Source organism: Strongylocentrotus purpuratus, unplaced genomic scaffold (assembly GCF_000002235.5).
Source record: "Strongylocentrotus purpuratus isolate Spur 01 unplaced genomic scaffold, Spur_5.0 spur5_scaffold_8, whole genome shotgun sequence".
Lineage (NCBI taxonomy): Eukaryota > Metazoa > Echinodermata > Echinoidea > Camarodonta > Strongylocentrotidae > Strongylocentrotus > Strongylocentrotus purpuratus.
Window position 1 is genome coordinate 4307811 of NW_022145614.1, and position 124542 is coordinate 4432352.

Here is a 124542-nt window from a genome sequence, read left to right on the forward strand (position 1 = left end):
AAAATGATTACAATTTGAATATTTCTGAATGATAGATGTATGAAGTTTAAGACCAGCATGGGGCTTCCCCTGGTATAAAGCTCTCGTGACGTGACCGGCCGCGTGTCCACTATCATAGGGATGGAGTAGAACAAATAAAGGGCTTTGCTGTGGAAAATTACCAGGAAAACAGACCCTGCATGTTTCTCTGATTTCACATTTAGGTACAGTATTTTCAAAGATAAGAATATTTTTTTTTTTGCGAAATACTATAATTTTCACGTGACAGGAATGGGGCTTCTCCACACTGTAAAAAAGAATTTGTTCATTGGTAATTTTTACGTATTTTTTCCATGTAGAATTTACTTGAAAACATTAGTTTTGCCACTTACGCACTAAATTTAAGTCTTGCTAACTCAAACTTTCAATTAAGTAGAACATACGTGGAATATTTAAGTAAAATCAAATACATAAGAACTTTAAGTAATTTCAGCTTGTATTAATTTAGTAATTTTAACTCAAAATCAGAAATTATACGTATTACTCAAACAATTTATGTTGATTATTCTTATCTTTTTAAAGTAAGGACCGATGCAGTGCGTAATAGAAATATTTACATAATTTATGAATATTCATTAAGACCAAATTAAACTCTTTTTAAAATAAAACAATTCTTTTTTGTGGATGAATGAAAATTTAAGGACTTTAAAACATTTACTAAATCATTTAACATGGCTAAGCAAAGACAAGACAATTTTTAATTGTTACCCAGTTCAAAACAAATCAAAACTTGATATTTCAGGAAATTGTCAACCAATTTTCCTTTTAAGATGCTACGATCAAGTATATATAAAATTTGAAGCCTTTCAATATGTGTCGAATTGAAGCGTATGTATTAGTTTGTGATGGTGGTAGATATATATATATATATATATATATATACGGTTAAATCTTATGTAGAAGTAGTGAATGATTAGTGGATGTTACTTGTTAGATTAGATGGGTACCAAATCGTGCAATATGTAATCCTATCATAGCTTTTTTTTAATTATCTAAAATGATTACAATACTTAAATTATTTACGTTAATGTAACTCGATTTAACTGAGTAAAAATTTATTCAGCAAAATAAGTAAATTCTACTTAAGATGCCGTAGGTAATATTTACTTAATAAAAATAAGGCAATTCTTTTCCTCAATTTTATTGAGTTATTTCGACTATTATTTTTTTACAGTGCATGAAGCAATGCTAAGGTAGATTGTAAATTGAATTGAATTGAATTGGATTGGATTATTGACAATAACATGACATGCATGCAGCACAAGGAAGCTTTTGCCTCTTTTACAAAGATGAGATGTTTACATTATAATACAAATATCAAAATATAAAAGCAATATAACAATATTTGCATAGCATTCAGTATTCAAGGATAAATACAATTGAGCGTGTTTAGTATATATTACACTTATTGCACAAAAATATCACTTTGGACAAACAATTTTATGGTTGAGTCAAAGAGGGAATAAATGCACAGATTTAACACATAAATGTGGAGAACCATCTACTATGGGTAATGGAATATCTGAAATCTGATTACGAAAACAACCCAAAGCAGTCCTAAATAGCCCCCCCCCCCCCCCATCAGAAAATACATGCTTATATTTTTATGGTTGCGATATTTTAAAATTCTGTCATAACCGATATATGGGTGAGATAATTATTCCATCATAAAGGCAAGATACACATAATAAACAAATAGTTGGGAAAAAATAGATACTTCATTCTGACATGAAAATAATAATTATTGTAATAATTAAATTGCTGAGTTAGAGAGAAGTATGGAGAAAAAGTATACATAAGAGAAGTTGATGGCAGAATGATAACAATGGAAAAGAGTTTAACAGTCTATAACCTGATATGATATTCAGAAAATAAAAATGTCTCGTGTGCTAAGGTATAAAGTAATTTACTACCCTTTTACATTTCTTGTCAACAAATTATTATGTCATCATGCTTGAATTCGATGTCTGTTGCTCAATACTTCTTTCTCTCTCTCTCTTTCTCATTATCATACTGAATACTTTCTATCCGTATTTCTTTCTCTCTCGACCCCCCAACCCCCTCTCTCTCTCTCTCTCTCTCTCTCTCTCTCTCCTCCCCTCCTCCCCCTCATTGCATCATATTTACATATATATTTTGTAAGCTTGTAACAATCCATTTACCGGTATGTGAAAAAATGGATATAAAAAAAAAATGATATGAAGTTTAATGATTCATGCATGATGATGTCCGTATAAATATAATAAAGAATATAGTAAATTTGAATCACAATAATCACAAATCTGAAACTATCCTGAACATACTTAGTTGTAGTACATTTATTGATATACAAAAATATACACTATGTACTTGCTTTTCGATATGTTTTTTGTCTGGCAAGATTTCATTGGTTTATGAGAAAGCATTCTATTCAATATACCACAACTATTAAGCCTATTGTAAATTGTCATGTTCCACATCATCAAAGTTTTTTCTTTTCTTGTTTCAGTGTACAAAATCGTGAAGAATCTACATAGCAATTTGTCCCGATTTAAGTTTAATTAAATTTATGAAAATTTCCTATTGATGAGGTTCACATGGTATTTTAGACTTTCAATTTTACAGTCCGATGCCTCTACAAAACACTTATCCCAGCCACTTGTGTATTTCTTTATTCAGCATATATATCTTAAATATAATATATGTTTATATATTCAGCAATATTTAGCATGTCTGAACTCAGCATCTATACATATATGTTGACTAGTATGTAGTACACATCAAGAGCATAATACTGTACTTCTTGCAGAAACAATTTCTTAACAGAACACAGAGTTTAAAGATGATGGTCTGTGAACACTTCATTACCTTGACCTAAGGTGAGAAAAAAAAGTTCTTTCCATTTAATGATATTACACACCTGATCAGATCAAATTCTTTTCATATCATTCATATCTTGACATCTTTGCCACAGGCTTTTTTTTTTATCAAGTCCTTAAATTTGAATGACAAAAATACAAAGTAAAAGATTCTGCTCTCGAAAAAAGTATTACAAAAATGCTCTGGGTGACTGTTATTCCATCATCATTTACAATACATGTTAATAGGTCCATTTGGCATTAATTGAGGAGTTTTACATTTGCCTAAAGAGAACTTTGATATTTGATTTACCAATCACTGAACAAATGTTTACAATGGTCTTTAGATACATTTAATCTAAAGAATTATGTGGAAAACGACACCTTTAAGTACTGTGACAACAATCTGATTCTGAATTTCTTCTCATTTTCTTCGTTTTCTAAACAAATACAACAGCAGTGAACATATACAATAACATCATCCTTATGCTAAGCTGCTAACAAAATACAGCACATAAGCTTTATAGTACTTCAGCCTCTATTTTTCATACAACAACAAGATTCTCAGCATGTAAACATGCTTTAGTTACAGAATTGAGAATAAAAAACGAGAGATCTTTCATTAAATTACTTTGGATCAGCTAGATAAAAAATAATATATATTTCATTTATATTCTAATTTACAGCTTGTGAGTACATAACTAAGTACATAGTTGTATATTTAGATTGTTATTCACTGTAAAATATACATATTTATGTACAAATAATTTGTGACAAATATGGAAATTAATTGACATGATTTCTAATTATTTTTCTAGAATGAATGCTTTAATGATTAGATTGAAAATAATGTTGGAGCTACAATGCATTTGATCGCAACCAAAGGCACTCTCAAGACCAATTTCAGCTCATTAGATACGAAATGCAGTAATCAAAGATCTACCAAGCAAGATGATTGTTATTGTTTGTGATGCCTTTGGGCGCCTTTCCTTCCTTAACTAACATAAATTAATCTTATACCCCCCAAACAGGAGCACAACTTGAATGGACCTGCCATCATGATCAGAGGACTAGACAAATTCAATTTTACATCAATGATCAATTTTCTCATTGATAAGCAAAATGAAATATAATATTTTTCAAGTTTTGAGGTGGCAGTATACTTAAATGTGCTCACACACTTAGAACTTTGTTAATGTTGGTCGAACACAAAGGTGTCAAAATATACATGTAGACCAAACCCTCGTATTACCATATAGGTACTAAACATACTTAACAATCTGAAGGTGTTGTCGTGTTGTTGAATTGTGCATGAGACTACTTTAAAATGTTTGGAAAAATGTAAAGGCAAGTTTCGGACAAAATAAGTATAATATTATGTGTTCAACCCTATCTAATACATCCATTTGGCAGTATAATTATAAAAGACATACCCGGTAATGTGAAATGAGCAATGCCTAATAACAAAGGCTAGTTATGATAGGAAGTGATTTTGTATCATGCCATTTTAAATGCTGAGTTGCAATCAAGAAACATGTCACTAAATGTAATTACAGGGAATATTAACTATGATGATGCTTGACAGAAAACCACAGCTGCCAATAAGAGTTGGGTGGGTCACAACTATGTTTTCTGCAATTATCAACACCACTTTACATCAAGGTGGACTCCCTTTTCAATCTGAATTCTAGACAATACTGATTATCAAAGCTGACAAATTTACATTGATTTGGGCCTGACTTGTCTGATATGATTATCTATCTATGACATGATATGTAAATACATGTTAACAATGTACATGCTCATTAATTTGTACGCAATTCCGATTATCAAAGCTGGCAAATTTACAATGATTTGTCTGATATTATCATGATTACATATCTATGGCATGATATAATGTAAACAATGTACATGCTAATTAACTTGTAGCAATTATTTGCATACTTCACAATAAGGGTTTGTCAGGTTATCAATATGAATGGTATATAACTTTTATTTCTGTAACTGCAAGAAATTTGTTCATCATTGTCACATGTTTTCTGAAAAATGAGCCAACATGATTCATTAACCATAAATTTCACCCCTAAAAGATGCTTGGTCAATCTGTTTAATAATTTTGTTTATATATATAAATATTATACCAGTAACTCAATCTTAGGTGGTATTACTTGCATAATATGAATCTTGATATGTAGTACCGGTATCACTTTAACGCATGCTGTAGCTTTCTTCCTAATTTGCATATCATTACATTATGGGATGGATTCAGTTCAATTCATTGCGAAGTCTATTTATAGGGCCTTTCTGATGCTCAATTAGTTTTAAACTTAACATAAAGCTCAGATAACTCCTTGGCAGTGCCACTAATAACTGTTGCATACAGTATAAACACTACATTTTACAATTTTGATATTTTACACCCCTCACAACTCCCAAAACATAGATACTAGGTTTCATAATGAGAAACATTACTCTCAGACATATGTACATGTAAGTGCACTGCCGCATGATTAATACATTATCATTCAAAAATATAGTGTGATTTACTACAGAGATAACTAGCACAAGCATAACATACATTACGCATGTATATTCTACCCTGCTTCATCTAAATATATGATAAATTTTTATACAAAAATGCATAAATAGTGAATAATTACACAGGTAATATTTTCTCATTCTTCCTATGAGCTGCATGAGTAAAGCTAGTATGTAACTGGGCTGTGACAGCTCACAACTAGTTAGAGACAACAAATCGTCGCGCTCCCAAGGGGTTCCAGGACAGTTTGCGCCTGTCTCATGCCCGGATTGTCACATTTGAATTTTTGTCTCCTATCAGTCACACTTTAGTTTCATGGAAACTAAACTGAGAAACGTTTCAAGATGGGTTCGGGACACCTGCTAAGATTCTGTGACTATTTTGAAAACGTGTTCGAAATTCCAGTGACACAAGAATGAGGCCATGGGAACGTTTCAAGACATTTTGGAAACTCCCTCAACTGTTTGAAATTTGTCGCCAACCCAGCCCAGAAAGAGAATGGGGCTTAAGAGTGATAATCTAATGAAAGCTACTGATATCAGTACTATTAAACTACAAGTCACACACATATACATGCATTATATGAACAGACTCAAAGATGTGAAAATACCAGAAGAAATATATGCTGCACACATTACACAACATATTAAGCACCATAAGTACCCTAAATGATATATAGACACAAAGACGACTCTTGAAGTGCTCCCGAAGAAATTTCAGCTCGAAACAACTACCGGGTATGCACTCAAATAGCATCAATAATAATTCTGCTCCTCTAAAGAAATTTCACCCTTCTCTAGATGTGCCAATAAATTGATTGATCATGATCAAGATTGATTGTAATAATATTTCATTATTCATATTTCTTATATATTTCATTTGTTAGTTTATTCTTTGATCACATAAAACATGATTAATCATCTGCACATGCCAGGCATTAGCCATGGAATCAAATGCAACATATTGCAAGAGTTGATTGTTTTACAAATGCCCTTTAAACACATTTGTTCAAATTGCTTTCCGGCTGATTACTGTAACATTAAAAACTTTGTACCTTGTTACATTTTTGTGTGTTCTTCTCCTCTTCTCTACTGCGGAAACAGTAATCACATGTTTGTCGATTTGGCTCATTGTTATTTCTTTCTTTTATCATATACAAAAATCGATGAATTATTATTTATATTGTCAATGAGTGGGTAAGATCTGAATTATTGAGTGCCAACTGATACAATAGCTTTTCAGTTAAAAAGATGTATTTTTTAACAAATACCTTATTTAATATATAACAATGGAAATCCTTTATCTTGAGTAGAAATTTTTATCAAATGATGATTGAAACACACTGTTATAGGTATGGATTGCACATAATTGGCAGCTTTTAAATTTTATTCACACAGTATGATCTTGGCAACTCGGTTATCTTCGACATATTCCAGCTGACCTCTGAGATATCAATTCTGTCTATATTCTACTCTACTTCTGGTTGTGTAGGTGCGTGTGGGAGGGGTGTATATGTGCGTGGGGGGGGGGGAGGGGTGTACCGTGTATGTATGTGCATGGAGGGGATAGGGGTGAAGTGAGGTGGGTATTTTTAGGATAGTCGTTGTGGTTTTATAATGATGAATAGACAAAGATTCTTTACAGTCGTGGGTCGATCTAGAAAAAAGTTTGAAGACAAGGAAAACTTACATCATCAAGAGTGCCAGTGCTAGTGCTACAACTATATCAAGTGTTCTGTCTCTATAACTTCAGCACACATATTTTAGCACACATAATAGTAATATTAACAATCGCACCATAATGAAGTAGGTGGCAAGGCAGGTTACAAATTTACGTTGAAAAGTGGCACATCTTTTCAGAGTAAAACATTTGCAGTATTTTTGAGGCAGTACAAATGCTATATTTTAAAAAGCCTACTCTAGGTTTCAGATTCTTCCCAAAAGAAACTTTGAGATTAAGTACTATACATGCTGTTTTAAACTGCACTCTTTACAGGAGTAAACATCTCCTCACAAACAAAAGGGCATTAACTCTGTACTATACAATGTCATGCCCTTTTGGTTCCAAACAGACAAAATATAGATTATTTTAGTACGAACTGGCAATCACATTTCTTAAATGGAAAAAATATATATATATATATTTTCAGCATGAGATAACAAGGACATACATGTAAGCACACATTCAGATTAAGTTGTTTCTTTCAAATCCAGTCAGCCTTCTTGACACTTACCTGTAAACACCTACAGGTAGTATGGTAGTGATTCCTGTAACTATGTCACATCATTGCAATAAATATACCCCAATTCAGGCAAGTTCTGTACTTTTATGAAGTCTTTGCTGCAAATAATATTCCTCTGATAATGAATATCAGAATATGATATAATCATGCAAGCTCTAGACTGATACAGTGTCAAATTTGGACATAATATCACCACTGATAGATCTATGTCCAGCACCAATGTTCATCTTGCACATTATCCTGAGATGATTTATATCACTGTTGTATGCTCATCCTCTTCTGGAATCTCTCTGAGAGCGCTTCTCTCATCAGCCTCTGTTGAGACAGTCACAACATCCGGCAGTGCTTGTCCTGATCGGCTATCCCCTGGTGACGGAAACACCGGAGCAGCATCATCGTAAGATGGCGGTGGCGATAAGGGTATCGGGATGGGCTCTCTACGAACTCTTTGCTCGCCTTGTGATGAAGGATCCGAGATGGTAATAACACGCAAGGTGTTATTACCGACTTGGAATGTCCGTGCGTACGATGGAGGTGGGGAGTTAGGAGGAGGTGACTGCGGCGGTAGCGCGGTATCGTCTGCATGGTTCACCTGACTGTATTCATTTGGATGTGTGAGGACATCGGTGTAGGAGGGTGGGACACTGTTGGCTGATGCAGGCGTGTCGCCCCGCTGGGTGACCAGAGAGTAGCTGTTGTTGTCTTGGTTGTTGTTGATGGTCTCTATGTTAGAGTTGACACGGAGGCGTCTCATGATGCAGGCGCAGAACATACAACCCACACACATGACCACCAGGAGGGTGATAAGGATGGTCGCTGATCCAATCCCCAAGTTCAGACCATTTGCAGATAGCCCACCTTGGAGAAAAGAAAACAAAAGAATACATCAGTCAGACTAGAAATTATTTCTACTTTGGGTTTTCACTTGAGCCATACTTTTAATTGAAAAAGAAAGCCAACAAAATTAGGAGTTTGTCTTTGGCCTCTTTGCATTTAGAATAATTTAAAGCCTATTTCAGTAATTCTCCCCTAAAATAGTAAAATTTCCTTGATACAATATGAAAAGTAGAATACAATAAAAAGCTGCTACATTTTTCCCCCTCTCCTTACAACCTAGACATGCCTCGTTTTGTGAAATTATCTACCTTTTACTCTCCATTGTTTTTGTAACTTTTGTAACATTTTTACACAATGGATTCTGAGCACAGGGCTTCATGGAGCACTGTATTCTGTATGTCCAAGTGATAAACATGACTACTATGAATTGCCTCATTATACCTAAAGTAATGAGGACATAATTTTGTGAGAAAATGGCTTATAGCAAAGGAGTTTAGACAAGCAAAATATAAACAAACTAAAAAAAGATTAATACAAAAAATTACATTCAATTGATAAGGACAACTTAAAGTCACACATATGACACCTGCGCATTGTAGATGAGTCAAGGCTACTGGCTAGCTCCACTACCTTCCTTATGCAAATATTATTTGTTATGAACAGGGCTAGTTTTGTTTGGTTCTCTTGAAAAGTTACTTACTGTCATTAACAAAATTCAAGATTAACTCCTGCCATTCCTGTACATGACCTTTAATCAATAAGAATGAATTTCTCATTTTGTGGAAACTCACCACCACCGGTGGGAATAGAGACGAGGGGTGTCTCAGTCCATCTTGCTGGTCCACTATACTCATGATCATATGAACAGGTCACACCAGCGTCTTCATGGTGCATACAATTATGAGTACCCAGAGGAGCGAACCAGCAGTTCTCAAGACTGGACTCTGTCCCTGTACACTGCAGATCGTCCAGAAGAATGTCGCCTTCGCCGATACCAAATTTGGCGCTGACGTGGACCCTGACGACGAACGGAAAGCCCAGCATCTTGCAGATGACCAGTCCATCGCTGAGACCGAAGTGATCGTCACAGATGGTGCCGAGTTGATCGTTGATCTGGAGTTGGACGGTGCCGGAGTAGGGGCCAGGACCACCAACCAGGCTGACCTTCCATTCTGAAAGACATACCAAATCAGTAATGACTATTGATACATCTCTGAATGGCTTTTCACTTGGTGATGATTAATGGACTAGTTTCATCTCTACAAAAGATAAGTTATCTTGACCTTAAGAGTCCCTCCTTCACACATTTTAGCATGTGCTCGTAAGTGCATGTGAGCAACCACTTGACAATCACTTGACCTATGGCTTTATGTCCTATCTGACGGACTTGGAATTCACTTTCAATTCAATTTTATTTATTTCCACAGATTCATAAAAGACAATATAAATTACAATCAAATATAAAAGCATTAAAACAAAAGATGAACCTGCAGAGGGGATGATAAAAAACCACAGAGGTTTATCGGGGATCATTCCCTGCTTAAAATTACAATATCAAATTGAGGAATTGAGGATGAATGCTGTGATCAAGGGCACTGGGACATACAACCTCTGGGTAACAGGTCCACCGCTATACTGCTTTGATTCATTGATAACTATTAACTTGTAACTTTACAAGTTAATTAGCAGGACTGTTTTGCATCTTGTTCCTGTATCTAAAAAAAATGGATACAGTCACTATTGATGCTCAATGATTAAATAGAAGTCGCACTTAAATGCAACTCCAAATATCAAAATTCATCATGAATTTCACTTACTCATACTAAGGACTTGCATTATAATGAATACTTTAAACAAACTTAATCAACACTTTCTAAGCAAGCAAGCAGGCCTTTCCCCCTGGTGTCTTCATACCTTTATTTGGTGCTACTGTGGGCATCTGTTCATAGCACTCCACACCGGCATCCTCACCATGTACGCAGTTATGTTCCCCCAGTGGGGACGAATCACACTGTAGCAGCTTCTCTTCATCTCCACGACACTGCACATCATCTAACAAGATGGGCCCATCCCCACTGCCATAGTATGCATTACCACGGCTGATCCCGACGTTGCCCAACCCCAGCTGTTTGCAGGCCACAGTGGCGGCTTCATCCGTCCAGTAATCATCACAGATAGTCCCCCACCGAGAGTGATTGCCATAGATCTCAATACGTCCTTTGTTTGGAAACTGTTGGTTCGGCACTAAACGTAAAGCACCTGAGAAAAAGAAGTGGACAAACTACAATAAGAATTCTATCCCTATCATATTAGATATAACTTTAATGCAAATTATATTATCCTCATAGCGTCATCAGAAATTTTAATCATTTCCATAAGATTGTAACCATGTACATACCCGAAATCTTGCTTCCCCTCACCTAATATGTTATAAGATGATTTTTCTATATGTTTTTAAAATGTTCTAATGCAGGTAGTATAGTATCAATATAAATAAATATCATTATGAATATACAAGGCAACCAGACTTTAAGCTTATATACATTTAATACATAAAGGGAGTCCAGTTGACTCAGTTACATTATTTAAAGCCTGTCTGTACTAGTTTGGCCAGGAAGGATTAGACCACCCAGCGTGGTCACTGACAGATGGCTATCTCATCAACTCAGCTCTCAAATACAATAAGAAAAAGGGGATCATGGGGAACCAGCAGTACCGATTAGGCATTGTTTGCTATATAGAGGGCGCAAGTAGCTACAAGTAGTGCAGTGGGGCTTTAACGTTAGTGCTGCATCAGACTGCAAACTTACCAAATTCTGGGTCTGTTTTGCCATTACATTGCACATGTAGTATGCTAGAGTGGCTTGAACCTGGCGGTATCTTGACAGGGATGCATTCCATCAGACTAGCCTCGTTGCCACGACTACACAAGAATCTGAAAGGCAGGACGGGGCTCAAATCAGGCTCTTCAGTTGTCAAGGCCTTGGATAGATTGAGACCGCCGTACTGCCGACAGATGGCAACAGCATCCGAGACTACTGGCCCGTCTGAGGTCAAATAGCTCCAGAATCCAAGGTAACGGACTTGGACCCGATTTTCAGGATCAAGTTTCACCTCAGAGCCTATGTGGGAAGGAGGTAAATGGTAAATGGTAAATGGTAAATGGTAAATGGTAAATTGTAAATTGTAAATGGTAAATGGTAAATGGTAAATGGTAAATGGTAAATGGTAAATGGTAAATTGTAAATGGTAAATGGTAAATGGTAAATTGTAAATGGTAAATGGTAAATTGTAAATGGTAAATGGTAAATGGTAAATGGTAAATGGTAAATGGTAAATGGTAAATTGAAAGAGTATTGACATGTACAAAAACTACATGAATCTATAGTGTATATTCCTGTTACAAAAGTTGGAAAATTCTATAACATGAATTATGATATTGAAATAATCAGTTAATTGATAAATACAGTCAAACCTGCTTTAATGACCACCCGTCTACAAAGACCACATTTTGTGTTTCCCTTGAAAACGGAACCTGTACATAAAGACCACCTGCCTATAAAGACCACTTTTCTTGTCTCCCTTGGGTGGTCTTTATAGACAGGTTTCACTGTAACATCCTGATGATGATTTTAATGGTGAACCACTTGTGGATGAATTAATCTCAAACGTAGCAGGGTTTACAAGAACATCTCTCTTAAATGAATAAAGACCTAGGCCAGGGTATTATATCCAATACATTACTGGCCACAGAGAAGATTTTAGTATACCGGATGATTGTATCAGTTCAGATGATTTTATTGATAAGCAAGTAATTTTAGAGATTGGATCAGACCAAATATCAGTTTTTGTTCTTAATACCAAATTACTTTGTTACATGTGAAGACAAAAGGAACAAGTACCTTTGACTTTCCGTATAGATCTGAGACTTCTTCAGATTCTTACTCTCTCATTCTCATCTGTTCAACTATCATGGTTACAAAATAATGGAGGTTGCTTAGAAGTGAGGCTTTTGGTAAAATTCCATTCAACCATTTCAAAACTATCGACTGGATAGACACACGGATGGATGTCAGTTTGGTGTTTTTTCTTTGCTTGTAAACACTCATACATGTAGGTGCCTGTAAATTATTTTTACACTCATTTTGAGAAACCAAGAAACATCTATCACTACATAAATGATAAGCAATTTAATAATTTGATATTACATTGTCCCAAAGTAAAAAGAGAGAATATGCACATGTACCTTTACACTGTATAAAACTCAGCCAGAAGAGATACTTATGAGTTAACAATCGGAGTAGCAACAATCACTATGTAATCACAAATGTTTTAAAGGCCCTCTGTACTAGTGTGGACAGGAGGGATTAGACCACGCAGTGAGGTCACTGACAGGTGGCTATCTCATCAACTCAGCTTTCAATTAAAAGAAAAAGAGGATCATGAGGGACCAACAGGCAATGATTAGGCATTGTTTTCTATATAGATGGAGCAAGTAGCTACAAGTAGTACAGTGGGGCTTTAATTTGTTTATGTTAATAAGGATACCGACTTACCCAATGGAAGGAGGGGTGTATCGCTGCAAGCTACGTTGATATTGACCCTCATTCTTTGGCAGGTAGGAGTCGATACCTGTACCAAGACTGTACATTCTGATAGAGACTTCTCAAAGCCCTGGCAAACTATAAACCTCACCACATGAGATGGCCTACGAGGAGTAATCACCCTGCTTTCAAGGCTGATGGTGAGAGCTTGGGTGTGTCCTAGCTGACGACAGATCACATGAGCTGCTATAAGGTCTATATTAGTCCCACAGAAAGGCAGCCATCCTTCATAAGGAAACTTCTTTATCTGCAGAAGGCCAGAGCTGGACGTCCCGTTCAACCATACTGCATTAAAAAGAAAAAATTTAAAACAAATACTTGTTAAAAAGGCATCGTTTAACAATGCTAAATCTGAGATGCATGGCCCTACATGTACGTGTTATCAGTGTCTGTGATATGGTGTAATATTGAAGCCCTAAAAAAATTGAGCTTCAAAATGATCAAGAATTGCCTCAAAAAAGTAAAACTCTTTGAGTGACCGGTTTTACCATACTCGTTTTCCCCAATAGACTGTAGTGTTATGAAAAACATTAGGAAAACGCAAAATTTGGTTTTGATTTCCAATCATAAATATCTTGATAATCAGACAGGCGATTGGCTTGTAAAAGTCATGGGGTTCCTGGCTGACCTAAAGGTTAATAATTATCATTGCAGCGTGAGCTAAATCCATGATTTTGTTTCAGAATCTGAGACAAAGTTACCGGGTCCCTTTAAAAGAAACAATTATAGATATTTGATTTGAAACTACATCTGCTGGTCTGCTCTAAGAATTCTGCCATAAAATCATATTTTTTAGACAAGTGTCATAACAATTACCCGCCCCCCCCCCCATAAAAAAGAAAGAGTCATTTTTTATTCTTAACTGTATGCAGAGTACTTCTGTCCCCCCCCCCTTATTTTCCATGCTTGGTTGATAAGTAAATGAGCCCGACTTGCATCTTATAAATTCTTTACTGAAACAAAATTCAAAGCATGTATGCAACTTTGATGTCAGCACTCGTTAAAATTTATCTGTAAACAGGAGATCATAAATTGATGCTTTTTTATGAAGAGCTAGTGAAACAAAAGGAAAATATAACATTGTGTGTCACTGCTCTAGTAGACAAATCGATAGTTTGTGTGAAACATAGTTCTCACATAATGCTGTTTCATCTCAAAGACTGATTTCTACAAAATATCTGTGTATACCTTGCACAGAATCATTGCCTGAAACAGCCACGCCCACACATTTCAGTCCTACAGGTAGTTTCTGCACTCCTGATGGAAGCGTGCTAGTATAGTTGATATGTCCGCAGTCTACCAGTCTAGATTCATATCCTGAACATTTCACTCTCGCCATCAACCATGGGATGGGCTGCAGCTCCACTCCTATGTCTGTTGAAATCCTGTAGAGATATAGAAACAGGAAAGTCATAAGTGCGTTTATTTCAATTTCTAAATTTTAATTTCTGAAGTAAAATTAGACTGAAATCGTGCAGGGATATGGAAACAGGAAAGTGATAAATCCATGGGTTTGTTTCAATTTCTACAGAAAAATTAGATTGAATTAAGAAAAAAAAAAGAAGGGTTGCATAATCAATGGCTTCTTAGTTCCCCAACTTGGAGGAAGATAAATTAACTTCAAGCAAAGCACATTGTTTTTATGCTTGAAATTAGGTCATCATGTAACCCTCTTTATAAACCAATAGTGATGTTATGCACTGTATCTCTGCCTCTTCTTGTAGGAATATATTTTCTGTCAAGCAGTTTACCAAATCGTGTCCTAACAGGCCATTTTATTGTCTTACATGATCCTGTTCAACGAACAAAAGCTGAAAATTTTAAATAAACTTGACAAATTAAGCAAAGTACACCTGTAAACCAATGAATTAAACACAACAGTCATCACTACTACCTACACGTACAATGTAGCCAGCCAAATATGCAGTATTAAGAGCGAGGTATTTCATTTTGCCCATTTTCAAAATGTTTCGTAACTTGAACTGCCCTTACAATCTGATACTCGTTTCCACCTTGAATTAACAAATATACACACAGTAACACTTTTAACACTTTTAACACACGGCTTACACCCTATACATCAAAGTTGACATGAAGTGCTTACACTGTAGAACTGTATTCCAGGTATCCCATTTGTTGGCACGCCACCTTCGCCACCATACTCTTCGAGGCATCTGGGTACACCCAGCCCCATTGGTTGTCCATGAATACTTGGAGGAGGCCCTCATGGGTGACATTGCTTCCAATGAGCCGCAAATCATACTGCCTTCCTCCTGTAGTTACAATAGAAATAAGCACACTTGTAACTACTAGGCATATCATTTGTTGTAATTAACACTGCTCTATGTATGTTACCTTAACGGAAAAACTTTCACAATTTGTCATAATGGATTTGACTGCAGTTATCATGTATGTACATGTATGTGCAGTAAAATACAAGTACCGGTATTACATTATATATCATCTATTGTATCTTTTCTGTATGTTTCATGTTTATATGTTGCACCCTGTTTTTTGGCAAATCTATTGTCCTGAGCCATTGAATGCTATATCAATATTGTGATATAATTTTGTTTGTATATGATCTACATGTACTTGTACCAATATCTATTTTATCATGAAATAAATACTTTATATTAAATAATGAAAACATTGATTACATGAATTGTATCATTATTATAATCATGCAACTGAGAGAAAGACATGTACATGTATACCAGATAAAAAGAATTATCAATGTTTTATCATAACTTAATCACAATTATAATTGATAAATGACACATATTTGGAGAATGGAGATCCTCCTCTTTCATTTGATGCAACTCATAATAATGCATTTCTAGAAAATTGAGTTTCCGCCCTTTCATATGACACCTCATTCAGGAAAAATGAGCTAGGAATAACAAAGTTCTGTTTGTTTAAAGTAGTGCTTGCATTTCCATAATTTGATTAAACGAATTTGTTTTCACTGGCTGCTGCCGTATCAACAAACGAAATTAAAAAAAGACTAACTCCGTTTCGTTGACAATCAAACGTAGACGAAACACTTCATGCATGGCTGATTGTCAACGAAACGGAGTTAAGTCTTTTGTCAATTCTGCTTTTTGCTACGGCAGGCAGCCAGTGAAAACGAATTTGTTTGCTAAGAGTATGAAAATGTAAAGGCTACTTTAAACAAACAGAACTTTGTTATTCCTCGCTCATTTTTCCTGATTGAGGTGTCATATGAAAGGGCAGAAACTAAACTTTCTAGAAATGTGATTTTCTCTTTGAAATTCAGATACCGCCCGCCAAATGACTTTTCGGTTTCCTCTCTTCAAATTGATTTGAATCACTCATGCGTGAAATATGCACCATAATGAGTTGCATCAAATGAAAGAGGAGGATCTAAGCTTTCCAAATATGTGTCATTTATTAATTATAAATGTGATTAAGTTATGATAAAACATCGATATTTCTCGGTTTCATTTTTTCTGGGACGCACTGTATATTTATATGAAGCATTGCTTTATTGTACGTGCATGAACATTAGTGATTAATAAACCAAACATAAGATATAGAGAATAAGTAAAATTAACATATTATATATCAGATTACATGGAGAAAAAAAATCAACACAACAGTACTGATTTCAGAAAGTGGACTTTAACAATTCAATTTAAAAGAGAAAGTGAAAGTGCTTGTAAGTTTTTAAACTGCTTTCAATTCTCGCTACCCCAAATAGCGATTCTGCCGAGATCCGGGGAAAATCCTGAAAACGCGCATTGCATTATGGGATAGCTTTTCGACATTACAGCTTCCTGTGCAGGCGCTATATTACTAGGCGCGATAGCGCAAACGTAAAATGCCATCGCCACACAACGTGTATGCACCGAATATGTCGTCTGCTCGGTCTTGTTTTTTTTTCGCAAATATTTCAACGTTTATTTGAACATTTCATTCGTTGTTTTTTGCGTCTTTTGACATCAGTGACGATGGTTTTCTTTTGTGAGGCTGCACAGTGCTGGGCTCATGATTCCAAGCGTAAGAACCCTGAAAAATGGGGGTGGATGAAGGCCGTGACTTGGGTGAAATTTCCCACCGAAGCTGGAACACGAGCGACATGGCTGCGCTTGATTCGCCGCAAGGACAAAGTGAATTTGACCAAAAAATTGCGGCTTTGTTTGAGACATTTCGATAAGGAGCAGATTGATCCAGATGGTTATGCCAAAGGCTATCCCAAATACTTTTTCTGGAATAATTTTGGTCTCTGCACAGCGAACACAGGCGCTAGCGCCAGCGGGATGGGACTCTATACCGGAAGTTGTAGTGACGACCCGAGAGAGTGAAAATTACCTCGTCTCGCGAATTTCGAGATTTTCGTACCTATTTAGGGTAGCGAGAATTAGACAAAATAAAATGGATCACAAAATTACAATTACACATTTCAAAGCCCATATATGTAATTAACGCTGTAGCATCCATTATTTCCCGGCTATTACCATTAGTTAGGGGTTTTACAGAAATGAAATTCCATTCTGTATTTGTATGTTTTAATTGTTTTTATGAAGAGTGTTGAATAAACTTTGAATTTGAGCCGTATACATATTTGTGCATGTGCAATATGTACATATGTCAGTAAGACTGCTTCATACTGCACATGTATGTGCTTTATATGGGTTTGTTGCTGAATATTACAATGCTATTTGAGTTCTACACTGTATTCAAATATTTCTTATCTTTAAATCTGTTTCTGCATACAGATAAATGCTTTAATTGATTCTAATTACATTATCTAAATCAATGTTATGTTACTTCTGTTAAACATGAGCATGAAATGAGATGTTCAATAGTAAGGATGTGATATTTGAATTTCCAAGTTGGAATTGCATTTGAGTATACTAGTACAGTGTACATATACATTCTTAGATTAAATGTACATGTAATTGTACCATATTGAAACCTTGCTATTATTCATGAGCTTACCTTCTACACTGGCTACTGTTGAACGTTGCAAGTCACCTACAGAGGTTGCGTAAGCTGCCTCTAGAGCCAACGTGAATGCAGTGACCGTCGTTGTTGATATATGAGCCATTGAGGAGCGTGGTATTCCATTCTTCAAAGGTGAAAAGCTCATCAACACAAGCAAGCATGCAAGCATAAGATGATGGAATAATTTGATTGATGGCCAGATAGCAGTGGTACTAGCAAACATGATGGGGGATGCAGAGCTGCTTCTGGTAGATCTACTTCTGTTTGATTTGCAGCAATACTCAGGGCACAGATTTGAGGGCGAGAAACTCCTTCCATTCGATTTAAACAGTTATCCCTGCCATCTTGTTGCGGTTGATGATGATGTATCACAGGACTGTGAAAAATGATAAGAAAAAAATGCAAATAACAATTGTGTATTTGCATAATGAATACAAATAATCAGGTGCATGTAAATCATGAGTTAAAATGCTACATTTAAAGTAAAGAAAGAAAGGTGACTATAGAGTTAAACAGACTTGATAAATAAAATGTTGCCCTCGAACAAACTGCAGGACATAAGCAAATAGCCAGCTTATTTCTCTGAAACTGAATCCATTCAAGAGAGCATCCTGCATACATGATGAACATAAAATGTTGATATCATAATTTTAGTTCAACAAAATTACAGTGTTAACAGGAAATGCAGAAATTCACCTCAACCTCAAAAATACTTTGGATCTCTTTGATTTAACTGTCCAAGATTCACTTGCAAAACAAAGGTCTGAAGAGTGTACAGAAGGTCAATATCATATATATGGCATCAAAGAGCTACTCTTAGACTCATTAGCCTAGTTATTTACATGTAGCACTGAGCGTACGATGCAGAGAAATACCTCTGCATTACTGGATTTTCAAGATTTTATCTAACACTCCTTTTTTTTCTCTATTTACAGAACAACTTGACAGCCAACCTTGAGATATTTTTAATGATATACTGATACTAAAAATGGAAATTGACTATAGATCTACGTACAAATAATTAATAGATTTCATGCGTGCAAAGTCATGGTCATTAATTCTCACAATGGCCACTCGATAAATTCTCAGAATATCAACTAAACAAAATCATATTCTGGTTTCTAGAGGCAATCGAAAGAAGGTGAGCAGTTTACACAATTGACAGTTAAGTATTTTTCATTTTCTGTTTGAAGTGTTATTATTAAAAGGTTGTGTGATGATTTACTACATAAGCACTGTTGGAAAGTACAACCAGGGTACTATACGAAAAAAGGAAAAGTTTTAATAGCCACTTACAAATGTACATGTAGGTCTCCAAAACACAACCAAATGCTCAAAAAAGTGAAGGTCACTGTTAAAGAGCAATAGATAATGAGGGTAATTTTCATGTCTAATCACGCTGGTAAATCCGCCTACATTGACTGACGATGGTGGGAAACTACCATTTAAAAATCAATTAGGTACATATTGAATATACATGTAGATCCTTGATTATTTTACCACTATACCCACAACTGCAATATTCTTTGGTAGAAATTATGTTTATTAAGTGTTTTTTTAATTGTTTATGTTATTTAGGCAGAAGTAACGTGACACGTTTAAACGATTTTTAACTAAATGTTATGTAAGTTTTTTACAATGTATATATCCAATTCATGTAATTCATGTGCAATTCAGTTGTGAAACTGCCATTCATGAAAGATGCAATAAAATACCATTTATCTATCTATCTACTTAAAGGGAACATTTTTTATATTGTTAAAACCCAACAACACAGTATTAATACATGATGTAATCCACAAAAAAAAATCTTACAAATTATAATCATGTGCTCCACCTACCGAATACGGTACTGAATTTGTGATAGAGTGTATTTAAGAGACAAGTTTTTTTCCTTCAGATTATGTTCTGTACATGTACATGTATACATGTATAGCATACCGGTATGTAGGTACGGTAGTCTAAAATTACATACATGTAGAAGGTGAACTGAACAAAGGTTGATCATCTAGCATAGATGTACTGCAAGGTTCTGGAATCATCAAAATGATAAGAAATTTGGGCAAGTCTTCATAAAGTTAGAATCACTGTACACAGAAAGATGTATATGGGACTACACACACGTGCGTGACACGTGCATTTGTATCTCTCAACAGGCAAGAGATACACTAATTTACCAAATATATCAATTAGTAGGTGGTTTCCCATCAACATTTTTATCATCATGTATTATTCAAAACATATTCTTTCACATGATTGGTAATAAGAGCTTCCATTTCATTTTTTGAAATTGGGGCATTTCCAATACTGGTCTTTACCTTTAAAGATAAGCTTGAGTTCTGGTAATGATAGAAAATAAATTTTGACAGAATCCAACAAAACTTACAGTGAATGTTCAATATTGCAAATAAATGGCATGTGCCAAAAGATTTTGGTAGAAAATGTATAGGGAATGAGGAATGAGAATAGAAAGAGAAGGAAATCAAGGTTATAGTAGGCCCGACACCATGTGCTTAAATTAACACAGGTCACTATGTGCAAATGAGAGCTGTGGTTTTTATTGGAGATGATTCCCAGCAAGTTTATGTGAGGTTGTTAACTTGTTTTTATCGATCTTACTGGATCAAACAATCAATCTACTGCAGGATAAACAATCCAGAGTGAATTATAGCCATGTTCTCTCGACATACGATGCACATAGAAAAAAAAAGTGAAAGGGGTGGGTAATATACAGCACATCTTTAAATGAATTAATGTCACTCATTATCATGACTACAAAGCAGGCACATCGCCATGGGGGGGGGGGGGGGTGACACAGGGGGGCATGTGCCCCCCCCCCCCACCAATTTTTTTCCAAGATTGGTTGAACTTTGTTAGACCCCTCCCCAGGACGTCGATCGATTACATGTACAGTATGTGCCCCCCCCCCCAAAAAAAAAAAAAAAAAAAAAACATCAAACTCTGGCTACGTGCCTGCTACAAAGTACATGTAGGCATGAAAGCATTTTGCATACTTTTCCAAGGATATATCTTCTCAACATTTCATACTAGACCATGGTAATAGTAATAAGTTAAACATTTTCCTTTCATAGGTGCTGTGACAATCATAATGTTCAGCACTCAGTCAAACTAATATGATATCTGATAAAGTCCCAAGTCTGTTGGTTAATAAATATTATTGGTTAATAATGTTGGTTAAATAAAGATGTATTTCCTACTGCATGAAGTATCAAAATGCCAGTTAATATTCTGAAGAAGAAGAAAAAAAACAGTACTTGGAAATTCAACGAGAGAGAGAGAAGTGTAGTATATGTATGTTTCACATTTGATAACATTTAAAGATATACTGCATGAAGTGTCAAAATACAAACACTTTGTCCACATTCTCAAAACAAATGAGATTAAAAAAAGATTTAATATCAAAGAATAAGATTTATGAGATAATCATACTACATGTTGTATCAAAATGCTGTATTTTCTAGACAAATGAAGATGGGTCAGTTAAAAGGAAGATTTAACATGTGAGAAGAGTGTTATCATGTTTCAAATTTGATAAACATGTGCAACATCAATACACTAAATGTAGAAATCAAATGCCAGCTATTTGTCTGAACTGAAAGCTTAAACTGATATAGAATTGTTTTGAATACAAACAAAAATCAGACAAACTGATCTCTGATTTACTGTGCATGTAATTTTACCTTGACATGTTAAACATGTACAAAGAAAAGAGCCAGATGGCATAAAAAAGGGGTTGATTTGATTGCTCTATTCTACATTCTAGGGCTCTAGCTCGCTTTACATGTAAACAGTCATGCTGATAAGGAACTATTATTATTTCTGTCTTTCTTTCTTTGTAGACTAAAATGTGATATAATATGTCGATATTACTTTGGAGTTGGTCTGAATTTAAACACACAAACTATGAAAATGGTAAGACTTACAAAGTTCACTCCAACATGCTTCTCAAAGATCCTAATTAGAATGCACATAATATACATGTACATTGTACCAAGATACACCAGTACATGTTATCCAAGAAAACAACGATACATGCAATACGAGATGAAATATAATCCTGTAAGTAACAAAATACTTACTGAAAGTTAAAAACAAAGCAGGATATACCTCCAACCAGTTTCGGACAATCTTACAGTTCATCATGTATCCTGAATACTCACTAAATGTATTTCCCACACTTCCTATATTCCTCTCTCGTCCTCCCACATCTACCGGTATGGTTTTACTGGCATATAATAGTCAGACAAAAACTTTAGGCTGTGGTAGGTTCAGGTATTTGACATAATCCTTAACTGGTTAATAACATAATCGCTATTAAACTCTATATATGAGAAAGGGGAATACCCCCTTCTTCACTGGATGCCAGTGTCAACAAAGATTCCGTTGCACATGTGCCTACCGGTACTATATGAGTATCATTGGTATTACTGAATGTGATTTACTTCCAATCAATCACTCTCATTTGTGGTCAGAGAAAGACTAAGGAAATGAAAGAATTCCCAGAAACCACACATGTGCGTACATGTACATGTATGGGTACCGGTATATTCTCCCCCGACCAAATTTTCCCTCATATTATTCAGAAAAGAAGAAATCCCACAATCCTACACTTTCCATTCTTTATTTCCTCATAAATGTTTAAAGGGAACTTGCTGTAGAACTCTATTTTTAATCTACTACATGTATGTTCAACAACATATTTCAGAAATTCAGATCACTGTTCATGAGTTCTGATACATTTGTTATACCATTTATACATCTACCCATTGAATACTACATTATACTTTGTATTTTGACCTGGAGTCTATGGAAAATGTCACCATAATAAAATTATGACTTCTATTCTGGTTTAAACTTTTTTTTAAGAAAAAGAAAATATATGTATAATACACATTAACTGACTTTTATTCAAAGTTTAAACAGTGTATTACTATATGCAATGCATTAATACAATTTTATGAATGTAACGTAAGGCAACAAGGGCAAGAATCTTAACATGTTTTTACTCCACAGGTGTACTTTAACCTTCAATTTTTTTTCTCCCGTTTGGAATATAACAGTCTACAAATGTGTAAAAAAACAGGATCTTCCAAAGCTCCAAAGACTTTTGCCCAAGTTATCTAGGACTGTGTATTGAACCATTTTAAGGAAAGACCAATCCTCATAGCAGGGCTCCACACTAACTTTTTGGAAGGAAGTCAGGATTGAACTCTGTAAAAAAAAAACTTCACAATTTGGGGGGTCCAAAGTTAGATTCGGGCCGGTGCCCATGTGCCCCGGGCAGCAAGGGCAAAGCTTAGAAAGAAAAACAAACAAACAACCTACTGGGAAAAAAAAATGTAATGATATTGTGTAATATAATCAATTAAATCAAATAATGTAAACAAAAAATGAAAATGATTACATTTCAGACTGCAGTATGTAATGGAAATATCAGATTGCCAAGTTAGTCTAGTGACTGTACAATGCTCCATGAACATTGTTTTTTTCCTATGAAATCAAAGAGATATTAAGTGAATAGTTTTTTATCTGAATCACTTACTATTACTTTCATTAAAAAACCTGACCAGAAATATTTCAACCATTTAAATTTTTAAGTTTGCTCCGAAAAAGTACTATTTGAATGTTAGAATCTTAAAATTTAACAAATATACCCTGCAATCTTTTCGAGGTACTTGTTAAAACTATGGGCCTCAGTGACTCCAATAGTTTTAACCAGAACCTCTCAAGATATATACATGTACATGTATGTATACTAAAGTGTTGGTGCAAACCAAAATTAGTCCAGCATCATCTTTTTGTCACAGGTCGACTGCGCCAATCTTTTGGTATTAATTTTTGTTTTTGAGTTTGTTTTTGGTGAAAGGTATGTTTTCGAATTTCAAAAAAGATTCTCTTTGTGAGTTTGGAAGTCCCTAGAAAACACACATGTTAGGAAGTTCAAATTTCATTCTAAAAAAAGGATGGCATGATGCATGTTCACCCTATGTTCATCGCACATGACATTTGGAACACTTGATGAGATACATAGTCTTCCAAGAATCAATATTGTAGTAGAAACACATAGGTTGGAGTGATATGTACAAGAACATTAAAGAGCATTTAATTCCTTTCAGTTTCACAAATTTTGACTTGATAAATTTCCATGACAACTTGAATTACATTAGTAGATCTAGTCTATTAAGTATTACCGGTAATTTACTGGTAAGTAAAAAAATCTTAAGATTACCATCTAATCCAAGACATAGACTAGTTGATGATACTAATTCTACTGCCCTGAGAAGTCACTGTCAATGATTAATCTCTGCTTAAAGGCCTATACTATAGCGTATACCCTATACTATGATCGAGAGAGACATCTGTGGAAGCCAATAGTAATACCAAATAACCATCTGGTATCATATGGGGAATTCTTGAATAAAACTGACATTTGTCAACTCTTATAGAGGCGGTCATTGGAGCCACACGCAGTCTCAACAGAGCAACCGTTGATATAGAGCTACATAATACATATGTATAGAGACTGAATCTTTCGCCTTTGGATTACACATTATAGCCTACAGCCTGTAGGTCTATTACCAACCAAGTGTTTAATCCTGCCCAATTTCAGTGTTATGACAATTGTTGTTGTTTTTGTTGGATGACAATTTACAATGTCTTACTTAAACGCCCATAAAAGATAACACCGTTTTCATGCATCATCTATCAGATTCATGCATGCAGATCTACAGCTGTATATGAAGCTCCAAGCTCTCTAATTCACATCATCAACCACATCAACGCCACACCCCGCACTAGCACCCTGCATGTCCCCGGAGCCCCTGGGCCAGGCTGGCTTCGAGCTGAGATGCCCGCACGTACATGTACATACCTGCGCCCTAATCGTTTTTCACACGGTAGCATAGCAGCCGACCTTGCATGTCATATTTTGCTTAAATGCATTAATATACTTTGCTTTGGTCATGTGCCGGTCCATATACCGAACCATATATTCAGTAAAAACTATTATAAAGGATAATATTTACAAAAAAATATGTTACTTACGAGTTACGACTGGCTAAGTTATGTAATCAATCAATCAATCAATCCACTTCTCTGTTGCGCTTCTCTCTCTAGCTAGCTAGCTAGCTGGCTCTGTGTAGTACGTGTGTACCCAGTACCGTATACTAGCGCGCAACACGGCGCGATCCCGATCAACAGCGCGCGACGAGCACGGCATATCCGGAGCGGCACCACGGCCTCAGCTTACCTCGTACCGTGGCCTTAATACAGAACAACATTCAACTCCAGTTACCGAATGTTGCGTAGACTCTAAGTCTCTAGATCTAGTCTCTGTTGCTTTTTCAATTTGTGACATATACACGACCGGACCGGCCTGGTTTTACAGCTTCACTTTAATTATTCGACCTAAAAAATAGCAATATGGCCGATGCCACACAAAGCATCCATGTCACTTTAAAGGAGAGTTTTACCAAGATTAGTGAGCAAATTGAAGAGCTCCAGCTGAGTCACAGAGAATGGCAACAGTTGATGAAATCTCACAAGGAGTTTCAAGTGTTTGACAACTTTATCAGAAGGCAACCACAGTCTATGGGAGTCTTGTATTTGAAAGTCATCCTTTGGTCCCTTGTGAGCCTTTTCCTGTTAGTGTTCCTCCTCTTTGCAGTCTTCTCACACAACGTCATCCCGGACGATTCATTCCTCGGTTCAGCTCACTACCACATCTCAAAGATTTATGTCGAGACCTTCGATGGTGCAATTCTTGATGAGGAACAGTGCATTGTCCCTTTCCATGAAGCTGTGCAAGATCTGTTCCGACCTCCTGTTTTAGATTGCAGTATGTGTGCTGGCATGACCTCGGTAGACATCCGTACCAACCTGACAACCAAAGAGTTCAAAGACAAATACGCTTACTCCAGCCGACCTCTGCTCGTGACGGACGGAATGGAAGGCTGGACAGCTGTCGACACCTTCAGTTTCCAGTTTTTTCAGGAGGTGTATGCAGCAGGCAGTAAAGCGTTGAAGAGTGCGGAGGATGACTGCCAGTTCTTCCCTTATAAGACAGATTTTGGGAAGCTGGGAGATGTGTTCAACATGACAGTGGATCAAGCTTATTTAAGAGATGGCTCAAATTCAAAGCCATGGTATATCGGATGGTATGTTTGCATTCATAGCATTCGCAGTAACCTTTTGCTATTTTTTTTTCTTTCATAAAAAGGACCCTCTATTAATTGCATGGGACAACACTTATTGTCAAATTGAAAAAATATACACTAGTTGCTGCAAAAATTATAACCGTAATGTTGGATGGAGCTCCGTCAATACAATCCACAGTATAGACGTTAGACAGGGCTCAAATTAATTTTTTGTCCACGGGGGCTCTTTCCCCGAAAAAAGAGCCCCCGTGAGCCTTCTCACGGGGGCTCTTTTATTACTGGCGGGGGCTCTTTTTTATACAAATATCCATTGAATTGGTACCTATATGATACTCCTCAATTATTTGCTATTTCATCATTATCATTTCAATCAGCATTTTCCCTCTTACAAATTTACAAGCTACATAGCTGTTACTGGCCTGTGTATATAATATATACGCATTACAACACTGATCTTTATGATGTCTTTAACGTGACATATCTTCTTCTCCCCTTGCAAATGAAAAAGAAAACATGGTCATTAAAAGGGATTAAGCGACAAATAATGATTGTGATTCAAATTGATGCGAATATTTCTTTGAATAAGCACTGCTATTCACCCGAATCTTCTTTGTAAAAACAACTTTTACAAATCTCAGCCATGCTTACTGAGTTGAGACGTTCCATTCAATTTAAAATACCCATTACATAATACACTTCTCCTAATCTCAAAGTGATCTTACAGCACAGTGGCAGAATTGCATGGCTGAGATTTGTAAAAGTCGTTTTTACAAAGAAGATTCTGGTGAAAAGCATTGCTTATTCAAAAAAATCCTTGCATCAATTTGAATCACAATGATTATTTGTCGCATGGTCCTTTTATTAAATAACCTTTTTTTCTGTTTTGTTTGCAGAGGGAGAAGAAGCTATGTCACGTTAAGAAATCATAAAGATCAGTTGTATTATGCGTATATACATATGATACCAGAACAAATGTTGATTATCAGAATGTCATTTTGGAATACCTCTATACAAATACCACATTGTCTTCAGCCCGTATCAGTATTAGTATGATCCAATATAAAGCTATTATTCTTTATTTAATTCAGTATAATGCTTTTCCTCAAAAATAGTTTTGCTATTTTTTTAGGGTTGAGATGCTAAGAGATGGTTTCAAATGTACATTACACGAACCCTGAACCATTGCAAAATGATGGTGGTTCTCTCTCTCTCTCTCTCTCTCTCTTTCTCTTTATTATAATCATGCATTATCAACTACATATAAAGCAGCAACCAAAAACTTAGGGTTATCTGAGATAGGTGAAAGTAAGAGTTAAAAAGAAAGTCATGCTAAAACGGCGCTTCACTTCCCCCCGCCCCCTGAAAAAAATAAAATAGATTAGTAGTCCTCCTCTCCAGAATCCCCATCCCCCCCCCCCCCCCCCCCCGCCGTAGATCTGCCCATGTTACCATATCATTCCACGCAGGGGCGGCGATCCCGGGGGGGGGGGGGGGGACACGTCTCCCCCTCAAATTTTTTAGGGGGGGGGGGGGATTGTCCCCCCTGGAAATTTGAAAAAGTGCAAAACAAATTGTATAGCATGTAATATGTCATCTTATACATTGACTCAATGCTACATGCTATACACACATACACATGCTATACACACATGTATGGGCTCTTCTATACACAATATAACCAGGCATGCTGGATTGCAACCTAACTCTGATGTTTCTCTATGTGTCTTCATTTGAGTACTAACCATACAGCTAAACAACCCCACATTATATAGCATATACTGAATAATGACTGCAACACACTTTTAGGCTCTGGAAGGCCCAAGAGTGCAGCGTTTAGACTAATAAAATTGCAAAAAAAATCTCGCTCGGTCGCTACGCTCCCTCGCATAACATCCTCGTAAAAAAATTCGCATTTCGTCCCCCCGGTCATTAACAGAAATCGCCGCCCCTGATTCCACGACATTTTGGTCTTCCTCTTCTCCTCAAAAGGGACTTTTAGATTTGCGTGGACGTGGACGTGTTACGTCCTTTTAAGGCACTGGCAATCACATGTGACGTCCTTTTAAGCACTGGCAGTGACCTTAAAAGGAGGTCACACGTTGCAGTCCACGTTCTCATCGTGCAAATCTAAAAGTCCCTAATATTGATTTACTGGTCGAGGTTCATTATTTGCTGACAACGAAAAACTTCTCCAGGCCATGACCATGTTTCTGCCCTTGCCCGATCGCCTCCAGCTCCAGCAGACATGGCGCGGCAGCGTGCACACGCACCGCTACTAACGGCGCAGTAGGCCTATAACCACTGCTGACGGCGGCACTGCACTGCGAGCTGAATCGGTAATAATAGGCCTACTCATAAAACGAGAAATCTTGCACGCTAATCTTAGTTCCATTTCATTGGTTTAAGGTTTGAAAATTGAAACTCAATATTGTGTTAAAGTTATAACAAAAAAGATTATCTTTATTTTATAATTCCACCGGGGCGATTTTTAATTTTGCAATCGCCCCCGTGAGCAACCTGACGGGGGCGATTTTGTAGCTTACGGGGGCGAATCGCCCACCGCCCCCGTGTATTTTGAGCGCTGGACGTAGACCAGTGTATGAAAAAAACAAAAATATCCATCAAGTGATAATAATCATCATAAATATTTGTATTTTACAAATGACAATCATGATTGATTTGAGAAATGAGCAAAGATGGCAATTCAACACGTGGTACAAAAAAAAAACATCCTGAAAATGCTTAAATGCCACATTACATAGATCCTTCGAAAGGAATCATGTGTTCTGTCATCCTCCATGCATTGTAAGGGATGAATATTGTATGTTAAAGGTATTACAAAGTTCTGGGTAATTTTGAAAAATGGGTGGATAGATCTGGTGATTCTTTACAATTTTGATATATTTGTATGCCCCCGTGGATGTATTAAAAACACCGGAAATTGTAGCTTCTAAAACACTTCTGCTTTCGAGAAAAATTGAATATAAAGATTTACCGGTGCTCCCGGTAAATTTTGATAAATTTAAAATAGCTCCTACGGCCGTAGAATGATAGCTGCGAGCATGAAAATCTCAGAGTATGTAGTTGTGGTATATAATTTCAGAACGAGAATAGCTAATCAGTCAATTTTTAGTCAATAAACATTGTTTTACAGCTTAATTAATATCTTGACCGTGAGAGGGAGCTATTCACCATAAAGTGTTTATTATTTACAATTTCATAACTTTAGAGTCGATTTCGACCGTGACAACGATCACTGAATGTTGTAGGATCGTATATGCTTCCAATATGTTCATTTGAACCAAATTCATGACCCCATACCAAAACTTTGTATTACCTTTAATGTTTACTTTCATTAATCATTCTGCTCCCAAACGGGTTACATGTACAAGAGGTCACCTCACTCACCTGTAGTTATCATGCACACCATGCTATTCATTTTAGTGATGAAACATTTGAAATTATCGCAAAATGTAAAAACGGATCGACAGAAGAAAGGAGGAATTAATAATGTGTTGATTCTTGTTTCGTCTCTATTCCTTTCAATTCTCTTACAGGAGTAATTGTGATTATACAGCTGCAAACAACCTGAGGAAACACTACAAGAAACCCTACTTTTTACCAGAAGACTCCGAGTCTAGTAAAGTGGACTGGCTTTTCATGGGCAGTCCAGGTTATGGAGCCCCAAACCATGTAAGCACCTGACAGAATACAAATTTCTATTCCTGTTCTCTAAAAGATATATTTGGTTTATTTTGTTGGCAAGTCCAAGGTATTTACAATTTACAAGTATCATGATACCTGAAGTACTGTTTCCTTCATATTTAGAGAAGACCAAGCTGTTGTAGGGATATCAACAAATTAAAATCTTAAATTTGTGAAGAAAAAAATTCATTGGACCTGCCAGTGGCGGATCCAGCCGGTGGGAAGGGGGGGGGGGGGGGGGGGGGGGGGGGCTAGTTGCGACTCAGCCACCTAATTCGTGAGAATTTTTTTTGTTGACCCGTCAGCCCCTCCCCCCGTGGATCCGCGCCTGCAGAGGATCCAGACGGCGTCAAGGGGGGGGGGGGCGGGTTGGAATAATCGCTACGTGGATCCACCCCTGGGACCTGCCCAAGTGCAGACAAAGATTTTATTTCATGAGTATTCTTGTAAAGTGAGTGTTTCATCTGAACATTATTTTCCTCGTAAAGTGATTACTAAAATTCTCACTCCTTTACAGATTGATGCTGTTGATAAACCATCTTGGCAAGCTCAGGTCAAAGGTCACAAAATCTGGACATTGACCCCACCTCCTGAATGTTACTTTGAATGCGGTCCTCGGATGGAGGTCACATTACATCCAGGTTCAATTGGTAAGGCTGCATACAAACAAGCTCATCTTTATTCCTTAAAGGCTGTCTGTACTAGTTTGGCAAGAGGGGATTAGACCACCTAGCAAGGTCACTGACAGGTTGTTATCTCATCAACTCAGCTCTCAATTAACATAAGAAAAAGAGGATCATGGGGGAACAACAGGCACCGATATTAGGCATTGTTTTCTATATAGAGGGTGCAAGTAGCTACAAGTAGTACAGTGGGGCTTTAACTGATTGTATCTCTCTTGTTTTGGTAACCCATCACCCATCACCATACCTAAAATAAACCTAATCTTATATTTAATTCCAATACTCTCTTAAATAACAAATATTGAATCAACCAATTGCTATATTGCTAAAATTTGATTTTTGTCAAGTCTTGTTTCATAATATTATTGTTCTGTACATACAAGGGGCAATTCATGTTTAAAGTCATCTAATACTTTTAGTACGTTCGTCATTATTATACAAATTTCACAAGTAAAGGGGTTATTTCCAATCATACAAACATGGAAACTTTGTAGTTTTCTTGCTACTTTGTTATGCCTATGGTGCTGTACAGTATAGATAATGAACTACATGTACATTTTGAGAATGTTAATATGATATTCTGTGTTTCTGGATTTGTTCTCTCCTACAGTGATTGTGGATACAAACAGCTGGTTTCATTCCACCCTGGTGATCGGAGATGAGATGAGCATCACCATTGGTTCGGAATACGACTGACCTTTGACCTCTCGTCATTAATGTGGGCTTCCTTTACCATTCTCTTTCACCCCACGTACATGTATGGTGTTGGGCAACCTTTGATGTAATTTTTTATAAACGTTATTTTCATGTACATTGTAAGTACTACATGTAGAAGTTATTTGCTCAGTATTCCAGATTATTTTATCTACCAAATACTCTTGTGATATTTTCAAATTTTTTAATTGACATAACATTTGTTATGAAAGAATCTTTTTCAAAGTACTGTTGTTTATATATCCATTTTCATAAAAACCTCTTTTGAACTTGTGTGCCAGTACTCCTAAAAGAATTAAAGCTGAATCTTTTTTCCCTCTGTTTTTCAGAACTCCACTTTTAAGGCTTTTACGTTTAAATTCAATTGACTGCAATTTGTGTTCCAGCTTTAATGATCATTCATATTTGCTTTGTTTACAGTGAGTTTCTGTTTAATATCTAGTTTAATCTACGAGGGAATTGTAAATGTAGAAGGATAACTGCCTAAAGGTTTGATTCGATACTAATTAAATTCTGGTTTTGAAGCTGAAGCTAAAGGTAATCTGAGCTCGTTGAGAGACAAACAGAAAGAGAAACAGTTTTAATTTCTTAATCATTTCCTTTCGAGCCTCACATCACATCCTTCTGTTGAATATGAATTTGAGCAGGCAGATTTACAATGTGAAGAACATTTGTCATAAACCATATTATTTTGGAAAGGGGAAGAACCCTCACAATATCTTTCTATATTCTTTGGGGGATTTAGCCCAGTGTACTAACTATACATGTACCTAAAGTTTTTACCTAAATAACCTTACATGCATGTATATGACAGTGTTATCCTATACTGATATTAATGGTTATCTTCCCATGCACAGAACTGCATGTAATTCATAGCTTTCTTATTGATGATAGCGTGCCAATTCATTTTCTGATACTTAAAGTTCAGTTAACAACTTAATTATTCATACCGTTACCAAGCTGTGTAATTTATTTTAGATATGTGAGAAATATTTATTTGTCCTGATTTATGTTTCTTTAGAATGTGACATATCAAAGCTTTCATCTAAAAATATTCACCAATGGCCCAAATTCAACCAGTCCACCTTTCATTGTTAAGTTAAGAAAAACAGAACGAACATTAAATTTACAAGGGGTATCAAGAATTTAGTTGCTAATTATATTAATCAACAGCCTGTGGTTTAGTATGATTGTTCATGTATACAGTATTATGTGTACTATTATGTTGAAGACAAGGTATGTGATATTATTGCTGGTATATGGGTCCTTGTATTGATTTCATGTAAACTTACCCTCACATGAGTAATGATAGACATATATTATCATATAGACCACTTCAGTGCTGAAGGCTGACTTATTGTATCACATTCAATGTAACATGTAAGGTTTGGTCAGTTTTCACATTTTGGATATAATTCTTTGAGTGGATATCATACTTTTAAAAAAATTGTTCAGGAACTTTTTTTTTTTTTTTTTTTTTTTTTTTTGGGGGGGGGGGGGTAGGGGGGAAATGCTAGAAAACTGAATTTACAGCTTAACTTTGTATGGTTATAAAGATAGTATTTACTCAGTGTGACCCCACCCCTCACACCTTCACCCTATTACTTTACAAGTTCCATAGCTCAGTGTGACCCCACCCCTCACACCTTCACCCTATTACTTTACAAGTTCCATAGCTTAGTGATCCACAGATTCACAGATAATAAAGCAGAATCAAAATGTGGAATTCATTCTATCATTTTCCAAGACTTGCTTATTTTAATCACTTTTAATTTAATTCACATGTATTGGGTGAATCACATACAAATTGCAAAATTGATTGTGCAAGTGATAATTATATATGTGTAACTTTCAAGGGAAAAAAAATATGGAAAACTTACCTTTGTTTATTAGGACTATGAAATGTTTTAGACTACCGGTAGTGGAATCTATTCTTTGTGGGACCTAGACTAAGCTAGGCTGCAAAACATGTCTCCAATGGTGTTTTATTGGAATCCAGCTGTGCATTTAATTAAGTCACAGTGAATGCAATTCAAAAGCTTAGACATTTTGTAGACTACGTTTCGTACTTTTACTTTCAAATATCTTTTGGATTGGATTAGATCGGATTACTTTAGTAAATAAATATATTGTTGTGTCATGTAAAATGAATAGATTATATTTCAGACTGCTATATAACATAAGATGAAGAGTACTTTTGACCATATATTTGAAATATTTTACCTAGTACTTTTACAATCAGTACTTATATAACAACTCTTTGTCCTATGTGATCTTGTACATGGTTACAAATTATATGTTTATTTGTTCTCTAACAAACCATTATTTTGAGGGAAGAAAATGTAATTACGGTAAACAGGTGTCTTTGGTACATTATCATTAAATCATGATTATGAAATCATATTGAACTATGTTTAGTTTTCCCTTTTATGAACTTCTATCTTTATGAAGGCAGATTTGATTTGTATTACATAAACAGATCGGTGATGAGGTATTTTAAGTTTAATTCAAAGTAGTTGTCAGAATGTGTGAACCATGATGTATTGAGAATGACTAACATTACACATATCATCCTCCTTCATGTACATGTAAGAATGATAACCATCATCACCATCGGTCATTATCATTACCACTATCATCATCACCATCACCATCACCATCACCACCACCACCACCACCACCACCACCAACATCATCACCACCACCATCAGCATCATCACCATCATCAGTCATTATAATCACCACCACCACCATCACTATCATCATCACTACCAACATCATCACCATCATCACCACAACATCAGCATGCACTGATTGTGCCCCTTGTGATGGTCTGAAATATTCTGATCCATTATTTGAAAACACTGATGCTACAAGCATGATCACAACATTGACAACAAACGCTTCAAAAAGATGCATTTTCTGTAGGAAAAATTCTCAAAAGTTTATTCCACCTCAAAACACTTGGAGGTAGACAAAAAACAAACAATAAATACAAGAAAAGAGAAAAATAACAACACAGAAACAAAATGGTGAGCAAATCATCTTCCAAAATCTACAAATTTCATTCTAATCACATCATAAAGTGACACCATTGTATCACATACTTCTAACACTGTACAGTGAGCTACTTGGCAACATCAATTGTGCATTCCATTAAGTTTCAATTCCAATCAACTTTCTCTTCTCTATGTCGAACAAGACTCGGTTCTTTCATTTACATTTTCAGTTTGGTTGATCATTTGACTACAGACAATTCTTTGTGATTCAACATTCTGTACAATCATCAAAGCCTCTTTGCAAAAGCTTTCACCATCAGATCTCCTTTCTGACCATCTTCTGTACACCAACTTCTTCAAATATACACTGTGCTAAATTTACACTGTACAATATAACACCATCCTTCATTTCATAACACCTTCCTTCATCTCTGTTTCTTTTTACTAGTATTCATACAACAGCATAAGCCGATTCCAAGCCTAAACTTTCCAGACTGTGTTGGAAAATGTACTTTGTTCTCTTATTTTTCCATGAAGCAATCTATAAGTAGCCTCTGTATTGACATTTCAAACTTCATTCTTGTGTACATGATATTCACACATTCTCAACTTTCTTAATTCCTCCAACAAAGAAAACTTTTTTAAAATTGAAAATCACAATTTCAACTCCTCTTTTGTTATGCTCCATCTCTTTTCCCTAGCCCTAGACAAAACTGTTCTCTTTAACAAACATTGCAGATTGAACCTGTGACTTCCAATTCATGAAATGAGGAATTCATCTCCCAAAGTGCTTAGTTTCAGACCACGATTTCTGTTCATCAAACTCCAATCCCATTGCTTTCTTTGTCACAAAGTAAATTTTACTCTGCATAACCTCTGACACCAATGGGGAAAACTGTTCACTGTTCTGCCAATGATGGTTTGAACATAGAAAAGGGCAACAAATTAAAACTCATAACTAAAAGAAACTACTTCATACTTCATAAACACATATCAAGCAAACAAAGAATTAACAAAACACTTAGATTGATGTTATGAATGGTCAACATTGATAACAAAATGTACTGAGAATAAGAAAAATGAAGAAAAACTAAAAACACATTGGAACAGAAACAGAAAGTCTGTTTCTATGCCATCCATCTACAAAAGAGGACTGATTATTTCACACTCACATTACAGAGATGATTGCATAATAGATGCTCCTTTTAGAAGATATCATATATTGAATTCACACACTATTCATTTCCATGGAGAAGTAGTAATCATTCAATAAAGCTACTAGGGTTTTTGCACATTTTATATAAAAACTAATTAATGATACATGGGTTATAAAACTAATACAAGTTTACGAAAAGATCACGCATTTGAAGTGAATCAATCACTTGTAAAGAGCTTGTGTATATTTCCATAATCTGTTTGAGAGACTACGACATAGAAAAATACATATCTTTCCCTTTTCTGCAAGCAAATTCTCAAGATTGAAATCATCAGCATTTCTCCCTTTACTGAATCCATATTGCCCACAGGTGAAGGAAGTTGATATGGACTTTATTCTTAAGAAAATTATGTTTGAAAAATATATGTATCATTATAACTCTGGGGCAGTGGATATTAGTTATTTCATATGTATCAAAATAGACTTTACCTAGAGAGGAAATCTAAGCACTTCCCTGTAACATACATATAAATGAAGCTCTCTTATTCTATTAAAATATTGTATACCGGTAGATGTATATGTCACACAGATTTGCATCAATATATTGTATCAGGTCAATGACGAAGAGTGTTTTTAAATTCCTAACTTTACCATCTACAATTAACTGACTAATAGTCAAGACTTAATGATGGAAAACAGTGCATATCTATTTTTTGCATTACTATCTTTCTATACATGTCACACTCCAGAATATCTGTATCATGAAGTGGTTTATATGAATCATTAGATATTTCATTCTACCAGTGTCACATGTACGCTTCACTCGTAATTATTGCACACACTTTGCCAAGTCGAGTGGATGAATGAACCCTAAATGATAAGATTCCTGCAATGATTGCTATGCCTCATGATTTAGAATTAAATGTTTCTCTCAGCAAGAGTTAAAGAAATCTAAGAAAATACTCACACTTTAAGTTCCCTAACTACAATCATCTCTAAATAAATAGACCTTTTCTAAAAGAATAGATTTTCTCGTATCATGTGAGGCTGTCTTTTTGTGGAGAAATAATTGCAATAGCTTTCACATCATTTCTACCATGTTTTCTAACGTATATATTGGGCTAAACTAAATTGGTTTAGAGAAACAAGAGCAGAGAGCCCTAGGCCATCTGTGACAAACCACAACCATGTTTTGAATTTCACTCAATATTTTTTCAGAGGTATGGCTCATTTATCTGTGATTACTGAAAATGTTCCTGGGGTGAAAAATAGTACCATTGCACTAACAAAATTTTGAAATTAAAATAAACCCTTGTTTAGTTTGACATCAATATACATGTATGGAAAAACAATTGTTTACAAAATCAGATCAGATAGAAAAGTTCTTCATGGGAAGAGACCTACACTATCATTTCAAATTAGATGACTGAGAATACACTAAACTAGTACAATACTACATGGATCACTACAATGTCATTCTTGGCAATTGACATAATAAAAATACAATTCCTATTCACACACATAGGGATGACAACAATTAAACAAAAATTCATGTTCTATTATACAAATCATACTACATCAAATGTAAAATTTACAATCACATATTTATTTTTCATTAGAACAAGTCTTCTCTAATCATGGGTATGCTTTGCAATGAAACAGGTTTTGTAATCTGAAAATATATTCTAAAAAGGACAAGTATTGAAACCTGCATGAGCCCGTAGCGGTTCCATGGTCTAACTCTATTATGCTTGATGTTATTTCACATGTATATGCTAAAGGAGGGAACTGATAAAACCGATTGTTTAGAAAGAAAAATAATAATCTGAAAAGAAAATACACAAATTCAGCAATTAATCTCCCAAACATCATTCTGATTAGTTTCTTCATATTTTCAACATTTTGTTGTTATCATTCATGCGCATAACTGCTCCTTCCGAAACCATTAAACAAATGAATTTCAATTGGCCTTTAAAAGAGTACGTGTTTACACTTTCCATAAGTTTAAAACCGCACATTTGAGCTCAAATTATCCCCAATGTCCTGGTACATATGGTTGATTTAGTGACACATTAAACCAGTTTAAATAGAATGGTGTGCATGTACAGTTACCTAGAGCAATAATCACAGCAAGAGTTAAACCATGGGGCTTGAAATTCATTATTATTTTGAGAATAAAACAATAAAATAAATCCATTCACTAAAGGAAACTTCAAAGCATCTTGTTCAAATACAGAAGACTCATTTCTAAAATGCCCTAATGTTTTTTTCCCCCAAAAGAGGACAAGTTCTTCATTTTGTTGATTTATATCTGATTGTCAGTATTTGTATCTGTAGTTCCACTGCAGTAGACATCTAACATGGCTGAGCAAATAAACGATTCATCCTCTATCACTAATTTCTAAAATCTATCATTCTTTCTACATTGAAACACAAAATCCCTGTACAAAAAGAAAATTGGAATGTTGCAGAAATATACATCATTAATCAACAAAAAATTACTTTTTGCAATTACCTACACAAATGAACATGAAATCAAACATAAAAGAAGCAGATGTTTACTCTAAAAGAACATGGTCATGCAGTAAGTAAATTTTGTAAACCCAGACATAAAAGTTTTGCATGCTACGTCATAAACATTGTGACAATGGTTTAAATCAATAAAACATAAATGAATAGTAACGTTCAGTGCACAACTCTCTATATCGGTGCAAAAAATAAGAATGAAATACAAAACCTGATTTTCTTCTGTTCTATCATGAAATGACCCTGTATGAATTCTTAATTTTGATTTGTTTTCTTTCAAAAGGTAAATTACAGTAATACCCAAAAAATATTTCTTAATGGAAATAATAAAAATGTCTCCATAGATGACAAATACATTTTCTGATTATTTTTTTCTACTTAAAGACCTATCAAGTAGATTTTCTGTTCTGCCTTCCATTATTCAGTCAAACAAAACTTATATCATAATACTAATAGCAAATCAGTTAAGACAACTGTAGCCATCAAAATCCCATTACAGCAAAAAGTTGTCCATATCACCAGCAAATATTTTGTATTCTGCAAAACAATACCATGAAACCATAATATAGGGATACAACCATAATATGCGGATCAAACAAATATGGGGGAAAAAGAGAGATCATAAAAGAAGATTTGGGAAGAGATTCAGTCCACAAATACTAACCGGTAGACAGTGAAACATATCTTCTACATACATGTATACATGTTGGAACACAGCTTGCATCGTTATAATGAAAACATGATAAACATGACTGAGACAGCACTTCAACCTAATATCGGCTTGTTACATAGTAACACACAGAAAGGCATTTCCAGTTGTGCAGCATTATATTAATACAAAGGAGGACACATTCATTACTTCTGTTTCGGTCTACGAACAGGGTTGGTCACACTCACGAACTGACGAGTAGAAAACATGGCAGCATTTCTTAATGGTTTCTTCTTGTTTATATATTGAAAAATCACACAACATAAATATTTTGCAGGTCAAGAACATAGTCATGATGGTAGTGTACTTGTTGGTGGAAAATAAGTTGATACATGCAGCAGAGAACTGTCTATAATGACATAAATGACGAGTTAGTGTCAGTGAAGTCATCACACTGTATTAGAAGAATTGGCAACATGAGGAAACTTGTTGCAGCTTTGCAGTCTAAACTGACACGAAATGATGAGTAGTAAGTAGTTCATCTAAACCACACACAATATACGTGCAAACATAGTGCCTGTACCATCCTATCAAAGGATATTGTGAAGATTAGAAGTTCACCTAAAAAACACACCATACAGATTTTATCATAATTTCATGAATCATACAGTCAGTGGATAATGTAGCCATGGCTCCCATGAAATAATATCAAGTTCATTAAAAAACATGAAAAACATGTTTTCAAGCACATTATAAAGTATATGAAGTTTCAGTGGGGATGACATGCCAGCTAGTAAAGAAGGGATGACTACAAGTTCATCGAGGGGAAGTTCCTGATGAGAAATATTCGTATTCATGATGGCAAAAACTATGAAACTTGTAGGTGTCATTTCTAAGCTTTTACTTCACATACCATAAATACATGTATGTGAAGATACTATCTAAAGCCTAGAAAAAGGCTGATGTTTACATACACGTATAGATCAAGATACATGGTATCCAATGACATTCCTAGAGCAAAGAATTACTTCCAACTTTCCCAAACATATAAAAAGTACAACTATTTGCATAAAAGCATCAATAGATACATGTAACTTGAAGGTTTACCATTTTCTTCTTCTAGTTTAAGAACATTTTTAAAAGAGAATGTTCTGGGAACATTGATATGATTTCACATGAACTGTAAGTGGTTTGCAGCTAGAGATATTTTGGTTATCAACACAAATGTGACACTTCTAATAACATTCAAAACACATACGAAAGAAGAAAACACCATCCACAAAACCTACACATATGAGGAATACTGGACCATTAAGTAAGGCATAGTTTATGATGAGAAGATAGTTACACTAAGAGTGAGACATTATCTAGTGGATGAGATTAGAACTCGATGACATATTTATCGAATTCTGACTCCTTTAAATTGATACGAGTGTATAGTGCACTTTATTGAGGTATTGACATTCATGCAACACTAACAAGGTATGTAGGTACTTATCACACAACATCATACACACTGTCTAGAAATTGCAACGTTACTTCTCAACAGTGTTTGCAGCACTTATGTTTCTGAATCCTCTTTGATTATCATGATAAAGAGAGAGACTAGTATGAGGAATGTATCAGAGCCCCTTCCTGCAGCCACCCCCAGCTTCGTAAAGTCTGGGTGTTCACAACAAATTACTTAAGTATAAAAAAGGGGTCTGCAGTGCATATCATAACAATTACACATTGTACTTAAACTAATGACATAGTTAAGAATTTGATTTTAATCACTAATGCATGGTTAAGCTGCAAATGTATGTTCTACAACACAGCATACTAAGGGGGGAAATCACGAAACTCTTATACGCACGCTTTCACCCATCAATACTGATATTGCCATACCTATCTCAATGTGAAATAAGTCTTCTTCAATAAAAGATCATAGAAGTCCCATTTACACAAATATTTGTATAATCTAATGGTATTGTGAGTCTTAAGTTTAGTGGCAATGATTAAGCTTTCATATATGACTGGTACAAGTAGAGTTTGAGAGTCTTGGTAGTGGTTTTGGTCACGGTGGTCATGATGATGGTATTGGTTACAATACCAGCAATGCCATGGTCGTTACCAATAGCAACCATCAAAAGGGAGATGATACAAGCAGGATACCAGATGAAAGATAAGTAATATCGCAAAATATTTGTGATATTTTAACGGTTATCATTTTCTAAATCATCAAATCTGCTAGAAGAAAAATGATAACAGTAAAACCACCCAAAGCTTAGGGATGTGGATGGGTTATTCTAAAACATCCCTGGATACTGGATAACGAAAACCTTCTCCAGATTAGAGCTACCGGTAGTTCTATCTTCTCTCATCTAACCATCTCCTTGTGTGCCCAACAGAAGGACATTAGCAGAGGAGTGCCTAATACACTCAAAACACAAATGTCCTTCTGACAGACACATAATAATCTTTGCAATATGTCAATGACCACCAGCCTACAAGACTCAAAAACTATACAGGACGTTGTATCCTTTATTTCCTTAATTTCTTATCCCCAATCAGAGAATAGTATGTACCTGTACACACATTAGCATGGAAGACCAGTTGGTATTTGCATGGCCTGCTTGATGTGTTATAAAAATGGCAGCATTTATGTAGCTTTGATTCTTTCAACTTTGCAGTAGTCCCATATCTCCCTGGTTACTTTTCATCAACTTACAGTGCATTCCCTGGAACTTAAATTCACACCTTTCAACAAATAGCAGGAGAAATATACATTGACTCTGATAATTCCATTGATTAGTGATGATGTTCATTTTCTTGACCTGCAGTAACTTGGATCAAACTGTTTCTTCACTTAACATTCTTTGGGACAGCCTTGTGTCATGGGTTAACTCATATACACAATCACATTCCATATAACATAACAAAAAAGAAAAAGAAAATTGATCTAGAGTAAAAATTCTCTAATACTAACACTAAATTTGTCTGAATAGCACAATTTACTATCGGGCAAATTGCTTTCTTTAGACACTACTTCCCAATTTTTCAGCAGCATATCTCTAGATCTGTTTGCAATCTAGACAATAACCAAAGAGCTGGCTGCTACATTTTTTTCTGACCGAATCATTTTTTTTTCCTTTCCAAGTGAACCTACATGTATTCTACAAATTACCAACATTTTGCACCAACATTTTACAAGTTATGAAAAGTATTTGTATGTTTTCCTGATTCATTAGAACATATGAGTATTCACTAATGTGCAAACAGAGCTTTGTATTCCAATCTTTCCACACAGGAGCATATCAGTTTTGCAGCAAATTTGAAATCTACACTTTGAATATGTCCCCAGAGGAGCGTGTTTACGAACTTGAACTTTGAGACCAATAATCTATATGTCATTACATTTTTCAGGAGCACTACCAAGTCTTTTCAAAACTCTGTTTTATCTCTCAGCTTTCTTCCGTAATCTTGACTCTGAAGAAGGCGAAGAAGACGTGGTGGTTGTACCTGAAGTTGATGCAGACGATGGCGATGACGAACATGGAGATGTGGACGTCATTGACATCGTCGGCTCTGTGGTGGTGGAGAGTATTGATGATGTTTTGGGGGGCAACTGTGGTGATGGTGGTCTTAGTGTTGGAGGTATTGGAGGTGATGGAGGCGATGCAGTACTCGTGGTTGGAAAGTCAGAGGAGCTACACTTGCTTGGTGCTGGCTCGGCTTCCGTCGATGTTGTTGCCGTTGTTGTTGCCGTTGTTGCATCTGTTGTTGCAGCTGTTGTTGCAGCTGTTGTTGCAGCTGTTGTTGTAGGGTGTGTTGCTGAAGGTGTGGCTTCGTCGGTATGGTTGCTGGGGCCTGTGGTCAGACCCTCAACAAGTTCCCTGAGTTGGCTCTATGAAAATACAAAACAACAAATGATATTATCTCCTTTGTATTTCTTACCACTTTATCCAAGCTTTGGGCTTTATAAATAACAAAGCTCATATTAATTAATCAGGAAGTGGAAACCACTTGATGAATAAAAATAAGTAGAAGTGGAGAAGTACATGTATCAAATAAATGGGCATGTACTACATGTAGGTGTTTTGTCGCTTGCTGTCCAATATGTTACCCCCAAAATAGAGAAATTGAAGCATGATTTATCATCATAATTATCAATTTCCTTTTTACTTGGTCTGACCTACAATGTAAGTAAGCTCTCCTAAGGCTGTCAAGTTGATAGAACCCTCTGGTATACTAAAAACTTTGATGATTTTGGTAAAGTATGGGATAATATACATTGGACTTGCCAAAATAGAGATACATCATTCCTTATGACAGGGACTTTGGGGGTTAAAAAGGAGTAGAGGTAGATGTATTTGTACAAGTATTAGTAGCTAGTCTAGTAAATGTAGTTATAGTAGCAGTAGAAGCAGCCATGATGCAAGACATAATAGTAATATTAATTTTTTAAATTTTTTATTTAGGTTTTATTTCCACATTAACTGCATATGAAAAGAATTTACAAAGTAAGGCATATACAAGGTAACAAAACATGTACATAATATTCGATAGATACAACAGTAAAAAAAACGATCTAATGGCAAATGATGCTAACAATAATCTGCAGTAATGGGGAGGAAACCTTGGAAGCATTATGCTTGTAATTAAGGTTCCCTTTACATAATAGTAGTATTAATGGTAGAATCACTCACTTCACTATATCTGTAGAGAAGTTTGAAGTTCCTTCCAGACATCTTAGTCTTTGTGATCATCTGGTAGGCATGGTGGAGGCAGTACACTCTATCTTCTCGCTCACTCACAACCTGCATCAAATATGACAAACACATTGATCAAAATCAAACCCAAATCTACACCACTGCAATAAAAAGTATTGCATACAAAAAGATATTTGATCACATGAAATGGAGTGGTAATTATCATCATTGTGTGACGGCCGCAGCCAAAAAGGATTTCTCTCTTTTATAGCTCTTGCCCTTTTGAATCCCGATTTAATGTCTTTCAACTCAAGATTAAGATTAAGGGCAATTATACGCATGAAGTTGTGGGGGCATTGGACCCTGTTTGGGCAAGGGAGCTTCCAGCAGAGATTTGATAGTTACATATAGATCATCTGAAATTGAAGATTTTCTTATTATTTAATTTAATCTGTTTGTTTGATTAAAACTCTTAAAATCATTATCAGGATATAAATGTAGATAAAGGAACGTTTCTATAAATCTACGGATCAACCTATTTAACCAGCCATCAACCTCTCGAGTATGATACAATATCTTTTCTGCATCACCCCATTACATCTCTGACCTTTGACCTTACCATTGACAGATAGCATGATTGCCGGCACACATGGCAGCCCTTGTCAGAGGCATACTGGTTCCTAGACTTGGCCCCAGCCTGCAAGGACTGGGCGTCTTCACACGTCTCAGAGTCCGCAAAGCATATGGAAGACTTGAGGCCAGCAGATGCCAGCTGGTGGCGAAGACTAAGCTCTCGATCTCTGCCAATTCAAAATCAAAGAAGAGTTTTATTGTTCTGACTGATTTTTTGGGGGGTGATTTTTACTAAGTCTATAAAAAGTTTGAGAAGGAAATAGGTTACAGTTATGGAATACATGTGGGTGTAATATGTTACAACCATGACACTTTAAAGTTCATGCCACAGACATAATTCCCAAATTGCAAATTGCAAAATACTAACAGAGTATAAGAAGTAGGAAAAAGAAGAGGAAAAGAAAGAAAAAAAAAGGTTGTCCAGCCAAATCTATAGTAACACTTACAGGAATAAATTGGATAAAATGCAAATAACAACCAATTGTGAAATATGTATCTTTGGAAATTACTGTTATATAAGATACTTCTTATCACAAATTTGTAATGAATTGCACCAAGTTCGGTGCTGTGACTTATTCAATTTGCAGCCAATAAACAATAAATAATATTGTGAATCTGTAAAAGGTTAGAAATCAGCAAAATATTTTTCCATTTCATGCAATAATGTCTGGTTTTTACAATACAATGTGCAATAAAGATATAATTACCTGATGTGCACAAGCTTCGTCTCGAGTTCCCTGAGGAGGTTTGGATTGGTCTTCAAATTGGCAGCATTTGTAGTGAGGACACACAAGAGATGTTCCACGGAGAAGAGAGTCGATTGCTTCAGCTCTTGACAAATCTACAAATGTGAACACATCCAACTTGTTATTTCTCATCATTACAGTCATCGCATGAATAAATATTCTTACAAACAGAATTCAAAACAAACGGAGCTACCAGTAAGACCCTGACCTTAAACTTCAAAATGTTACCACTCTATTATTTTTCATTTCATAACAGTGCAGGAATAGCAGTCGTGTAAACCAAATATGCCTGGAGAAAAGCCCAAACATGTTGGTCCTCATAAATTGTGTACAATATGACATGTGGAAAGGCATGAAGCAAACAGGTTACAAAGCCTGAAATGAGGCAACAACATAAAAAACCCGCATCCAAGCAAACGATGTGGAACTCACGCTAACTTGGTCTAAAATTTCTACAATTTCTACAATTTCTCATTTCTGTGAAGCTGGTCTACCTCAGGAAATAATCCAACTCTGAGAGTTTAAAAACCTAGTTTCTGCTAGAGTTACCAAAAAGGATATAGCTGAAATTTCGTATTTGGTACAGTAACTGTAATTGCTATACATTCAACGAGTAAAAGAAAGACTTCTCCAGAGTCCTGACCTCACCTCAAACCCTCTTAGACAGTGCTGGAGATTGTTTGCTGAGGCGAATGGAATACCCTCAGACATGCTGTAACCAGTACAGAAGTTAGCCTTGGCAGCACCGTGGGCTACAATGATGAACTCCCCTGGTTCCTGGACCAGACGGTAGACCGGCACACCCTTGCTGGCTAGTACTGACGGAGGGACCTAGAACAGAACACAAGACATATACAGTCAGACCATACCAAGTTACCATCTCATTTAAATAGTTACCCTGCCTCAGACGTGCTAAGGTGCTTCTGCTGATGAAGGCACCTCACAGACATGAAGGCACCTCACAGCAGCAGTAGAGAAGTTGTTTGGTACCAATGTCAGACTTTTGCACAATAAAACAATGCCTATAATGAAAAGAAAATTAATTAACAACCATGTCTTGGTGTCCCATTAGACACCATAGTTAATCTTGCTAATCTTGAGCTCTGGTATGGGAATCGTGTTTTGAGAGAAAAATTGTTATCCCCTGCATTAGATTTAAATAAAAACAAACACACAAACACTTACTGGGCATCATCTTCGATAAAAACATAAACATACTGTACGGAAAGTCATTTCTATGAAGATTTTGAGTGAATGACAATCGTTTTTCTCTTGGAAATGATTTACTTTGGGAACGCCCGCCAAAAAATTGAGCCGGTGTGAAGATAAACTGTCGTCATCTTTGTGACGTCACAAGGTGACAATGGCGATATAGCTTGGTACTCTAATGTCATAGACGTACACGCTGAGTGCATCGCTTCACGTTGACAGAGAGATATTATTTTGATGTTTTTTTCTTCGATATTTGCAGACATTTGTTTAAGTTTATATCATGGAGGATCCACACTCAGATTCATCTGATTCCAACAGTGAGCGTGAATTTGACGAATGATCTGGATCGGAGTCAGAATCGAGTTCTGTAGTTGACAGATCCCGAAGATGAAATTCCAAATGTGCGTCGGCAGCCAGTGATAGGGGTACAGCCCTACAGATTTGAGCCTCCAGCAATGAAGAAGACGATATTTTAACAGAAGACTCGGGAACAACGACTGGTTAGTTGGAACAGATTTGACAATGACTTTATAATAAAATGTGTCATTCACTCGTGGTAGCACTGAGTAAATCTAGCAGTTTGCACTAGCTCTCATTAGCGGATACGGCTGCATGCTGCAGCTAGCTGCGACCAGCATGTCCGGGGGGGAACAGCAGGCCGGCAGCCGGCACAGCGCTGATTTGGCTTCTACTAGTCACCTTGCGACGTCACCTTGTGACGTCATGACCCGATGAGCTCACGCTCCGCTATAAATAACTTTTTTACAAGTTTGGGGCGCCGAGGCCCAATAGACCCAAAATGATGCATGAAATTCACCTTTTTTACACCTACAGATTTTTTTTGAAAAATATATTGTGGTATATCTATATAGGTACATATTCAAAGTTATACACCTGAATTAAAGCAGGGATTTCACCCGACCCTTAAGACAAAGTTAGAATAAGCCTCCTACACAAACTCTGACCCACAGGTATTCTTGAGTGTTTTTTCAGTAAAAATTGAAATGGAGTGGCAGTTGTCTATAAAATATTATCTGGAGATTAAAGTGTAATAAGGTCTGATTCAAATTCTTAGAAATATCTTGATAGAATTACAAAAAGACCATGAATTCTGGGGGGTGTTTCACAAAACTTGTCATCAGTGACAAATGCCAGTTTCTGTTATAAGCGAGTGAAATCCTTGCTTCTGATTGGTTATCAGCAGATTTGTCACTGATTTTTGTCATTTGTCATTGAAAAAAGGCTTTGTGAAACACCCCCCAGGTGAGGTCTATAGCTTATGAGGGGTAGTACAATATTGACACCTACCATACAGTGTAGGTTGTTTCTATAGAGGCAGTGTTGTTGTTGATGTGTGCACTGGTCTGGCACATCAGATTGCAGCAGTTCTTCAAGTTTATTGCAATGGCTGGCTGGAACACTATACCTGGATAAAAAGAGAAAGAACAATGTTAAATCAAAGGCTGTTCTTTTGTCAATTACTAATAGACATATGTACATAGAGGAGGGTAAACATGTATATAAATAAGAGCCACACAATGATATGTTACATGATCGGTTTAATCTATGTACAGCCAGAGAGGCATTCACTCAGAGTTAAAGTAGAAGAGTTATCATATTCTAGCTCAACACAGATGATATCTTTCATAAAGCAGACAATGCAATCAGGACATTTCTTGACATGGAAACCTCACTGTTCAATCATATAGACTTCAAATTTCAAATGTGGCCGTCAAGGGAAACAATGTGTAAGTATGTGTAATCTTGGCAATCTTTAGAACATCCCTTAGACCCATACAGCATGGTTATCTTCATCAGTAGCATGTTCACACTGAAAAAATCTTACCGTATCTTAGCAGACACTCCATATTAGTATGTTACCGGTTACTTTCTGTCTATCAACAATCCGCCCAAACCCAGTCCTGTTTACACTACAATATTAACCCATTGCCTACGGGAGCCCGGTGGTTCCTGTATTAAGCCCATGGGAATGAGAGAATTCAGTTGTCAACTCTTGTCTGTTATACATGAAGTCCCTACAGTCTATGTCTATCTATAGACCATCCATCAAACCATCATGTCAGCCCATACAACACAGATATATTTACAATTAAAGCCTCCTTTTTTCTTTCTTTTTTTGCCGCCTGTAAGTTTAACAGGGAGGCTTTTTTGGAAAGTGTCAACAAATACACACATTTGATGAAAGATATATACAGATAACAACCAAAGGCATGTTTCCACACAGATTCTTACCATATCTTGGGGGACCCTGTATGTAAGTACTCTATCTGTGACAGTCCCTGACTATCTTTATATTGGGTATGTTTCCACTCAGATTCTTACCATATCTTGGGGGACCCTGTATGTAAGTACTCTATCTGTGACAGTCCCTGACTATCTTTATAATGGGTATGTTTCCACTCAGATTCTTACCATATCTTGGGGGACCCTGTATGTAAGTACTCTATCTGTGACATTCCCAGACTATCTTTATAATGAGCATGTTTCCACACTGATTCTTACCATATCTTGGGGGACCCTGTATGTAAGTACTCTATCTGTGACAGTCCCTGACTATCTTTATAATGGGTATGTTTCCACACAGATTCTTACCATATCTTGGGGGACCCTGTATGTAAGTACTCTATCTGTGACAGTCCCAGACTATCTTTATAATGGGTATGTTTCCACTCAGATTCATACCATATCTTGGGGGACCCTGTATGTAAGTACTCTATCTGTGACAGTCCCAGACTATCTTTATAATGGGCATGTTTCCACACAGATTCTTACCATATCTTGGGGGACCCTGTATGTAAGTACTCTATCTGTGACAGTCCCAGACTGTCTATTGCCCATCCTTCAGACCCAAATATCATGGCTATCTTCATCGTCGGCATGTTCACGCCAAGATGGCTGGGCAGCAAGTGGAGAATGTTGCTGGGATTCCTGCCAATCATCTTGCAGTTCCAGTTGTGTCTAGAATGGTAAGAAACAAAATAAATGGTTTAGAAGAAAGTTCGGAGGAGATGCAACAACATTAAGTAACAACCATCGTAAAACATGGAAGAAAAAAAATGAATAACATCAAATCAAATCATACATCCACATCTGCCAAGTCTATTTCACTTTTAAACCATTATTGATCTATTTTCAAACACTGCTGAACATGGTTTACTCACTGAAAATACAATGTGTTGCAAATTCATAACCACACCTATTACTCTATGTTCATGTGAGACATTTGTATCATTGAAGTGAAACTCTGTTTATGGCATTAGACATTTGTCATGTGTTATTTTTTCACTACGAATATAACAGGATATGAATTGGAATTGGAAAAACAAGAAAGAATTACATTTGATGTACAATTGTGTATTTTTAGATTTTTAGGCCTCTCGTGAGAGAGCTTGGTCTGTTGAATGATGACGAGTTTAATGTTCCATTTGACATCAGGAGAGGAGAGCAGCCCTCTTCAAATAATGGCTAAAACACATCGATTAGAAAGTGGAGTTTGTATACTATAATTTTAAACCATTTTCATCATTCATTGTTAGTAAGAAATAATATCACGGGGTACTTTTTATATCGAGAGACACAAATTACATGTACATGTATAAAATATGATTGATATTGATTACAAACAAGACAATTACAAAATTCACTTGAAGTTTCTTCTTCAAATATCTAAAGATTTAATATTCATTTATTTACTATTTTTAAAACAAATTTAACAAAACTATGTTAGTGATTTGGTAACCATGGTGATGGAAATGATGATGATGTTGATGATAAAATTGTAATTTACTATCACTCTAGACTTTATCTTCATACACACATGTATCTGCATGTTTCACAATTTTTCTTTACAACATTGAACAAACATGTGTATTTTGAAGAAAAAATATTCTTGTTGCATAAGGAATATCAATAAACAATGCTTCAATTTCTACTAAACTAAGACTAAAATTGATAGCAGCAGGCCAGGGTAGTGTAGCAGGTTAGGACATGAACATTAGTCAGTACAGCAGTTAGAGTTAGTGCTTTCTATTTTGCAATATCTCACAAAAATAAAATTGTTTGTATTTTGCATTGCAATACATCTAGTAGAAAATCACAATCAACAGCATTGTGAATATGATTAGATATTGCCTTAGCTTTGTTATCAAAATATAAAATTATATAAAACCTGAGCTAGATATACTACCACAAATCCAGGCAAAAAAGAAACCTACATTCATAATTTTAACAAATTCCTTTGCTGATGTAGATGATACAAGAACTAAAGTGCAAGTTTCATGTCCATGATATAGTTATACTTTATCCTTCATCATTAAAACAAAGAGTTTATACACAATTTTTAATACTGCGTATGAAAGCATTTATTTCGACATGTATTTATAGCTAAAATAAATTAGTATATGGGTGCACCTTCATCAAAATCATAGTCACTCATCTAGTAGTGAAAAATTAGAAATAAAATTTACAAGCTTTGTAGACTATTGTCAATGCAATGCCTCTTTCCTTTTCCCCCTTTCAATCCCTACACACTTACTTCATGTTCGACTTCCAAACAGGAAAGATGTGCTTATCAAAAGAAATTATGACGTCTCTAATATACTTCAGATAATTGAACTAAAATAGACGCCCTTAGGGTAAATATAACCTTTTTACAAGAGGGACAACAAACAATGGTATAGAGGAAACAAAATGTGTTTCACATTATCATACCATAGGCAAACTTAAAGGTAAAAAAAAAGTAACACAATCTTTCAATATATATTATGCAACTTGGGGAATTATTATTTGGCACATATGATCTTGTATTATCTGAAGAGAGGAGGGCAGAAATAACAAAATTAAAAAGGAAGACAAAAAGGAGGGAAATGGAGGATTAACAGAAAAGTAAATGTATGGTAGGAGCTATAGATGATTAAAACATGAACAGACTTTGATGAAATTAAAAAAAGTTAAAGGCCTTCAAATCAAAGTATACCCATCTGCAGTAGTCCCTCTCCCTGTTTTCCATCCCTTTTCTGAAGAAAAACAATCCTCAAACATTATTACACGACTCAAAGATGCTTGTACATACTCTTTTCCATGCCAGCGGTGTTAGTAAAGCAAGCTTGCAGTCATTAGCACTTATTTGTTAACAGTCCTTTTTAAAAGTGATTACTGTCTACTTATGCTATCCAGAAGCCTTAGTACATCAAGCTGTGTACATTTAATACATGCAATAAAAGCAAACACAATTTGCAATTTCATAATCATGACCAAAAGTGCAATTCCGTGCATTTTGAGGGATGCATGGTCTTATGGAAATCGTTTTTGTGGGGGATTTGGGGGACTTACTTTGCGTATGGATTGGCTCTATTAGTAGTAAATCCACTATAAGGGAGATCAAACACACAGTTTGGAGTTAATCAAAACTGCGCTAGTTACAATTAGACATTCATTGGGCTCAGGCAGGCAGGGAAAATCATTGGTTTCACCAACATTCTGCATATATCTATATTTAATTTTCACACATATTAGTCGACCACAACAATTAGATTATGTGGTGATTTAGGGTAACAGTGATAAAATGAAAATCTGGGCATTTTTCAAACTGTTAGCTTCATTGCTATAAGTTACAACAAAAATATCAGCTTCATATAAACGTTACAAATACAGCTCACTAATCACCTGGCTTCACAAATGCGCCATTGTACAGACATTTATTCTTATTAATTGAATGAAAGGTATGATGGAACTTGTGTGACATGAATAATATTTGGAAGAATACACTCTATAATATGGAAACAGCCTCTCTTTCCCCTTTCGTCTTCAGACTGAAAAACTGTAGTATAACCTAATCATGTTCTATGTTTTACCAGTAGCAGTGGAGCCTGCACAATACGAAGTTGTCTTAGTTATCAACAGAGCATGTTAAGAGTGTGGTAAGGTATTGTTAAGAAAGATTGCGTAATATTAACCTTGCAGTGAGCGTCGCATTGAGCTGGCCAGTGTGAACAGCTACATGTGGTTCACCTTTGTCTAACATCTTCCAGTAGTTATCCTGAGAAAAGAAATACAAAGAAGGAACATACAATTAAAACATAAAATTAAAACATTTAACTGTGTTTTGGGGGATTGTGTCTTTGATGATATTACACTATCATCCAGGAGGAAATTCCATGGTGATTGAAAATTTGACTTTCTTCACCGTCAAATGACCTGCAGTTTAAAATCAAAGGCCAGTGTAACAGGTCCACACTAAAGCTACATATCAAATATCTATCATTCACTTTAGCAAATGGACTCATTACAAAAGATAGCCCCCCCCCCCCCCCAAAAAAAAAAAAAAAAAAAAAAAAAGAGAAAGAGAGAGAGTCATACTGATCACATAGGTTTTTTACACGCTAATTTCAATTTTATAGGTTTTATTCCTGGACAATATTTTTCTGTTGTTTTCTGATCTTATCAATTTGTTAGTTTCATTCCAAATTGTAGGTAAATTTTATTTGACATATATAACAACCCCCCCCCCCCTCGAGAGTGTTCCGAGCATAACCCTAAATAAAAGAGCTTTGACTATTTAAAGACACTCACCTCTATGTTATCCAGCGGAGGGTTTGGCCTGGTATAGAGCATCTGCTGTGTAAGACTAGCCATACGGCTATACGTGGACAGTGTCGTAGGTCGACCCTTACACACGACCTCTTCACATCCATTCAACTCATGATCTTGTGATCTAAGCCTCGATGCTGCAAGAAAGATAATAGGAATGGAAATGTTTAGCAATGTGCTTCAGAAATAAATGGTATTTTGTCCAATGTGTTACTGACCATATCTACAATTTTGTTAAAGTGTATCTGATGAGTGAATCAAGTTGATAGCCCTCCTAGAGATTGGATAAGACTGTAAATGAAGTTACAGAATACCTCTGATGTCAACTTATATTTGCAACTCCACAATACTTGGTGATGTATGGGACACAAAAAGGCTAAAACACCTTGGAGTGCCTTTAAAAATCATAAAGCACCATTTATATACCTAGAGGATTTAGGAAATTATATCTTTCAAATACATGATATACAGATATTGTGAAATGAATTCATTTTTAAATAGTCTATAAATACTGTGCCATATGCTGATTTTCTCTCAGTATTTTCTTCAAAGTAATGTTTTCATTACAGGTCTCAGTCATTTGAATACATAGAAGGTGCAGAAGTTACATACACTTCTCAAGCTTTTACTGCAACTCCACCATACCCTCATATTACGTGTGTGTCTCAGAGAAACAAGTGTTGATCTATCTAGAACTATCTCAAGGCTTTATAAACAAAGGAACAAATCTGGCCGATCAACAATTTCCTTTCAGGAGAAGCACACAATAGCGTTTACTTTCTACTCCTGGTGCAGACCTGCCCATAGCTAGCTAAATCCCAATAAGTAGAAAATACATTTGTTTATGGGCCACTTGCATTCATTTGTTAAAAATCTTTTTAAAAGATATAAAAAAAAAACTTCACTAAATTATTTAAAGGGAATTCAGATCAAAATTAAAAAATCAAAATAATAAATCCTTGAACTCACCACCTTGCTGTTTTCTGAGCAATTCTGTCTCCATTTCCAGCCTCTGTTTATCTTCCTGAAAGGAGAAATGAAGTATATGCAGAAGTGTAATATACTCTTCATTAAAAGAATAAGTCTATGAGGAACAAGCCAAGATATATATGATGTGATTTCCAACCGGTGTCTTGGCTCAGTCAGTAGAGCGTCCGCCTCACAACCGGGAGGTCGTGGGTTCGAACCCCGGCCGCGTCATACCAAAAGATGTTAAAAGACGGGAGTTGCTGCTACCTTGTTTGGAGTTCAACAATAAGGGATAGAGCAATGTCGATCTTGCGCTGATCAGTGGCTGCCGGGCTCACGATCAATTGGGCAAAAAGAATTTCCATTTTCGGTTTAACTTAATAACTCCAAATTTTATTATTATTATTATTATTATTATTATTATTATATATCACTGATTTTCTAATTAATTTGTTCATTAAAAACATGTTATGGGGTCTACATTACATTTGGAGTTTAGATTTCATTTAATTGATTATGTATTTTGAAAATAGTGCATTATGAATAAGGAAACTTACCTTTGAAAGATTATCAAAACTGAGAAGAAACTTGCAGTAGATACTATCCAATTTCACTCTGCTCTGAAGCTGTAAAATAGAAGAGAAAAAAAATATTCAGATTGTAAACAATTGATATCCAAAGAATCAATCCCTATCCACATTTGATTTTCTCCTCTATCTCAAACTTTATAACCCACAACAGATTTCATAAACATATTCATATAGTCTTTAGTATTTGCCCGAGTATCAAATGGCATGTCTTTAAACAATCAGCTAGGTTGACAAGAGCAGCCTTGCGTATGTCAACACAGCTGATTGTAAGGAAAGCCATCATGCACAAATTTACAGCTGCTTCAAGCAGAACTATGAGTGCAAAAGTAGCAAATTTTGAAAACGACATTGCCTCACAAAAATAGCCATAGAATCAAGATGCCTTATCCAAAATCTTGGTCTCATTTTACTCAGAAAAGAACTTTCTACTAATTAAAAACAAACAAAAAATGTGTCAATAATATAGTTAAAATTGATAAGATTTCAGTTGTTGCGTTCTAAACAATATGTGATATCCTTTAAAGTTGAGCTTTTGTAACCTCAGATATCGGGACTGCAATGATACCTTAAGATACAAGTATGATTAAAGACTTACTGCTTTGGGGATGTGAAGCAGGTCTGCAACTTTATTCCATCTCTTGTTATTGGTGATGGTCTTAAGGCCACCCTGCTGTGCTACGACTTGAGAGAACTCTACCAGGTCTATCTCATAGCCAGATATCTGATGGAAAAACAGCATGAGAAGGATTGTATGGGACTAGTCACATTATTTTCAATCTTCATAACAGGTAACAACTTAATCATACTCCTTGTTAATTTGTTTGTTTTTTGTTTTCATGTAAATCAAGAACAAAAGATTTATCAGTTAAAATTAGGGCCTTTGTTGAATATTTTTAGATGTAAGCTAATACGTCATAATCTCAAGAACCTTAAATCGGGTCAAATCAATTTTTCATATACAAAAAAGTTACAAAACCTGGTAAGAGTCTGAATAATTTAGAAGCAATACAATGCGATTGTCTGTGTCATCGTTACAGATATCTGCCAAGTCATAAAATGGATGAAAAATGTATGTTTTACACATGAAGCTTTTTGCAACTTCTACACATGAATTATAATCTGACATTCTCTTCTCTTCTCTTCGTCATTCTTGTTTGAAGTGTCTTATGTCATGTGGTTATGATGTTTCCATACAGCTTTCCCTCATGTATCCTAAATGTCACACACATGTTTGATTAATTACCTTCCAAGCCTAAGCATCGAGTCACTGGTTGAGGTAGGTGTAACATGAATGAACTTATCTCTCATATCAGCACAAGCATGAACATGAATGAAATTTGTTTCGTCTGGTTTTAATTTAAAATATGTTGCTCCTACACTTCATACCATGATACCATCTAACATCGTCTCAGAGAAAATTGAGTCTGAAGTTTCATTTTTGAAAAGTATAAAATCGTTGCTAACTTGTTTTGGCAGCAAACCAATTTTTTCCCTTTTAATGAAAAGAACTATTTAACATTTTGATAGAGTCTCATAATTAATTGAATTCTTCCTTCAATTGATCTTAAATGAAAGAAAAAGTAAGAGAAAAATGCTGAGTTTTTAGTAAAGGAAAGTAAACGAATATTTCCAATAGAATTTTATTCATATCACAGAACAGAGAAATCCCCAAATATATCAACATAATGGTAAAAGAAATTAAAAAGAAAATCCATAAGACTTTCACTACTATTACTAATTTACCAAATATATCAATTAGTAGGCGGTTTCGCTGCAAAATTTGTATGATCAAGTATTAGTCAAAACATATTCTTTCACATGATTGGTAATAAGAGCTTCCATTTCATTTTTTGAGAGGGGGGCGTTTCCAAAACTAGTCTTTACCTATACAAAAAATCTTCTCCCCTGGTTTGATGAATATTTGCTTATTTTCTTACCTGAGGAGGATAGTAGGCTACTTTCTCTCTCTCTTCCAAATGCCTCTTGATACATGCTAATTGCTTGCTTCTTGACTTCCATCTGAAAACAAAGAAATGAATTGTTTAACCTTGATAGTATGAACACTGCAGTTCAGCTAGATAATGAAGAGAGTTGTGTTAAACTGATGTCCTATTCTAAGCCATCGTTAAGTTCAATGTTTCATCTTGCGTTACAATACAATGACATCTTGTTGAATTTGCATATACATTTCCATGGCAAATATTTTCCTGTTTTAAGACATTTCATCAGAAATGCCTTCTTAAACTGAGATGTAAATTTATCATCTAGAATTCCTTGAAAAAGTCTGAAGTAAAGTAGCAGAAAATTGAACATCAGTGTAGTTGGTCCAGGTGGTAATATTATAGAATCATTCAAATTTAAGATGCAAAATATTGTATCACTAAAGTTCATCATATTTATTGAAGTACAACAATAACATTAATTTTAATGAAAATTAGTTGTATATGTGCATAGTTCCGCAACTTACCATTTGAGTTTGGGGGATTTTCTTTCCAAATCACAAATGGCAATAACTTCTATTTCATTGTCTTTCCGTCCATGATTGCATTTACTTGATCTGGTACACATCAAATCCATTAATCCAGTTATATTGTTGCTATATCAACACAACACATTGGTGTATGCAGATTATTAGAGTGTAGAAACAATCAAACAATAGGCTTACCTGTGCATTAATCTGTGAATATACTGCACTTCTGTGGTGAACCTTGTGTTGGCATGAAGCTTGCATTCAGGCTTGACATAGAGAAAGGAAGGAGAAACAAGGGTATACCCATCAATTGTGTTTGCACTGTCTACAAGTCAATCATAGTCATGAGACTTTGGTTAGTCATCCGTGAATGAGCTTCAATCATCTGGAAATTGTTTGTGATTTTTCAATTCGTATTTGATACTTGCCTACAGACTATTGTTGATGAGAGAGAAGATCGAGTCACAAAATTTTCCCTTGAATTGTTTGATTGGATACTTTTTTGTAAGGTTTGCAGGCTAAATGTCTATGGCAAAAATACACAGACAATGAGTACACCAAACTCAACCAATCTATGAAATGTATTTCTGCACCAGATACCAATCTCACTATCTTCTGCTAAAGCCCCACTGCACTACTTATAGCTACTTGCGGCCCTCTATATAGCAAACAATGCCTGATCAATGCCTGTTGGTCCCCCATTATCCCCTTTTTCCTATGTTAATTGAGAGCTGATTTGATGAGATAACCACCTGTCAGTGACCTTGCAGGGAGGTCTAATCTCCCTGGCCAAACTAGTGCAGACAGGCTTTGAGGGTCAGAAGGACATTGTCTTTGAGTTGAAGGCTGTGTGTCTTAGTGCCCTCAGAGGACATTAGGTTTGTAGGACGTACTTACCTTCCAGCCATCAGGTGGAATAACCCTGCACATTCCATAGTCATTGAGCTGATCAGCGATGGACTCCATGTATGCCATCGGATCACTCCACTCTTCTACGCTGGGTCTCAGCACCAGTCCCTCCTTCACACCCTCAATGAATCTGGAAGGTCCAGACTTTACCGGGACCTCCTCTTTGGAACTCTTGAGTGGAGCCAGTCCATTCTTGGTCTTGGCCCGGTTACGCCTTGGAGACTGTCCCTGAGCCTTCTTCTGCAGCTTCTGCAGCGTTGTCTCCGATGTGACCTTTGGTGGCAACAGTTCTTTGTGGTTTTTGAGAAGCGGGTTCCTGATTTTGTTTGGCCTTGCTGCAAGACAGTCCTCTTCCTCTCCGTCTTCCTTGATCTTTAGTTCGGTTAATTTCTTCTCAATTTCGTGATTGAGATGGGCCTTTGGACAGATCATACTGTCCTTCCTGAGAACATTATTATTAAGTGTGCAGTTGGTGAGAGGTATGGTGAGCTTCTTGCTAATCCCATTTGTTGACAGGATGTTGTTTATCGCGTCAGCCTTATCCACGACGGGGTCATCAAGCTCCACTTCTGCAGCCTGTACCCTGTCTCGGAGCATCATAGAACTGTTTCTGAGTTTCCTAGAACCACGCCTTTTCAGATCTTTGAGTTTCTTCTGCCTCTTTGCTGTCTTTAGCACTTCCTCAATGGCACCCTCGAAGGCCAAATCCCTATCACCATTCTTATGCCTTGACCGTGTCCTTTGGGAACAATTCTGTGAATGACAGGAGCATTTCTTCTCCTTGCGCTCTCTTCTGGATCCTTTCAGAAGCTTGATTTGACTCAGAAGGGTATGACCATTAGTAGCACCATCAAGTTTATCAAGAAGGTGATTTGACCCATTGATGACTTCACCTGAACATCTTTCATTCTTCAGTCTCGGTGATATCCTTGAGTTTCTGTCACTGTTTTTGTGGTTGTTCTTTTGGGTCACTCTCCTCTGACCACTGTTCTTTGCTTTTGAGGTAGCGATGATGGGGCTTTGGTCCTCTTGTATGTTTTTGTCTAGTCTATGATTAACGATGTTGTTCTTTGAAGGCACACAGTTTCTACTAGAGGATCTTCCTGAGGATCTGGTCAAGTTGGTTCTGACAGACGACTTCCTCCCAGCCATCTGGGCAGCATTCCTGCTAGAGAGGTGATTGTTTGTCTGGCAGCGTTTGTTCTCCCAGGGTACGATGGGGATCAGTGGGGGTGGATGCCTGCTGCGCTGGACTGCCAGGATAGGTGGAGGCACTGGAGATAGACTGGGCGGTAACCGCTGAGGACCGTTGCCAAGAATGTTGTTTTGGTTGGACTTGAAGGAGTTCCGAAGATTCTTATTCAATTTGCCAGAAGCCTGGATAAAAAATAAAAAGTAGTAAGAATTGTGCTCAATAAACTTCCCATAATCATAGATAAATAACCTGGAAATGCCTATTTATATACATGTTGTCTCTGAATACTCTATCACTTCATTCCACAGGGAAAAAAATACACGGGCTCGGGGCGATTTAGCCCCCGAAAGTCATAAAAAGCTCCCCAAAATTTGCATAGAGTTCAATGCAAAACAAATTAAAGAGTGTTATTTTCATGCAAGCAAGCTTGAAAAATATCCCTCAAAATTTGTTAGGTATTTTTTTCCATGTCATTCCAGTGTCTCCTATAGAAAGCACATGACAAATTACCAAGTGGATATCGAAAACCCTCGTGTCATCTCTAGAAAAAAAATTATGCATGTCCTTCTTTAACAAATAAAATGTAAAACGTCATTTTCTCTATCTTATAGACCCCTAAAGTTCATAACAACAAGGACTGCTCTTATCTCACCTTGAAATGCATGGCATCGAGTCTGAGCCTCCTATTCTTGATGTTCATCTTCTGTTGCAGGAGAGTGCCTGATGCCATGGCCGCTGTCTTAGCTTGTCTTGGAGGAGAGACCTTGGTGCCCTTGGGCGGGGTTGGAGTGGGAGTAGAAGGGGCAGGGTCCTCTCTAGGAAGGGGCTCGATGCCTGGTATGTTGATGTCGTTGTCGCTTCGCAAGGTGCTGGAGGCACTCCTCTTGCGGCCAGCCAGTTGCTTTGGCATGGACTGCAAAAGGTTTAGTATAGGTTTACTTTGCACGTTGAACAGATCCAAACTGGGAGGTAGAGCTGGCGTGCCTATATAGGAAATAAAACAAATTGTTAGAAAGTAAAACATTGATTTATGCAGCACTTAACCCCCTTGCATTTTTTCCTACCCCTCCCCTTTCCCTCCTGTATTCCCCATCCTCCAAACTATCTCCCACCACACAATATTGTTCTCACATCCAAAATTTATATACTGCTCTTATCTGATGAGTGGAGAACAAATAGTGTGTAAGCAAAGTTCTGCAAGCAATATAATTCACTCCATATATTTCTGCTTTGGATGTATCAACAATTTCTTTTGCTCCAACATTTACATTACACAACAAATGTTAAGTCAATCAGCTGTCAATTAGCTGCACTGTTTAGAAAAAAGAATCAATGATTCTTACAAAGTATGCATTCTACTTGGCTTCTGACAATGTTTGCAAACAATATGTCTGTTTGGAGCGGAAAAGATGTCAAGTCCTTGTAAAATGATATGAGTTAATGCCCTTCTCGCTTCAAGCAGACAAATTTAAATGTGACATAAAAATAGGTCCTGCCTGCCTGGTTGAAACACTATCTTTCATATCTAATTGAATAATTGTTTTCACTTCCGACTATCAAAATTGGAGAAAATGTGTCATAGTCACAATCACTTGGAACACAACAATTCTGGTGTTTTGAAACTCGGTTCAGAGCATCGACTCATCCAATGTAGCCTTGAAAGTGTAACAAGATCTTGAACGATTTGGCATAGTGTGTTGATAACTGTTTTTAATTGTTACCATGGAAATGTTAGTCACTAGATGGACATAGACAGCTCTGCTCGAGTGATTCATAAAACGACCCCTGTCTTTAGTTTGATGTACAATCTGCAAAGTCATTCAACTTTCTATGTGAAGATGGATGGAGGATGATAATACATCATGTAGTAGGTACACTGTATATACCCTGCATGAATCACAAAAAGCATATTTTCAATATTGAAGATGAAACACAATCTTTTCACTTTCTTCCCCTTTTGTGAAAGTTCACTTCGTTTGAACTTTGAAGGACAAAGCTATTACTTTCGTCAAGCTTTTAGAGGTAACTTCTGACCATTTTATCTACTTCCATATTCCATGAACATCCTTCCATGAACATCCAGCAGGGAAAATTTGTGACGATGCTTTATTTAAATTCAAGAAATATCTTAAACAAAGCTCTGGTAGACAATAGATGATGCCTGTGTATGCTAAACAATGACAGGGATCCAATACTAGAATATGAATCAACTTCCAATCCAGGATAGAGGAAATGAATTCCAATTTTAGAAATAACAGTGTAAGGTGTCCTTTGTGAAAGGGAATGTTCACACTTCTGAGGCCGATTACGTTTGATTTCTTGCCGACCGTGACTCCCATCCTGTCTCCCAAGCAAAGGGTGCGTCCAGACTATCAACTGCAGTTACAATATGACGTACATTCATGAGCACAGTTCACACTTCCACATAGTCCAAGGGTACCTCGCATAGAAACGATGCCACTGAACACGATGAAGGCATCATGAAACTTTACAAGAACAGTAAGGTGTGAACAGGAGCAGTCATCACATAATTATCAGAGCATGCATGGTGGCAGTGAGAACGCAGTCTCTCTCTCTCTCTCTCCCACTCATGTGGGCTGAGGTATATAGTGTTTCCTGAGCTTGGTTACACGCCAGGAGAGTGAGTATCAGTGTTACAGAGAGGGATTCCCCCTTCAAGCCAGAAGTTGTGCTTAGCTGAGAGTCTCAAGTGGTGGCTGGCTCAAACTTTCAATCACGATATCTGTCTACCCACCCAAGTTCATCTTGTCATCTATGCAAGGTGTCGAGGAGGAATATCGTGGGCGATACTCCCTCCTAATATTGCAATCCATAAAGGACTACCACTGATCAGTGTAATTCTGACTAACCCCAAAATGTCCTTTCTGTATTTCATGTATTTACAGGTATCAGAATACCAGTGAAAATGATAAATGATACTTGATCATGGAAATCTTCAGATTTTGTACTATTCAGAATCTCAAATGTCTAATCTACCCCAGCTATGACTGACTTCTAGGCTCCACTGTATCCAGAATACCTGATGCTTGACAGGAGCTTCCAGTGAAAGCAGTAGATGACCAAATACAGGATGGTATGCCGGTCTCAAAATGCAACATGAACACTGATCCCATCCTTATATCAACCCAGCATTATGAATGCGACCTGTATCTCAGAAGCTCAGAAGTGAACAACACAAGAGCACTGTGATGATATGATAGACCCTAGTCAGGACGAAACACTTGCATTAAAAAGGCACATGAACAAATAGACTGAATGCTTACAAAAGTTGATTTATGCAAGACATGAATACACTCATTCTACAGTGATCAGCTGACAAATATTTGAGTTCAATTCAGAAGTTTGATTCACACTCAAATGCTTGTTACGATGCCAATATCTTGTAGTAGAATAGTCCTTCAGGCAGTTGGTCTCCCGGAGGACGTCAACTTGATGCCCTTCAGAGGCCTGAATGGTGTTTCATTTATCAAATCAATGTTGACAGGTTATCCAGGCAAGTCATTCCCTTGTATCTAAGGCAACCGCAGGGCCGCAGAGCTGCAGTTTGTTGCTGTGGTGAGAGAACCGGCACCATCACTGTGAAAGTAGTCTTCCAGGGATCCTCAGACTTCCTGATGTTCTGTCATCACTTAACTCACTGTCAAGAGTTCAGAGCTCATACTTTGCTGGTTATCATGTGTACCACTATGACTATCATCTTTACACCAACTATTCTGGTATGTTTGTACAAGGAACGATAGAGAAATGTTGCATATTCTCTACTTGTATGATCATGATGGTACATCTGTATAATTTCATTTAATGGTTATTTGAGTAATACAGCACGTGGATGGTACCAGCTTCTTTGTTATTCCCATTCCCTTCTTAGCAAGACTGAATGTTCTTGAATATTACCTTGTACAGTATGTGTTTTGTATCGTGTGGAATACAACTATTCATCCCACAGAATACCTTTTATCTTTCTTTCTTTCCTTTTTTGTTGTTGTTCTTTGTTTCGATAAACGTTAGCTTTACTTCAGCTATTTTTACATAAATGTATGTGCGATTGATAAAAAATTATATTTCCAGGGATGACGAGACTGGATCTTAATAGGCCTATCTTCATCAGCTCGAGATTGCCAAATAACCCGCTATTTTAACTATCTTGAATGCAAATTATCTAACTAATTTGCGTCTTCATCAGCCCGCAGTTGCAATTAGCGGGATAATTGGTCGAGATAATCATCCAAAGAAATCTTGGTCTTGTTTCCCAAATAGCGGGCTAATTTGCGCCCGTCTCCATCTAGTTTGTGATGAGCATATCGGTCTGGTGAAAACGCAATTTCAAGCTTCAGGAAAATATTGAGAGTCTGAAAATAGCAGGCTTTTTGGCAATCTCGGTCTGATGAGGACATACCTGATCAGACTGAATGGCTTACCTCTGAGACACAGGAATGTTAAGAAGTCTTCAGTAGAAGGGCAGTGGTTGAAGATGCTGCAGGATTTAGAAGGGTTCATCATGTCTCCATTCTTCATCTTAGATGGGGTGCAGCCCGGACTGTAGGCCTGGGGGTAGGCAAACTTGCGCTGGGCTTGGACCTTGGCCCTGCAAAGGTAGCAGTAATGGTGGATAGAATATGGACAGGAGGAAAGAAAGAAGGAAAAAGGAAAAGGGGAAGAAGCATGGGAGGAAGGATAGATGGTAGGTGAAAGGCAAATAACAAGAGATTGAAAGAAAAGGAAAATTTAGAATATGAATAATAGAAAAGAGAGGGGGAGAGTAGGAGGACAAAAAGAATTGTTAATGATCAACATCAAGACAAACTTCATGTTTCAATATGGATGCATTCATGATAATGTAAATCTTTGGGGGAAAAACAAGTCAATTAAGAGTTGCAAAAGTAATTATTATGTAAAGTGCATCCATTAGGTAAGAAACAAAATTATATGACTTCTTAGCAGACCCTTCAAGAAGATAAGTAGGACTAAGAGCACCACAAAAAAGCAGATTATTATTTTGAAAGGCTTTGAGTATGTCCCTTGATGATGTGATAATTGGTCATAAGTACATCATAATGACCATTTTCTTGATTGAGACTGTCAAGAAACAATGAATGGCTTCCCAGATTAAGGATGTGATCTTGAGACAGATCTTGAAAGCAAGTTTCAATCATCACATTTCATTGTCAGTAAGATGCCATAAACAATATAACATCTCCCTAAAGGTATAGATAGCATCTCAATTTACAGTACAGTGTCATTGCTATTGCTACATGTGCTTTCAAAGCAAAGAGACTGAAAATTGATTGAAATTAAACCAGATCAAGTCAGGTCAGAGTTACAAAATACTCTGTGGACATAAACACACATTGACAGACTTGTACTAATTCACTATAAAGCAGGGCAGCAAGTAGACCATTGCTGAAATCTGTTTATAAGTTCAATACTTGATTTACATGTCCTTGACATGCATTTGTAAACAAAAAACATCAAGGTTTACAAGCACCATCATGTAACTCGAGACTAGCCTGGCGTATAATTCATACTCGGTGTATGTGTTAATGTTAACTAACCCTGGGTAGTACACTGATATTTCACATAGGCATACATGAACTCCAGAATCAGTTAATATTAATATCTGAGATGAGGACGGGGCATTATTGGGCATTGTGGGGCGGGGGCGGGGGAGGGGGGGAGGGCTCATTTTTATTTTCTCTAGACTTCAAATGCTCCTCCTAATAGAGATATAGACAAGCTGCTAATTTGGGCTCATCCAATGGAGAAGAATCACCCTAAATTGAAACCCATTAGATAGGAAAGGCTGGTGATGAGGACAGAATCGGGCCGACAGAAGCTTGAGTGTTGATATCTTTCCTATTGATTTCACTACATGTATCCAGACTTGTTTACATGAACTCTGATAAGTAGGTCAATCACCCTGCAAATCAACAATCTAGGTCACTTGGGTCATATCCTGGACTCAGGAAGTAAGGGCACAGTCACAGAATACAAGAGACCCTTTTTAGGGAAGTAAGTTTCAAACTCTTCAGATACTGCTTGATGAAAACAAGCTCTAGTTCGCTTTTTCATAAAATTGACCAGTCAAATAGAAAAAAAGTAAGTCTTTAACCATGATCATTAACATATATACAAGATTTCCTCGGTTAAGAAGAGAAACTCCAGACTCCATTTTGACTACCAGTATTTAGCCAATATATTTTGATAAGGGGGAAACATATCCCAACCTCATCCCAACCCCACCCCCCCCCCCACACACACACATACCACACTTTCCTTCCTAAAGTGGATTATCTCAAATAGGGGGGGGGGGGGCAAAACTACTAAATTTACAGGATAGACATACATGTACATACAAGTATCATTACATAAATGACAATCTTTTTTACTAAAACGACAGGAATGAAATTTCCATGCTACAAATTAATGTACTGCTCTTTTCTTTATCACCAACACCAGATGTTAGAGAGAAGATAAACAACTCGGGTCTTGTCTGCAACAAAGTTAAATTATGAGTGCAAAATGCTTAAAATAGCCATAAAGGAGATATTTCATCGAGATGATCCCCTGGACCCTGCATAAACACTGTCAATATTGATTTGATTGAAGTCCATTATGCACAGCTTTGGAAACAAATAAGACAGCAATTTCCTGTTTAGTCATGTGCAGTTCTACATCTTGCTGTGGTCTGTTCTGTATGCAGTATGAATAGTCTAGTGATTGGTGTATCAATCCTGAATTATTTTTGATGAGGCAAAAATGCATGAGACTCAATCACCAAATGTAATTACTTTACTTTCTCATCATGGAAAAATAGGATTAAGATTAGAGCTGTATTCATAGACATATTTCCATAAGTGTTTAACCTAGAAAACTAGGCTGTGAGGATTTAAAGGGAAGTCCAGCAGCTCTTCCCTGGGTTGTAAAAGTTGTATCATCTGCATACTTGAGATTGTGCCTTCTCTGTTTCTCCAATTTTCACCCCCTCCTTCAAAACCTTCAGTCACAGTTCATATTACATCTTCTGAGTAATATTGAATAGGTTTGGAGGCGATGTGCTATTTTACCCTCAAAAAGAATGTTCCTTATCAGATTGCTCACTTGCCACATTTCAAGGAGTTGACAGCATACTGGGTATTTTTTTGTTGAAAAAGTAGTGCATATTTCTAGTGTAAACACCACCATTCACATATGACAGGCATAGAAGTTTGTGACACAAGAAATTATCAGTCTGCCATTACACAGCTGCTAGCTCAGATATCCTTTAGACAAGCATACGGGAGTCAGTGAAGTGTATGGTGTTCCATATGAAACATTGCACACTTCTTATACCCCATTCACAGTGGTTTTGAAATTTGTAGCGGCGTTGTAGCGGAGCGGCGACACCGCCATAACACCGCTACAAATGCATTCACAGTAGAAAAGTTATCCCGCTGCAGCAGCGGGATAAATATCATGTACCCATTCACGCTGCAGCGGGTGATTTTTATTACCTCCGTAACAAACACGTGTATGCATGGCTCATGACCCGCGAGTGACCCCGATATGACCGGAAATACTTCAGCGCGGGGTTTTCGATTGCTTGAAATTGCGCGCGCTAGCTGTACTTTACACACTCTTCCTCATGTAGCTAGCTCGATTTAGCTATGGATCTATCTATACTTTTACGGAAAAACGATGAGGCAAACTTGCAAAAGGTAAACATGTCAAGTTGCTTTTTGTATCCTCGATCATATTACTTTTTAAAAAACTAGCATTTTTATTGCTTCCAGTCAGAATATTTTAATTTTTTGAAGTGTGAAATATTTTTATTTGGATAATTATAATATCTACATAATAATAAAATCAATTTGAATCCACTGGTTACTTTATTTCTATTTCACTTTATGTTCCCCATTGCTGGAGAAAAGAGGTCAGTGATAGGTAAGTAAACAAATCACACGTGTTTGTCGCGGTGTTATAGCGGAGAGCCTTCACACTGAGTAAACACCGCGACAGCAGCGGGACTGTCCCGCTGCTGTAGCTAGGCGAACCTAGCGATAGTTTGTCGCGGCGTTATCGCGAGGCGGTGTTATCCCGCGATAGTTTATAACGGGTCCGAGCCTTCACACTGAAGACAACACCGCGACAGCAGCGGGACAGTCCCGCTGCTGTCGCGGTGTTTGAGGCCACTGTGAATGGGGTATTTGTGTAAATTTGTAAACACTGTTGCTTATATAAGACAGCCATGAAAGTATGTGACATAAGGGGTCACCAGTCTGCCATGATACAGCTGCTAGGTCAGATAATCCTCAGGTAATCATTTTTTTTTAAAGCAATGAACATCTTTGCAGGGTATCCAATGTGAAATACCTCACCACATATAGTGTAAACAGTGCCATTCACACATGATAGCCGTGCAAGTATGTGACACAAGGGGTCACCAGTCTGCCATGGTACAGCTGCTAGGTCAGATAATCCTCAGGTAATCACTTTTTAAAAAGCGATGAACATCCTTGCAGGGTATTCAATGTGAAATACCTCACTACATATAGTGTAAACAGTGCCATTCACACATGATAGCTATGGAAGTATGTGACACAAGGGGTCACCAGTATGCCATGATACAGCTGCTAGGTCAGATAATCCTCAGGTAATCCTTTTTTTAAAAATGGACATCCATACAGTGAAATACCTCACCACATATAGTGTAAACAGTGCCATTTACACATGATAGATTTGGAAGTATGTGACACAAGGGTTCACCAGTCTGCCATGATACAGCTGCTAGGTCAGATAATCCTCAGGTAATCTTTTTTTTTAGCAATGGACATCCATACAGTGAAATACTTTACCACATATAGTGTAAACAGTGCAGTTCACACATGATAGACGTGCAAGTATGTGACACACGGGTTTATCAGTCTGCCATGATACAGCTTGAACTTTCTCCTGGGGTCAAATCATCAGTGGGGGTGAAGTATGGCTTAGTCCTTCCAGACTGCGTTTATCAACAACCCAATACAAAAGGGTCGATGCACTTACTGACTTAATGTTGCGCACTTGATATAATAGCAATCGTGAAGAATGAAAATGTTCCATTTTTTTGAAAACCTAATGGATCATTGCTAGCAGACTGCTGGCTGTCTCAAGTCAGTTTGAGTAATGTAAATAAGCGCAGCATAATAACACTGGTGTTGCGAAGAATATACATGAACATAAATTTCCAAGTTCCCACTTCATTGAGACAGATCAAATTCTGATAATATTCAGCTCATTGTAAATGGTTTTAATGTTAGTAAGACTTGATAATGCTAATGATGACATCACTATATTCATTTATCTATCATTTATCTGCATCATCCATTTAAGAATTATTGCATTATTTATTCTTATTTACAAAAATGGGGATAACATCAAGATAGAAAATATATCAAATAATTGTGTACAGTTATTTAGTCAGGGCTATCTTTGTACAAAATTCGTAGAGAGACATTCCACCATCCACTGATTAATTTTTCTTGTGTGAAGCTTCTCGGATGGCCTAGGTCATGCCTTTCTCTCTCAGGGGAAATCATTGCATGTAGTGTTAAGTGAAAAACCAGGGGATTTCCCCTTACATCACAATCAATCTCCTATCTATCCTAGCTGATAGGGGGCACATTCAGGCTACATCGTCACAACATAAATTACACGTTCATGAAGACAGCACATTTTCAGGCCAGGTTTTAATGACTGCATAACCACATGCCACAATTTCCTGAGTAGATTGCGTGATATGCACACATCGGATTTGCAAGGAGTAACAAAGTCCTATCTCAATTCAGATATTGGAAAATGATCACACATTTTGATGACTCAATAGCTACATGTACACTGTTTATAATAAGGAATCAATCTTTCTTTTTTGAAGGTCATAGGGTGAATATCATATCATGAATTCAATATAGTAGAAAAGTTGATGAGGTATAGTTTTGAATTAGAGGCTTGAATTATGGCTTGAATTATTCTTGAAATATCATGAGAACAAAATGCCTGTACTCGTGTGTCATTTGATCTTTATGAACTTTGACCTATAACCTGAAAATTTGAATATTAATTTGGTCATAAAGATGTGTGTAGTTTATACCTCAAGTGGTTCCAGAGATATCGCAAGAACAAGAAAGCAGGATGGACTGACAGACAGACAACCCAAATACATAATTCCTCTGGCACCACCTTCGTATGCGGAGGCATACATGTAAAAACACAATATCTTTACGTTGATTGCTTTTCGTAAGTGCATACAATAAACCTGAGTAGATATCACTTTTCTGAGAACTAATGCTTTTCATGAATTTTTCATTTGCCTAGAGGCTATCAAATAGAGTAATCCCATTGCAATGATTTACAGAAACCTGAAAAGGTCTTGCATTAACAATATTGGATTCTTCACCTTTTACATTTACCTGAAGGTTGTCATATAAAGTGAATCCACTTCATATAAACATATCAAACCCTCACAGGAAGAGATTATATGAATGGATTTAATAGCAGCTTACCTGTCAACTGTCAAGCAAGCCCTAATCATTCCACTTATGAATAAGTAATACGTTAAGTCAATTCTGCAATTCCCACATCATTGACGTCAACCATGGAAGTGTTTCAGAGAAGTTTAATAGAGGAAGTTATCTTCTGAATGCAAACCAGAGTTGCACACTTGTTTTTGTAATTCAAACTTCTCCCTAGCATATTGACATTTGTTGTGATTATCATACTAAATATGAAGTAGATAGAGGCATTAGTATTTCTCTCTTATTCTACTTTCTTTCAAGAGGCTATGCTGGTAAATAGCATAGGGAGATTTTCAAATTAAGATATGAAATTGAGTCCTCTTGCATAGAAAACTTAATAAACAGGGAAAAAATGTCCAGAAGGAAAAGCTGGAGTTGATTTCTCAGCAGCCATCAAAAGTGATAAATGCATGCTTAAGGTTTATATTAAAAAGTGTTGAGAACATTTCATCAATATTGTCCTATCATTGGAAAGTACAAGCTGGATAAGTGCGTGAATAAGGCTTTCAGAACCTTGGTGGTGGAGGCGTATAAACTGAAACTGAAACAAGACGACTGTTCAGAAAAAGTGGCATTTTTTGTTGAACCCTGACCGATGTCCAAATAACAGGACTTCACTTGGAGACTACTAAGAAAGGAAATCCTGTGGAGCTCCTGAACACCTGAAGTTGATTTCTCCCCAGGTTTACCCCCCTCCTATGTAACCCTATACCTGTTCACACCTGACCAAACAATCTGTTCATAGACTCTCTCTGACCCCGTGTCCACACACATTTTCCGTGATTAGGCGTGATTAGTTATACCGTTTCGGGATAGTTATATAATGAAATTGTGTGTGTGGACGCTTACTAACGATACGTCGTATAACGAAACGTTGTATAACGAAACGCAGGTTTGGGCATCGTTTCGAACTAAAACTCAATAACTAATCACGCCTAATCACGGAATGTGTTGTGTGTGGACGTAACTAGTATAACTAGTCGAACTAGAGCGGTATAACTGGGCGGGGCTTAACGTGACCTTGTGTGAAAGGAGACCCGACCTCTCATTTTCGCTTCCATTCCATGGCCGCAGTAGCAAACTGCGCACCTATACGACTTTCGCTATGATTTTGTGATTACTTTCTTGTGTGTGTGGACACCCTGGCATTTATACAATGATTCTTTATACAACCTTTCGTTATAGAGTTTCGGGATAAATTGTTTTGTGTGTGGACACGCTATTACTCTCTGTCTTAAGACTGTCATGAGAATGGATCCCTGGTTAAATCTAGGCCAATAATATACGTGAATGGACAATGAGAGTCTTCAAAGAATAGCCAGAGAATACATCCTGCGTTTGTTTCATTTTCTCTCAGGTAGTGCTAATTCTGTTCACATTCAGGATAATCTCCTAACTTCTCTCCTTTGAGATATTTTGGTATGAAGTGCCCCTCCGTCTAACCATGGTCTGTGTTCACACTTAGACTATTCTAATTCCACATGAAAATCCTTGCATTCATGAGATGGGGGTGGGGGGGGGGTATATAATATAAAAATAGAAAATTTACGGTCAAGTTACTAATTTTGGACTGCTTCTTTAATTGAAAGTTATTTCTGGTCAATTCACAGAGGATTGAAAAAATTAGGTCAATTTCCAATAAGTACAAAATATAGTAAAATCGCATTTGAAATACACCCCATAGATGGCATGGATGGCATAGAGCTACAGTGTACCCTGTGAAAACTTGAGAAAAGTAATTATATTCTGCAAGATATTCAAGCTTAATCACATATTTGGAAACAAATGCTGATTGTACATGCCGTGTAAGCCTATAGCCCTTAATCAAATCCTGTACACAAAACACACACATCTGAATCAAATTATCATGGCTTCTATCCTCCTTCATACCAGCAAATATCCCTTGATCTTCAAATTACTCAATGAAAAGCACATGTGCATGGAGAAATTGAGTCGAGAGTAAAAAGAAAAACAAAATGAAGAAAAAAAGATGAAATCCAATAGTTACTTCACACCTTAATTTGATTTCTCACTGGGTTAACCCCCCCCCCCTCCCCCCCTTCACCACCAACCCCCACCAACCCCCTTTCTGGGTAGGCATAACCCTATTCACATGTGGTCAAAGCAAGAAGCAAACACAAAATGTAGATCATTGACCGCCTGCAGATAATTATTACTTTCCTGTAAATGTGCAATTTTAATTTGCATACCCCATTATCTAGTTAAGCAGCATCCAACGATACCATGAAAAGTTACCAAGTTTACCATCCAAACAATTTTTACACCCATTTCTGGATTGAATGGACGAGTGAGGGGTGACAACTTTTCTTGAAAATACTTTAAAACAGCATCTCTTGCCAGTGCTAACAAGCACTGACATGGTAAGGGTCATCTACAGGGCACAGGCTTCCATCCCATCCTATCCCATGCCTGACTCACTGTTTCCTCTCAAGCTCAGATGATAGGCCTCAAGCAATTGACGCTATAGGTCACTTCAATCTTTCTTTCAAAATCTCACTTTACTAACCAACAAATTTTAACGGCATTGGTTTGTGCTGTGTGTTTAAAAAGCTTGGCAAAATGTTATCAATCTACATGAACACATGCACATCAATGGTCATTTGCAAGTGGGAAGAAATCAGTGAACTGCTGAATTTTGTCTAAATTCTGAAGGAATAATTGCTCATGATGAGACCAATTCATTATGGTATTAACAGCGATATAAACAGCAAAGGGACATTTCCAACTTTGGCAGCTCATTATGAAACTGCATTTCTGAGAATGGAAGATTTGAACTTAATGTTACACTCAGCTTTCCAGTAGATTTATCTTTATACATTTCTGTACACGTACCACAACAAATTTTTTCTTCTAGTTTACATCTTATCACTTTGAAAGACTGATTAGTAATGAAAGGTTTACCCACAACACGCTTTCCTCTCTTGATTTGTGAGCTACTCATCATTTTTACGACTTGCGGTGATAGATTACTCTCAACCGTCCTATAGGTAATTAATCCCTCTAAGTACATGGTTTCACACCATCTTCAAGTAGAGATATTAGGGCGATATTGCTCCTCCCCATAATGGAAAATTAGAACTTCCTTCATCATCCATGGCAGACACAATGTTCTGAAAAGTCACTACTCAATAGCTCAAGGTTAATTATAATAATTTAGTAACGCTTTCTTGCCAATAATTGATTTATTTCACAAAAGATCTCAGGATATGTTTATTTTTCATAACTACATGTTTTAATCATCATTTTATCTGTGGTTGATCATTAGTTTCACTTTCAGCAATTATCTGTGTTTTTCTGACCAAAACATTATATCATTTCCACCACAAAAGATTCATGGTTCTTTTGGCAGATTGAAATCTGAAGTGCATGCAAATTGTCACAAGAGTATGAAAGTGACTTAGTGAGCAAGGAGAAATCCTTTCTATGAACATACTTGTATATAAAGTGAATTTAGAGTATCAAGTCTGGTTAATGAATGATGTGTTGCACAGCATTATGCAGGTAATATTGACAACCACAAGCACATGTAGCTACAGTAATATATCAATACTAACATTGGTTAGAACGAGATCTGGGCTAATCCCCCCCCTCCCCTCTTCATCCGAAAGAAATGCGTTCATGTTGGACAAGATATGTTTGGAGACAACTTAGTAGCTTCAAATGTTCCTTACTTATTTCAATGACGACACAACATCTTTCCGCTAACCAACAACCAACTTATCTGCTTTCCTACCATATGTATTGTCCTCTTTTGCTGTTGGACCAGCAAACCTATTACTCCATCACAAAATGTCATTATCAATAGAAGAAAATCATGAGAAGAATTCTTACTTTTTAGGTTTTGATCCCTTGGTGTCAGTCTCTTCTCCAGAAGTTGATGAGACTGTGGTGGCTTTACTCTTCCTCTTTGCAACCTGTCTCTCCTTTGCCTTCCTAACCGTGGGTCGTCTAGTCACCGATGATGTGGACGATGTTGACTTAGTCTCATCTTGACTATCAGTATTTGATGACGCTGAGGAAGTGTTTTGGCTTCTGGTACTTCGACGTGTGGTTGGACCCGTCACAGGTTCCGCCTGAGGCATCTTAAACTTGCTCCTACTACGTAGGTCCCGGCGTAGACTTCGCAGGGGCCGCTTGGGTATGGAGTTCAGTTTGGGGCTTTTGCCATGCACGCTAGGCACTCGTTTGGCTTTTGCAGAGCTTCTCTCTCTGCTGACAGCAAAGCACTTCTTTTCTGTGCGTTTAGTGGAGGATTGTTTCAAGGGGACTGCAGCATTTGATTTGTGTTTCTTTGGAGGAAGCAGTGGTGGTGGCAGTAGTGGTGGTGGAAGGAAATCACCTGAATTCTTACTTTCATCTGAACAAGCCTTGTTCACTGCATTGGATTCTGTGGTCTGTTTCCTCTCTTGAGATCTTGAAGGTCGGCCCAGAACACTTCCCATAGCACTCCCTGAATTGACTAACGCAGATGCTCTGAGGCGATGAGCAATACTTTCAGAGGATTCCTTAGAAACTTCCTTAGGTTTTAGCCCTAGCAGCCTTGGGCTACTAGCTTTAGGAGAGCGAGACCTGGTGACTACAGGCTTTGGTAACTCTGGTTTTGATGTCTTTGTAGAAACTAATTTAGACCTAGAAATCTTGGAAGATTCAAATTGTCCAGGTAGCACTTTCTTCTTGTGAGATCGTTTTGTTTCTACCGACTCTTTTGACTTGGACAAACCTTTGGGCTTTGACGGCCTCTCAACCTTTAGAGATTTCTTTGATTTTGATGAGTCTTTCACTGTTGAAGGCTCCTTCCTTTTTGGTGAAGGTTTGTGTTTTGCTGGGTCTCTAGGCTTTGGGGGTCTCTGTTTCACAGGACGTTGCTCAGGTTGGGAATTAACTATTGTAGAATTTAAATCATGAAATTCTTCTGTTGCTTGAATGTCTGTGTGTTCAGGGTCAGTTATATTTAGAGGTTCTTTAGAGTGTTCGATGTCCACTAAAGCATGGTTCACTACAGTGTGATTGACAACAGGGTGGGCTAGAACCGAGTGTTCTACAACAGGATGGTCTACAGCTGAATGGTCTACAACAGAATTCTCTACAACTTCAATGCTTCTCTGCTGCTCAGTGATATCTGTCAGTCTTTGGGGTTCATTTAGAAGGAGGGGTTCTGCCTCTCTGGCTGTAGATGGAGATTCCACAAACTGTTGCTCTGCACCTACATGTAGCTGTAAATCAGGTAAGTCCAAAAGGATTCTGTTGACTTGACTCTCAGGTTCCTTGCTCTCTAGCTCTGGGTTCTCATGTTGCAGTAGTTCATCGGAGACATCCTGTTCTGATCTAGGTCTCTGCAGGGAAGCATACAGGGCTCGGGTTAGCTCCCTTTCTTCTTGCCAGAGGAGGCCTTCGCCATTAAATTCCTACAAGGTGGAAATAGAACAAACACAAGAAGGTAGATGTTAGTGCATTTTGTAGGAGAAATATGCGAGAACCCTGAATAAATGATAGGTACAATAAAATGACAGCAATAATGAACAAAACATTTGATTTATTAATAATAAAAGCATTCAGCTACATATCAAAACCTTCAACTACTGCCTAAATGGTGCACCAAATAAACAAAACATACATAAATAATTTTTATTGTTGAGAAATGTTAATGTATTAACATGATGAACCTTTACAATGCATTGAGATTCAGGAAAATGACCATGAACTGAATAAGTACTACATGCATGCATGTACATGTCTACATGGGTCAGACTAGATTTTAAAAGAGTGGGGCAATATAAAGGTATATTTTTTTTTTTTTTTTTTTTTTTTTTTTTTTTTTTTTTTTTTTTTTTTTTATTTTTTTTTATTCGACAAGCTTCCAATATACAACAATATACAATAATAACAGATCAAAAATAAGTCAGCTTGAACAGGATAACCCACGAAAGCTCGAGAGCTTATTTCCAGTGGGGTCCCTTACAGACATGTATACAATTAATAAATTAAAATAGTAATATTTACAGACAGATAAGAAAATTAAAAGAACTACTTATTAAAGATAATAATAACAACATTAAACTGATGATAGAAATGATATTAAGTACAAGAAGAAAAAGAAGAAGGAGAAGAAGAAAAAGAGGAGAAGGAAGAAGAGGAAAATAATGATGAATTTGTAGAATTTCTATAACGTACGAAAACATAAGTATATACAACATGAAAAAGTATGAACCGACAGAAGAATAACAATTTCAATCATATAACATGTCATTCACTTCTCTTCTCTGACTGTCAAGTATTAGGTATTCCTTTAATTTCCTCTTAAAATGATCATAGTTTCCTATTTCTTTTACACCATTGGGAAGGGAATTCCAATGTTTTATGGCATTGTAATAAAACGAATTTCCAATACTACCTACTCTTTCTGGTAAGTTAAAGTTGAATCGTCTATTTCTTGTATTATAATCATGTACGTCAGTAACAAGATCGAAGTTGGATCGAATATAATGATTCGCCCTAGTATTAGGATCATAATATAATGATTCGCCCTAGTATTTGGATCATTCCATTAAACTATGTCATTTCTAAGATGAACTAAAATGCAGACCTTGTCTTCCACATTGTCTTTCCATGTTTCTAGTTTCAATTCATAATTTTTTACATTGCCTTCTTGTCTGAAGGGAATGCCTAGACAGGGGACAAGGCATAGTGTACCCATGTATCTTTGCACATGTTATACATTGCTTCAATACTGGCAGCATAGCCTTTGGACAGTATTCCTGCTGTTGCTTAGCAACCAAAGAAAATGCTTGGGTCAATTTACTCTAGCGATGATGATGTCAATAAAAAGAATATCTCTTTAACTTTAATGCTGAGAGTCTGTGACACTGATTTGTAGCGAGGAAAATCTTCAGAATTTAAGGTATTCGTTTTTACTACAGATACATTTTACTTGCAACATGAACTGATATTGCTTGAAAAGAAGAAAAAAAAGGAAAAAATGAATTGATTGAGACTCAACGATTCCACTGATACTTTATTAGTAGGCAATACAGCTTTGAGGTGAGCCAATGCTACACGTTAAGAAACACTCTTCAATATCATGGAATAAACAAGGACCTGTAGGCTACGTGGAAGTGAGTCTAACATTGAGATTCAAGGGTCGTAAAGAGACATCAAGGTCTCAGGATGAAGATCACACTACACTTCATATTCTACAAAGTAGAGGGGAACATTCACCACAGGTATCACTATCGCCATGGAAACCATCAATTATTCTACTTCTGAGTGATTCAATTGCTCTAAATGTCGCATATCAATATGGCCAAGCTGCCTCCTAAATACATTCAAATAGAGAGGTTTACAGAAAATGGGTAAGACTTGGGTAAAAATACATTTTTTATTTGCTCAAGGTGTAACAATGTTAGTGTACCTATTTTGAACATTGCTCAGGTATATCAGGCACATTTCCTAATTAAAGTGTACAGACTCTCTAATACACATATCCAATAAATGACACAAAACAAATATATTCTGAAATCAAATCTGTTGTTTCAAATCTAAAATTATACTTTGCTCATTTCAACTACCCTTGAGCCATAAAGCATCAACTCTTCCATATCATAAAAGATCTCATCAATTCCCAGATTTGACAGACCATGTCAATGCTACAGATTGCATCTGCTGCTACAAGCACTAGAAACAGACGCAACTAGGCACAACTTCCATCATAAATAGATGCAGAAACTGATTACTAATACAGCCAAAGGCATAACGCCAGCCATAGCAACAACAAAAAGAGACCACCATCTAATTTTGTTTCTTCTATTTTGACCAGGAGAACAACCCTTCTGTGCAGCCCATCTGTAAGCACATTTATGACTGCAAATCAATTGTCTATTTGCCTCACAGTTCATGTTTGCGATAGAGATAAAGGTCATAGACAGACAACTGATATCTGAAGATGCTTCCAAATTGATCCTTGTTTCAAAGAGCCCTTTCCCTCATTCCTCTCTAAATAACCCAGCAGACAAAAAAAGAAAATACTTCTTGGGCTGTTAACGCTACTGTGTTTTGATTGTCAGAAGCACTTTACATCCCACTCTTTCTCCCTCTCTCGCTCTCTCTCTCTATATCAAGTCATAAACTTCAGATGCACTTTAAAGACACAGATCAAGCTTGATGCGGCCCGAAACTACATGACATTTTGTTGGCCAAATTAGCTCCAGGTTTTATTTTGTCGCAGATACAGGATTAAGGTTGCAAACTTGCTATGGGGTTTGTGTTAGGTTTAGGAATTATACGAGCTTGGGCAAGAACAAAGGTAGAAGTTAGGAATCAAGCATGGATAAATGGTTGTCGAAGCATGTGACATTTAAAGAATTGACCTATCATATTACCACTAGATAAACAACAAAAGATGAAACAAATGATGAAATTAGACAAATTATCAAGGAAGTTGCGACGAGAAACAGCTGCCTTATAGCTAGGATAAACAATTGTCATTTGGTAAGCAAATTAGTTTAAATTGGTTTAAATTGATTTCATGAATTACTTTCCCATACGATGCAAACAGACAGAATGGTTGGCATCATTCATAGAGGGTAAATTCAATTTGTCAACGTACATTGGCTGCAGTCTCAAAGTGATACATGTACAACATTCATGTACATACAGTCATGTACAACATTCATGTACATGCAGTCATGTACAACAAACAGGTACAGTCATGTAGTCATGTACTAGCGTGTTGGCATATTTTGGTATTAGAATATGCAGTCGTGTTCAGAAATAGAATTAACCAATGATGCTTGCTAAATGAAGCAACATTCGCCTCTCACCAATTGTAGCATACTCTTGAGGGAAAAGAAAAAGATCTCTTTAATAGGAGTGGAGTGGAATCGAAGTAAGGTAATATTGATTTTAGCATTTGCATAAAATCGTGCATTACTCTTTTAATAAATGTAAACTAATATCATTCACACAACAGAGTCATATATTTGCCATATAATAGAAGATATTGCATCGATTGTGTTCTGTTATTTTGTGCATGCATCAAAAACAAACGGTGAATAACAGAGAATGCCAATTCAATTCTTGGAACCTTTGCTAACCCTGTTATAGACCCTATAATGTACACAGAAAGTATAGTATGAATAGACATGCATGGCATGATACATTATTTTAGTAGAACAACAATGAAATCTCTTATTTGCTCTCTTTTGTCACCATCCTTCATGTGCTTACATAGCAAACATTATAGAGACTGAACTTGTGCCATCATGTAAAAATCATGTTTAGCCTCATCTTTCTACCATTCAAACTGAAAACTCAGCAAAATCCTTTTTATTCAATTTTATTTATTTTGTTATATATATATATATACATTTTTTTTTTTTTTTTTTTTTTGGGGGGGGGGGGGTGGGGGGGGGTGGGGCTAAATATATATTTTTCTATAAATACCTCTCATCCTTAACAGGATGTCAAAACACTCTTGGAATAGATGCATTGAGAATTAGTCAAAGGAAAGCTTTAATAGCATTTTTGAGTATTTCTTGTACAATGGTGTCACGGCATTGACAGATGTCTGAGAGTATGGCTAAGGTACTACAAACAACCCTTTCACATTAAACACAATGGCAGATATGATAGATGGGCTGCTGAGAAACAAACTTGAGTATAACAAAAACAGAGATTGGAGTAAATTGTATTCATACATATTTCATTGGCTTGACAATGATTCGTTTGGTAATGATTTTATAACTGCTTTGTTGTTGAAGCATACAGAAGTAATATACGGGTATGATGTCCTACTTCAGCACATTACGTGATCAGTAAAAAAAGAACAATGATATATCCTGTAAATATTGAATGGTTTATTTTCATAATTCATCAAATAAGAATATTCTTGTATGATTATTAGCTACATACAAGTACATCATACATGTACGTTGGCAGTGAATAAGCATGTAGAGAGAAATAGCAGCTGTTCTATAAGAACAAATTGAAATTTTCTCTGAAGTCTTCTATATGTTCATCAAACTCACTGCATTTACTACGTCACTAACCACACCCTCAACAAAGAAGCTTCTTCATAGAGATGCATTTCTTACCACATAAGACTAATTGTTTGGAATCTCTGTGGTTTGCTTATTGGTCTTCACTATACCAGAGCCTCTATGGACACACAGATAAGCACAGAGAGCAAACTACGGGTGCCTCAAAATGGAAAACGAAAGTTTGCAGTTCCCAATGTGGTCAATACAGATATGTTTGGAATTTCTTTCTTCTTTCTTGGACAAAAGAACATGGATGGGACTGGAAAGATGTGGCTTGGCCATATCCCTCCTTCGACCACATTATGACCAAAAATATTTACTTTCTCAGATTTGAGTAAAATTACTTGAACCTTATAGTACAATTGTAGGCTATATAAAATCAATCTTTGTTAAAAATGCTTTGAAATATCATCAATACAATTTCAATAATGTTTAGTTCCTGAGATAAGATACTGTATGAAAAAAGAAAATCAAAGCTGTTACTGTAAATATTCCAATACAAAGGTAGTGTATCCCTTTTGCAGCCAACATCAAATTCTGTTGAATTATGATTATGTCATGTGTGTCCTATCTGTGAAATTTAAACATTATCAGTGTCTTAGTATTCAAATTATGCAAGGAAACCCGTTTATTTTCTAGACTTCACTGTCAGACAATAATGAGAGACTGACCGACTTTTTTTTTTTCTTTGGTAAAACATACATAAAGTGAGCTACAAAGGGTACATGAGCATTTGTCTACGTCAATAACCAACCTCTTGTAATGGCCAAAATTAAACTGATTGAATCTTTGCGCAGCACAAAACGTACGACCATTCAGTACATGGGTCTGAAAATCAGACTATGTAATTAAATGAGCGTGCTCGCTAAATTTGATTCAACAACTAATGGTTGTATTTTCCAAAAAAAGACATTTCCAAGTCCTTTTGTTTTGAGAGAAGTTCTAAAATAGTATTATCTTTCAAATGCCTTTGGAATTTAAACTTTTCATTTTTTTGGCCTGCAAATGTTTTTTGACCTGAAAGGACCTTTGACCTTGGTTTTTTGACCTGAAAGGACCTTTGACCTTGGTTTTGTGACCTGAAATTCTACTCAATGAATAAGAACTTGTACTTTCAAAATTATATTCAAAATTCAAAAACTTAACCGAGGTTAAGTTTTTGATGTTGACGCCGCCACCGCCGTCTCCGGAAAAGCTGCACATGTCTCGTTTTTTGCTACGCAGGTGAGACAAAAATGAAGAATGCTACGGAAATTACAATTCTAGAAAAAAGGATATTAACAAAATATCCCCCTCCCCATCCCTTAAAAAAAAAAAATGCATTTTCAATCATTTACAAGTCACGTTCCAGGTTAAAATTGGCCTTTCCCTTTTTGACTGCATTGACGGGTCCTCGATCCTTTTCCTTCCTCACTTCAATCCCAAATATAACTACACAAATTTCCTGTACTCGTTTCGAAGGCTGGCCAGTACATCGAGATAACGGGTGAATGCAGGATGCTCTCCTAAGACCTCTAGGTGTACCATAAATAAATTGGTGACACGTAGAGTACAGCTATAGAAGGATAGAAGATTATGCAGGTGGACGCTGCCCCCCCCCCCCCCACCCGACCTTGGCTTCAATCCCTTCTACCTATCTGTGACTTAACAGCACTCGATAGGATGCTTGTTTTATTTGTCTACCAGTACCAGATATTTTAAGAAAATTGCAAAGTATTTTAAATCAAATTTATGCTTTATTTTAAGACACATAACAATTTAATGACTAGAAACGGCACTCAAATGTAGCTTTTGAAATAGTTACATGTACATGTAAGTATCCACTATAAGCACATTACCCTAAACGTGCACTGCAGTTCATCGTGTAAATATCATATAAAGATAGTACTGGAAACTATTACATGCTTTTCATGACAAAACATTTACTGATATGGGGGTGCAGAAGGGAATCCTACCGTCTTGTTTCCTTGGCCTTTTCCCTACGTTTCCCAATATCTCTTTTTCTTTTTCATCCTTATTTTTGTCGGCCATTCAATTGGGAGGCAAGTGCCCCCCCCCCCCCCCAATAGCAGCACCACTGCTTTGTACTCCTAACCTCCAATGGGAACCAACAAATTGATGGATACAGGATTTGTAGTCCTCTGACGAGGTCATGTTTCATATCTCACTTCCTTGAGTATAATCCTTTTCCTCCTGTGTAAATCATTTAGCATGTGGTATGACAATAGGATTCATTTTCACTTCCCCAAAACTTCAAATCCTGATAAGATTCATATCCAATCCTTTGTTGCTACTGCTCTCAATATCAGAAATTACCAGTGAACAGTTCTGGGCATTTTCCAAGAAAACTGAAAGTAATTTTTTGTTATTCAATCTGAATACATCACTTATCACAAAAGCATCACATTTTGCTGTTAAAAGCACAGCTACCTTGGCCACTAATCATTGCTCTTGGCATTCATAGTTTGGTCCTTTTTTTTCTCTTCAAAATTTAAAGTTGTTTTATAAGCATTGTAAGCATTGTTAATTACAATTTAAATACCACAGCCCTGTTAAGATTTTTTTGTATCTTAGAGCTCTTTTCACTTTACCCTGTTCTCATGAAGCTACTCTCCACTGCCATGTATTTTTTAACCTGCTTTTCTAATTTCATTCATTCCTAAAACAGCTTTCACACTGAAGAGTTTAAATCTCAAAATTAGCAAGTGCTACACATATTTCTTTACGACGAAGAAGAAGAAGAAGAAGAAGAAGAAGGAGAAGGAGGAGGAGGAGGAGAAGGAGAGGTAAAAGAGGGGGAAAATAATTAAAACAATTTTTTAAAATTTTAATAAATATAATAATGTCAACTTATAAAGCGCACATATCCATTCTAAAAGACTGCTCAAGGCGCTCAAATATAGCAGTTTTATAGGTACTATAATTTATAAATGAATATATAAATTGAAAATATGTGTGCAAATCAATGGCAACTGGCTGGGAAAGGAAGTATTACTGAGGCAGTCATGAAAATCCTGTCTGTGCCCAGAGATTTGTTCCCTATTGAAATAACGGTTGATATCTTCATGTACAGCAGGAAATAATTATATTTTTTTCTTATCATCGGAAATGCCTTTGTTCTGGGAGTATGTCACATGAGATGGGCAGTAAAATTCTGTGAATTGAGCTGTAATGGGTTTTAATCTAAAACAATTCTAACTTTCACAAGTCCCTTTCCTTTCATCAGAGTGACAAATTAGGTCATTACGGCACAAGGGATAAATATTGTATTTTCCTTAACTCTCTCTCTCTCTCTCTATAATTCATTCATTCTCTCTCTCTCTCTCTCTCTGCATCTATTTCTCTCTCTCCATCTCTCTCTCTCTCTCTCTCTCTCTCTCTCTCTCTCCCTCTCTCCCTCTCTCTCATTCTCCTCCTTTACTGCCTTTTAAAGCAGGCCTTTTCTGAAGCTAACTATACAGACATGTACTAAACTAATTTAATAATTATAATCCTAACTTCCCATGCCTAATGGTATACATGTACAGCAGTGGAAATTTCCTTGGCTGCTATAACAGTCACCAGCATGCATCCTTTGCATATTTGGCCCAGTTCTCGCATTTAATTACATGTGTACGCAAGAAAAATTGCCTAAATAGTCACTTCACTATACCCTAATAATCCTCAAACCCACAAACTAATCTTCTCAGACCATAAATCTCAATCAATAGATATTGCCTAGACTGCTACCCCATTTCGTTCATCACAGTGCATGCTCCTCTATTCTCTACTCCCCAGTAAATTAAAACTCTAATAACATTGAAACTAGACAAAGCCTAACACACATCCTCTTGAATCAATTTTGCTAAAATTATTCCACCGATCTCTCTCTCTCTCTCTCTCTCTCTCTCTCTTTCTCTCTCTGGCATTGCAGCACGGCTGTGAATGCTTTTCATTCACAGATACCGCATGCATCCAGAACGGAAGTCAATGCTCTGTGTCGGCATAATTATGATTGCATCGCTAATGAGGACGGGGACTTAATGCATATTTGTGTGTATAATGCATGTGGATATGCAATATCATGTGATTTGAATGAACATTCCAGCTGCATGATTATTACACAAAAATGTCATCCTTTCATGAATATTTTTAATATTTTAGATGTATTTTAGATGTATTTCAAATGTGGATGTAAATAATGACAAAATAGTTTTCTAAAAATGATTGCAGTATGATGGAATCATACTCTACAGTGTACTAGAGCAATAACTGAACCAATAACATACAGGGGGAGGGGGGGTAGTTGGTGATTGGTAAACTTTAATGATAATTTTGTATAAAGAATGTGAGTATAGCATTCCAACTGATCATCAACAACAAATAATGTAAATATAATGTGAAAGGAAAACTGACCATATAAAACTATCAAGGTAAACAGTTGAAACTTAAACCAATAATATAAAACAAGACATTAATCTCTTTCTGTGGTTACGGCAACCAAGAACGATATCATTATCAATGAAATATGAAGCTCTCATCTCATTTAGCATCGACTGGGGCAGTGCATGGAGGTGCTAATGTGGCCACAATTGATACTTTCCTGTGCGGCATTTGTGGATAGATATAGCAAAAGGAAGCGCCCACACAGTAACCACAGATGGAAATACAGTCCTGGGATGGATGAATATAGCTGTTCACACTTTTAAGTAATGTTATCTCTGCCGTCATCATGATGCTACGAAGCACATGAGTAAATGTACACTGTGCGTATGTGCGCTTGCTTACAGCAAACAAAACGCTGTGTGCATGAGAGTAAATTTTAACCGTATTTGCGCAGTTCAGCAAGCAGCAACGGTTGGTAACAGTGTTGTTATCAAAATATGAAATGCACTGAATAATACAGTTGATCAGTACTCAATTTCATCTGATTTTGTAAAGATACAAACATTCATATTTAGCAGACAAACTAAGATAATTCAACTTTAATACTTTCTCAATAATATAAATTTCCATTGTCACTTACAAGTAAATGTTTTCAACATTTTACCCCGGTTTATATGCTGTTGTTCATCCATATTTTTTTTAAACACTCTGTCATGCAATCAATAGAAATCTTCGTATCCACACTTGTTTTTCTACTGATGGAGGTCCTACAACAAAACAGATACGCCACGCCTAGCCAGTTTCGCAATTAAAAAAAAAATGTTCTCATCACACAGATGTTGCAGTGTACATGTATGTGCTATGAATACAAAAAAGGGTAGGCATTCAGCATACAGCAAGCAATAATAGTCAACAGGATAATTTATGGAATCCATTCATGATCAGGTATTTTTTTCTGATGTGAAGAACTTCTTAGCTATGACCACAGACGGCTCTTCTGTGCTGTGAAAAGAACTCTATTGGGATCAGTCTATTAAACAATACTAGGGTAGATTCAGGATGTACAGCTGATGATAGATGCGCAATGATTCTCCTTCCCTGCCTCACCTACGTAACAGTCATTACTGAGTACCACTCCTAACAGCTTAACATGAGCCAAGACTGAATTTCACAAACATGCCATCACATTTACTAGATCATCATTCAATGGGCCCATATAAGCCCAACTCAAAATCATACATGTGGGCCTACAGTTATATATCAACTACCAGTGGGTTTGAATTATCCAACATAACAATCACGATACAATATATTATGAGTATGACAGGTAGAGTGTATTACAGAGGACGTGACTGTAATAAAAGAGGCATATTTACCAGAATCTGGAGCCAAACACACGTGACATTTTAGGTATGATGCTGTTGATATAATGCATTGAACTCCATGTGCTTTTGTGTTGCTTCTTCTCAAAATGGTAGCTCTACATGTGCATGCTCAAAGGTACCCTTCATATAACTAAAGAAATAAAGCTATTACATAACCAGCAAGGTAAAAAGAGGTATTAGTGTCTTAAGTCTCTGTACAGTAGTCTATTTAAACAAACCCTTTTACTACACTTTCATAATTTATTACACTTTCATAGTTATATCAGGAAAAAACCCAAAACTGGCAATGGTAGTATAGGTCCATAGTCTGGCCATCCTAACTTCAGTTTGTTGTCCAGTCCATGCATCATGGTAGACTATTTCTACATAAACATGCAAACAAAACCCTTGTTGTAGGTATACCAAGCTTTGGCAAATAAACACAGTAGTTTATAACTTGAAAGCTACCTTGTGTTATTGCATACATGCTGCCCTTGCCAGGTGCTACTACCCAGACAGGGTCTGAGGGTCTGGAGGTCATTGGGGTCATTCAGAGTTCAGTGACCTTCACCTGGCTGGGGTCAATAGGATTTACATAGGGTGATTGGAAAGCACAATGAAGTGTGAAGGAACAGATGATTTTCAAGCTGGCGTGAAATTGACAGGGATATCCACGATGAAGTAGATGATGCTTTCTGTAACCATCAGAAAAGCAGTGGATTAAAGATTCAACACTGATTTGCTGAATATATGGCCTAGCTACATTCACAGCCAAATTATTTCTTCAATGAACGCCTACGTGTAGGCAATTATTTAAAAATATCATAAACAGCTTTCCATTTAAAGCATAAAGCAGCTTTTAAGACCAGCACAAATATGAATGCATGCACGATACAAATAAATTACCGTAGTCACTCAAATGTTTTATTACCAATAGCTTTCTACATAAAGCATTCCTTTCATTTCGATAGAGACATAATGAAAATCACACACTGCCTTATAAAATCAAGTGAGGTTCCTGTTTTGAGCTCATTTTTTTAGACATCAGTGAAGTTGAAGACAAATAATGTGTTCCTTCTTAAATGAACTCATAGAAAACATAGAATATTGACTTATTTCTTAGAAATAAGGATCACAGCCCTAGCTTTCGTCAATTTCTCTGTAACCCTATATCGGAAGTGTGTCTTCGCCTTTCCGTAACCGCAAGTTATAGAAAAAAAACCTATAGGAAGCATCTACCAGTACATTTCACAAAATGTAACATAAACCAGGCAGAAGTACTTGATTTCATCATTAATGTTATCATTTAATGCTACAAAATCGCAATCTTCAAAAGCTTGTGGTAATTTCTCTGAATTTAACCTGATGAAAGAGAAACGAAGTACGGGATATGACGTGAAGAGGATGTTCATGTATGTGGAAGTGATAATGAAAATATGGTAATCTGATCTTCATGCCATCCTTATTAAAAAATTGGAAGCATTATATTATAATACTCAATAACAATACATGTTTGTATGTTTGTTGAAATCAAAGTATACTTGCATGTGCGAAGAAGAAGAGCGCTCATTAGCTCGGAATGCAAAATGGAAATGATGTAAATGAACATTGAAATACCAGCATCTACAGATGCAATTAGTCTAACAACATAGAAGGAGTCAATTAGCACTGGTAAGCTCAAAAGGAGCTCAGAGGGGAAAATGTGATTTTTATATTGTCCCCTAAATATGGAGCTCTGAAGTAGACAAAACGTTTAAAGAGAAGGTTGAGTTCTGGGAAGAGGTGAAAAATAATTTGTGAGCGTTACTCATTCTTATTATGCAAGTGTGGAAGAACATCAGATAAGACATGTTCCCTGAAAAGCATGGCTCTTCAAATGCCTTCATATTCTAAATATGCATGTAACATCGTAAAAGTCGGGGGGGGGCCGGCTTTTTACGCCACGTGCAAGTGTTTGTAACTTTACCAAGACTTGGCCAAATTTCTTATCATTTTGATGATTCCAGAACCTTGCAATACACACAAATTCTTATATGCTAGATGATCAACCTTTTCTGGTCGGTTCCACACCGTTTCTTTCACAATGCAATCGCATGACCAGAACTCAACTTCATCTTTAAAAGGCCAGACGGCTAAATCTCTCATTATTCTCAAATCATATTCATAGGCACTCAAATTCTCCTTCGGAAAGACAACCTTGCCTTGTAATGAAGGGATTAAGATCCAAGTTCAGTCAAAAGCCAGACAGGAGAGATTATGGCCCACACACATTTTACTATATAAAGTAGATCACTTGAAACTGACTTCTACAAAAACACTTGCTTATAGCTACAGACAGTACAGGAAACAACCAACAAAAAGATTATTTTTTTAAGAAAAAGAAAGAAAAAGAAAGAAAAAGAAAGAAAGGAACTGTCTGCTAAAGAAAAAATTATATTAAAATTCCAATGTGAATATATTGGGGTATTATTATAGGAAGAACTGTAATGTACATGTACATGTATATATATACGTTGTGTATATATTTCGCTCACTTATAATATTTAATTGTATTTGTTTTATTCAAAATAAACTGATACATGTAGAATACTACTACTAAATAACTACTATAAACTGCAAATTAATTCTGCTCTTTGAAAACATCCATTTACATGTAAAAATACCTTGTCTCATACACATACCAAATGTAAATCTAGAGAAGTTACATATATGGTTTTAATAAGCATCCTGAAAACTTGTATGCCAATAAAATGTTTTATAAAGATGATAATGATTAAAGGGATCGTTTAACAATGTTAAATCTGAGATACACGGCCCTACGTGTTATTAATGTCTGTGATATGGTGTAATATTGAAGCCCTAAAACAATTGCGCTTCAAAATGATCAAGAAGTGCCTCAAAAAAGTAAAAATCTTTGAGTGACCAGTTTTACCATACTTGTTTTCTCCAATAGACTGTAGTGTTATGAAAACCGTCAGACAAATGGTTTTCAAAATTTGTAATTCCAATCATAAATATCTTGATAATCAGACAGGAGATCGGCTTGTAAAAGTCATGGGGTTCCTGACTGACCTAAAGGTTTATAATTATCATTGCATCAGCTAAATCCAGAATTTTATTTCAGAATCTGAGACAAAGTTACCGGATCCCTTTAAAGGGGGAGTGCTAGAACCTATAAGGGGAACTGTTGATATCATGGAAAGAAAACCAGATACTATCTAGCTTGTTGTTTGGGACCCTTCTATTCCTCATCAAACAACCGCAACTCCATAAGGCAATCAGACCTCAGACCACATATAACCCAGAAAAATGAGGTAACATGCAGTTCACGTATACTCACGATATAGGAGTAAACAATGTGAAGTATGTGTACTGGATTACCTCTTTATCTCTCTTTTTTGTCTACCTATCCGCCCCCAGCCCCACACGTCCTCCCTCCCTCCCTCCCTCCCTCCCTCCCTCCCTCCCTCCCCCTTCTCCTTCCTTCCCTCCCTCCCTCTTACACGTCCTGACTCTCTGTATCCCTCCCTCCCTCCCTCCCTCCCTCCCCCTTCTCCCTCCCTCCCTCCCTCCCTCCCCCTTCTCCCTCCCTCCCTCCCTCCCTCTCTCCCCCTTCTCCTTCCTTCCCTCCCTCCCTCTTACACGCCCTGACTCTCTGTATCCCTCCCTCCCTCCCTCCCTCCCTCCCCCTTCTCCCTCCCCCTTCTCCCTCCCTCCCTCCCTCCCTCCCTCCCTCCCTCCCTCCCTCCGTCCCTCCCTCCTTGCTACCCCTATCTTTATTTATCTTTGAGCAAACAATATAAAGTACATTTGTTCATGTGTGCATCAATCATTATATTTTTCTGCTCAACTGGCTTGTATTAAATCCTTCTCTGCTCTATTACCTCTCTGCAAACAATACCAAGTACACCAAGGCCTTTAATACCTGAATGCAAAACAATGATATTCAAAATGCCATAAGAGCAAGCTCACATCATCGATTAAAATTTGACATTTGCATTGTCTTTTTTACCATCAATATTTTGCATGAATTCAAATATTTCCAAAGTATCATTGATCAATCCAATTGACATATATGTACATACACATACTACCATGTTTTAAGTCCCTTTGCAGACTTCATACATATTGAATGCATACACCAGCATACAAATTACAAAAATTATACTTATCTGCTCCAATTCCATATGGCCTTTTCATGGAATTAGACCATGAAATTTTGAATATAATTATCTCCAGTTGTAATTAATTTATTTGCAGTAGGCCGTATTGTGTATTGATGCCAACTTTTCACACACAAAATTGATACATAGAGGAAATAGACATTATCTTGTATAAATACTTCTGTGAAGATAACTTTATGAAACTAAAAATCATCTCGTTAAAAAGCTAGAATTTCTAATGTGTTCCAAAAATATGTTTGTTTGATTAAATCACCACAATTTTAATGTACATTTGTACTAGCTAGTAGGCCTTGATTTTAGCGTTGAACCGGTAATGAAAATCCACTTAATCCATCCTAGCTATCATCATTCTGGCCATGATTCTGGCCAGCGGGCGGAGTAGAATGCATAGGGAGCCATAGGGAGGGACAGGCCGTCTCAATACTTTCACTCATCAGTCACAACAGGGACAAGGTCATTCTCCTTCTGAGGCCAAAGATGGACATCCCACTAACTGCACATTTCCTGTCAAAAATATCGCAGTTGGAACTACATTGAACTTGAAGCCATATCATACACTTCACTGTATACAACTTACATGTGCCGAACAACGAGTAACGTGTTGCATGTATGAAATGTTCACAAATCTAGCGAATAGTTAAGATTTGCGAAAGTTTCCTGCAGGAAAATAATTGAATAACAACCGAAACTACACTGAATGATTACATTTCTTGAAAGCTACCTGCCGAGAAAACAATCGCCTTCATTTACTATGCCTGCAAAAAATTCTGGTTTTATAGTAGGCTTTTAAAATATCTTTATCAATCATTCATTCTCACTAATAAAAGAACCATTAGAGAAATAAATGAGTAAATTTTTTTTTAAAGCGAAGAAGTAAGAATATTATGAAAATTGTAAGTCAAGATACATGTATTAAAGTGCATAGGAAATTGATGATATCATTTCAAAATGCTAACTGTATCATTCATGATTACATGACCTCAAGTAATGCTGTGTTATGAACTTTCCCAAAGAAAGTAAAAAAATCGATCTGTTTACAAATACATAATTTGCAGAACAGTCATGGGATATCAGTACGACCTTGCATCGCTTAACATCATGTGTGTTAATGTTTTTTCCCCTTTCTATCTCCTGATTACATGATGAAGGACGATGCTCTTCACTTTTACAATCAATTCATGTTTGTTGGCGGATATGTATTAGCATGGGGGAGTTAGAACATTAAAATTGGCCTCATCCTAGCAGTACTGACAATGAATGAATTCTACGCTGGAATGTATCGGGTGCTTGTGGTGGGCATTTAGTTTGATTAAATGAAATATGAATGAGAATGTGGCAAACTCCTTTCTGCCTGCTAAACCAGGCAACTTATAGCCTATATGTATATTTACATACACAAATATTCTACATGACTGTGTTTGTTTATATATTCTCTATTCCTTTGGCAAAATAATTTGGACTGAATTCAACAGAAATTTTACACATTTGTAATACAATGCTCAAATCTCACAGATATTTTGAAATAACTTTATTTTAATCATCTTTAATCAGCAAGAGTTTCATTGGTAGCATGAGAAATGATTTTGATATACATAAACCTAGCATGTTAAACAGTCATTCATAATAATGTGGATTTTTTTTCTTCTTCTCCATCATACATGTAGACTGGGCTCAACTTTAACCTAGAAATAGTGTGAAAGAAGCCAAATCGATAATTAAGGCATTAAAATGGAATGACCTTCTGTAGCTTCACACTGCATTGCATGATGATAGTGCCCTTCCTCTGGCGAATTAATTCATTAGCTAAAGATGAGGGTAGCTTTTAAATGCACAATTATTACTGTTTTCAGCATCAATGTCATTTCCAGAGTCATTATCACTTCAACTGAGCCATTTTAATCCATATACACAATGTAGTACAGGCTTGTAAATTTAGAATATATGAAAGCAATCATCACTTATTCCACTCATGCATACCCCTAGGGCTGCCCCTAATACATGTAATTATGAAAATGGTATCAATGACATCCAATTTGATTTCATATTTGAAGACACCCAGATTTGGCCACGGCACTACAAACAAGTCTGAAGCAGTATATTAATATTTCAAATCAAAGTGAAGACTACACTGTATGTACCGGTATAGACAACTACTAATGTATATCTAAGAATACATTTGGATAGTTTAAATTCCACTCATAAAGTAATGGTCATATCGATAACAAGCCCCTCCCTTTGAGTCAAAGCTACCCGTAAGGAAAGGGAAATCCATTGTACTCTTCCGATGAGAGACATGATACAATACCAAATCCATGAGATCTAGTGATGGAAGGGAGACGAAGCCGCGTACATCCTGGGATGAAAAGGAACGGAGGACATCTCCTCCTACACATCACGTTTAGAAGCAATATCCTAATCCATAAAACAAGGCACAATTCTAGACCTAACGTTTCTGATCTTCCTGGCTGGCAGCAGGATTTAAATTACAAGTTGGCAGAACGCTGCAGTGAGACGGAGCAATCTAAAATGATGACTTGCTGCTGTATGCTCATTTGTAGAGCGATGCTGAATGTAAAATCATGATTTCAAGCCTATAAAACTGTCCGATATCTCTAAATGAATGTACGTGTATACAGTATAGTCTCTCATCACTAAATTTTTCTTTTTCATCTACTTTACTAAATTTCGCAGGAATGTCATTTCAATACTACAGTATGACCCCATTCATGCATAAATGAAAACACATACAAAATTTCAACCCTTGAAAATGAATCACCATTTCATACATTGTATGCGAACTGTTTGTTGTATTAATAAAATGATAAAAGTGTGTTGATTCTAATAAATCATGACGGCATGGAAGAATTTAAATACGACCCATGAAATATGAAAAAATTTCCCCTTGTGCCAAGCAGTACTTGATGCAGCAATCATGCAGACCTTTCCCACATAATGAAAACAAAGATCAGACTCTGCTAGCTATGCACAGATGATCAAGAGCTCAAGTCATGCAAGTAAATGCTTCAGAATACACATACACAGCTTGCAAAGGATCAGCTTCAAATGATACTTTAATGCCCATCTATTATGTAGTAATTATATGATCTAGAGTTGAGCTCAACCACCCACGGCCCCTCCCACTACATGTAGCTTTATAACAGAATAGCCTTACATGTATCAAGTTGATCTGAAAATCAATATAAAGAGTATCCCTTTATGACCTGGGGATATATTTCCATTTTTCAAGGAAATATCAGATTCTAATGCTAGAATACTCCCCCCCCCCCCAAGACATTTGGTCAAAACAATTCCTCCTCTACATATTGCCAAGTGTGGAGATAGAGATCTACAAAGCTATATTGAGTTCTTGTATAACACAGTTGTGAAAATGAGAGTTTTGACACTTGCATATCTGAATAACTGGCAAAACTGGAGGATATGAATACAACAAACAACAACAAAAATAGATGAACATGTATTAGGGTTAGGGAAACACAGTACACAATGACATGTACAGCACAGACAATTTGCAGACCGTGAAAAGAAGGATGTGCGGATGGAAATACTTTGTCAATTTTACAACAGCCACTAAAAGGAAAAATGAAAAATATGGCTCATGAAAGAGAAGAAATGAAACAGAGAAAATAACTATCCCGGTAAACTGATATGTACTGAACTAATTCATCAAATTTATATCAAAACAAGAATCTAGCAGATAGCATATGTATTGTTTTTGTTTTTGTTTTTGTTTTCATTTAAGCTACATGTATTCTCTATGATCTCAAGGAGAAGTTTCATGATTAGTCATCCAATTTAATGAAAATTACATTCACAAAGTCTGCAACAATAATATTGGGTTCATATGTATGGTAATCGTGACCAAAATGTGGCTGAAGTTTATGGAAAATCTACTTTACAAAAATTTAATCAAACACTCTCCAAAGAAGAAAAAAATGTGTTCTAAAGATTGATTTGCAAAACATGTCACGCTTTTGTTCCTCAGATGAAATATTTTGTTTTCAAAACCAAAATACAAGTTTTGAAATTCAGGTCTTTCTTGCTAGAGATTATTAACTGCAAGACTCGGTATGATGAATGATCAATAATTCAACCCTACGGCTTTCTGACTACTATCACTTCCATCTATTAAAAAGAATCGTGTTACCGTGGTGAACTAATTCTTTGCCCTGCATGTGAAGTGATGGCTTAGTAGGGCTTTCATGAATAGAATTTTGTAAGATCTACCACGTATAATGTATACAACTCTTTTAAAATATTTCTCTTGAAAGCATGTAGCTTATATTGTCATACATGTACCTCTGTATGATTCTGTATTATTTACAATTGCTAATGTATAATGATCATGATCTAGTGTTTACTACCGTGATGGTCATGATAAACCATGCAGAAATACTACATGATGATCATTTCGAAAGTGTTTAACCTCCCTCTAGTTTTAATCCTCCATGCTTTCATCCAAACACAATATCAGTAAATCGTGTCTGGATGCCATGAGACTAATCATAAACATGACATCCAGCTCACCCAGACAGTTCTTTATGAGCAAGAAAATATTTGCCTTGTGTTGTGAGCAGTCGGTCATGAAATATTGCCAAATAAATGCCTCATGCAGGGCTCGCTACATTCTACATTCTATCTGCGTCTTTGGGGATGTGTTTCCATTAGCCAGATTTTAGACCATCTTTCCAGTTGGGTTGTACCCTGGCTAGATGGAATTGGTCCTCCATCATCCCCTCACCCAAACTATTGGTTTAAAAGAGGATCGAATGCCTCCTATCTTAAACCTGTGACAATTAAGGCACAGATTTTACTTTAAACGTATTTCAGAAGTATTAATACCGTACTCAAATCATCATTTTACGTTGAAAAAGTTGCATTATCCTGCACCATGCCAAATGCAGTTTTGTAAACATCAATAAATTCAAGATTGAACTTTACATGTAGTTATCATCTGCCATGCTTTCATAACCATGCTTTAGACTATGCAGACTTTCCCTGTATTACCCCTCTCCCCTTATTCAGTAAACAAACACAAAATGAAGTCATCCTACAGGAAGCTAAATTAATTTTCAAAGAGGCTCGAAATCATTTTCTCAGAGTTAGACAATCTTGTTTCTCCTAGAACGGCTACATGTACAGCCTACATGTAAATGTTACAAGCAAAATCTGAGTCCTATCGGCCATCTTCACACTATCCAAATTGTCACTGATATAAAAAAATTAAAAAAACAGCCCAAAAGATAACAGAAGGGAGATTATTTACCAAAATGAAAATAAGAGCATCAGCCACTCTATCCTATATGGGATTACTTGAAGAAAAAAGGTTTTCAATTATTCATCCGTCTGATGAGTATTTTCATATCATGTATGTATCCAACATGTGACGATTATCGTAGTAAAAGAAATCCCCTTGGTTGACCAGATTTTTAATATAATCCTTCGTCTACTTTTTTTTCTATCTAATTTCAGATAATGGATGGGGGAACAAATAAAACAGCCCTCAGGAACAATACTGTAATATAGAAAGATGATATAGGTCATTGCAGATGAACTACCTCCAACAGGGTTCTCAGAATATATAGTTCAGACTTCTATAGGGGCATTTACACTGCAAACCAAAAAACATTGTTTATTCTCACATTCAAGTTTTGTCGCAAACTGCTAGGCATCTACCCATAAACACAACAACTACAAACCAATTTTTTTTATTGTGAGGTTTTTTTTAAGCACCGGCCAAAACTCTGCCAGTATTTGGAGTGTAAATGCTGGTTATCTAAACATTGGTGAATTATTCCAGTCTTTGCTCACATGACTGCAAAGCAGCAACAATGAAGTTGGTGCACATCTCAAACACAAAACAAAAACACAAAAATAGCAAACAGTCGTGTGTTTTTTATGGGTTTGTTCCGGTGGTGTAAATGGCTATGGTTTTTCACATTGTTTTTTCTGCAATGTAAATGGGGCCTTAGTAAACTTTGTTTGAACCATATAAATCTAAATACCCGTACATTTACACTTTTATAGGCCTGGGTAGACAGTAGGCCCGTCTTCACTATCTCGAGATGGCCAAATATCCAGCTATTTGAACTATTCCGATCGCAAACTATCCAGCTAATTGCGTCTTCATTAGAACGAAGTAGCAAATTAGCTGGATAGTTGGTCGGGATAATATCCCAAGATATGTCGGTCTAGTTTGCAAAATATCCCACTATTTGGCATAATATCCAGCTATTTGTCCCATGCGTCTTCACTAGACTGAAGATTCGCAATACACGCTAACGCTGAGCAAAATATCTCAAGCTAATTTCTCAAGGTCGACCTCGAAACTCGAGATAGTGAAGACGCGATTTGTTACTTCGGGATTATTTCCCAAATAGCGGGCTATTTGGCAATCTCGAGATGATGGAGACGCGCCTAGTGGTCTGTCTCTTAACATGTACAGTATACTCAGAGCTGCCAACCTTGTGCTACCAAAAAAAGCAATCATGATGGCATAAAAAAGGAATTCATAAAAACAAAACTTACAACCACGCGCGACACACTTCTAATGCAGAAATGCTTTTTTTTCTCCATACAAGCAGGTCATTTTTTTGGTGGTTATTTTGGTAATATCGGCATTTCATTTTTGTTGAGAATATTTTTCTCTTCAAGTTTGTTTTAAAATTAGTTTTCTATTGAATTTGTGATCAAATCACCATTTTAGGGCAGTGGTTTGACGTGCGGTATGTAAAAAAAAAAAAAAAAAAAAAAAAAAATTATAAAAAAAACATATTTTATAAAGAAAAAACGTAATACCGTAATTTTGACGAAAAAACAGAGTAATTCTGGCAAAAACGGAATGGTTGGCAGCTCTGTATACTGCAAACCGAAATACTTCATGATCGTTGCTCATCAACAGGCTGTAAATCACCTTTTACAAGCCACAATCCATTTAACCTTTTCCGTTCAACGCTACATGTACAGTTGTATATAACATTTATTTCACACTGCATGTCATGCTCCGTATTTGTTTGCACTGATTATATACTAAGGCTGTGCATAACAGTGTAATGAGGTACCCGAGTACACTCCCAGGCTCACAAGCGAATACTCGAATATTCGGACGCTATGTTTTTTTTATAATTTTTTTTTTAAATTTGAATTTTATTGAATTTTTTTTATTTTTTTAAAAAATTTTCTTTTTTTTCTTTTTTTGCCACTACCATACCACTCGGCAGTTTCCCAGGTCCCTCGCTGAAAACGCATGCAATTTTACTTTGAGTTGCAGTTGAAGGCGCCGATTTAATAAGAATAATAAAAGTAAATAATGCTGTTTTAAAAACCAAAGATGGCAGAATAATCCATTTTACTCCAAGTCCAAACAGAAATCTGGACATTTGGTCCCAGTTTCTGAAAGGTGAGTTTGACAGTGCTTGAGTTGGGAAACATTTTTACCGACGGTACCATGCCAGCGGTCGCCGCTCTCCCTGGCACGGGTAAGCGTGGGCCTGGACATTTTTTTTTTAATTTTTTTTTTTTCTTTAATTTTTTTTTTTTTTCTTTAATTTTTTTTTTTTTTGCGGTCGAATATTCGGGTACGAGAAATCGTACCCGAGTAGTTGTCAACCGTGCGGGTACTCAAGCATTCGACTACCCGTCGCAGCCTATTATATACTCCCTAAAATTCTTTTCTATTTCTCTGCGTTTCTGAAAAGACCTTTAGTCACAAAAATTTCCAATGAATATTGCATCCGTTCATAAGCTACATGTACTGTATAGGCCTCCATCTACATCTACAGTGTACCCATATATTTGAGCCAATGGCATACACAGTGATGAAATAATCTGGCTGGAATACAAACTATTTCCAAAAACTTTCTAGGGATTCACACATAACGTAACGTCGCAGAGTGATGACGTGTAAAATAATTCAATGGAAATAATCCAGTCATGGCCAAGGAGAAAATTGATGTGTTTCCTGACTTTCCTCAAAGACGTATGACAGAGAGAGTGGGAGAGGGGGGATTACAATCCACTCTTCACTAAGTTACAAAGATTCCGTTCCATATTACTTGCTAATTGAAGCAAAGTTACTGGGATTTTTTAGAAATAGAATTTCTGGATTGAAGAGAAGAGCTAGAGAATACAGGTACGTGACCATTCTGATGATTTATGTACATCTATCCAAAATCCATGAAATTTACCAAGTGATAATCAACTCTTTTGAATGTGGTTATAGAACACACCAAACCTGACTTTTATGAATATCTATTTCTTTTAAATTCATTCTAGACACTGGAAATCTGTGCGTCTACCTTCAACTTTGCTCTAACTCTGAACGAATAAAGATTTTAAATGGTGGTTTTCATAGTTATATCATATCTCCTTCCAATACTCAATTCTCTTTTTCTTTTGATCGTTCAAAAGAGTGAAATTATTCAAATCTCTTTTATTTCAAGGTCTTTCATTCTCATAGTCTAACGTCTCCATTACTGAAACAATATCTTTTCCAATCCTTGCAATATCGCACTAAACTCGTGAAGAACTGAACAAACAGAATTCAGGTATATCCAATAAACTTTCAAGTTTCATTAATACTGTCCAATATCCCTGAGGGCATGGAAAAGAAAGTCTGTAATCGGTCAAATCACTGCCAGCAATACAATTGATTTATTACAGGACCCAAGAGGAATAGCAATGATCATAAAATAATCTATCCAAAGCAACATTAACATAACTTTTTCATTTAACATGACTACCGTTTTTTTATACAATTGTTATTGTTTCTAATGATTGATTGCACAAATATCTTAGGAGCAGACAAAAATATCAAATAGAAACAAATCGATATAAATACATAATGGTTCATGTAATTTAGGTAATGTACATGTAAGTAATGTAGGTCATTACATTATCTAGGTAATGTAAGTAATGTAGGTCATTGTATTATGTAGGTAATATAAGTAATGTACTGGTAGATCATTATATAATGTACCATATACATGTATATTATGTATTTATTTAAAAAAGAAAGAAAAATAAAGACGGAAGGTCAATGTCCTCGCCCCCTTCCATCCCACATTTTCTGTATGGTTCATTTCAAACACGCATCACACTCTTTATCGCTGCAACATAAATACTGACTAACAGATAGAATGTCACTGAACCACTATCCAACGCAACGCCCCCACATGCTGTAATATGCATGTTGACCTGTACATGTACATCTTACGGACATGTATGAACGACACAAACACATGTGTAAACCCAACAGCGTCATCTTACTGAAGTTCAAGAGAATATAAACTGTAAAATGAAAACAATGTTTAGGAGAACCATTCCTGAATTTCACATTCTGTCCCCATCACAGATAACAGCCATAGCACCTACATAATAATATTCTGTTTTTTATATAGCGCTCAATACATTGATCCAACGATGTGCCTAAGCGCTTTACGGATATATTATTACCCCGGTCATCGGATACAATGTACCTTAACATTTGTATACTTACCCCTGTTTGTACCAAAAGTCAAAAGACATAATCAGAACAACTCCTCAATTGGAAGACGCCTGCTAAAAAACACTGTACAGTATAGTACATGAATCAAAACAAACACAAATATAATGAATATGGCTAACCAATACCACATTACCACATTTCCTGCGAAAGTAAAAACCTATTGAATTCAAACCATCACCACCCGATCAATCACTTGAGAAAGATTCTGACCCAGTTTACACAAGGAACCAAATTGAACAGTTTATGTAAATTTGTCACATTGATATGATGCATTAAGCCTATATCAATATGTTCCTTTGAATTTCTGTCAAAATCTAACTTATCAAAATAGAAACCAAATGTATCCAAAAAACTAGTCACAAGTTCTTGCTATTTTGAATAATCATTATAGCTTCAGCCTTCCTCCAGTACCATAATGAAAGAATAAAGAATAAAGGACACCTTTCTCTATAAACTAGCATACAGGTACACATAATAATCTAAGATTAAGAACGGTAATCTGTCCAAGTTATCAGGTATTTGTTTACTATACCTGGGTATAATATCTAAGGAAGCATGCCTTTTCTAAGGGCATAAGCACTGGGTTGGGATTGAAACCCCAGGTCTCCTGATTGTGAATGAAGAGAACAAACCACTACGACATGATGTATTCACTGTCTATCATTCTTTTTACTGTAATAAATTACACCCTACTAAAACCATGATAACAGGGCAAAAACTGCTTTGAGAAAAACCAACCCAGGTGAACAAAAATAAGACTTGCTTTTTCCTATTCCTACAAAAGTTTCTCTTCTTCTTCTTAGTCTATCAAAATGAGCCATATAAAGTGGCCTGTTTATCGGTGTGATCATTGCCAGTCAATTCCTAGCAATTACATGTATATTGGGCTGATGGAAATGAATAGGCCATTTTCGTAATGTAACCAAATGTAATGCATAAGTCTTTGTGAAGTGCCTCAATACAAATTATTTCATTCACATGGTAAGAATAATAGTATTTCAATAGACATAATTCAAACTGCATACATTAGTTGTTGCCAGGTTGGACAAACATTATGGCTTGACCTACCTAGCAACACTTGATATATGCAGTTTGCATTCTGTCTATTGAAATACTATTATTCTTACCAGGTGAACGAAATAATTTGTATTGAGGCACTTCACAAAGACTTATGCATTAAATTTGGTTACATTACGAAAATGGCCTATTGACGTTGAATAATCTGGCTACTGCTTCTGCTTTGAACTGCAGCAACACGGATAAACATGCATTAATGTTCCTCTTGAAAACTGGGTCTTACAATTTACTTTCATTGAGAGTAAAAGACACTTACATGTACACTATAGCTCGAAAAAGAGAAGAGGCATTGTGGTAATAAAAAGCACTCTCTTTTAGTTTCATAACACCACTTATCATGAATGAACACTATGTATCTGCAAAGAATGATTATGAAGGACTGCCATTTACAACACTTTGTATTATAGTCAATCATATACATGTATGGTAGTGTGATCATAGTTTGTTCGTTATCTCAAAAAATCTGTAAGATTTCAAAAAATCTGAAAACACCAATGGAAAGAGGTACATAAAATTATCCAGAGATGACATTTTCTTTGGAATTGGGTGTGAAATTTTTGTTTTGGTTTTTTTTGTGTGGCTTTTTTCTTCTTCTGAATAGTAAAAAGGTTTTTTTTAAAGGAGGCAGCGGCCACAAAGGAAGCAGGGACGAGAAACACTTCATTTTTGTAATTTGGCCTTATAACTACACTGTAATAAATTGCTCAACTTATTCAGTTATTTGTTTTCAAGTAAAATCATGAGTTTATCATTAAATCAACAGTACTGAGTACACACACTGGTTATGTTACTTGTTGCCATGATACTTCAAATGTTTTCAAATAAGTTTGTCACAGCAGTTCCATCAGACCATTACAAATATCTCTGCATTGTGAAAGATTTCTAATAACACAATGACGACAAGTCAAGCAGCATTCCTCATAACCACAAGAGGACAACGAAAACTTATTTTTTGGAGCTAGAAGAGTGTTAAATTTATGTAAATTGATATGAGTTAAAGCTCTTTTGGCTCCAAACAATCAAAATCAGGTTGGATCACGGGGGAAAGAAGAGCATAGCTTGACTTCACATTTCAAATGTTGGTGTGTAGACCTCTGTTTTTATTCAGGAACAACACAATACAACAACAAATAGTACACAGTCCTTGTTTATTTTGAAACCAGACTCGGCACACCACCGAGTGACCTCTGGTGTCCTGCCACTCACATCGTATGTGTAAATAGATAGGGAGGAAAGGTCAAGATCAGAACTTTTTCCTTCGACATAGAAAACTACCATCGATTACCTCTCCATCCACCCCCCCCCTTTTTTTTTCCTTCTTGTCTATCTGCTTCTCTCTCTCTCTTTCTCTCTCTCCTTCCCTAACTCATAAGAATGAATAAATAATATGCCACAAAGCAGTATCACCTACTCAATCAATGGAAATCAGTGCAATCTGTCCTTGCCACACCTATAAACATACATGCACACGTATAAATAGATGTACATGTACATACATGTACATGTACATGTAAAGAGCCACCCCCTTTTTCATTCTACTTGATCACTGCTACATTGATAATCTACATGTACACTGTACAGGTACAAGTACTGTGGGGACAAATGAGAAGGCTGTTCATCGTGCAAAAGCCTGGCCGAGCATTTAAAATTTACATGATAGACATAAAAGTAGAACACCTACTGGGCACCAAGTTAATGTTTCACAGAACAAATACATGCATGTACACCAATGTATTCATATTGAGCATAAATGGGTACACTACATGTATGTCTTTGCATGTTTAATGCCATCTTTGATTTAAATTTTGATTTCTCATGGAAAATTACCAAACATCAAATACTACAATCCAACAATGGACAAGTTTATTACATGAGTTGTTTGCTAAAAATCTTGAAAAATTATGCTGGAAGTCATATTATGTATCTGTTTTTTAATCAGGAAAATGACAAGTACAGAATGCTTCTTGAGATTAGCCCCGAAGCAATAATAACCGTTGTCCTTCACTAATGTTTGAAACGAAAAACACTTGAAATTTCCATTTCTTATTTCTCTTTGTTCATAGCTTCGGGCACGCTGCAATATGTTTACGCTTGGTCAAGGAAACCACAGTTCACAACATATATTCAAATCCACCTTTTCTCTTTTGTTTCCATATCATAGTGCACATGTATATGGTGGATACTGTATCTCATGTCATTAAATTAAATCTAGCTCTTGATTTTTTGGAAATACACATGATATACTGTATAGTTCTGAGAATCATTTTGTAAATTGATTACATATTTGATGCTTGATAAAGGAAGCATGTAACTAATGTACATGTATGTGCTTTGTTGCAATAAATGCAGGGCATACTACTACTTTTACTACTTTACTACCATTAAAAATCTCTTTCTCCACAATCACCACTGTACCTACCAGACAATGAATAAGAAATCTTGGCATGTAGCCAACCAGACATGGTTCTTTGTTCCCTGCTGTCCTTAGCAGGGTTCACCACACACTCAACAAAACAAACCAGAAAATTAGTTTCCTCCACATTTCCTTCACAATTTATAGGTAGGATGTGTGGATGGGATATACTGACAATAATTTAATTATCAATGATCCGGACTCCCCCACCCTCTTCCTCCCACAGAAAGTGGTTTATTCCAGGACAATTGTTTTCTTTTAAATACCGGGTAAAACAGTACATACATGTAAGGCAGGCTTTTGTCATATATAGTTCCTTTTTTGTAATCATTACATAATGATCATATTTTTCTACACCCTTCAGCAGTTGTACAGCATGTGCTCCTTCAACAATCGCTCCATGATGATGTCCTACACTGACCGAATTCCTAACTTTAACCGTGGCTCTACTTTGTACTAACCCTAAACCTAAACCTAAACTTACCCTAAAATGCAATTGTGACCCTCACCCTATTTTTGACAAAATAAAGCCAGGAGCAATTGACGTCCAAGCATTTATCAGATCACCATAATCTTTAAATTCACCTCCCAACTTGAATGGTTCTTATAACTGATAGATATCTGCATATAGAAAGAATGGGTACAACTCCCCCCCCCCCCCCCCCCCACTCCCAACCAAACCATGCACAAATTGATTGATTTCATGGTTTGTTCAGTTGATTTCATACATTGTAAACAATTGTTATTCAAATACACTACATGTTTCCTCTTGAACATGATGGTGTACCGAATACCAATATGAAAACCACATTTTGTTGGTCTTTTGATAATAAAGGTAATGTAAAGGTCATTTTTCACTATCTCTCCAGCGGTTAAAATCTGTGGTAAATCTGTTTTGAAATCAAGAGCAAAATTTCAAGTCATGCGGTAAACAAGCCACTACTACATGTACTGTACATGATGTACTTAGCAATAACCATAAACAAGCTCCACGTATTATATTTAACCCCTCCCTTGCTCTCTAATTTCAACAGCTGTAAACTAGGCCCCTAATGTGCCCTCAGAAAATAGCATTGTGTATAGGGACTATAAAACAGAAATCAAGGACAGATAATATAGCATATTGATTTGTTTATAGGATCAATCAGATGCGAAAGGCAAGTTGAAAAGGTCAATTCTCGTTCACCATCCAACATATAAAAAAGTAAAATTAGGTCAAGTTGGTTCGAGTACGATGTAGGGTTGATGCATCGTCCTACTATCCTCTATGGTCATCTTCACGGGTGTGCAAGCAAAAACTAGTCTGCTTAACTCTCGCTTGCAGACCCTTTGTGGATAGGGGAGTGTGACGCTAGTGAATGACGCAGAGAGTATAACATACAAGAATAACAACCAGACAGAAAATGATAGAGAGAGGGGTAAACAAAAGAAGGGAGACCTTTGCAGGGTTCATTCTGCATTTTGATGAGTGAGATTACTAGGCAGCCTGAAAAGAAAGAAAAATCTTATGAGTTTGGACAACTTAAATTGTCTGTAACAAAAAACAGGTGCTATCCTCTTCTTATGCAACATTGTGTAGACTACATTTCGCTACAGGGTGCTTATGTGTACATGAATATACACACATAATACACAGTCATGTAGATGAACCCAGTTCAGACGACAATAATGGCGACTGTGCTTTGATTTTCTAACAAGAACCTAATAATAGGGTCTGACTACAAAGACTGTTGAGGTCCCAAGTCTACACACAAATTGGGTCAAGTCGGATGTCAAGTTTGGAATCTCTTGTGTGTGAGGCATACTTCAAATCTGCTTCTTTAAAAATACTAATGCTATTCCATTCCATTTTCAAACTAAAGATGGGGGACATATTTTACCCAAAAAAAGAAGTTTCAATATCTTGCTATATATATATATATATATATACAAGAAAGATGCATTAATAAGATATAAATTCTTGATACTTATCAGGCTCTTCTCAGGTTTCTCTTCTTTTTTTTTTCACCATCTTTTTTTTTGTCACCATCTTCTTCTTCTTCGCCCTTCTTGTACATGAGCATTCTAGCTTAAATACTCTTTATCTTCCTTCAGCTCTCTCCCACCTCCATTTTTCCCCTTTCATATATAATACCAGTAACCAAGACAAAAATGCACGACTATTGAAATATTCATGAAGTCGCCATCATTTACAAATGCCAAAAACAATGCACACCCTTTTGAGTATGTATTATACTGTTTTGGTTCATTAATCATCACGCACAAGAAAGCATGCATTGTGTAGACTGCCAATCATGTGGGAAAAAAGCACTGACGATACCTCTATTAGTTTATACATGTGTAGGTTCATGGTATACATGTATGTATGTGTGCTGAGTAAATGGCATTCAGGATTGATCACTTTCTCATTCGCAAAGAAAAATAGTAATTTTTCTTGAAAAAAATGTGTTCTCTCAAAGAAAGATTTTTGTCAGCTGTCCATATTTTCTGAAATTCAATGTTACTATAAACAAAATAAATCATAATTCGACAAAAGTCACAAAAGAAACATGTAGAAAAAAATCATGAAATCTGTGAAGGTATGAATGAAAGTCATCAACAGCTTATATTTGTGTGTGTGTGACTGCATATAATTTGTTTTCCTCATTTCTCTTGCCTTTCGTTACACTACGGATTATTCTTTCTTCATAGCCCCAAATCAGTTGATGAATACCTTTAAATATCAAGATAGTAATCTCAAGACGGATATCAAATCATGATCTGGTTATCACTACCACCTAAAGATAGTACCTGTCCATCAGAGAGCTAAATCCCAATCCATACACACACACACACACATGATCACCTCACATTATACACTATTGACCTTTCAAAGCTGTCCACCGGAGCAGCTTTTGACTTATTTCATCTCACCTTTCCAATTTGTTTCTCCTATCTCGGCAAACAATTTGCCAAATTGCATCGATTCTAATGGTGGAGAAATGGGAGAGGAGGAATTACGGATGCGCATTATACATGCAGGTCTCATATTAGTTGTTTGATGATGTGTTTTATGATCATTATTGCAAGCAATATTCTCCTTGATTGGTTTAAAGGGACGCTGCAGGGTTAAATGGAAATACAATGTACATGTAACTGTACATAAGGATTAAACATATATTGTCCGCTTTTATACTGCCTATGTTTATACATTCCAAAAGTCTAATACCTTGCTCCATTTTGACACATTAAAAACATATATGTACAGTAGGTTTTTTACAGTAGGTAGCCAAAACCACATTGGTTAACCAAAGAAACTATTAATTGCCAGTTAACTACCAAAGAAATATCCAAACGTGAACAAACTTGTGGTTTTTGTGTGTGTGTCTGTGAGTGTGTGTTTTTGTTTATGGTTGCTGTTGAATACATGTAGTTCCTGCAACAAATCTCAGCCATATCATGAAGTCTTTCATCCAAACAGGAAAAAAATTAATATTTATTTTTGGGGGGCTACTTTTCAAGCTTTCCTGCATGAAAATAACATTCTAAAATTTGTTATGCATTGAACTCTATGCAAGTTTACAGGGGCTCTTTTCTGAATTTCGGGGGCTATTTTGGGCATTTCGGGGGCTATTTCGCCCCGAGCCCCCATGTATTTTTTTCACTGCATCCAAAGGTTTACACCCAACTGATGTCAAGCCGTAATGTATTTAACAGTCTGCTCCGTGCTTCAAGCTCTGCAGATTAATCCAGACGGAACTTCATACTTCATGATTTGACCAGATTCTGAAGTCAGTCCCTCTTTGGAGATAAGTAACAGCTTCTTGTATCCCCGTTCAGACAAAAAATGCAAACAAATTCTATGTAGCTCTGCCAAAGCTCCACAATTTTTAAAGAGGAACAGATTGATGATTTTTAAGTTCTGTGCATTGGCTCCCTGTATAACTTTTTAAGTTTAGAGGGTCCAGAGTTGAAATTTGGGGTCCATGTGCACATGACCGTGTTAGCATCCAGTCCTGGTTCTCCAATAAAATTCTGAACATCTTTGAGTGAATATCAAAGCGAAACCACCTAATGAACATCTACAGATAAACAAAAGTGGGCATCATTTCATTCAAGAACTCATTACGGTTTCATTGTACTGTGAACATTGTATAAGAACAAACCTGGGTTTGGCTAAGAAACAAAAAACACATGTACTAAAGTAAGAACACAATTACCACTTCACTCCAAAATATTTGTTAGATTTGTCATCCTATACATGTACTGTACATGTATGCCCCGTTTTGCTGTGTAGTAATTCTACATTTTGATGTTGTAGTTGTTTGTTTGTTTTTCACGATGTTTCCTCTGGTGTGAATGGGGGCCCTTACTATTGGCAGATTTTGATTGGCAATACTAATGACCTTAAATTTATTTCTGCACCAGTTCTTTTCTACCTTGTCTTCCGGCTGCTTCTTTCATTTCTCTACTTTCTCTTCATTTCATATTGTCACCACAGGCTGCGCACATGATGTATTATACCAGATGGCAATATTTCTAACACACAGGACACCATTGTTTCTGAACCAGCCCGGACACTGCACAGCAGACTGGAATACAATAGCACAGTCCGTCTGATAAAAAGAAATCCAGGCGTCTTTTCTCGGTGTCAAAGCTGAAGGGTGGTGAAACAGTGTATGTTTTTAATGTAAATGTACGACTTGAATGTGAAACATGCTTCGAGAGCATGCAAATGAGGCTTTGACTATATTCTATTCACCTACAACTATTTTGTTCAATAACAATACCATGTGAGTCACAAAAAAGTTTACACCGAGAAAATTGCTAATTATTTTAAAAAATCATCTATGAACAGTAAATTATTATACATCTTATGAAAGATTGTTTTATCCCAAATATTTGGTATCATTTTTGTATGGTATGTGTTCACGCTTGGATGAACAGGAGGCATTGTTTGCAGCCCTAGTCTTTTTCAATTTTGTTTTGTTGTTGTTGTTTTGCTGTTGATTCTAAAGGTTTTTTGTGTTTGTTTGTTTCATGTTTTTGTACATGTACCTGTCTCCTTCAAAATTAATCCTTGGCCTCAATGGTCTGTATTACAGTATGTGGGAATTTCTAAATTAGTATCCTTCCAAATGGTCATAACAATACACGATAATGTATTTATATTTAAACCTCTATCAGTACCTTTGCCCTATTTTTCATATAAAAGAATAATCACATGTTTTGCTAAATACAATTATGTGTTTATTAAAATGCCCTTCAATGTGACTCCCTCAAGGTAATGTTATGTCAACTTAACTTGTTTACCTTTGGCTGCATCTATTCCAATGATTATAAGCCTATCTGAACCTGAACTTGTTGACATAATACCTGCCACTTCTGATACCCATTTTGACTTTGTTATGAGAGTATGTTCTATTTTCATCCCAGCCCTTAATAGTACACATCGCATGAGAGAAAATATGCTTCACGGTGCATGACTACTTGTACAAATGATATCAACTTGTAAATGTCATCCCTATCATATACTGTACATTGTACATGTAGTTGTTAATAATCTCTGCCATTCATCTTAATGACATGAAACAATTACTTAGCAATTATCTAACTTATACATGCATTTAAAGTTTATCTCCTTTGTTGTGTATTTTGGGTTTTAGCTCTCTATATAAATCTATACACGTGTATGTACATGTACACGTGTATGTACACGTGTACATGTAAAGTTAGTGTAGTTTCTACTCAATATGTCCGATTAGAGTGATATATTCCTTGTGGTAAAATTGAATTATCTTTTTGAGAGTAACTGTTGGGCCAACCTGGATATCTTGAATTCTTGTATGTATTTGCCCTATGCCTCCACTTTCAGTGAACTTAAACACAAATTAATGATTTGGCCTAAACATTTGTTCACTTTGTTAAACAACATTTATTGAAATTGTCTTGTGAAGGAAAAACACCGAAACAAAGTATGCACTTATGAAGTTTTCTTTAAAAAAATAATGTAATAAGGGAAGGGGACCTACAATATAGGTACAAAAGATGGATGCCCTTTTGTGAGACTTTAAAAGAAAAAAGGTGTTTTTTTATCAAGAATCAATGACTGCCTACTACATATTAATTTAAGCTAAAAATGAGACACTCTTAAATGTAGAATTCACAAGTGTGTTTCTTTAATTATCCTATTCTGGGTAAACAGGACATATTATTATTATTATTATTATTATTCTTTCAAGGTATAATATACATGTACTGTTACTTTCTTTCTTGATGAAAAACTTGAAGGCACCCTGAAACTTATGTGTAAAGAATAGACCAAAGCCTAATCAAACTCTAAAGCCCAATGCCTAATAACCCTGTTTACCATCAGCAATATTAAAAGGAATGTAAGTCAGCATTCTATACCTTAAAAATGTCTACAGAGGTCTGGGAGTGCAGACTAACTCCAGCCAGAGGCAGTCTAGGAAGACAATGATCTTTGTAGATATGGGTGAGAGATCACTTTAATATCAAGCACACACCTCTTCTCAGCTAGATCCAGGTAACATCAAAACAACATTTTTAACACAATAGTAAACATTTTTGTGTAGCCATTTATTTGTGTTTCAAAGCTCTTTGGGGTTTTTCAGGTTTTATCTCTTCTTTTTTCATCAATATGTTTAGTTTGCCGTGTATGAATCTTTATATTCCATTTTTTTTTTAAATTGGAAAGACGATCGATGAGCCTACTATTAAATTTTTTTTCTATTTCTTAATAATGATTTAAAAATGAGGGAAAAAATAATACAGTAGGGGGGCCTACATTTGTCAGACATTCTTATATCCAAGTTGGGAGATCCCTGTTCCCTTTCTTTACACTCATACTGTACATGTACATGTAGCGTTTTATTTTCTCAAGTTTCATGCATTGTTGATGACCCCTGGGTCTAGGATTGAGTTTAATATAGGAAATATTTGACCTCAGACTATTAAACTTACTTTGTTAAACCTGATGTTAAAGAAAAGGTTGAGCCCAGCATCAAGTAAAATATGGGTCATGTAGAATGGCCACTACAAGGAAATCATTTAATCCATCTGTCTTTTGAATTAAAATTGTCAAAAATTGCAAATTTACATGGAATGTACAATAGACATTCTTTCCCATCCTATCACAGTCCTCTCACTCTCCATCCACAACTACAATGTAAAACCTAAGAATGAATTAAAGTGTCAAAAAGGGAACACAGAAACTTGAGAATTTGTACTCTTGCTTATTTTATCACCATTAGTTGGATTGGACTTGTCTCCTTTTGTCAAGTGTAGTGTAAAATGTGTCAACCATACTGTCATTGTCATTCTGTTTCCCCTCTAGCAAAATGCAATCGATGTGAAATACGTTCCTCCATCTGTGAGTCTCTACGTTTGTACCTACACGTACATGTACCCTTCAGTTCAAATTTATAAAGATTGTCTGATCCATGCATATTTGACCCAAAAAATAATAACAAGTCACTAAGTTATATAAAGATTTTCTTTTTTCAACAACCTAGAGATTTAGATTTATTCATTGGAATCACTGGTTCTTAAATAGCAATTTGAAAGAAAAAATATATTTCATGCTAATGATGCTACCCCTTGCCATGATCCAGCATATAAAACTACAGGAACAATAAATATGTCTGAAGTTTCAGTGTGCCTTCATGTTTTTTATCCAGAAAGAAAGTAACAATTACTTTAAAACACTTTAAAAATCTAAGCTATTTACCATTGCGCAATAAGACAAATTTATCAAAGCAAAGACTCTGATATCCACTAACTAAGTTAGAGAATTTCCCTAAACATTTAAAAATGTATGATGAATATTATCCCAATACACCCCTGTAATCCCAATCCTGGTAGCATTCACACTACACCATCAGACGACCATCTAAAGGCAGAATGTGAACACAGCAAGCATTGTGAGTTCAGCAAAATGACTTGTAAAAGGGCAGGTGCACAGACCCATGGCGTGGCAGGGCTGGGTTTATCAAGATCCAATCGGCCAGAAGTGGCTTTTTTTTTCCCTCTCCTGGCGGCTGAACTAAGTATATACATCCAGCACATATTGATATATCACATGACAGCACATGAGCCTAGAAACCGTAGAGAGAATGAGGGCAAGTTAGGTCGCAATGAATAAAACTGGACTCAAAAGGGGGAGAAGAATAAGGAAAGGGGTGCACAAATCCACAGTGAATACTCTTACCTTCAGGCAAACCCCAATCTTGCAACAGAAATCTTTGTAGATATAGATCTTATCAATCAAAGACATATTAAAAAGGGTAATTCCTTTATTAAAAATAACTTATCAAAATAAATCATCAACTCCGAGCTGCTGTTTATCACTTAATCATTGACAATCAGAGGAATATCTTTACACAATTTTGTTTTACTTTTTCATTACTTGAGTCCCTGGTGTGATATGAATATGAACAAATCATCATCATTTTCATCGAAAGTGTTGAGCAGAGCAGAATTTGTTAACTCCTTTATTTGCATCGGACCCAATTGGAAATGCATCAAGCCCCAAAACGCTGCCATGTCTCGAAGCGGATTGACGCAAGTCCATTCCTGGAGTTTGAGCCGATGATATTCTAAACTCCTCACTTGGCTTCCATATGGGATTGCAGTTAAAGGCAATGCTATGGTTCATCTGAAGTTCACTGCTACCCAGCCTGCATTGCTACTCCTCACCCTTGGAATGCTAATGATTGTCGAGTATCATCACACCGCAGGCCAGGCCAGGCCGGAGGATGAGAGCCCAGCCAAGAGCAAAACTACTATTATTCTCTGTCCATTTTTAGACCCATCTTCTTCACCTCGATATTCAAATAAATCTCATTTCCTTTCCAATACCAAATTAGAAAATCGAATACAATGCCTTTCAAACATCATTTTCAATACCCTTACATTTTACTTGTTCATTCAATAATTCGATTATGCCACTTTCCTTTCCTGATTCCTTTAAACTGCCTTTAAAATGTTTCATCATACATGTACTGTACTCTCTCCATCACAATCTGCAAAGCATCATTCTGCCTTTTTCTTTCTAAACTCACCTTATGAATTCTGAATTAGAGTCCATGTACATTTTACATGAAAGCTTCCAAAATTCCTATCAAAGTGGTGCTTAACTCAATATGGACAATAACATAATGTACATGTACCTGTCTAACAAAAAACATTACGTTTCATTCTTTAAAAAAACTACCCTTTGTATTCCTTCCCATCTTTCTTTCATTTCATGTTTCTTTTTCTTTTTTTCCTTCTCTTTCTTTTTGTGACTCATTGAACTTTTTTTGTTTTTGTTTTGTAATGATGTAGATCTACATTGTTTTAAGTAAAAACAAAAAGCTACCCCCCCCCATCTCTCACTCTCTCTCTCCATTGCACCTTGATCAAATGTTTCTTAATCCATTATTTACTTCACCGATCTCCTTTCTCTGCTCTCCTCCGTCACCTCTTGTCATTTCCGTTTGCCTCAAGCCCTCTCTTCGATCCAGTCTTGCAAATAAAAAACCCTTTAGCACTAGACATTTGATGCAAATGAGAGCTTCATCCTGGAAATGTATAGAAGCCCATTTACCCACAGATCATGCATTATGAAATGTCTTTCTCTAAATGTCAAGGTTTCTCCGCATCATAAATATACATCAACATTTCATAAAAAGATCTGTCATTGGCATCTTTACATGTAAATAAGACGATTTTACACCTGTCTACAAATCACATTCCTTTACACGTTTGTTCATTTCCGATAACTTTGAAAGAAATGCAAACTTTAGTATAAAGTGTCAAAATCCCAAAAACTCAACTTCTCTCAAACTATTAGAACAATTTTCAAAGGTAATTCTAAATACCATTCAAAAAATTTGGTCGTCTTTAACTTATAAAAGTATTCAGTGATTTTAAGATAACCTTTGCACAACATAGCTCAGAAATGTCAAGGTACATTGTGTACATGTGCACAGGTGTATGTACATGTGCGCGTACATGTAAATGTAGGGTGGAAGTGGGGCTTACACTGTATAGCAAATACTATTTATAGAAGCTTTCACACTGTAGCGCAAGTGCCACCTCACACATTGCACATGAATCAGCCCATCGAAAAGATCATCCAAATAATCAAATCATTCATTTACAGTATGATTAAAATGATGTGTACACCAATGCAAGAAAGCAGCAAGGTACAAGTGTACATGTACAGTATGAATAGTACACACCAACAGAATGAAAATATTTATGAAATCGCTTTCTTTTATAGTATTCACCAAAAGAATGAAAATATTTATGAAATTATTTTTCTTTTTTTTTCTTACTGAGGCAGGCATGATACACATTTTAAATATTGGGTTTCAAGTTCACTCCATTGCAATTGTTTATGCTCAATAAAGGGGGAATCATCTTACACCATACGGTCTAAATATAGCAGCAGTACTACACTGTAAACCTCTATTATGACTGCCCAAACATACATTGTACAAACAGGAAGCCGTAGCATTCTATTTCACTGACATGGTTGGATCTTTTCCAGATCATACTCAAAACATTCATAATTTTACTCTCTGAGAGAGTGCCATACATGTGGATATTGGCATCTCATCAAAATGTTGTCCCTCTCCCCCCTCTGTAAAAGAAAGACAGGACATTCCTCTCATTCTTAAGCATCAAATCCATCATTTGTCTGGCTATTGATATGAATTATGTAAATGTTTCTGGAGAAGAGATCAATCGATAAGACAGGACTGCTCTCCCACCCACGCCACCGTTGTCTATCCTGCATCACACTCTCCATCGAGCCTGCATACATGTAGCAGCAGTGTTTGGTGAAACAGTGTGGATTGCTCCTGTTTTACAGGTCATTTGCAGTTCAAAAATTAAGAGGCAGTTGCTAAAGATAAACCTGCTTTCGATCGCCTATCGGAGAGCTCCAGCAGGTGATTGAATTAAACAGTGGAAGTATTTAAGGATCAGGATTTAAGATAACTGTAACGTTTTCAGTTTTACAAGTATTACTCAGTCTCATAGAAAATGAAAGCTCATTTGATTTCAGTTGACTTGTGTAAATGTAACATCATTTTTCTTATCAATAGATTCCACTTTCCCTTCCAATAATACTATTCAGAACTATGACTTTAATAAATATCCAATTCTAACTATGCTTACAATTACATATGATTTACATATACGGTAGGTTATTTCTTATTCTACAATACATGTAGGTACAATGTATCAACTCCTTGTGTTCACCTACTAATACATACATGTACAATGTACATGTACGTACATGTACTTCATCTTTCGATTGTATGCCAGACATGGTAAATGCACATGTTGAAAGCCTACATGAACATGTCCAACTAGCATGCAGCGGACATTTAAACAACCAGTTTTCCGTATTGATGTGTGATCTCAATGCGTAAACACAGTCCAATCAATAACCACAATAAATAGGTCTGCACTTTTCACCCCAGGATGTGGGACTTCAATAGTGCCAGGTTTATTTGGTCCTGTAAATCGAGAGGCTATTGAATTTTTGACCTCATGCTGACCCTTTTGTGTGGCTCTCTGGACTGGCCGGCCAGCATCCTAAGTGGATTGACAATGACCTTTTGAAGGGAAGAATAGCAGCTAAGAGATTGGAGACTCAAAAAACAAAATACAAAAACATGTACTGTATGGGGACAATCCATTTCCTGCGCGCTACAATTGGGTACACGTAATCTACATGTAACATATGAGCCTACTTTGCATACTATTACTGTACACGTAGATATACATCAATACTGTACTTGGTACATTTACAATTTACATAATCCTTCAAATACTCCTTACTTTATTTTAACTGGAGGTGTTGGTGATAGAGGGTGGACTTAAACGCAGGGGCAGAGAGAGGACCGTTGTGAAGAGCTAACTTATGTTTAAGAAAAAATTAGAGAAGTTTTTGAATGGCCTACACTTTATATTCACCTCAATGTATATTTTCTATCTAATTTAATGCATTTCAAAAACACCTACATATACATGTAAATCACATGTTGCATGCATGCCTACAGTCTTCTGTTGTAGTACAAGTATACTACATGTATGTGTACACAGGCTTGCTGGTTTTAATTGTTTTCAAGACAAAATGTGTGATCACAAGCATGAAAAAAAGAAAAAGGAAAAATTGAATAACCACAAAAGGTCTGCACAACTCAACCACTCAGCTTATGAATGAAAGGTGGTGTGAGTTAGTGAGCAAGTGTAGAGGGGGGGGGGGGGGGGGGGGGGCTAGCTGAGGTGAAGGACTTCAGACATGTTCTCCTCTGTAAAAATCCACAATACATCAACAGAATACTTAATAGTGGCTTTCTGAGTTCTCCCCACACTCCCTTTCACCTCTGCCATTCACACGTTTGGTCTTTGTCTACACTAGCCATTCATGTTGCTCCTTTCTTCTCAAACTTTTTTCTTCTTTATCGCAGTCCCCTTTTTTTTCTGACCAGATTTTTCTCCTTGTTCATTCTACACCAGTGTAGACTGGGCAAACAATAAGGTGTGCCCAATAAGCCAGGTGCAAGAACAAATGATTGAAGGAGTTGTGTTTGATTGTTGTATTAAAGGTACTGTAGTTTGGTGAAGGGGCAAGGGGACTACTTGTCAAGATGAACTCAGTCCAAACCACTGGTTATAATTCTCTCATGTAGCAATTGCACTGCATTCACAGACTGAACAGTAACCATAGTAATAAATTCTTTGGTACTTTAGCAAATACATTGCCAATATTCACTTTTTCAGGAAATGAATAGCTCTGAAGTCTGAATGGAACACAGGCATACATGTTCATAACCCATAATCACAAACTATGAAATCACAGTGTGCAGCATACATGTAATTTCATTTTCAATTTATGAAATTACGTATTACAAGTGGCATGATCATGCATGCTTACGTGTTGCATTTAACTCTGCTATGTTCAAGTGTTGGCTTTTCAATAATAAGCACATTAACACAATTAAGAAGTAATCAAAACGATTTAACTTCACTCTAAACACATTATTTCACATCAATTGGCTTGGACAATAGATAGCAGAAAGCAGCTGGCTCTGGATTAAAAGCGCTTCATACTGTAATCTTACTTTCATACAAAGAGAGATTTTTTTTGTCTCCTGCCTTGCGACATGAATCAATAATGTAGCTTTCCATTCAAAAGCCATTTCTTATTCAATTACATTGTTTGTACATTCCATTTTACAACAAAAAAAGTATTACTGGTACATGTACATACATGTACATTGTATGTACAATTTATGCCAAAGACTAATTTGTCAACAGGAAATAGTTCAATGGATTTAATAGATCTACCGGTATAACTAATGAGAACTCTGTATCCCTATAAGAACATAAAACTATTTTTTACTTACATTACATTGGGGTATGATTGTGCATGGGATATATTCAGCATTGCAAATCACTGCAAGTGAGTCAGAAAAAAGAAGGAAAATAGGAAATACTTTTTAATGCCTCATCCCCTGCGGATTTAGAGTCTACACTTCAAGGGCTCCATGTTGTTGCCCTTTTGAGAAACAGGGGTTCATTATAATCACACAGATTGACTCAGGGACTGGTTCATGAGGAGGCTGCCAATCAATGGAGTGTGTCGACTTTCCTTCTTTTTTTTGGTAAAGTGGATTCTAACAATTTTGATATGGTCTTGAATTTTCTTGATGACAAATCTTATGGAATCTACATGTACATGTATCATCTAGTGCTTCTATCGTCATTCATATTTGATTGAACTACACGTACCGGTATGCATTGCAACTTCATTTAATACAATGACAATATACATAATGCAAACTGTATCTTATTTACTTTGAATCTGTACCGTCATTCAAAATTTGGGTCAAAATTCCTTTGAAATCATCTGCCCACACAAATTTATAAGCCCTTGTGTACATGTATATACATGTGCATGAATGTACATGTACAGTACATGCATTTTATATTGAAACCCACAAAAGATGTTGTGCCATTTGCATGTAAACTTAATTGTTATTCATGAGGCCAATACAGTTACAACATAAGAGACCAAGTACAACAATCCCTCTGACACAAAAGGCCTGAATAGCATAAAACTGCATTGCCAAAACTTTGCTCTGATGATGCAAAATTATTATTGAATTATCATATTGTGGGAGGTTATAAGGCTAAACATTTCCCCCAAGCTTTTGTAGTCAAACCTTCCTACAGGCCCTGTACTTCTAATTATACATGAACTTTGAAACAAATGTTAGGGCCAATCACATACTGTACATGCAAGTGGACAACATCGACTTGGGAGAATACGAGGGTGGAGAAGACATTGATAGTCTACTTACCGACTTCTTGTTGCTAGTGCTCCTTCTGGGGCGTTTGTCCATCTTGCTGTGCAGGCATACAGCACCTGATTTACCAGGAGCAATCCAACAGGGCTCCGTACTACACAATTCTGAATTCTGAAATCACAAAACACAATAACTTTATTGTTATAAAGGTGTGTGAATTGCAGTTTTTCATGTCGATTAGAGGGTGGAGCTCCGGTTATCTGGAGCAGGTAAATCCCCTTGCTTGCTATTTGCTCGTATTTACGTACATTTCCAGCTCCCACTCAAACTCCCATTACACAGCGCCAAATCCGCTTGAATCCTTAGCAAGAAAGATTCATACATAATGACGACAATTGAAGAGTTTTCTTGGCAATATCTACCATTCAGTTTATCTCACTCTCTTTGCTTACTACGTTTTCAAATGGATATTTCCTCTACTTGTAATAAATGACTTCAACATCCTATTAATTCCTAATTTTTTCCCTTCTCTCTATTGTCTTTTTAATATAATTTGAGATGATTAATTAATCTCTGCAAGTATAAAGGCCTACACAGGAAGAGATAAATTAGCAAAGTAGCTATAATTAGCTTGATACACAAGGAAATGATTTGTTTTCCCCCTCCCCCTCCCTTCTTTCTACATGTATATTTAACAGATCATGGAGATAATGGCATCAAGTAAATAGTTAAAATCTGAAGAAGACTATATTGATAATGTAACATAAGTATTAGTGACCACCCCCCCCCCCATAATGTCTTGTACACTTGATCACAAATCGCATTTGCACATATACACTGTATGTAGAGGTGTCATACACATTGCATGTAGCCCAGTGGTTCAAACACTAGCAAAGGACATGCATGTGAAGGTCATGAGTCTGAACCCTACTACAACACTTAAATGCTCAAGCAAGGCATTTTATTTTCATGTACATTGTTTATTTACAACCAGGGAAATGTTTCACTAAGATCAACTTAAAGTTGAACTTGACTATGGCAAGGCCGTTCATGCCGCTGTTTGCTCTCACCATTATGATCTTTAGATAATATTAATAACAAATCAACTACTTTTCATAACCATATCAAAATGTAAAGTTGCATACCTGGTAAATTATTTATTTACAGTTAAAAGCAGGGCTGACTTTTCAGTTAATAAACTACTATCTGTGAGGGCCATGAACAATCACAGAACAATGTACAATTGGACATACATTTTTTTTCTTAAGAATCAAACTCACAGATTTACAATTGGAGATTGTAAAGCACAAAAGGGCATTTGGTTTCCCATCTTCAGAAACTGATCTGCCAGTACATTAACAACTTTGGATACTTTACAAGCTCTGTCTGGATGTGGTGCGGGACTCATTCTTTGTTTTTCAATATATCTTTTGTTTCCCCCACAATGTTTCATGGTTTGTGGTTTTCTGATTTGATTCATGACTGTTCATGCTGTGGTTGTTTTATCTTTTTTTGTACTCTGAGACAAATGTAGACAATGAAGTATATTGTATACCGGTACATGTATACCACTTCTAGAAGGTTTTGGTAAACAAGAAAGACACTTTCACTGTACATGTACTACAAGGTGGTAGAATCATCCTATTAGCTATAAATTCAGAGCTACCAAGTGTCACGCATTTGGAGGGCCTGAAAACGCTCTCACGCACAACGCGCATGCGCGATTTAAAAAAAACACTATACGTACGTTATACTTTGCCTGCGCACTAGCACACCGATCACGCATACCTGATCTTTGAACTTGACGTCTCTGTAAATTATTGGCACCTTGACTATTGAAAGACACCTTTGTGTTTGTATCACAAAATGGATCAATGGGGGGGGGGGGTGTGCCCCCTTCCCCTGTTATCAAAACTATATATAATAGAGCAATTAAAAATTTAAAATTTAAACTTTACACAGAAAACTTTGAAGACAATTTATTACTTGTCACAGAATTTCAAATTTATATTTTAAAAAATTTGAGAAGGTCAGAGACACAATTTTGAACTGATTTTATATTTGTTGACTGAAATTATTCCAATGTGAACTGGAAGCCTGACTGATGTGACTACAAACACAATCTGAATCTCTAGTAAAGGTAAATATGTGTAGGATGAAACTGATACACGGTAAGTATTCAAAAACAAGATGAAATTTCATCAATTGAAAATGCCTCAATCCAAAATTTACTCAAAGTATCAGTTACCAATAATAATAAAAATAGTCATTTATCTTTGCCAAATGTATATCTTTAAAGATCTGTGACTAATCAGGGGCTGTAATCTGAAAAGTAGGGAAAACAATGTTACAAATTGTCAAATCAACATGGATTTGTGCATGCACAAATGTCTCTTTTGACTTTAGCAGGCTTTACGCCGACATCAACCAATGACTAGCCCCAATTTTTAGTTGTAGCTTGTGGTGGTAAATAGATCTTATGTTATAGATTTTACTAACAACATGACTAACAACAGTAACACTACCGGCTACCGTAGTCTTTTTTACACGCATGTGCATGCTTGTAAGTATGCAACCAGGGACCGATGTCTCATTAACGCCTTACCAAAGGGCACTACCGCTCGACTTGATTTCAAACCTGGACCTCCCAGTTTACGAGATAGAGACCACTGCTAGCTGCTCTACCACTGGCCAACGAGCATCATGCCTCCACATAAATTGTACAGGTAGCGTACAGGTAGCGTCTCGACTAGCACTTGTATAATTTGAATTCGATTTCAGGCAACATGGAAGTTTGTTTTAAAAGAGGAAGATTTTAAAGATCCAAGATTTTCAATGCAATACTTTCAAAATTAAATTGTGCTTGATCATGATTGATGCCTGTCTCAGTGTCTGTTTTTTTTAATCATAAATAACTCTAGATCTACCTAGAAATGTTTTTTTCTTTCTAATTCTACACTAAAAAAAAAACTCTTACACAACACGAGCAAAAACATACTCGGTATTTCTAGACCGTGGCTATGCAGACTATATCCCCATGTAATTGAACGTATGCCCAGCCCGACACACACCCGGTAAATTAAAACCAATACACCGGTGGCGCCTAGCGTAGCCGGTGCACTGCTCTGTACAGTGTGTGTGGATACATCGCACCGCAGCTGAGCGAGCAGCTGTGAAGAGTTGTTCGCTATCAAAAATCTGACACGACTCCACTCCTAAAACTCACCTCAAAATGTAAGTTACCTTGCTACAAATAATATTCCAAGTTATCATCCACAGAGCCGGGGAAACCGGCCAACTTTAGGCAGCTCAATCGCATCTTAACATGCAGCAAATTTATTAAAATCCAAGGGAGGGAAGCTGGACGCGACAACAAAGAAACTCAAGCGACGGGGCCATTTTGCTCCTGTGCAATATACATGTGCAGTAATTTGGCACAGTGCGCATGTGTAGACCAATCAAATTAGCCGGTCATTTAATTTGATAAGCACGTGTACATTGTTTTTATTTCCGAAGTGTGATATTCCTAGTCTCCAATAATGTTTGCTTGGCAATGTTGCCTGAATGTACCGATCCCGATGAAATTCGTGGCACTTGTGAGATGAATGAAAATCGAAGGGGGAAAAAAAATAAACATGGTTGACGCCCCTGGATCAGTGTCGTAAACATGAAGGGGCTGATATTGATTCGTCGGGGTAATAATATTTATGACTCTTCTGTTACTAGCTTCGCATGTCGAAGAGGCAATCCGGTTATCAATGGACATACAGATTTTTTTTGACCGATATCATTATTCTTTATTTTTACTATCTAGTTTTAAAACAGATAACTTTTGATCGGCTAATGTGTGCCTGCAAAGAAAAATAAGAGAAATTAAAAACGTTGTGTGAGGAAAATCATAAATATTAATGGCTTATCCCGGGGCTTATCAAATTTGTCCAATATGGAGGACCTGTGTATTTTACTCACGTCGTGAACTCGTTTGACCTACTTACGTTTACTGATATATTTATTATGTCATACATATCCTTAATTAACAAAATCATCATGCCTTTGTAAATTTATATTAATTTCACATGTGTAAGTTAAGATCTAATTCTTTTCTAGTGGCTGATCCAAGCCCCTTTCCCCGGCATCGCAAAGATTAATCTTGCAGAGATCAACCTGGCAAATATGCCCTCTCCGAGCAGCAATTTGAAGTTTCGATTCTGGCATGTGAGCCTATTCCCCCCCCCCCCCCCCCCCCCATTTGCTATGGGACGCACTGTATATATACACATGTTTTTGAATGCTTTTTTATATGATTGAATATTTGATGTAAACTCGCATTTTTAGTCTTTGGACTTTTTGACGAGATTGAATAAAACCTAATATGAATTGAATTGAATATATCCGCCATAATTATATATTATGTGGGTATATAATTATTATATCCGCTAAGATACCTTTTCTTTCTGATGATCTCTGATGATCTCTGATGATCATATTTTCTATTTGCTCTTCAGGTGTACACACTACTCATAAAAATAATGTGTCTCTCGGGGCAAGAATAGAGGAATAGCCTATAGATCAGAATTGCATTGGAGTTACCCCCCCCCCCCCCCCCCCCCGACACACAAACAAGGAAAAACACGCCTCATGTTCTCCTATGGATTCGCCACTTGTTTATTTATTTGTATTTAAGGATTTATTTATTTATTTCACTCGATAAAATTGAATGAACATCATTCTATATCATTCAAATATTCAGTAAAATCAAACACACAAAAAACTTACGATACCAAAAGAAGCGTTAACAATTATACAGAGTAAGAAACAAATACAATATAGAGAACAGGTCTAGGACAAGTTGAGGGCTTGAGGCAGACGTCAAGAAAACTGGTGCGTCAGTTCTAAGCAAACATTAATTTGCTTGACGTCTGTGTGAACAATTAAACAAAATCTGCCTCATTTACGAGTAGGTATTCAAAGTCTTTCCCAACGAGATATGATCCCAGTATTGAACAATGGTTTCAACCTGAATGTACCCGATCCCTTTTAATGTCTTTATTTTTACTACTATAATCAATATATCTCAGGTCATTGTTGTGTAGTGACGTACGGCATATACCAGGGACTAACTTCAAAGGAAATCAAACCTTTACAAGAATATTTTACTAGAAAATTTGTAATCACTATACTTTCCCTTTTATTTCAACACACGTAAATTATTAAAATGTCAATTTTTCAAATTGTATATGATTCTGGAGGGTCTTTTCTTTTTAGAGGTGATGTATTAATGTGATATCCATAATATATTTCGAGTAGTGTCCCAATGGAGAAGGCAATTAGGACAAAAAGATAAATTAATGATATTTGTATACACGCCAAAAGGCAGAGTTGTCCTGGCATGACTACGTCACAATCCACTGCATGGATTTAGTGCTCTCATTATTTCAAACATTCATTACTCCCTTACCATTCACCTGATTTATTTCAAACTTTCGCCTTCGGTTTCTCTTTTTGTCTGCTTCCATGCCAATGAAATCATTACAAGGATGGGATTGCGCTTTAAATTAAAACTCTTAGAAAAGTATATTAATACAAGGATTTGTTGAGCGAGCGTCCTCTGAAAATATTCATTGGAGGGCGTGCGTCAATATACCTTCAAATGACGGTTCGAATGCGTGTTATACATTTAGGTGAAAGATAAGAAAAAGTGTAATGACGATAGGGTATGGGGAAATAAAAAATTTGGTGCGTTTGCCTGTCAAAATCTCTATTTCGTGCAATGATCGAAGCGTTTGCGGAATAAAAAATGAGAACTAGATTTTAGAAGAAAATAAATTATGTTTAAAGCTCTGTTTTTCTTTTACATGTTTACAGTCTTGATTTCTATTTTGTTTCCGAAAGGAAACAATTTCACTAAAAATAGAATGTAATAAATTTGGTATTTCTTTTAGAACCGTGCCTCGTATGCATGTAGACCCACTTTATTTTCATTTTTTTTTTTTTTTTTTTACAAAATAGATCGTTTACAATTTGAGGAGAATTTGGATTCACGTTGATAATTATGATGGCATAATATGCCTATATTGATGAAGCAATATAGTGACTAATCCACTGGGTGCAGGGGATTCAGCCCCCTCTATTTCGTGAAAAATCCTATATGCACGAATGGATTTTTCCGCAGTTGCACACCCCCCCCCCCCATAAAATCAAACATGTTTTTTTTTTTTTTTTAACTTTTGTATGCGTTTGTTGGAAAGTAACAAATTCTCAAATTCAGGAAAGGCAAAAAACACTTTAAAAAAAAAGGTATTTTAAAGAGAAATAGAAAGAAATAAATAAAGAAAGAAAGAATGAAATATGACCTGCCAGCAGGGGCGGCGATTTCTTTTGATGACCGGGGGGGGGGGACGAAATGCTAGGGACGAGGGAGCAGTGGCGTAATGAGCAAAACGTTTGGGGGGGGGGGCAGAAAATAAATCTACATCACCACCACTCTTACATGATACGCATGACCTGGCAACGTTTTTCAAAGTGGGGAGGGGCGGGCTTAAGTATTTACAATTAAAGCGAGCAAAGCAAGTGGAGCGTAAATTGGCGTGAGGTCTAGGGTCAAAGCCCGGTGTGGGGTCAAGGGGGGAACCCCATGAAACGCAGGGGTTTTAGGCATTAAATTAAGGTCAGATGAGCATCCATGGGGCGGAGCCCCCGGAAGTTCAGGGATTTGGGGCATTTAATTACGGCCAGATGAGCATATTTTGATACCTTATTTGTGACATGCACTGACATGCAGGTCACTTATTGGAGTGGTGTCAAGGGGGCATTTTAGGCATTTAACTACAGCCAGATGAGCAACTAGGGGCCCGCCTTAGGGCTCTTGGTGGGGTCCAGGGGACATAGCCCCCGGAAGCTCAGGGGAAATCCCATTTCAGCGACATTTTTAAATCACTGGTATCGAATTAGCAATAAACCACGTTTGAATTTTATTTTTGGAGAGGGGACCTTCCCCCAAGCTCCCCCTCATCAATACGCAAGTGCAAGGGAGCATAGTGAATTAGAGGGGTAATATAAAGGTGACGGAAGTGACTACCCCTCACGGGATTTTGAAGTTTTGGTTTTGTTAAATAATTACATTCCTTAGAAAAACTATAGTATAAAAACAAGCAATATACTTTTTTCACACTTCACTTTTCTCGGTATTTACTTGTACATTTTGAAGGATATTATGCGAGGGAGCGTATATACCGAGTGAGATTTTTGCATTTTTATTTGTCTAAACGCTGCACTCTTGGGCCCTCCAGAGCCTAAAAGTGTGTTGCAGTCTTTAGTCAGTATTTGCTATATACATTATTTTTGGGGGGCACTTTTTCAAATTTTTCAATGTTTATAAATTGTCATATCAACATTGATTTGTACCTGCACAAATGTCTTTTTTTAAACTTTAGCAGGCTTTACACAGTTGAGAGGGGGGACGATAAAATGAGGGGGGATGTGTCCCCCAGCCCCCCCCCCCCGGGAATCGCCACCCCTGCCTGCCAGTGTCACAATGAGGTATCAGAATATGCTCAACTGACCGTAATTAAATACCTGAAACCCCTGAGCTTGCGAAGGCTCCGCTGGACCCTACCAGGGTACCAGGGGCCCGCCATGGGCCCTAAGGCGGGCCCCTATACAGGCTCATCTGACCATAATTAAATGCCTAAAACCCTTGAGCTTCCGGGAGCTCAGTGCCCCCTGCACCCGACCAAGGGCCCTAAGGCGGGGCCCTGGATGCTCATCTGACCGTAATGTATAATGCATGAGCTTCTGGGGACTCCGCCCCTGGACCCCACCAGGGGTGAACTGGTGGCCAATTAGTGACCTGCCAGTGGCACAATGCTCATCTGGCTGTAACTAAATGCCTATAGAGCTTCCGAGGGCTTCGCACATTGGACCCCACCAGGGGCCCTGGATACTCATCTGGCCGTATTTTGTTAAAATTAAAGTTGTGTTTAAATTTTGGTATAATA

The 124542-nt window shown here is 36.5% G+C and overlaps 3 protein-coding genes and 2 long non-coding RNA genes across 6 annotated transcripts; 1 reads left to right on the forward strand and 4 right to left on the reverse strand.

The window, feature by feature from the left end:
• Positions 1–6963: 6963 nt before the first annotated feature.
• Positions 6964–25240, reverse strand: LOC100893019 (deleted in malignant brain tumors 1 protein). Its single transcript, XM_003728507.3, has 9 exons — positions 25135–25240; positions 18064–18445; positions 15203–15371; positions 14287–14483; positions 13051–13383; positions 11305–11616; positions 10409–10753; positions 9286–9666; positions 6964–8515 (listed from the first exon to the last, which is right to left on the reverse strand). The coding sequence occupies exons 2-9, from the start codon at positions 18290–18292 to the stop codon at positions 7908–7910; spliced, it is 2574 nt and encodes an 857-aa protein (XP_003728555.2). The 5' UTR covers positions 18293–18445; positions 25135–25240; the 3' UTR covers positions 6964–7907.
• Positions 25241–25318: 78 nt separating this feature from the next.
• On the forward strand, positions 25319–32788 carry LOC100893096. Its single transcript, XM_030975721.1, has 4 exons — positions 25319–26246; positions 29804–29939; positions 30469–30601; positions 31245–32788. The coding sequence occupies exons 1-4, from the start codon at positions 25513–25515 to the stop codon at positions 31328–31330; spliced, it is 1089 nt and encodes a 362-aa protein (XP_030831581.1). The 5' UTR covers positions 25319–25512; the 3' UTR covers positions 31331–32788.
• Positions 32789–32893: 105 nt separating this feature from the next.
• LOC115920277 lies at positions 32894–33066 on the reverse strand. The gene is made up of 2 exons (XR_004062278.1): positions 32995–33066; positions 32894–32939 (listed from the first exon to the last, which is right to left on the reverse strand). It is a non-coding gene; the product is annotated as an uncharacterized LOC115920277 (long non-coding RNA).
• Positions 33067–34266: 1200 nt separating this feature from the next.
• On the reverse strand, positions 34267–110508 carry LOC585046 (protein Jumonji). The gene is made up of 21 exons (XM_030975577.1): positions 110443–110508; positions 73105–74678; positions 63142–63308; positions 59355–59686; positions 57496–58884; positions 56794–56864; positions 56066–56147; positions 54724–54849; positions 54096–54164; positions 53539–53593; positions 52552–52706; positions 51936–52018; positions 51313–51348; positions 48789–48939; positions 48664–48698; positions 47269–47386; positions 45397–45579; positions 44710–44843; positions 43989–44169; positions 43367–43477; positions 34267–42564 (listed from the first exon to the last, which is right to left on the reverse strand). Exons 1-21 carry the CDS (start codon positions 110506–110508, stop codon positions 42115–42117), a joined length of 5568 nt encoding a protein of 1855 aa, XP_030831437.1. The 3' UTR covers positions 34267–42114.
• Positions 110509–115504: 4996 nt separating this feature from the next.
• Positions 115505–119974, reverse strand: LOC105436932. 2 transcript variants are annotated; one of them, XR_970410.2, is made up of 3 exons: positions 119772–119974; positions 116600–116716; positions 115505–115692 (listed from the first exon to the last, which is right to left on the reverse strand). It is a non-coding gene; the product is annotated as an uncharacterized LOC105436932 (long non-coding RNA). The 2 variants fall into 2 exon arrangements; XR_004062343.1 differs by lacking the exon at positions 115505–115692 and having other exon boundaries at positions 115892–116716.
• Positions 119975–124542: the final 4568 nt, after the last annotated feature.

Coding starts and splice junctions, on each gene's coding strand:
- LOC100893019 (XM_003728507.3), bottom strand. CDS start 18,292: ATGTTTGCTAGTACCACTGCTATCTGGCCATCAATCAAATTATTCCAT. Junction 15,372..18,063: donor AACAGTAGCCAGTGTAGAAG/GTAAGCTCATGA, acceptor TTGTAACTACAG/GAGGAAGGCAGTATGATTTG. Junction 13,384..14,286: donor AGGCAATGATTCTGTGCAAG/GTATACACAGAT, acceptor TTTTTAATGCAG/TATGGTTGAACGGGACGTCC.
- LOC100893096 (XM_030975721.1), top strand. CDS start 25,513: ATGGCCGATGCCACACAAAGCATCCATGTCACTTTAAAGGAGAGTTTT. Junction 26,247..29,803: donor AAGCCATGGTATATCGGATG/GTATGTTTGCAT, acceptor ATTCTCTTACAG/GAGTAATTGTGATTATACAG. Junction 29,940..30,468: donor GTTATGGAGCCCCAAACCAT/GTAAGCACCTGA, acceptor ACTCCTTTACAG/ATTGATGCTGTTGATAAACC.
- LOC585046 (XM_030975577.1), bottom strand. CDS start 110,508: ATGTCTTTGATTGATAAGATCTATATCTACAAAGATTTCTGTTGCAAG. Junction 53,594..54,095: donor GTTTTGATAATCTTTCAAAG/GTAAGTTTCCTT, acceptor TTCTCCTTTCAG/GAAGATAAACAGAGGCTGGA. Junction 52,707..53,538: donor GCTCAGAAAACAGCAAGGTG/GTGAGTTCAAGG, acceptor TCTTTCTTGCAG/CATCGAGGCTTAGATCACAA.